Source organism: Maylandia zebra, linkage group LG20 (assembly GCF_041146795.1).
Source record: "Maylandia zebra isolate NMK-2024a linkage group LG20, Mzebra_GT3a, whole genome shotgun sequence".
Taxonomy (NCBI): Eukaryota; Metazoa; Chordata; class Actinopteri; order Cichliformes; family Cichlidae; genus Maylandia; species Maylandia zebra.
The window spans coordinates 35,183,265-35,327,443 of record NC_135186.1 but is presented as its reverse complement, the minus strand read 5'-3'; the positions used below and the strand labels follow the sequence as shown (position 1 = coordinate 35,327,443).

The 144,179-nt window shown below is 38.5% G+C and overlaps 2 protein-coding genes and 7 long non-coding RNA genes across 13 annotated transcripts; 1 reads left to right on the top strand and 8 right to left on the bottom strand.

Annotated features, from left to right (window-relative positions):
* Window positions 1-24,669: 24,669 nt before the first annotated feature.
* Window positions 24,670-33,490, bottom strand: LOC112431036 (uncharacterized). Of its 2 annotated transcripts, XR_013094870.1 has the most exons (4): window positions 28,200-33,490; window positions 26,526-26,642; window positions 26,306-26,409; window positions 24,670-26,203 (listed from the first exon to the last, which is right to left on the bottom strand). XR_013094870.1 is itself a non-coding variant. In XM_076878504.1 (2 exons), exons 1-2 carry the CDS (start codon window positions 33,366-33,368, stop codon window positions 28,256-28,258), a joined length of 4,791 nt encoding a protein of 1,596 aa, XP_076734619.1. In that variant the 5' UTR covers window positions 33,369-33,490; the 3' UTR covers window positions 28,211-28,255. The 2 variants fall into 2 exon arrangements, 1 of the variants encoding a protein (XP_076734619.1); XM_076878504.1 differs by lacking the exons at window positions 24,670-26,203; window positions 26,306-26,409; window positions 26,526-26,642 and having other exon boundaries at window positions 28,211-28,280; window positions 28,603-33,490.
* A 2,166-nt stretch (window positions 33,491-35,656) lies between these two features.
* LOC143414363 (uncharacterized) lies at window positions 35,657-38,219 on the bottom strand. The gene is made up of 2 exons (XR_013094987.1): window positions 36,722-38,219; window positions 35,657-36,293 (listed from the first exon to the last, which is right to left on the bottom strand). It is a non-coding gene; the product is annotated as an uncharacterized LOC143414363 (long non-coding RNA).
* An 18,086-nt stretch (window positions 38,220-56,305) lies between these two features.
* LOC143414270 (uncharacterized) lies at window positions 56,306-58,071 on the bottom strand. Its single transcript, XR_013094789.1, has 3 exons — window positions 57,913-58,071; window positions 57,693-57,796; window positions 56,306-57,588 (listed from the first exon to the last, which is right to left on the bottom strand). It is a non-coding gene; the product is annotated as an uncharacterized LOC143414270 (long non-coding RNA).
* Window positions 58,072-66,596: 8,525 nt separating this feature from the next.
* LOC143414314 (uncharacterized) lies at window positions 66,597-68,645 on the bottom strand. Its single transcript, XR_013094836.1, has 3 exons — window positions 68,419-68,645; window positions 67,697-67,725; window positions 66,597-67,299 (listed from the first exon to the last, which is right to left on the bottom strand). It is a non-coding gene; the product is annotated as an uncharacterized LOC143414314 (long non-coding RNA).
* A 4,832-nt stretch (window positions 68,646-73,477) lies between these two features.
* On the bottom strand, window positions 73,478-77,534 carry LOC112432406 (uncharacterized). Of its 2 annotated transcripts, none has more exons than XR_013094931.1 (5): window positions 77,216-77,534; window positions 76,321-76,804; window positions 76,038-76,154; window positions 75,818-75,921; window positions 73,478-75,713 (listed from the first exon to the last, which is right to left on the bottom strand). It is a non-coding gene; the product is annotated as an uncharacterized LOC112432406 (long non-coding RNA). The 2 variants fall into 2 exon arrangements; XR_013094930.1 differs by having other exon boundaries at window positions 77,233-77,533.
* Window positions 77,535-83,766: 6,232 nt separating this feature from the next.
* On the bottom strand, window positions 83,767-90,890 carry LOC101487521 (uncharacterized). 3 transcript variants are annotated; one of them, XR_013094844.1, is made up of 5 exons: window positions 89,983-90,890; window positions 89,508-89,879; window positions 89,170-89,203; window positions 87,346-87,758; window positions 83,767-86,676 (listed from the first exon to the last, which is right to left on the bottom strand). XR_013094844.1 is itself a non-coding variant. In XM_076878441.1 (4 exons), the coding sequence occupies exons 1-4, from the start codon at window positions 90,397-90,399 to the stop codon at window positions 87,727-87,729; spliced, it is 855 nt and encodes a 284-aa protein (XP_076734556.1). In that variant the 5' UTR covers window positions 90,400-90,890; the 3' UTR covers window positions 83,767-87,726. The 3 variants fall into 3 exon arrangements, 2 of the variants coding, with proteins under 2 accessions (XP_076734556.1, XP_012779266.2); XM_076878441.1 differs by having other exon boundaries at window positions 83,767-87,758; XM_012923812.4 differs by lacking the exon at window positions 87,346-87,758 and having other exon boundaries at window positions 89,983-90,884.
* An 11,928-nt stretch (window positions 90,891-102,818) lies between these two features.
* On the bottom strand, window positions 102,819-104,214 carry LOC143414420 (uncharacterized). The gene is made up of 3 exons (XR_013095042.1): window positions 103,938-104,214; window positions 103,656-103,865; window positions 102,819-103,572 (listed from the first exon to the last, which is right to left on the bottom strand). It is a non-coding gene; the product is annotated as an uncharacterized LOC143414420 (long non-coding RNA).
* Window positions 104,215-120,790: 16,576 nt separating this feature from the next.
* Window positions 120,791-125,626, top strand: LOC101484866 (uncharacterized). The gene is made up of 4 exons (XR_013094988.1): window positions 120,791-121,383; window positions 121,521-121,892; window positions 122,308-122,341; window positions 124,861-125,626. It is a non-coding gene; the product is annotated as an uncharacterized LOC101484866 (long non-coding RNA).
* A 12,492-nt stretch (window positions 125,627-138,118) lies between these two features.
* LOC101487039 (uncharacterized) lies at window positions 138,119-141,299 on the bottom strand. Its single transcript, XR_013094998.1, has 4 exons — window positions 140,804-141,299; window positions 139,400-139,696; window positions 139,242-139,274; window positions 138,119-138,969 (listed from the first exon to the last, which is right to left on the bottom strand). It is a non-coding gene; the product is annotated as an uncharacterized LOC101487039 (long non-coding RNA).
* Window positions 141,300-144,179: the final 2,880 nt, after the last annotated feature.

The window sequence follows — 144,179 nt, the reverse complement described above, 5'->3', positions numbered from 1 at the left end:
ACAGTTATTAAAACTAGAAAGTGCATTTTCTGAAGAAACTGCAGTGTGAATGCTTGAATCTGAATGTATGCATTGAAATGAAATAATTACTGAATTTAAGTTAAAAATTTTGAATGAGATTAAAAAAAAAAAGTCCGAATTTAACCTGAAAACAAAAGTGCTGAACTGCTAAAAGCTGAAGGTTACACAGAAGAAGAAGTTGGAAAAAAGCTGAAAATGTTTTAATTGTAAATTAGAAAAACCTAAGAAATGAGAAAAGAACATTTAGAGTCAGAAAACATCTGAAAGAATATTAAAAGGTCATATTCTTTGAATCACTGAATGACTAAAATGTGATCCCTCCACTTGGATCCACACAGTTTAAAAAGTTTAAATGTCTGAGCTTTGAAAGACAAGATGTTGGAAAAAGAACAACGATGGCGACGTTTTGAGGGTAAAATGATGGCTGTAACACTGTGGACACAGCAGCAGTTGAAAGAGAAGTGTTTAAGATGAATCTTGGCAGAGTGGCAGGCAGAGCTCGTTAAGCAGGCAGGTGTGAGCCTGGTTGCTATAGTGACCGCACCCAATGGCTCCATACACAGGACACAGACATGCACTTCACTTTTGCTGCTTAAAATGAACAGAAAAGTCAGGCCGAAACAAATCGTTCCCAAATGAAAAGTACATGTCGTACTGACAAAATTCTTTCACCGTGAGCGACAGCAATGTCTAGTCTACCTAATTCTCAGTTTTCATGCCTGTGGAGCTTATTATATGGACGTGGTGACAGTGTAAAAACACCATGCTCTTCTGATTTTCAAACGAACCTTCTGAGCCATTTTAACATTAGAGTCTATGGAAGAGTTGGAGGGAGGAGGCTGTGCATTGGTGACATTTATGAAAGAACCATAACACCTAGGACAATAGTAAACACATTGGATGAAAGAGGACAGCCATGGCTACGTTTTGAGGGTAAAATCATACCTGTAGAGCAAACGCTGCGGACACAGCAGCAGTTTTAAAAAAGATTTTAAGATTAATTTTTTTGCTCCTCTCACTCTAGCAGTTGAGCTGCCTCACTCTAGCCCCAACATTCCGTCCCATACACACCCATTATAAACTCTGAAACGGGTGAAAAAACATCATGAAACTTAAACTGGAACTGAAGAAAAAGTATAATAGATATTGAAAAGATAAATACAAGTTGAATAGTTGAATGTCTTGTCTTCGTTTTAAAGTTTGAATGGTGGCTCTATGTCAATGTATGTGGAAGTAGTAAGAGTTTAAAAATGAGTAAGTTGAATGAGGATTTGAAGGGTCTCCCCATTGAAATACATTATAAATTTTTGTTGAATAAAGTTGAATAAAATTAAAAATATAAATGTTAAAAATATGAAAAATAGAAGCAGTGTTGTCCAAAAGAATAGGAATCTAACGGTGTTTGAATGGTTTTTCTAAGTTGAACGGTTTTGAAGGAGTAGGATTACAAAAAACGTACGGAATACAGAATAAAATATAATAATAATAAAGATTCGAATAACAATACTGTGAATGCTTTTCAAGCATTCACACTAAATATAACTAGAAAGTGCATTTTCTGAAGAAACTGCAGTGTGAATGCTTGAATCTGAATGTATGCATTGAAATGAAATAATTACTGAATTTAAGTTAAAAATTTTGAATGAGATAAAAAAAAAAAAAAAACGAATTTAACCTGAAAACAAAAGTGCTGAACTGCTAAAAGCTGAAGGTTACACAGAAGAAGAAGTTGGAAAAAAGCTGAAAATGTTTTAATTGTAAATTAGAAAAACCTAAGAAATGAGAAAAGAACATTTAGAGTCAGAAAACATCTGAAAGAATATTAAAAGGTCATATTCTTTGAATCACTGAATGACTAAAATGTGATCCCTCCACTTGGACCCACACAGTTTAAAAAGTTTACATCTCTGAGCTTTGAAAAACAGTGTTGGAAAAAGAACAACGATGGCTACGTTTTGAGGGTAAAATGATGGCTTTAACACTGTGGACACAGCAGCAGTTGAAAGAGAAGTGTTTAAGATGAATCTTGGCAGAGTGGCAGGCAGAGCTCGTTAAGCAGGCAGGTGTGAGCCTGGTTGCTATAGTGACCGCACCCAAGGGCTCCATACACACGTACACAGACATGCACCTCACTTTTGCTGCTTAAAATGAACAGAAAAGTCAGGCCGAAACAAATCGCTCCCAAATGAAAAGTAAAAGTCGTATTGACAAAATTCTTTCACCGTGAGCGACAGCAGCTTCTAGTCTACCTATTTCTCAGTTTTCATGTCTGTGGAGTTTATTATATGGACGTGGTGACAGTGTAAAGACACCATGCTCTTCTGATTTTCAAACGAACCTTCTGAGCCATTTTAACATTAGAGTCTATGGAAGAGTTGGAGGGAGGAGGCTGTGCATTGGTGACATTTATGAAAGAACCATAACACCTAGGACAATAGTAAACACATTGGATGAAAGAGGACAGCCATGGCTACGTTTTGAGGGTAAAATCATACCTGTAGAGCAAACGCTGCGGACACAGCAGCAGTTTTAATAAAGATTTTAAGATTAATTTTTTTGCTCCTCTCACTCTAGCAGTTGAGCTGCCTCACTCTAGCCCCAACATTCCGTCCCATACACACCCATTATAAACTCTGAAACGGGTGAAAAAACATCATGAAACTTAAACTGGAACTGAAGAAAAAGTATAATAGATATTGAAAAGATAAATACAAGTTGAATAGTTGAATGTCTTGTCTTCGTTTTAAAGTTTGAATGGTGGCTCTATGTCAATGTATGTGGAAGTAGTAAGAGTTTAAAAATGAGTAAGTTGAATGAGGATTTGAAGGGTCTCCCCATTGAAATACATTATAAATTTTTGTTGAATAAAGTTGAATAAAATTAAAAATATAAATGTTAAAAATATGAAATTTAGAAGCAGTGTTGTCCAAAAGAATAGGAATCTAACGGTGTTTGAATGGTTTTTCTAAGTTGAACGGTTTTGAAGGAGTAGGCTTACAAAAAACGTACGGAAAAATAAAATATAATAATAACTAGAAAGTGCATTTTCTGAAGAAACTGCAGTGTGAATGCTTGAATCTGAATGTATGCACTGAAATGAATTAATTACTGAATTTAAGTTAAAAATCTTGAATGAGATAAAAAAAAACCCCGAATTTAACCTGAAAACAAAAGTGTTGAACTGCTAAAAGCTGAAGGTTACACAGAAGAAGAAGTTGGAAAAAAAGCTGAAAATGTTTTAATTGTAAATTAGAAAAACCTAAGAAATGAGAAAAGAACATTTAGAGTCAGAAAACATCTGAAAGAATATTAAAAGGTCATATTCTTTGAATCACTGAATGACTAAAATGTGATCCCTCCACTTGGACCCACACAGTTTAAAAAGTTTACATCTCTGAGCTTTGAAAGACAAGATGTTGGAAAAAGAACAATGATGGCAACGTTTTGAGGGTAAAATGATGGCTGTAACACTGTGGACACAGCAGCAGTTGAAAGAGAAGTGCTTAAGATGAATCTTGGTACAGTGGCAGGCAGAGCTCGTTAAGCAGGCAGGTGTGAGCCTGGTTGCTATAGTGACCGCACCCAATGGCTCCATACACACGTACACAGACATGCGCCTCACTTTTGCTGCTTAAAATGAACAGAAAAGTCAGGCCGAAACAAATCGTTCCCAAATGAAAAGTAAAAGTCGTATTGACAAAATTCTTTCACCGTGAGTGACAGCAATGTCTAGTCTACTGAATTCTCAGTTTTCATGCCTGTGGAGTTTATTATATGGACGTGGTGACAGTGGAAAGACACCATGCTCTTCTGATTTTCAAACGAACCTTCTGAGCCATTTTAACATTAGAGTCTATGGAAGAGTTGGAGGGAGGAGGCTGTGCATTGGTGACATTTACGAAAGAACCATAACACCTAGGACAATAGTAAACACATTGGATGAAAGAGGACAGCGATGGCTACGTTTTGAGGGTAAAATCATACCTGTAGAGCAAACGCTGCGGACACAGCAGCAGTTTTAAAAAAGATTTTAAGATTAATTTTTTTGCTCCTCTCACTCTAGCAGTTGAGCTGTCTCACTCTAGCCCCAACATTCCGTCCCATACACACCCATTATAAACTCTGAAACGGGTGAAAAAACATCATGAAACTTAAACTGGAACTGAGGAAAAAGTATAATAGATATTGAAAAGATAAATACAAGTTGAATAGTTGAATGTCTTGTCTTCGTTTTAAAGTTTGAATGGTGGCTCTATGTCAATGTATGTGGAAGTAGTAAGAGTTTAAAAATGAGTAAGTTGAATGAGGATTTGAAGGGTCTCCCCATTGAAATACATTATAAATTTTTGTTGAATAAAGTTGAATAAAATTAAAAATATAAATGTTAAAAATATGAAAAATAGAAGCAGTGTTGTCCAAAAGAATAGGAATCTAACGGTGTTTGAATGGTTTTTCTAAGTTGAACGGTTTTGAAGGAGTAGGATTACAAAAAACGTACGGAATACAGAATAAAATATAATAACTAGAAAGTGCATTTTCTGAAGAAACTGCAGTGTGAATGCTTGAATCTGAATGTATGCACTGAAATGAATTAATTGCTGAATTTTGAGTTAAAAATTTTGAATGAGATAAAAAAAACAAAAAAAAACAACCTGAATTTAACCTGAAAACAACAGTGCTGAACTGCTAAAAGCTGAAGGTTACACAGAAGAAGAAGTTGGAAAAAAGCTGAAAATGTTTTAATTGTAAATTAGAAAAACCTAAGAAATGAGAAAAGAACATTTAGAGTCAGAAAACATCTGAAAGAATGTTAAAAGGTCATATTCTTTGAATCACTGAATGACTAAAATGTGATCCCTCCACTTGGACCCACACAGTTTAAAAAGTTTACATCTCTGAGCTTTGAAAGACAAGATGTTGGAAAAAGAACAACGATGGCGACGTTTTGAGGGTAAAATGATGGCTTTAACACTGTGGACACAGCAGCAGTTGAAAGAGAAGTGTTTAAGATGAATTTTGGCAGAGTGGCAGAGAGAGCTCGTTAAGCAGGCAGGTGTGAGCCTGGTTGCTATAGTGACCGCACCCAAGGGCTCCATACACACGGACACAGACATGCACCTCACTTTTGCTGCTTAAAATGAACAGAAAAGTCAGGCCGAAACAAATCGCTCCCAAATGAAAAGTAAAAGTCGTATTGACAAAATTCTTTCACCGTGAGCGACAGCAATGTCTAGTCTACCTAATTCTCAGTTTTCATGCCTGTGGAGCTTATTATATGGACGTGGTGACAGTGGAAAGACACCATGCTCTTCTGATTTTCAAACGAACCTTCTGAGCCATTTTAACATTAGAGTCTATGGAAGAGTTGGAGGGAGGAGGCTGTGCATTGGTGACATTTATGAAAGAACCATAACACCTAGTACAATAGTAAACACATTGGATGAAAGAGGACAGCCATGGCTACGTTTTGAGGGTAAAATCATACCTGTAGAGCAAACGCTGCGGACACAGCAGCAGTTTTAAAAAATATTTTAAGATTAATTTTTTTGCTCCTCTCACTCTAGCAGTTGAGCTGCCTCACTCTAGCCCCAACATTCCGTCCCATACACACCCATTATAAACTCTGAAACGGGTGAAAAAACATCATGAAACTTAAACTGGAACTGAAGAAAAAGTATAATAGATATTGAAAAGATAAATACAAGTTGAATAGTTGAATGTCTTGTCTTCGTTTTAAAGTTTGAATGGTGGCTCTATGTCAATGTATGTGGAAGTAGTAAGAGTTTAAAAATGAGTAAGTTGAATGAGAATTTGAAGGGTCTCCCCATTGAAATACATGGGAAATTTTTGTTGAATAAAGTTGAATAAAATTAAAAATATAAATGTTAAAAATGAGAAAAATAGAAGCAGTCATGTCCAAAATAATAGGAATCTAACGATGTTTGAATGGTTTTTCTAAGTTGAACGGTTTTGAAGGAGTTAGATGCCAAAAAACGTACGGAATATGGAATAATAATAAAGATTCGAAGAACAATACTGTGAATGCTTTTCAAGCATTCACACTAACTAGAAAGTGCATTTTCTGAAGAAACTGCAGTGTGAATGCTTGAATCTGAATGTATGCACTGAAATGAATTAAATACAGAATTTAAGTTAAAAATTTTGAATGAGATAAAAAAAAAAAACGAATTTAACCTGAAAACAAAAGTGCTGAACTGCTAAAAGGTGAAGGTTACACAGAAGAAGAAGTTGGAAAAAAACTGAAAATGTTTTAAATGTAAATTAGAAAAACCTAAGAAATGAGAAAAGAACATTTAGAGTCAGAAAACATCTGAAAGAATATTAAAAGGTCATATTCTTTGAATCACTGAATGACTAAAATGTGATCCCTCCACTTGGACCCACACAGTTTAAAAAGTTTACATCTCTGAGCTTTGAAAGACACTGTGTTGGAAAGAGAACAATAATGGCGACATTTTGAGGGTAAAATGATGGCTGTAACACTGTGGACACAGCAGCAGTTGAAAGAGAAGTGTTTAAGATGAATCTTGGTACAGTGGCAGGCAGAGCTCGTTAAGCAGGCAGGTGTGAGCCTGGTTGCTATAGTGACCGCACCCAATGGCTCCATACACACGCACACAGACATGCACCTCACTTTTGCTGCTTAAAATGAACAGAAAAGTCAGGCCGAAACAAATCGTTCCCAAATGAAAAGTAAAAGTCGTATTGACAAAATTCTTTCACCGTGAGCGACAGCAATGTCTAGTCTACCAAATTCTCAGTTTTCATGTCTGTGGAGTTTATTATATGGACGTGGTGACAGTGGAAAGACACCATGCTCTTCTGATTTTCAAACGAACCTTCTGAGCCATTTTAACATTAGAGTCTATGGAAGAGTTGGAGGGAGGAGGCTGTGCATTGGTGACATTTATGAAAGAACCATAACACCTAGTACAATAGCAAACACATTGGATGAAAGAGGACAGCCATGGCTACGTTTTGAGGGTAAAATCACACCTGTAGAGCAAACGCTGCGGACACAGCAGCAGTTTTAAAAAAGATTTTAAGATTAATTTTTTTGCTCCTCTCACTCTAGCAGTTGAGCTGTCTCACTCTAGCCCCAACATTCCGTCCCATACACACCCATTATAAACTCTGAAACGGGTGAAAAAACATCATGAAACTTAAACTGGAACTGAAGAAAAAGTATAATAGATATTGAAAAGATAAATACAAGTTGAATAGTTGAATGTCTTGTCTTCGTTTTAAAGTTTGAATGGTGGCTCTATGTCAACGTATGTGGAAGTAGTAGGAGTTTAAAAATGAGTAAGTTGAATGAGAATTTGAAGGGTCTCCCCATTGAAATACATGGGAAATTTTTGTTGAATAAAGTTGAATAAAATTAAAAATATAAATGTTAAAAATGAGAAAAATAGAAGCAGTCATGTCCAAAATAATAGGAATCTAACGATGTTTGAATGGTTTTTCTAAGTTGAAAGGTTTTGAAGGAGTAGGCTTTCAAAAAACGTACGGAAAAATAATAAAATATAATAATAAAGATTAGAAGAACAATACTGTGAATGCTTTTCAAGCATTCACACTAACTAGAAAGTGCATTTTCTGAAGAAACTGCAGTGTGAATGCTTGAATCTGAATGTATGCACTGAAATGAATTAATTACTGAATTTTGAGTTAAAAATATTGAATGAAATAAAAAAAATAAAAAAAACGAATTTAACCTGAAAACAAAGGTGCTGAACTGCTAAAAGCTGAAGGTTACACAGAAGAAGGAGTTGGAAAAAAACTGAAAATGTTTTAAATGTAAATTAGAAAACCCTAAGAAATGAGAAAAGAACATTTAGAGTCAGAAAACATCTGAATGAATATTAAAAGGTCATATTCTTTGAATCACTGAATGACTCAAATGTGATCCCTCCACTTTGATCCACACAGTTTAAAAAGTTTAAATGCCTGAGCTTTGAAAGACACGGTGTTGGAAAGAGAACAATAATGGCGACAATTTGAGGGTAAAATGATGGCTGTAACACTGTGGACACAGCAGCAGTTGAAAGAGAAGTGCTTAAGATGAATCTTGGTACAGTGGCAGGCAGAGCTCGTTAAGCAGGCAGGTGTGAGCCTGGTTGCTATAGTGACCGCACCCAATGGCTCCATACACACGTACACAGACATGCGCCTCACTTTTGCTGCTTAAAATGAACAGAAAAGTCAGGCTGAAACAAATCGCTCCCAAATGAAAAGTAAAAGTCGTATTGACAAAATTCTTTCACCGTGAGCGACAGCAATGTCTAGTCTACCTAATTCTCAGTTTTCATGCCTGTGGAGCTTATTATATGGACGTGGTGACAGTGTAAAGACACCATGCTCTTCTGATTTTCAAACGAACCTTCTGAGCCATTTTAACATTAGAGTCTATGGAAGAGTTGGAGGGAGGAGGCTGTGCATTGGTGACATTTATGAAAGAACCATAACACCTAGGACAATAGTAAACACATTGGATGAAAGAGGACAGCCATGGCTACGTTTTGAGGGTAAAATCATACCTGTAGAGCAAATGCTGTGGACACAGCAGCAGTTTTAAAAAAGATTTTAAGATTAATTTTTTTGCTCCTCTCACTCTAGCAGTTGAGCTGTCTCACTCTAGCCCCAACATTCCGTCCCATACACACCCATTATAAACTCTGAAACGGGTGAAAAAACATCATGAAACTTAAACTGGAACTGAAGAAAAAGTATAATAGATATTGAAAAGATAAATACAAGTTGAATAGTTGAATGTCTTGTCTTCGTTTTAAAGTTTGAATGGTGGCTCTATGTCAATGTATGTGGAAGTAGTAAGAGTTTAAAAATGAGTAAGTTGAATGAGAATTTGAAGGGTCTCCCCATTGAAATACATTATAAATTTTTGTTGAATAAAGTTGAATAAAATTAAAAATATAAATGTTAAAAATGAGAAAAATAGAAGCAGTCATGTCCAAAAGAATAGGAATCTAACGGTGTTTGAATGGTTTTTCTAAGTTGAACGGTTTTGAAGTAGTAGGATTACAAAAAACGTACGGAATAGATAATAATAATAAACTAGAAAGTGCATTTTCTGAAGAAACTGCAGTGTGAATGCTTGAATCTGAATGTATGGACTGAAATGAATTAATTGCTGAATTTTGAGTTAAAAATATTGAATGAGATAAAAAAAAACAAACAAAAAAAACCGAATTTAACCTGAAAACAAAAGTGCTGAACTGCTAAAAGCTGAAGGTTACACAGAAGAAGGAGTTGGAAAAAAACTGAAAATGTTTTAAATGTAAATTAGAAAACCCTAAGAAATGAGAAAAGAACATTTAGAGTCAGAAAACATCTGAATGAATATTAAAAGGTCATATTCTTTGAATCACTGAATGACTCAAATGTGATCCCTCCACTTTGATCCACACAGTTTAAAAAGTTTAAATGCCTGAGCTTTGAAAGACACGGTGTTGGAAAGAGAACAATAATGGCGACAATTTGAGGGTAAAATGATGGCTGTAACACTGTGGACACAGCAGCAGTTGAAAGAGAAGTGCTTAAGATGAATCTTGGTACAGTGGCAGGCAGAGCTCGTTAAGCAGGCAGGTGTGAGCCTGGTTGCTATAGTGACTGCACCCAATGGCTCCATACACACGTACACAGACATGCGCCTCACTTTTGCTGCTTAAAATGAACAGAAAAGTCAGGCCGAAACAAATCGCTCCCAAATGAAAAGTATAGGTCGTATTGACGAAATTCTTTCACCGTGAGCGACAGCAGCTTCTAGTCTACCTAATTCTCAGTTTTCATGCCTGTGGAGCTTATTATATGGACGTGGTGACAGTAGAAAGACACCATGCTCTTCTGATTTTCAAACGAACCTTCTGAGCCATTTTAACATTAGAGTCTATGGAAGAGTTGGAGGGAGGAGGCTGTGCATTGGTGACATTTATGAAAGAACCATAACACCTAGGACAATAGTAAACACATTGGATGAAAGAGGACAGCCATGGCTACGTTTTGAGGGTAAAATCATACCTGTAGAGCAAACGCTGCGGACACAGCAGCAGTTTTAAAAAAGATTTTAAGATTAATTTTTTTGCTCCTCTCACTCTAGCAGTTGAGCTGCCTCACTCTAGCCCCAACATTCCGTCCCATACACACCCATTATAAACTCTGAAACGGGTGAAAAAACATCATGAAACTTAAACTGGAACTGAAGAAAAAGTATAATAGATATTGAAAAGATAAATACAAGTTGAATAGTTGAATGTCTTGTCTTCGTTTTAAAGTTTGAATGGTGGCTCTATGTCAACGTATGTGGAAGTAGTAGGAGTTTAAAAATGAGTAAGTTGAATGAGAATTTGAAGGGTCTCCCCATTGAAATACATGGGAAATTTTTGTTGAATAAAGTTGAATAAAATTAAAAATATAAATGTTAAAAATGAGAAAAGTAGAAGCAGTCATGTCCAAAAGAATAGGAATCTAACGGTGTTTGAATGGTTTTTCTAAGTTGAACGGTTTTGAAGGAGTAGGAGTACAAAAAACGTACGGAATAGATAAAATATAACTAGAAAGTGCATTTTCTGAAGAAACTGCAGTGTGAATGCTTGAATCTGAATGTATGCACTGAAATGAATTAATTGCTGAATTTTGAGTTAAAAATATTGAATGAGATTAAAAAAAAACAAAAAAAAAAAACGAATTTAACCTGAAAACAAAGGTGCTGAACTGCTAAAAGCTGAAGGTTACACAGAAGAAGGAGTTGGAAAAAAACTGAAAATGTTTTAAATGTAAATTAGAAAACCCTAAGAAATGAGAAAAGAACATTTAGAGTCAGAAAACATCTGAATGAATATTAAAAGGTCATATTCTTTGAATCACTGAATGACTCAAATGTGATCCCTCCACTTGGACCCACACAGTTTAAAAAGTTTAAATGCCTGAGCTTTGAAAGATACGGTGTTGGAAAGAGAACAATAATGGCGACAATTTGAGGGTAAAATGATGGCTGTAACACTGTGGACACAGCAGCAGTTGAAAGAGAAGTGTTTAAGATGAATCTTGGTACAGTGGCAGGCAGAGCTCGTTAAGCAGGCAGGTGTGAGCCTGGTTGCTATAGTGACCGCACCCAATGGCTCCATACACACGTACACAGACATGCGCCTCACTTTTGCTGCTTAAAATGAACAGAAAAGTCAGGCCGAAACAAATCGTTCCCAAATGAAAAGTAAAAGTCGTATTGACAAAATTCTTTCACCGTGAGTGACAGCAATGTCTAGTCTACTGAATTCTCAGTTTTCATGCCTGTGGAGTTTATTATATGGACGTGGTGACAGTGGAAAGACACCATGCTCTTCTGATTTTCAAACGAACCTTCTGAGCCATTTTAACATTAGAGTCTATGGAAGAGTTGGAAGGAGGAGGCTGTGCATTGGTGACATTTATGAAAGAACCGTAACACCTAGGACAATAGTAAACACATTGGATGAAAGAGGACAGCCATGGCTACGTTTTGAGGGTAAAATCATACCTGTAGAGCAAACGCTGAGGACACAGCAGCAGTTTTAAAAAAGATTTTAAGATTAATTTTTTTGCTCCTCTCACTCTAGCAGTTGAGCTGCCTCACTCTAGCCCCAACATTCCGTCCCATACACACCCATTATAAACTCTGAAACGGGTGAAAAAACATCATGAAACTTAAACTGGAACTGAAGAAAAAGTATAATAGATATTGAAAAGATAAATACAAGTTGAATAGTTGAATGTCTTGTCTTCGTTTTAAAGTTTGAATGGTGGCTCTATGTGAACGTATGTTGAAGTAGTAAGAGTTTAAAAATGAGTAAGTTGAATGAGAATTTGAAGGGTCTCCCCATTGAAATACATGGGAAATTTTTGTTGAATAAAGTTGAATAAAATTAAAAATATAAATGTTAAAAATGAGAAAAATAGAAGCAGTGTTGTCCAAAAGAATAGGAATCTAACGGTGTTTGAATGGTTTTTCTAAGTTGAACGGTTTTGAAGTTATAGGATTACAAAAAACGTACGGAATAGATAAAATATAATAATAATAATAATAATAAAGATTAGAATAACAATACTGTGAATGCTTTTCAAGCATTCACACTAATAATAATAAAGATTAGAAGAACAATACTGTGAATGCTTTTCAAGCATTCACACTAACTAGAAAGTGCATTTTCTGAAGAAACTGCAGTGTGAATGCTTGAATCTGAATGTATGCACTGAAATGAATTAATTTCTGAATTTTGAGTTAAAAATTTTGAATGAGATAAAAAAAAAAAAAAACAACCTGAATTTAACCTGAAAACAACAGTGCTGAACTGCTAAAAGCTGAAGGTTACACAGAAGAAGAAGTTGGAAAAAAGCTGAAAATGTTTTAATTGTAAATTAGAAAAACCTAAGAAATGAGAAAAGAACATTTAGAGTCAGAAAACATCTGAAAGAATATTAAAAGGTCATATTCTTTGAATCACTGAATGACTAAAATGTGATCCCTCCACTTGGACCCACACAGTTTAAAAAGTTTACATCTCTGAGCTTTGAAAGACAAGATGTTGGAAAAAGAACAACGATGGCGACGTTTTGAGGGTAAAATGATGGCTTTAACACTGTGGACACAGCAGCAGTTGAAAGAGAAGTGTTTAAGATGAATCTTGGCAGAGAGAGAGAGAGAGCTCGTTAAGCAGGCAGGTGTGAGCCTGGTTGCTATAGTGACCGCACCCAAGGGCTCCATACACACGGACACAGACATGCACCTCACTTTTGCTGCTTAAAATGAACAGAAAAGTCAGGCCGAAACAAATCGCTCCCAAATGAAAAGTAAAAGTCGTATTGACAAAATTCTTTCACCGTGAGCGACAGCAATGTCTAGTCTACCTAATTCTCAGTTTTCATGCCTGTGGACCTTATTATATGGACGTGGTGACAGTGGAAAGACACCATGCTCTTCTGATTTTCAAACGAACCTTCTGAGCCATTTTAACATTAGAGTCTATGGAAGAGTTGGATGGAGGAGGCTGTGCATTGGTGGCATTTATGAAAGAACCATAACACCTGGTACAATAGTAAACACATTGGATGAAAGAGGACAGCGATGGCTACGTTTTGAGGGTAAAATCATACCTGTAGAGCAAACGCTGCGGACACAGCAGCAGTTTTAAAAAAGATTTTAAGATTAATTTTTTTGCTCCTCTCACTCTAGCAGTTGAGCTGTCTCACTCTAGCCCCAACATTCCGTCCCATACACACCCATTATAAAATCTGAAACGGGTGAAAAAACATCATGAAACTTAAACTGGAACTGAAGAAAAAGTATAATAGATATTGAAAAGATAAATACAAGTTGAATAGTTGAATGTCTTGTCTTCGTTTTAAAGTTTGAATGGTGGCTCTATGTCAATGTATGTGGAAGTAGTAAGAGTTTAAAAATGAGTAAGTTGAATGAGAATTTGAAGGGTCTCCCCATTGAAATACATGGGAAATTTTTGTTGAATAAAGTTGAATAAAATTAAAAATATAAATGTTAAAAATGAGAAAAATAGAAGCAGTCATGTCCAAAATAATAGGAATCTAACGATGTTTGAATGGTTTTTCTAAGTTGAACGGTTTTGAAGGAGTAGGCTTTCAAAAAACGTACGGAATAAGAAAATATAATAATAAAGATTAGAAGAACAATACTGTGAATGCTTTTCAAGCATTCACACTAATAATAAAGATTAGAAGAACAATACTGTGAATGCTTTTCAAGCATTCACACTAACTAGAAAGTGCATTTTCTGAAGAAACTGCAGTGTGAATGCTTGAATCTGAATGTATGCACTGAAATGAATTAATTACTGAATTTAAGTTAAAAATCTTGAATGAGATAAAAAAAAAAAAACCCGAATTTAACCTGAAAACAAAAGTGCTGAACTGCTAAAAGCTGAAGGTTACACAGAAGAAGAAGTTGGAAAAAAGCTGAAAATGTTTTAATTGTAAATTAGAAAAACCTAAGAAATGAGAAAAGAACATTTAGAGTCAGAAAACATCTGAATGAATATTAAAAGGTCATATTCTTTGAATCACTGAATGACTAAAATGTGATCCCTCCACTTGGACCCACACAGTTTAAAAAGTTTACATCTCTGAGCTTTGAAAGACAAGATGTTGGAAAAAGAACAACGATGGCGACGTTTTGAGGGTAAAATGATGGCTTTAACACTGTGGACACAGCAGCAGTTGAAAGAGAAGTGTTTAAGATGAATCTTGGCAGAGTGAGAGAGAGAGCTCGTTAAGCAGGCAGGTGTGAGCCTGGTTGCTATAGTGACCGCACCCAATGGCTCCATACACACGTACACAGACATGCGCCTCACTTTTGCTGCTTAAAATGAACAGAAAAGTCAGGCCGAAACAAATCGCTCCCAAATGAAAAGTAAAAGTCGTATTGACAAAATTCTTTCACCGTGAGCGACAGCAATGTCTAGTCTACCTAATTCTCAGTTTTCATGCCTGTGGAGTTTATTATATGGACGTGGTGACAGTGGAAAGACACCATGCTCTTCTGATTTTCAAACGAACCTTCTGAGCCATTTTAACATTAGAGTCTATGGAAGAGTTGGAGGGAGGAGGCTGTGCATTGGTGACATTTATGAAAGAACCATAACACCTAATACAATAGTAAACACATTGGATGAAAGAGGACAGCCATGGCTACGTTTTGAGGGTAAAATCATACCTGTAGAGCAAACGCTGCGGACACAGCAGCAGTTTTAAAAAAGATTTTAAGATTAATTTTTTTGCTCCTCTCACTCTAGCAGTTGAGCTGCCTCACTCTAGCCCCAACATTCCGTCCCATACACACCCATTATAAACTCTGAAACGGGTGAAAAAACATCATGAAACTTAAACTGGAACTGAAGAAAAAGTATAATAGATATTGAAAAGATAAATACAAGTTGAATAGTTGAATGTCTTGTCTTCGTTTTAAAGTTTGAATGGTGGCTCTATGTCAATGTATGTGGAAGTAGTAAGAGTTTAAAAATGAGTAAGTTGAATGAGGATTTGAAGGGTCTCCCCATTGAAATACATTATAAATTTTTGTTGAATAAAGTTGAATAAAATTAAAAATATAAATGTTAAAAATATGAAAAATAGAAGCAGTGTTGTCCAAAAGAATAGGAATCTAACGGTGTTTGAATGGTTTTTCTAAGTTGAACGGTTTTGAAGGAGTAGGCTTACAAAAAACGTACGGAAAAATAAAATATAATAATAACTAGAAAGTGCATTTTCTGAAGAAACTGCAGTGTGAATGCTTGAATCTGAATGTATGCACTGAAATGAATTAATTGCTGAATTTTGAGTTAAAAATATTGAATGAGATTAAAAAAAAACAAAAAACAAAAACGAATTTAACCTGAAAACAAAGGTGCTGAACTGCTAAAAGCTGAAGGTTACACAGAAGAAGGAGTTGGAAAAAAACTGAAAATGTTTTAAATGTAAATTAGAAAACCCTAAGAAATGAGAAAAGAACATTTAGAGTCAGAAAACATCTGAATGAATATTAAAAGGTCATATTCTTTGAATCACTGAATGACTCAAATGTGATCCCTCCACTTTCATCCACACAGTTTAAAAAGTTTAAATGCCTGAGCTTTGAAAGATACGGTGTTGGAAAGAGAACAATAATGGCGACAATTTGAGGGTAAAATGATGGCTGTAACACTGTGGACACAGCAGCAGTTGAAAGAGAAGTGCTTAAGATGAATCTTGGTACAGTGGCAGGCAGAGCTCGTTAAGCAGGCAGGTGTGAGCCTGGTTGCTATAGTGACCGCACCCAATGGCTCCATACACACGTACACAGACATGCGCCTCACTTTTGCTGCTTAAAATGAACAGAAAAGTCAGGCCGAAACAAATCGTTCCCAAATGAAAAGTAAAAGTCGTATTGACAAAATTCTTTCACCGTGAGCGACAGCAGCTTCTAGTCTACTGAATTCTCAGTTTTCATGCCTGTGGAGTTTATTATATGGACGTGGTGACAGTGGAAAGACACCATGCTCTTCTGATTTTCAAACGAACCTTCTGAGCCATTTTAACATTAGAGTCTATGGAAGAGTTGGAGGGAGGAGGCTGTGCATTGGTGACATTTATGAAAGAACCATAACACCTAGTACAATAGTAAACACATTGGATGAAAGAGGACAGCCATGGCTACGTTTTGAGGGTAAAATCATACCTGTAGAGCAAACGCTGCGGACACAGCAGCAGTTTTAAAAAATATTTTAAGATTAATTTTTTTGCTCCTCTCACTCTAGCAGTTGAGCTGCCTCACTCTAGCCCCAACATTCTGTCCCATACACACCCATTATAAACTCTGAAACGGGTGAAAAAACATCATGAAACTTAAACTGGAACTGAAGAAAAAGTATAATAGATATTGAAAAGATAAATACAAGTTGAATAGTTGAATGTCTTGTCTTCGTTTTAAAGTTTGAATGGTGGCTCTATGTGAACGTATGTTGAAGTAGTAAGAGTTTAAAAATGAGTAAGTTGAATGAGAATTTGAAGGGTCTCCCCATTGAAATACATGGGAAATTTTTGTTGAATAAAGTTGAATAAAATTAAAAATATAAATGTTAAAAATGAGAAAAATACAAGCAATGTTGTCCAAAAGAATAGGAATCTAACGATGTTTGAATGGTTTTTCTAAGTTGAACGGTTTTGAAGGAGTAGGCTTTCAAAAAACGTACGGAAAAATAAAATATAATAATAAAGATTAGAAGAACAATACTGTGAATGCTTTTCAAGCATTCACACTAATAACTAGAAAGTGCATTTTCTGAAGAAACTGCAGTGTGAATGCTTGAATCTGAATGTATGCACTGAAATGAATTAATTGCTGAATTTTGAGTTAAAAATATTGAATGAGATAAAAAAAAAACAAAAAAAAAAAACCGAATTTAACCTGAAAACAAAGGTGCTGAACTGCTAAAAGCTGAAGGTTACACAGAAGAAGAAGTTGGAAAAAAACTGAAAATGTTTTAAATGTAAATTAGAAAACCCTAAGAAATGAGAAAAGAACATTTAGAGTCAGAAAACATCTGAATGAATATTAAAAGGTCATATTCTTTGAATCACTGAATGACTCAAATGTGATCCCTCCACTTTGATCCACACAGTTTAAAAAGTTTAAATGCCTGAGCTTTGAAAGATACGGTGTTGGAAAGAGAACAATAATGGCGACAATTTGAGGGTAAAATGATGGCTGTAACACTGTGGACACAGCAGCAGTTGAAAGAGAAGTGCTTAAGATGAATCTTGGTACAGTGGCAGGCAGAGCTCGTTAAGCAGGCAGGTGTGAGCCTGGTTGCTATAGTGACCGCACCCAATGGCTCCATACACACGGACACAGACATGCGCCTCACTTTTGCTGCTTAAAATGAACAGAAAAGTCAGGCCGAAACAAATCGCTCCCAAATGAAAAGTAAAAGTCGTATTGACAAAATTCTTTCACCGTGAGCGACAGCAATGTCTAGTCTACCTAATTCTCAGTTTTCATGCCTGTGGAGCTTATTATATGGACGTGGTGACAGTGGAAAGACACCATGCTCTTCTGATTTTCAAACGAACCTTCTGAGCCATTTTAACATTAGAGTCTATGGAAGAGTTGGAGGGAGGAGGCTGTGCATTGGTGACATTTATGAAAGAACCATAACACCTAGTACAATAGTAAACACATTGGATGAAAGAGGACAGCGATGGCTACGTTTTGAGGGTAAAATCATACCTGTAGAGCAAACGCTGCGGACACAGCAGCAGTTTTAAAAAAGATTTTAAGATTAATTTTTTTGCTCCTCTCACTCTAGCAGTTGAGCTGCCTCACTCTAGCCCCAACATTCCGTCCCATACACACCCATTATAAACTCTGAAACGGGTGAAAAAACATCATGAAACTTAAACTGGAACTGAAGAAAAAGTATAATAGATATTGAAAAGATAAATACAAGTTGAATAGTTGAATGTCTTGTCTTCGTTTTAAAGTTTGAATGGTGGCTCTATGTCAATGTATGTGGAAGTAGTAAGAGTTTAAAAATGAGTAAGTTGAATGAGGATTTGAAGGGTCTCCCCATTGAAATACATGGGAAATTTTTGTTGAATAAAGTTGAATAAAATTAAAAATATAAATGTTAAAAATGAGAAAAGTAGAAGCAGTCATGTCCAAAAGAATAGGAATCTAATGGTGTTTGAATGGTTTTTCTAAGTTGAACGGTTTTGAAGGAGATAGATTACAAAAAACGTACGGAATAGATAATAATAAAATAGAACTAGAAAGTGCATTTTCTGAAGAAACTGCAGTGTGAATGCTTGAATCTGAATGTATGCACTGAAATGAATTAATTGCTGAATTTTGAGTTAAAAATATTGAATGAGATTAAAAAAAAACAAAAAAAAAACAAATTTAACCTGAAAACAAAGGTGCTGAACTGCTAAAAGCTGAAGGTTACACAGAAGAAGGAGTTGGAAAAAAACTGAAAATGTTTTAAATGTAAATTAGAAAACCCTAAGAAATGAGAAAAGAACATTTAGAGTCAGAAAACATCTGAATGAATATTAAAAGGTCATATTCTTTGAATCACTGAATGACTCAAATGTGATCCCTCCACTTTGATCCACACAGTTTAAAAAGTTTAAATGCCTGAGCTTTGAAAGATACGGTGTTGGAAAGAGAACAATAATGGCGACAATTTGAGGGTAAAATGATGGCTTTAACACTGTGGACACAGCAGCAGTTGAAAGAGAAGTGCTTAAGATGAATCTTGGTACAGTGGCAGGCAGAGCTCGTTAAGCAGGCAGGTGTGAGCCTGGTTGCTATAGTGACCGCACCCAATGGCTCCATACACACGTACACAGACATGCGCCTCACTTTTGCTGCTTAAAATGAACAGAAAAGTCAGGCCGAAACAAATCGCTCCCAAATGAAAAGTAAAAGTCGTATTGACAAAATTCTTTCACCGTGAGCGACAGCAATGTCTAGTCTACCTAATTCTCAGTTTTCATGCCTGTGGAGCTTATTATATGGACGTGGTGACAGTGGAAAGACACCATGCTCTTCTGATTTTCAAACGAACCTTCTGAGCCATTTTAACATTAGAGTCTATGGAAGAGTTGGAGGGAGGAGGCTGTGCATTGGTGACATTTATGAAAGAACCATAACACCTAGGACAATAGTAAACACATTGGATGAAAGAGGACAGCCATGGCTACGTTTTGAGGGTAAAATCATACCTGTAGAGCAAACGCTGTGGACACAGCAGCAGTTTTAAAAAAGATTTTAAGATTAATTTTTTTGCTCCTCTCACTCTAGCAGTTGAGCTGTCTCACTCTAGCCCCAACATTCCGTCCCATACACACCCATTATAAACTCTGAAACGGGTGAAAAAACATCATGAAACTTAAACTGGAACTGAAGAAAAAGTATAATAGATATTGAAAAGATAAATACAAGTTGAATAGTTGAATGTCTTGTCTTCGTTTTAAAGTTTGAATGGTGGCTCTATGTCAATGTATGTGGAAGTAGTAAGAGTTTAAAAATGAGTAAGTTGAATGAGAATTTGAAGGGTCTCCCCATTGAAATACATTATAAATTTTTGTTGAATAAAGTTGAATAAAATTAAAAATATAAATGTTAAAAATGAGAAAAATAGAAGCAGTCATGTCCAAAAGAATAGGAATCTAACGGTGTTTGAATGGTTTTTCTAAGTTGAACGGTTTTGAAGTAGTAGGATTACAAAAAACGTACGGAATAGATAATAATAATAAACTAGAAAGTGCATTTTCTGAAGAAACTGCAGTGTGAATGCTTGAATCTGAATGTATGGACTGAAATGAATTAATTGCTGAATTTTGAGTTAAAAATTTTGAATGAGATAAAAATAAAAAAAAAAAAACCTGAATTTAACCTGAAAACAACAGTGCTGAACTGCTAAAAGCTGAAGGTTACACAGAAGAAGAAGTTGGAAAAAAGCTGAAAATGTTTTAATTGTAAATTAGAAAAACCTAAGAAATGAGAAAAGAACATTTAGAGTCAGAAAACATCTGAAAGAATATTAAAAGGTCATATTCTTTGAATCACTGAATGACTAAAATGTGATCCCTCCACTTGGACCCACACAGTTTAAAAAGTTTACATCTCTGAGCTTTGAAAGACAAGATGTTGGAAAAAGAACAACGATGGCGACGTTTTGAGGGTAAAATGATGGCTTTAACACTGTGGACACAGCAGCAGTTGAAAGAGAAGTGTTTAAGATGAATCTTGGCAGAGTGAGAGAGAGAGCTCGTTAAGCAGGCAGGTGTGAGCCTGGTTGCTATAGTGACTGCACCCAAGGGCTCCATACACACGTACACAGACATGCACCTCACTTTTGCTGCTTAAAATGAACAGAAAAGTCAGGCCCAAACAAATCGCTCCCAAATGAAAAGTAAAAGTCGTATTGACAAAATTCTTTCACCGTGAGCGACAGCAATGTCTAGTCTACCTAATTCTCAGTTTTCATGTCTGTGGAGTTTATTATATGGACGTGGTGACAGTGGAAAGACACCATGCTCTTCTGATTTTCAAACGAACCTTCTGAGCCATTTTAACATTAGAGTCTATGGAAGAGTTGGAAGGAGGAGGCTGTGCATTGATGACATTTATGAGAGAACCGTAACACCTAGGACAATAGTAAACACATTGGATGAAAGAGGACAGCGATGGCTACGTTTTGAGGGTAAAATCATACCTGTAGAGCAAACGCTGCGGACACAGCAGCAGTTTTAAAAAAGATTTTAAGATTAATTTTTTTGCTCCTCTCACTCTAGCAGTTGAGCTGCCTCACTCTAGCCCCAACATTCCGTCCCATACACACCCATTATAAACTCTGAAACGGCTGAAAAAACATCATGAAACTTAAACTGGAACTGAAGAAAAAGTATAATAGATATTGAAAAGATAAATACAAGTTGAATAGTTGAATGTCTTGTCTTCGTTTTAAAGTTTGAATGGTGGCTCTATGTCAATGTATGTGGAAGTAGTAAGAGTTTAAAAATGAGTAAGTTGAATGAGAATTTGAAGGGTCTCCCCATTGAAATACATGGGAAATTTTTGTTGAATAAAGTTGAATAAAATTAAAAATATAAATGTTAAAAATGAGAAAAGTAGAAGCAGTCATGTCCAAAAGAATAGGAATCTAATGGTGTTTGAATGGTTTTTCTAAGTTGAACGGTTTTGAAGGAGTAGGAGTACAAAAAACGTACGGAATAGATAAAATATAATAATAATAAAGATTAGAAGAACAATACTGTGAATGCTTTTCAAGCATTCACACTAAATACTAGAAAGTGCATTTTCTGAAGAAACTGCAGTGTGAATGCTTGAATCTGAATGTATGCACTGAAATGAATTAATTGCTGAATTTTGAGTTAAAAATATTGAATGAGATTAAAAAAAAAAAAAAAAACGAATTTAACCTGAAAACAAAGGTGCTGAACTGCTAAAAGCTGAAGGTTACACAGAAGAAGGAGTTGGAAAAAAACTGAAAATGTTTTAAATGTAAATTAGAAAACCCTAAGAAATGAGAAAAGAACATTTAGAGTCAGAAAACATCTGAATGAATATTAAAAGGTCATATTCTTTGAATCACTGAATGACTCAAATGTGATCCCTCCACTTTGATCCACACAGTTTAAAAAGTTTAAATGCCTGAGCTTTGAAAGATACGGTGTTGGAAAGAGAACAATAATGGCGACAATTTGAGGGTAAAATGATGGCTGTAACACTGTGGACACAGCAGCAGTTGAAAGAGAAGTGCTTAAGATGAATTTTGGCACAGTGGCAGGCAGAGCTCGTTAAGCAGGCAGGTGTGAGCCTGGTTGCTATAGTGACCGCACCCAATGGCTCCATACACACGTACACAGACATGCGCCTCACTTTTGCTGCTTAAAATGAACAGAAAAGTCAGGGCGAAACAAATCGTTCCCAAATGAAAAGTAAAAGTCGTATTGACAAAATTCTTTCACCGTGAGTGACAGCAATGTCTAGTCTACTGAATTCTCAGTTTTCATGCCTGTGGAGTTTATTATATGGACGTGGTGACAGTGGAAAGACACCATGCTCTTCTGATTTTCAAACGAACCTTCTGAGCCATTTTAACATTAGAGTCTATGGAAGAGTTGGAGGGAGGAGGCTGTGCATTGGTGACATTTATGAAAGAACCATAACACCTAGTACAATAGTAAACACATTGGATGAAAGAGGACAGCCATGGCTACGTTTTGAGGGTAAAATCATACCTGTAGAGCAAATGCTGCGGACACAGCAGCAGTTTTAAAAAAGATTTTAAGATTATTTTTTTTGCTCCTCTCACTCTAGCAGTTGAGCTGCCTCACTCTAGCCCCAACATTCCGTCCCATACACACCCATTATAAACTCTGAAACGGGTGAAAAAACATCATGAAACTTAAACTGGAACTGAAGAAAAAGTATAATAGATATTGAAAAGATAAATACAAGTTGAATAGTTGAATGTCTTGTCTTCGTTTTAAAGTTTGAATGGTGGCTCTATGTCAATGTATGTGGAAGTAGTAAGAGTTTAAAAATGAGTAAGTTGAATGAGGATTTGAAGGGTCTCCCCATTGAAATACATTGTAAATTTTTGTTGAATAAAGTTGAATAAAATTAAAAATATAAATGTTAAAAATATGAAAAATAGAAGCAGTGTTGTCCAAAAGAATAGGAATCTAACGGTGTTTGAATGGTTTTTCTAAGTTGAACGGTTTTGAAGGAGTAGGCTTTGAAAAAACGTACGGAAAAATAAAATATAATAATAACTAGAAAGTGCATTTTCTGAAGAAACTGCAGTGTGAATGCTTGAATCTGAATGTATGCACTGAAATGAATTAATTACTGAATTTAAGTTAAAAATCTTGAATGAGATTAAAAAAAAAACCCGAATTTAACCTGAAAACAAAAGTGCTGAACTGCTAAAAGCTGAATGTTACACAGAAGAAGAAGTTGGAAAAAAGCTGAAAATGTTTTAATTGTAAATTAGAAAAACCTAAGAAATGAGAAAAGAACATTTAGAGTCAGAAAACATCTGAAAGAATATTAAAAAGTCATATTCTTTGAATCACTGAATGACTAAAATGTGATCCCTCCACTTGGACCCACACAGTTTAAAAAGTTTACATCTCTGAGCTTTGAAAGACAAGATGTTGGAAAAAGAACAACGATGGCGACGTTTTGAGGGTAAAATGATGGCTTTAACACTGTGGACACAGCAGCAGTTGAAAGAGAAGTGTTTAAGATGAATCTTGGCAGAGTGGCAGGCAGAGCTCGTTAAGCAGGCAGGTGTGAGCCTGGTTGCTATAGTGACCGCACCCAATGGCTCCATACACACGCACACAGACATGCACCTCACTTTTGCTGCTTAAAATGAACAGAAAAGTCAGGCCGAAACAAATCGCTCCCAAATGAAAAGTAAAAGTCGTATTGACAAAATTCTTTCACCGTGAGCGACAGCAATGTCTAGTCTACCTAATTCTCAGTTTTCATGCCTGTGGAGCTTATTATATGGACGTGGTGACAGTGTAAAAACACCATGCTCTTCTGATTTTCAAACGAACCTTCTGAGCCATTTTAACATTAGAGTCTATGGAAGAGTTGGAGGGAGGAGGCTGTGCATTGGTGACATTTATGAAAGAACCATAACACCTAGTACAATAGTAAACACATTGGATGAAAGAGGACAGCCATGGCTACGTTTTGAGGGTAAAATCATACCTGTAGAGCAAACGCTGCGGACACAGCAGCAGTTTTAAAAAAGATTTTAAGATTAATTTTTTTGCTCCTCTCACTCTAGCAGTTGAGCTGCCTCACTCTAGCCCCAACATTCCGTCCCATACACACCCATTATAAACTCTGAAACGGGTGAAAAAACATCATGAAACTTAAACTGGAACTGAAGAAAAAGTATAATAGATATTGAAAAGATAAATACAAGTTGAATAGTTGAATGTCTTGTCTTCGTTTTAAAGTTTGAATGGTGGCTCTATGTCAATGTATGTGGAAGTAGTAAGAGTTTAAAAATGAGTAAGTTGAATGAGGATTTGAAGGGTCTCCCCATTGAAATACATTATAAATTTTTGTTGAATAAAGTTGAATAAAATTAAAAATATAAATGTTAAAAATATGAAAAATAGAAGCAGTGTTGTCCAAAAGAATAGGAATCTAACGGTGTTTGAATGGTTTTTCTAAGTTGAACGGTTTTGAAGGAGTAGGATTACAAAAAACGTACGGAATACAGAATAAAATACTAGAAAGTGCATTTTCTGAAGAAACTGCAGTGTGAATGCTTGAATCTGAATGTATGCACTGAAATGAATTAATTGCTGAATGTTAAGTTAAAAATTCCGAATGAGCTGGAAAATACAGAAATTTTCACCTGAAAACAAAAGTGCAGAACTTTTGAAAGCTGATGTTCACACAGAAGAAGTTGGAAAAAAGCTAAACATGTTTAAAATGTAAATAATAAAAAGATGAGTAATGACAAAAGAAAATTTAGAGTTGAACAAAAATTCTGGAGAAAATACAAACTTTAATATACAGCATAATGTTTTTCAGACATATACACATGTGTATATCATGTTTAATAGTATTACATACATCAATTTATTTTGTATGTCATAGAAAATAACATAAAAATCTTAAGTCATATTTTACAGCTTCTTTCTGAAAAGGACTAGTAGAATAAATAAAAATAACTAAATTAAATAACTAAATAAAAAATAATAAGCAAGATATGAAATACATGAAAATTCAACTTTTAAAACCACAATCCTGAACCTTTAAATTGTGTTGGTTTCTTAGAACATGGCTAAACAGCTGTTTCTATCGTCCTACTTAATCTGTCTACACATCTTTTTATTACTCATTCTTCTTTATGTTTTAATGTAAACAGAGTCCACACAGTGGTAAAAGAGAACTGTATAGAGATTTTTGAGTAAAGTCAAATGAAAGCGTAAGGTGGTGACACAGTTTAACACATGCAAATAATCAAATAAACACATTAGTCCTTTTTGTGAACATGGATAAATAAGTATCAATACAGCATTGTTCAGCCATGCCACTAAATGCTTTTTTACACATTGTTTTAACCTGGGCTCAGACACAAAGTCCCAAAATTAGTTAGTCCCTGACTTTGAGTTGTGATTATGACTAATTATTATACACAAGGCTTTATCTATCTGAACTCTAAGGACACAAATATGAAAAAAAAAAACCTATACTTACCAGCTGATACCCCACACTACACACTAGGTGTGCCATGTGACCTGAAACTTTGGTACAAAATCATCATAATCATTCTGTTAACACTGTTTTTTAACGCTGTTTGTGTTGCTGTTCAGCAGTTTAAAATGTTTTAGATTGGATTACATGGAATGAATTTGAATTTTCTTGGGGGGTTTTGTGTGTGTTTTGTTCTTAGCAGATTTTTTCTTCCATACTGTTGAATTCCAGTTACCACATTTCTGGTCATATGACATCCCGAGTGCCCACTTAAAAAAAATCCCCACAGTTAATTCAACATTAGAACAAAATAAAAATATCCATCCATCCATCCATTCGCTTCCGCTTATCCTTTCCAGGGTCGCGGGGGGCGCTGGAGCCTATCCCAGCTGTCATAGGGCGAAAGGCAGGGTACACCCTGGACAGGTCGCCAGTCTGTCACAGGGCCAACACACAGGGACAGACAACCATTCACACTCACATTCACTCGCACATTCACACCTAGTGACAATTTGGATTAATCAATTAACCTATCCCCACAAATAAAAAAATAAAAATATGTTAAAGAAAAAAAGGTTTGCTCTGTGATGAAATACTAAATAAGCATACATTGTACAGAGCACTAACAATGACAACAATCCTTTAGCCTGTTGATCAGAGAGAGGCAGTCATTATGTCCATTTAAAACCTGTAATCACAGAGCACAACGTTTCTGTGAAACTATGAAGTCCCATATGATCCTCATCATGTCCAGTGACTTCAGAGTGGATCCTCCCTGTCATCCGGCCAGTGTTTGATGTGTGGCAAGCAGCACAGAAGCAGGATAGCTGAGGACTTTAAAAGAAGAGCAGAAAACAGGAATATGTAGTTGTAAATGTAAATATCAGTGATACTTGTCTTGTCAAAGGGAATAAAATAATGAAAATGTTAACTTACACACTCATTTAGGGAGGATCTTGACACTGCACAGAGGAGGCACAGTCAGTCTGACAATGATGGTGATCTCCAGGGATGTTTTCCTGCAGCAACATTCCTGCCAACTGGCCGTATGATCCAGAGTAGTTGGTTTGTAATAAACAGAAAGGTGTATATATTAGGTAGTGTGCACTCAGAGCTGGTCCTAAGAAACAAACACATCCTGTAATAAACTGAATACCTGTAGTAGTGCTGCTGCAAATATGAAGCCCTTCTATCATGAGTGGTTTCAAAGAAGGTGTTTTGGAGGCTCAGTCACAGAAACTGTGCAGTCTGTTCAGTCCTGAGTGTCTCGGCTCTGAAGGGGATGGATCACAGAGGGAAACACCTGAGTACAGACATTACAATACACTCTAACACTCCTAAGGTCAAGTGAAAACACAATTTAAACACTTCACAAAGAATGAATACATGTTTTCATGGAAATAATGTCATTAACCCTTTTTGTTGTTAGTAAATCTCACCGACTGCTTGTGGGACAAGCTAGAAGGAAGACTTATCACAGAATCTCTCCTGTGCTCCAGATGTGAAGTCTCACGCTCTGATCGTATGGCGATGAAGATGGTGATGATGAAGTTTCTCTGATCTGTGGCATTACAGTTTCTGGCTGCTATGTGCTTCACATTGTTGGATTTTACATGTGAAGCTTGGAGAAGACACAGGAGGACTGTGTCTCTCTTAAAAAGAAAAAAAAAGAAAAACAAAGGAAACCTAACAGGAAAGGAAACCCCCCCCCCTCGACTCCCACCGTACCCTCCCCCCCCCCCCCTCCCACTCAACTCCCCAACCTCACACCATCAAATGTCTATACAAATGTAGGGTATCAGCTGGTAACAGAAAGCAAGTGTAACATATGCACTACATATGTAACACTGCTGAAACATTTCTGGCCAGAAATGTGCAGTTATCAACCCAGACCCACCCTGATGATTGCACTGGCCAGAAACATGATAAAAGCTCATAAAAATTTATGTTTCATAGAAAAATTTGTCCAAAAATATAATTGTGTACTTTTGAAAAAGTTTAAAGTTTATAACAAACCAAAATAATAATATTTTTGTAAATATTATTTCAAAATAGAGGCACACATAAAGTGGCTTAACTGTCATTATTGCTGTAATTAGGTTTGTTTGTTTGTTTGTTTGTTTTTTTAAAAAGCAACCTTTAGTCATTATTGTTCTCTCAGAAACAATGAAGAAGCTGTTGAACATTTATGTGTTGTGTAGGCAATCCTCTGGTCCACCCTCCCTCCCTCCCAGCCACAGTGAGACTGGGGCAGCCTGGCAGGATGTTGAAGCCTGGCTGCAGAGAGGATATGCCTACACTGTTCGTTTCAAACTGCTATATTTGATTTTTCTGACATTTATAGGTTACTGTTAGTGAATTTTAGATTTTCTGTAATAAATAAAATTGTCATCTTTTACTGATATCATTACTTAATTCATGTAATTGTATTTTATGTAAACAATTCAAACATTATACTGCAATGCAGGGCGTCAACTTTTAAATATCGCTCTACTTTCTTAAGTCATTCAAAAATATAGATATTACTTACTGTATTCAAAGATCTAGATCATGAATCATCACAGGACAATACACAGTATACTGGGTCATGGTAACTATGGTATGTCTTCATGACTCCAGAATGGAGACATCGATCTGACTGAGAAATGAAAATTAGGTCAAGCAGTGTGTTCTTCTCTGTGGTAGGGGCAGTGATGACCTGTGCGTATCCCCTAGACTCAAACAGCTCCAGGATTAGTTTGTTTGCACTGGATAAAACATTCTCATTAAAATCACCACAAACTATGATGGGATGACAGTCCATGATCTCCAATGAGTCTAATAGGCTTACCAGGTTTTTCAGGAATGGCCTCAGAGTGTAGTCTGGAGGTCTGTATACAACTGCAATCAGAGCACTGACTGGTGCTTCAACCTTTAAAGCCAGAAATTCAAGGTCAGTTACATTATGGATGTACTGTTTTTCATGCACTTGAATGTCACTTTTCACATAAACAGCAACTCCACCACCACTTCTGTTTGCCATCTGGGGAAAGTTTGTGTAGGACAGGTGTCTGTTGCGTTTGAACAAATTGTAATTTTCCAAGTGGAGACTCTCTGCGACAAAAGAGCCCCGCAGGTGTGTTTCTGTTAGGCACAAAACATCTGCTAGACACAATTCATGGTGACTTTTGATGTCATTAATGTGAGCTGGCAGTCCCTCTGTATTATGATGAACAATGGTGAAAACCTCTGACCTGCTCAGTGTTTGCCTCACGTGTAGAAGAGGCATCATGTCATCAAGGTTGGCTTGTCTCATGTTCTCAAGCGCTGCAGTGATTTCTGGGTTGGTGAATATTTTTTTCTCCTCCATATCAAGAAGATACAGTCCACTGAGAGACGTCACTCTACTGACAGCTACGTAGGCCATGCCGGGCTCAAAAATGCTCTTAAGAGAGACAACAGCTGATGTAGTTGTCATACCCTGTACCTTATGTATTGTACATGCAAAGGCCAGCTTCACTGGGAACTGTCTTCGTACCACTCCTTTCTGCTTCAGATTCTCCTCTGCTCTCTCAATGTACACCATATCGTCTGCTGGTGTGCGGTTATTCTTTCCAGATGTCTCATTATCCATTTTAAGTCCAAGCTTGATGATGTGTTGGTCATTTTCAGAGTAAACTACTCTAAGTAGTATTCCAAAAGCTCCATTAACCAAACCATTTTGTATGTCAATGTTTCTGGTGAGCATGACACGAGCTCCTTCTGCAACTTTCAGTGTGTCTGGTAACTCGTTTTTACCTCCTTTCAATGGTCTGTCTTGAAGTGCCATTCTGCCAGTTCTAGGATCTTTTCTATAATCATCTGCATGGATGTCAATGATATGAGTGTGGAGCAGAGCCAGTGTTGAAGAGTTGTGTGCATCCACTTCTTTATTAGTTGCAAAAATGTGCAATGCATCAGTCGGACAATGGGCTGGTTCAGTTATGGCCTGTAACAACAAATTTCTATCTGCTTCGCAAAGCTCATCCAACTTTCCTTTTACACGAATTCTGTTCAGCATCTCAGCAAAGACAACATCATCTTTCTGACGCATAATCTCAGTCAGAGTGATCATCTGAAAATGCTCCCGCCACAGGTCGATCTCAGACGGGTCGTGCACACAGAGAGGTTTAGACTGTCGCACTGGGGGTAGCTGATAGAAGTCTCCGACAGCAATGACTGACATGCCTCCAAAGGGTCTCCGAGTCCCTTTGATCTGTTTGAGTCTTGCATCTACATATGCAAACAGATGTCTTGACACCATAGACACTTCGTCAATGACGATTATTTCAGCATTCAAAAGTTCTGATCTGACTTCATCCAGCTGATTGCCAAGTCCCTGAATGGGAGGTTTTAAGCTTCTAGGCAGCTTGAGAAGAGAATGCAGTGTTGTTCCAGAAATGTTAAAAGCTGCAGTCCCAGTGAAAGCAGTTAACAGGACGGTGGGTTTTGATATGTCAACGTCGTCTGCATATCTGGGCACTTTGCTCAGTATCTTAGATGCTTCTGAGTAGATGCATTTGATAAGATGTGATTTTCCTGTTCCAGCACCACCATTAATATAAAAGAAAAACTGCTCTGGATTTAGAGCACAGACTCTTTTAATGCACCAGTCTCTAACTGCATAAAATATGCAGGCTTGCTTCTTGTTCAGATTCTGAAACATCTGACGTAACAATGTGGGATCAATAGCAGGGGGTTCCCTGATGGCTCTGACTTCTGTTGAAGCATCAGCCTGACGGCTGTAGTCGGGCACATCTTCCTGTTCATTTTCATTGTCTCGCTCTCTTTCTTGTTCGACAAGTGGCAACCTTACGAGATCTGATTCAGGTGCCAGATTACACCATTCGTCAGTCACACCTCTGTTCTGCTCATATTCCTCAACAGCGCTCTCGATCTCCTCACTGTTTTTCTCATATTTTTCTCTGTTTCTTTTGACAATGTGTTGCACGTACTCAAGATGGTCAGTACCTGGTAGCTGTACACAGCCAGCACCATAGAAAGCCTGATAGGTTGGCAACGATGGTGTTTTCAGTTCGTGGTCTGAACGATGAGGAAGGTACAGTTTAAGCAGTCTTCCGTAATATTGCTCTGGATGTTTTTCTTGTGAGCAGCGGTGAAATCTGATGATAGCAGGCTTATTGTTTTTGCGCCTTTGCACAAACCCCATCTCATTGAGAAGGGGCAAAACATCTTTACCTTTTTTCTGTTGGCCATAGACAATCCTGCAAGTAGCAGCAAAGTCTGCCATGCACATCTCCTCATACTCTGGTGTTTCAGGTCTGGCTTTGTATTTGTCATTCAAAGATGTCATCCAAACATTGGAAGACTCAGGTGTTGTGTTGTCCAGAACTGACAGGGGACGACTCATTTTCACAGGATTATCATCAGTTGGAATGAATATTACAGCACGTGAGCATTGCTTCATGTGAAGACCACATGCACGAGCAACACACTCCTGTGCACTGATCTCTCGCTTCTTTGAATATGCCTGCATGACGGCTCTCATTTCATCGCACTCATTTACACTGTCCTTATGGGAGTTCTCAATGACAGTTTTCAGGTACTCAGATAGCCCGCCCTCTTTTTTTGATATATATTTCATTAAATAATTTGCAGCACCAAAAGCATCTAAAACAAAGCTTATGTCGATATTACTGTTCCAGGCTTCAAGCAGATGTGGATTATAGCCGTTTATCCAAGAGTCTTTTGGATCACGCTTTAGTATGATCGTACTCCTCATGTTCATTTTATTCAGGTATCTCTCATATTCTGCATGTGTCAACTTGCATCTTTCCAAGAGCTGCTCTAAACTCATGGAAGCAGTTTCAGGTTCATTCAGCAGCTGGTTCAGTGGTCTGAGCTTGTTCTTTGCCGTTTCTACTTCCAGTGCATCATCCTCACTGGGTCTTGTGATCATTGTCTCATTGCAGGGTGGTTTGGGAAAACCAAAACGGCACCCGGAGCTTAAACTCCTAAAGCACGTCTTTGTGTGGTTCTTACTGTGTTTTTGCACTTCTGTTACTTTTTTGTACAGTTCAGGTTGTTTATGTGGATCAGGCAGCTGAGCTGTGATGTATTTGTTTATAAAATCAAGAACAGTTTGCTCATCATCCTCCTCAAACACAGGAGCACCTTCTACCCACAGGAGGCAGTGTATGTGTGGGCTTCCTCTGTGCTGAAACTCAACTCTGTAAAAGTAGTCAATGACTTTGCCAAGTGGCTCTGCAGGAGATAAGAGTAAATCTCTGAATAATGCTTCAACTCTCTTGTCAAACATGCGCATTGTTGTGACAGGATTGCTTCTCAGGATGTCACACTTTGCTGACCAGTCGAGTCCTTCAAAATTCACTTGTTCACCTTGCTGCCTTGTTATTGCCTCGATCACTTCAGGCCAGCGCATTTCAGCAGCTGAAAATGTGCAAAAGAACGTGGGAGTTCCCAACTGTCTGATCATGGCAAAAAGATCTCTTGTTGTTTTCTCCCAATAGGCTGGGGTTCCTCTCAGAGGCTGCATGAATCTCACTGCATCTTTATTTCGCACCAGTTTCTCCACCTCATGTTTATCTTGTAACATGCCTGAGGTTATTTTTCTACCATCTCTGGTCAGAGGCTTTGCCTTCCTTAACTGTACTGTCATGCTGGATGTAGCCAAGTGTATTTCAGTCACAAACTGTGCAAAGAATAAATAGTTTGTGTCTTTGGCAAAACGATCATCAATGCAGAAAAGTCTTGATTTGAAATACCCACTGGGGGATACTTTGATCAGCCTTCTTTCATCAAGTGTGTTTTGGCCTGTAGGAAACTGCACAGGGAAGGCCATGGCCTCCAGTTTAGGTGTTTTGAAAAAACTTATTGGATTGTTTCTCTCTGCAGGAGCAACAGAGTAGATTCCTTCACTGAAACATAATATCTCCTCAGCCACATCAGGGGGCTGCAAACAGGACTCGAGTGCAAAACCACCATTAGTCAGTCCATCTGCTTGCTCTGAATCATCTCTCATCTGTTCATGCGATTGTTCACCATCACAGGGTAACATGTCAATGTCCTGTTCATTTATATTTTGTGCTTCACTCAGTGCATTTTTCTCACAGCTGTCAATTTCCATTAAATCAGCCTCATCATAATCGTCCTCATTCATGTTTTCATCATCATCATCCTCATCATCTTCATCAGGAAGAGTTGGATCACACAGCTCAGCATCATCTCTGATGCTCACATCCTTATACTGTGGATGAATCTGCTTGAGTTTATGCAGTGCTTGCACAAGTTTAGACCAGCTTACAGTCTGAAACAGCTGATGACCTTTGTAAGACAAGCGTCTCTTCAATTTTACTCTGATCACCTGAGAATTAATTCTCAGTCGAGGTAGTGTTTCAACAGTTTCCTGTACCTCTGATGGGACACAGACCACATTTCCTCTAATTGCTCTTTGTCTGCCTTTGGGAAGAGGAATGATCTTGGCAAATGGTATGCACTTGGCTATGAGATGTCTCTCCAGTATGTTGAGATCAGAAAGTTCAGCTGGAATATCAGCAAGATCCAACTTATTGGCAACAGCAAGTGCTGGCATGGATCCATTTTTAAGATGATCGTGGCAGGTGTGACATATCCACTCTCTCTTTCTCTCATCAGGCACTTTGCACTGCTCATTTCTGCAGTTTTCATCACAAACATGAACAAACTTTCCTGTCAAACATGTTGCAACTACATGTGGGTTTTTGACATACTTTGACCTTGTGCAGGGTCGCACTTGGTTTGGAAATGAAGCCTTGAAGCATACAGTACATGGGTATGATGGTCCAGCTTTGATTTGTGATTTGAACACAGATATGGCCTCGTTGATCACACTGTTGTCACTCTCTTGGGTTTGTCTGTTCACCCATCTGTATTTCCTTTTTATTTTCATTGCACATCTCATGTTGTGCATAATCCTGAATGCAAGATTACTTTGATACCTGTCTCGCATTAGTTGTTTCATTAGTTGTCTGTGTCTTACTCTGAATGCATTGTCACGTGCATAACGCTGAGTCACTCGAGATCTCTGTCTCTCTCTGAATTCAGGGTTTTCTTGATACCTTTTAGTTATATAGTTTTTTTGTTTTTGTCTAAAGTCAGCATTGTCACAGTAGCGTCTTTTAATATATTGTTGTTGTTTCTTTCTGAATTCATCGTTCTCACAGTAGCGTCTTTTAATATATTGTTGTTGTTTCTTTCTGAATTCATCGTTCTCACAGTAGCGTCTTTTAATATATTGTTGTTGTTTCTTTCTGAATTCATCGTTCTCACAGTAGCGTCTTTTAATATATTGTTGTTGTTTCTTTCTGAATTCATCGTTCTCACAGTAGCGTCTTTTAATATATTGTTGTTGTTTCTTTCTGAATTCATCGTTCTCACAGTAGCGTCTTTTAATATATTGTTGTTGTTTCTTTCTAACTGTAGCATTCTCAGAAAAACGTTTTTTAACATATTGTTTTTGTTTCTTTCTGAATTCATCATTTTCACAGTAACGTCTTTTCATATACTGTTGTTGTTTTTGTTTAACTTCAGGATTGTTTTTATATGTCTTGCTTGCGCAAGATTTTTTCTTTTCTTTGTAATCTTTATTTGAAGCATACTTTTGTTGTTCTCTCCTTTTTTGGTTTTCTTTTCTCTGATTTCTGGGTTTCTCTGATGCCATTAATCTTCTTTTCATTTTGTGCCTTTGTTGTTTATTAACTTTTTTCAGTTTTTGTAAAACTATATCAGAAAGGTCACAGGCAGCAACATTTGTTATGGCAGCATTTGATTGACATGAAAAAGCATCACTTGATGGAAGGAAACTTAATTCACTGCATAGTTCTTCAGTTGGTATATTAGGAGGTTCATTCTGATCTTCATATGATGTGAACTGAGTCACGTGAACTTCTTTTTGTTTCACCGGTGGCGTACAAATGGACATTTGACAAAAGATGTTCTCAGTCAGATCAGTCGTTGTGTTTCTCCTTGGAGTAGAGGAGTTTGCTTCATCAACAGTTGTATCAGAGTGAGTAGATGCCACAGCAGTGGCAGCTGTTGGTCTGCAGACTGTGTCTGTGATAGTATCACTCAGGTTGACTGTGCTCATACTGTAGAACTGCACAGGCTTCAGTTCATAGTTACAAGAGGGTGATATCTCCATCATTTCATAAGAATCTTGGATCCTCTTAATCATGTCACTGAGGAGTGTGAATTTCAGCATCACAGCTGTACCACGATTACGTGACTGTAGTAATAGAGGAAGACCACTGGGTGTTCTGGAGTGTGGATCAAAGAAACCATATTTGCCTGATGTGGATCTGAACACTGCGATACACAATCCACTCATAATCAATAAGGCATACTGCACATCTGACAACAGGCAGCTCAGTCCTGCTTCTAAGCTGAGAAAGGTATCTACTGCTTCCTCTGGAGGTTCTTCAAATGTCCCATACCGGGAAGGCTGTGTCATGTCGACATCATACATAGACCAGCGAGCATCAACTTTGTCTGGCAGCTCATCGGTTGCCAAATGAATATTTTTAGGAAATCTTTTCTTGGCCTCTTTGTACATCACATCACCTTTATCCAAGACCAGATTAAGGTCAGCTGTAGTCATGTTTTCATTCTCATGAAGGAAAGCAAGAAATGTGAGTGAGTTACATGTGCACTGCTTGTTTCTGGAGTCTCCATATTTAGGATGAGCCTGGCTGCGAGATGCACAGACATGTATAACAGAGGGCTGGTTTTCAAGGTTCACTCTTTCTGCATGAGATGGTCCTGCCACATCACTGTGACAGCCTCTTTTCAAAAAGTCAGCATAACCCACCTGTGGGGCACTTGACACCTCATGTTGTTCATTAACTTTATGCTGCAGTCCACTCTTTACAGCATCAGCATAAGATACCTGTTGTACATGTGCAGGAACATGTTGACCTGCCTGTTTGACACTGTCAGAATTGGTCTTTGTAGACACACTGTCTTCTGCAGAGCTCTGAGGAAAATCAAACTCAGCTTGTTCACATGTTGGTACTTTGTGAAACTCATGAAACTTTTTCCAGCGTTGTTTTGCAGCTTGTGACTTTTTCTGCTTCCTTGGCATTTTCACACACCTGCAAGTGTTTCTTAGTCTTTAGAAAATATGTTCACAAGATAAGAGTGGCACACACCAGGAGATGTTGTCTTTGTTTTTATATTTCAGTTTTTATTTGTCTTAAACAGTTGTCTTTCGTTTGACAGTTTGTTCTTCAGTTGAGAGAATATTATGCACTCTCTTTATTGGCTTGGCATTTTTCAGCAGCAAGCCAAGAGTGAAAAACAGGTAGAGAGAAAATTTAGAAGAGAGAACAGGCAGAGCAGGAGAGACACGGCTGGGAAATCACAATCAAACCGTGAATTAGTTTTCTTTGTTCAGTTTGTTCTCAGGTAGAGGCAATATATGCACTCTTTATTGCTTTAATGGCTTGGCGTTTTTCAGCAGCAAGCCAAGAGTGAAAAACAGGTAGAGAGAAAATTTAGCAGTGAGAACAGACAGAGCAGGAGAGACACGGCTTTAAATCAAACCGCAGATTTTTCTTTGTTTGTTCAGTTTGTTCATAGGTTGAGGCAAAATATGCACTCTTTATTGCTTTGTTGGCTTGGCGTTTTTCAGCAGCAAGCCAAGAGTGAAAAACAGGTAGAGAGAAAATTTAGCAGAGAGAACAGACAGAGCAGGAGAGACACGGCTTTAAATCAAACCGCAAAAGGATTGTTGGTTTGGCAAAATTTCTCACAAACCACAGAGTGAAATACAGATGGAAAGAAGGCAGAGACAATAGGTGGAGCAGGACAGAGGATAGAGGGGTTGGGGGGTTGGGATGTGAGAGAGAAGACTGGAGATCTGGTCCTTGTTCTTCTTCTTCTACACACTCTGAACAAAAAACAAGAAAAAAAAATAATTTTATTAAAATTATATCACATGGTAATTGTATGAACTAAATGTGACTACTGCAAAAGGACAAAACAAATATTCAAGCTAAACTGTTGTCGGCTGCCATGTGCAAAAAGTTGCATAATTGGGCACTTTTTAAAAGAATAAATATTTAATTAAATTCAGCAATAATATTTTTAAATACAAATATGATTGAGTGAATCATTAATTAATCACATGTAGTGTGACTACAAAAATGTACGAAAAAAATATTTTAGCCCAATTGTTAAGCTGCACTTATGTGTATTTATTATAAAATTGTGTTTAAAAGGTCTAGCACAAAGTTTGAACCCATCACTTTACAGCTTATATTAGTCATATAATTTTTTTATTTTGGTCTACTTCTCTTACAGTATGTGCACACCTACCAGGCAAAGCACAGTGTCAGTCAGGTTCCTGAAAGAAACGAGAAATAATACGTTAGTTGTCTGTACAGTGTTATCAGACTAACAGAAATACAAAGCCCACACGACATGATACACTGAACTTCTAGTCAGCAGGGTAATTATAGAGTAATATAGCACACCAACTGATACAGCAGTCATTTTACAATTCAAACTAGTTAACTGAAGTATTGCCACTTATGTAAGGCTACTGTTAGACTGTTACTAGCCTTAGCATTGCTGCTAGCGCTAGCATTCCGGCTAGCATTAGCACTTCAGTTAGTGTTAGCATTGCAGCTAGCGTTAGCATTGCAGCTAGCGTTAGCATTGCAGCTAGCGTTAGCAATGCTGCTAGCGCTAGCAATGCTGCTAGCGCTAGCACTCTTACTGTTAAAACTGAGCCACAATGGCAATAATAAAGCTAATTTCTTACTTTTGTCTCACTGACCGGCAAGAAATATCACAGGAATATTATTTTTGTCAGTTAACAACTGCTAAGGCTAGTGTTAGCACTATAGCTAGCGTTAGCATTGTTGCTAGCATTAGCATTGAAGCTAGCGTTAGCACTGCTGCTAACAGCAAAACGTAATAAACGTATATAAATGATAGCGAAGGTTATTCTTTTTTCTTTCTTTCTTCTTTGAATTGTTTTTAACTCTGTTGGACTTGATATGTGAGTTTAAATGTCAAACATGTATTTTTTCCATCATAAAAATAAAACACTGCAGTACTGAGTGTACTGTACTTACCACAGCAGAGAGCAAAGCGGAATGACGACAGTTGGTCCAGTGATAGGTTAAAAACAGATGAGGCGTTCAGGTGGTGCTTGGAAATTTGACCATCAGTTTGAACAGCAATAATGAGCATATACATGTCTGTGTGTTGGTCTCTGTGTGTGACAGACATAGAGAGATAGAGGGAAAAAATACACTATACTAGTGTAAAAATTGGTCCTTTTTGCCCAAGTATAAGCGAATGAGTGACATACAGAAAAACAGGGCAACTGGCATTAAATGAGCAAATAAAAAGTATTAAATCTTGAACTGTTTTGTGGGTTTTATTTTAAGACTACTTTGAGTATATTCGTGGGGAGATAAACTATACAGACTATAAACAGAGACATTAAATGAGATTAGGTTAGTGAAACGTTAGTTAAAAGGTGGGGAAATTAACTACAGACCGATAGATGCTGAGAGCTTTAATTATCCAGTCAGAAAGGATGATTTTGAAGTCATCAACTGACTCCAACTGCCCAGATCTGAAAAACCTTTGTGCCAATCACAATGCTCTACTTAGTTGGCATATACTAACTAGTGACAAACTATTAATCTGTGGCAAAACCCTGTCAAATCTGTCTTATTGTACTTTTGAAAAAGTTAATCTTACTACAATCTAACATTTTTAGGTTTAACCTTGGCAGAGTGAGAGAGAGCTCGTTAAGCAGGCAGGTGTGAGCCTGGTTGCTATAGTGACAATGGCTCCATACACACGACACAGACATGCGCCTCACTTTTGCTGCTTAAAATGAACAGAAAAGTCAGGCCGAAACAAATCGTTCCCAAATTAAAAGTACAAGTCGTATTGACAAAATTCTTTCACCGTGAGCGACAGCAGCTTCTAGTCTACCAAATTCTCAGTTTTCATGCCTGTGGAGTTTATTATATGGACGTGGTGACAGTGTAAAGACACCATGCTCTTCTGATTTTCAAACGAACCTTCTGAGCCATTTTAACATTAGAGTCTATGGAAGAGTTGGAAGGAGGAGGCTGTGCATTGGTGACATTTATGAAAGAACCGTAACACCTAGGACAATAGTAAACACATTGGATGAAAGAGGACAGCCATGGCTACGTTTTGAGGGTAAAATCATACCTGTAGAGCAAACGCTGTGGACACAGCAGCAGTTTTAAAAAAGATTTTAAGATTAATTTTTTTGCTCCTCTCACTCTAGCAGTTGAGCTGTCTCACTCTAGCCCCAACATTCCGTCCCATACACACCCATTATAAATTTTGAAACGGGTGAAAAAACATCATGAAACTTAAACTGGAACTGAAGAAAAAGTATAATAGATATTGAAAAGATAAATACAAGTTGAATAGTTGAATGTCTTGTCTTCGTTTTAAAGTTTGAATGGTGGCTCTATGTCAATGTATGTGGAAGTAGTAAGAGTTTAAAAATGAATAAGTTGAATGAGAATTTGAAGGGTCTCCCCATTGAAATACATGGGAAATTTTGGGAAATTTTTGTTGAATAAAGTTGAATAAAATTAAAAATATAAATGTTAAAAATATGAAAAATAGAAGCAGTGTTGTCCAAAAGAATAGGAATCTAACGGTGTTTGAATGGTTTTTCTAAGTTGAACGGTTTTGAAGGAGTAGGATTACAAAAAACGTACGGAATAGATAAAATATAATAATAATAATAATAATAAAGATTTGAATAACAATACTGTGAATGCTTTTCAAGCATTCACACTAATAATAATAATAAAGATTAGAAGAACAATACTGTGAATGCTTTTCAAGCATTCACACTAATAATAACTAGAAAGTGCATTTTCTGAAGAAACTGCAGTGTGAATGCTTGAATCTGAATGTATGCACTGAAATGAATTAATTACAGAATTTAAGTTAAAAATTTTGAATGAGATAAAAAAAAAACCCGAATTTAACCTGAAAACAAAAGTGCTGAACTGCTAAAAGGTGAAGGTTACACAGAAGAAGAAGTTGGAAAAAAACTGAAAATGTTTTAAATGTAAATTAGAAAACCCTAAGAAATGAGAAAAGAACATTTAGAGTCAGAAAACATCTGAATGAATATTAAAAGGTCATATTCTTTGAATCACTGAATGACTCAAATGTGATCCCTCCACTCTGATCCACACAGTTTAAAAAGTTTAAATGCCTGAGCTTTGAAAGACACGGTGTTGGAAAGAGAACAATAATGGCGACAATTTGAGGGTAAAATGATGGCTGTAACACTGTGGACACAGCAGCAGTTGAAAGAGAAGTGCTTAAGATGAATCTTGGCACAGTGGCAGAGAGAGCTCGTTAAGCAGGCAGGTGTGAGCCTGGTTGCTATAGTGACCGCACCCAATGGCTCCATACACACGTACACAGACATGCGCCTCACTTTTGCTGCTTAAAATGAACAGAAAAGTCAGGCCGAAACAAATCGTTCCCAAATGAAAAGTAAAAGTCGTATTGACAAAATTCTTTCACCGTGAGCGACAGCAGCTTCTAGTCTACTGAATTCTCAGTTTTCATGCCTGTGGAGTTTATTATATGGACGTGGTGACAGTGTAAAGACACCATGCTCTTCTGATTTTCAAACTAACCTTGTGAGCCATTTTAACATTGGAGTCTATGGAAGAGTTGGAGGGAGGAGGCTGTGCATTGGTGACATTTATGAAAGAACCATAACACCTAGTACAATAGTAAACACATTGGATGAAAGAGGACAGCGATGGCTACGTTTTGAGGGTAAAATCATACCTGTAGAGCAAACGCTGTGGACACAGCAGCAGTTTTAAAAAAGATTTTAAGATTAATTTTTTTGCTCCTCTCACTCTAGCAGTTGAGCTGTCTCACTCTAGCCCCAACATTCCGTCCCATACACACCCATTATAAACTCTGAAACGGGTGAAAAAACATCATGAAACTTAAACTGGAACTGAAGAAAAAGTATAATAGATATTGAAAAGATAAATACAAGGTGAATAGTTGAATGTCTTGTCTTCGTTTTAAAGTTTGAATGGTGGCTCTATGTCAACGTATGTGGAAGTAGTAAGGGTTTAAAAATGAGTGACTTGAATGAGAATTTGAAGGGTCTCGCCATTGAAATACATGGGAAATTTTTGTTGAAAAAAGTTAAATAAAATTAAAAATATAAATGTTAAAAATGAGAAAAATAGAAGCACACCATTCCAAAAGAAGAGGAATCTAATGGTGTTTGAATGGTTTTTCTAAGTTGAACGGTTTTGAAGGAGATAGTCGGCGAAAAACGTAGGGAATAGGAAAAAATAACTAGAAAGTGCATTTTCTGAAGAAACTGCAGTGTGAATGCTTGAATCTGAATGTATGCACTGAAATGAATTAATTGCTGAATTTTGAGTTAAAACTTTTTTAATGAGATAAAAAAAAAAACCAAATTTAACCTGAAAACAAAAGTGCTGAACTGCTAAAAGCTGAAGGTTACACAGAAGAAGAAGTTGGAAAAAAGCTGAAAATGTTTTAATTGTAAATTAGAAAACCCTAAGAAATGAGAAAAGAACCTTTAGAGTCAGAAAACATCTGAATGAATATTAAAAGGTCATATTCTTTGAATCACTGAATGACTAAAATGTGATCCCTCCACTTGGATCCACACAGTTTAAAAAGTTTACATCTCTGAGCTTTGAAAGACAAGATGTTGGAAAGAGAACAACGATGGCGACGTTTTGAGGGTAAAATGATGGCTGTAACACTGTGGAGACAGCAGCAGTTGAAAGAGAAGTGTTTAAGTTGAATCTTGGCAGAGTGAGAGAGAGAGCTCGTTAAGCAGGCAGGTGTGAGCCTGGTTGCTATAGTGACTGCACCCAAGGGCTCCATACACACGTACACAGACATGTGCCTCACTTTTGCTGCTTAAAATGAACAGAAAAGTCAGGCCGAAACAAATCGCTCCCAAATGAAAAGTAAAAGTCGTATTGACAAAATTCTTTCACCGTGAGCGACAGCAATGTCTAGTCTACCTAATTCTCAGTTTTCATGCCTGTGGAGCTTATTATATGGACGTGGTGACAGTGGAAAGACACCATGCTCTTCTGATTTTCAAACAAACCTTCTGAGCCATTTTAACATTAGAGTCTATGGAAGAGTTGGAGGGAGGAGGCTGTGCATTGGTGACATTTACGAAAGAACCATAACACCTAGGACAATAGTAAACACATTGGATGAAAGAGGACAGCGATGGCTACGTTTTGAGGGTAAAATCATACCTGTAGAGCAAACGCTGCGGACACAGCAGCAGTTTTAAAAAAGATTTTAAGATTAATTTTTTTGCTCCTCTCACTCTAGCAGTTGAGCTGCCTCACTCTAGCCCCAACATTCCGTCCCATACACACCCATTATAAACTCTGAAACGGGTGAAAAAACATCATGAAACTTAAACTGGAACTGAAGAAAAAGTATAATAGATATTGAAAAGATAAATACAAGTTGAATAGTTGAATGTCTTGTCTTCGTTTTAAAGTTTGAATGGTGGCTCTATGTCAATGTATGTGGAAGTAGTAAGAGTTTAAAAATGAGTAAGTTGAATGAGGATTTGAAGGGTCTCCCCATTGAAATACATTATAAATTTTTGTTGAATAAAGTTGAATAAAATTAAAAATATAAATGTTAAAAATATGAAAAATAGAAGCAGTGTTGTCCAAAAGAATAGGAATCTAACGGTGTTTGAATGGTTTTTCTAAGTTGAACGGTTTTGAAGGAGTAGGATTACAAAAAACGTACGGAATAGATAAAATATAATAATAACTAGAAAGTGCATTTTCTGAAGAAACTGCAGTGTGAATGCTTGAATATGAATGTATGGACTGAAATGAATTAATTGCTGAATTTTGAGTTAAAAATATTGAATGAGATAAAAAAAAACAAACAAAAAAAACCGAATTCAACCTGAAAACAAAAGTGCTGAACTGCTAAAAGCTGAAGGTTACACAGAAGAAGGAGTTGGAAAAAAACTGAAAATGTTTTAAATGTAAATTAGAAAACCCTAAGAAATGAGAAAAGAACATTTAGAGTCAGAAAACATCTGAATGAATATTAAAAGGTCATATTCTTTGAATCACTGAATGACTCAAATGTGATCCCTCCACTTTGATCCACACAGTTTAAAAAGTTTAAATGCCTGAGCTTTGAAAGACACGGTGTTGGAAAGAGAACAATAATGGCGACAATTTGAGGGTAAAATGATGGCTGTAACACTGTGGACACAGCAGCAGTTGAAAGAGAAGTGCTTAAGATGAATCTTGGTACAGTGGCAGGCAGAGCTCGTTAAGCAGGCAGGTGTGAGCCTGGTTGCTATAGTGACTGCACCCAATGGCTCCATACACACGTACACAGACATGCGCCTCACTTTTGCTGCTTAAAATGAACAGAAAAGTCAGGCCGAAACAAATCGCTCCCAAATGAAAAGTATAGGTCGTATTGACGAAATTCTTTCACCGTGAGCGACAGCAGCTTCTAGTCTACCTAATTCTCAGTTTTCATGCCTGTGGAGCTTATTATATGGACGTGGTGACAGTAGAAAGACACCATGCTCTTCTGATTTTCAAACGAACCTTCTGAGCCATTTTAACATTAGAGTCTATGGAAGAGTTGGAGGGAGGAGGCTGTGCATTGGTGACATTTATGAAAGAACTATAACACCTAGTACAATAGTAAACACATTGGATGAAAGAGGACAGCCATGGCTACGTTTTGAGGGTAAAATCATACCTGTAGAGCAAACGCTGCGGACACAGCAGCAGTTTTAAAAAAGATTTTAAGATTAATTTTTTTGCTCCTCTCACTCTAGCAGTTGAGCTGCCTCACTCTAGCCCCAACATTCCGTCCCATACACACCCATTATAAACTCTGAAACGGGTGAAAAAACATCATGAAACTTAAACTGGAACTGAAGAAAAAGTATAATAGATATTGAAAAGATAAATACAAGTTGAATAGTTGAATGTCTTGTCTTCGTTTTAAAGTTTGAATGGTGGCTCTATGTCAACGTATGTGGAAGTAGTAGGAGTTTAAAAATGAGTAAGTTGAATGAGAATTTGAAGGGTCTCCCCATTGAAATACATGGGAAATTTTTGTTGAATAAAGTTGAATAAAATTAAAAATATAAATGTTAAAAATGAGAAAAGTAGAAGCAGTCATGTCCAAAAGAATAGGAATCTAACGGTGTTTGAATGGTTTTTCTAAGTTGAACGGTTTTGAAGGAGTAGGAGTACAAAAAACGTACGGAATAGATAAAATATAATAATAACTAGAAAGTGCATTTTCTGAAGAAACTGCAGTGTGAATGCTTGAATCTGAATGTATGCACTGAAATGAATTAATTACTGAATTTAAGTTAAAAATCTTGAATGAGATTAAAAAAAAACCCCGAATTTAACCTGAAAACAAAAGTGCTGAACTGCTAAAAGCTGAAGGTTACACAGAAGAAGAAGTTGGAAAAAAGCTGAAAATGTTTTAATTGTAAATTAGAAAAACCTAAGAAATGAGAAAAGAACATTTAGAGTCAGAAAACATCTGAAAGAATATTAAAAGGTCATATTCTTTGAATCACTGAATGACTAAAATGTGATCCCTCCACTTGGACCCACACAGTTTAAAAAGTTTAAATGTCTGAGCTTTGAAAGACAAGATGTTGGAAAGAGAACAACGATGGCGACGTTTTGAGGGTAAAATGATGGCTTTAACACTGTGGACACAGCAGCAGTTGAAAGAGAAGTGTTTAAGATGAATTTTGGTAGAGTGGCAGGCAGAGCTTGTTAAGCAGGCAGGTGTGAGCCTGGTTGCTATAGTGACCGCACCCAATGGCTCCATACACACGACACAGACATGCACCTCACTTTTGCTGCTTAAAATGAACAGAAAAGTCAGGCCGAAACAAATCGCTCCCAAATGAAAAGTAAAAGTCGTATTGACAAAATTCTTTCACCGTGAGCGACAGCAATGTCTAGTCTACCTAATTCTCAGTTTTCATGCCTGTGGAGCTTATTATATGGACGTGGTGACAGTGGAAAGACACCATGCTCTTCTGATTTTCAAACGAACCTTCTGAGCCATTTTAACATTAGAGTCTATGGAAGAGTTGGAGGGAGGAGGCTGTGCATTGGTGACATTTATGAAAGAACCATAACACCTAGGACAATAGTAAACACATTGGATGAAAGAGGACAGCCATGGCTACGTTTTGAGGGTAAAATCATACCTGTAGAGCAAACGCTGCGGACACAGCAGCAGTTTTAAAAAAGATTTTAAGATTAATTTTTTTGCTCCTCTCACTCTAGCAGTTGAGCTCTCTCACTCTAGCCCCAACATTCCGTCCCATACACACCCATTATAAACTCTGAAACGGGTGAAAAAACATCATGAAACTTAAACTGGAACTGAAGAAAAAGTATAATAGATATTGAAAAGATAAATACAAGTTGAATAGTTGAATGTCTTGTCTTCGTTTTAAAGTTTGAATGGTGGCTCTATGTCAATGTATGTGGAAGTAGTAAGAGTTTAAAAATGAGTAAGTTGAATGAGGATTTGAAGGGTCTCCCCATTGAAATACATTATAAATTTTTGTTGAATAAAGTTGAATAAAATTAAAAATATAAATGTTAAAAATATGAAAAATAGAAGCAGTGTTGTCCAAAAGAATAGGAATCTAACGGTGTTTGAATGGTTTTTCTAAGTTGAACGGTTTTGAAGGAGTAGGCTTTCAAAAAACGTACGGAAAAATAATAAAATATAATAATAAAGATTAGAAGAACAATACTGTGAATGCTTTTCAAGCATTCACACTAATAAAGATTAGAAGAACAATACTGTGAATGCTTTTCAAGCATTCACACTAATAATAATAAAGATTCGAATAACAATACTGTGAATGCTTTTCAAGCATTCACACTAATAATAATAAAGATTCGAATAACAATACTGTGAATGCTTTTCAAGCATTCACACTAATAACTAGAAAGTGCATTTTCTGAAGAAACTGCAGTGTGAATGCTTGAATCTGAATGTATGCACTGAAATGAATTAATTGCTGAATTTTGAGTTAAAAATATTGAATGAGATTAAAAAAAAACCCGAATTTAACCTGAAAACAAAGGTGCTGAACTGCTAAAAGCTGAAGGTTACACAGAAGAAGGAGTTGGAAAAAAGCTGAAAATGTTTTAAATGTAAATTAGAAAACCCTAAGAAATGAGAAAAGAACATTTAGAGTCAGAAAACATCTGAATGAATATTAAAAGGTCATATTCTTTGAATCACTGAATGACTCAAATGTGATCCCTCCACTTTGATCCACACAGTTTAAAAAGTTTAAATGCCTGAGCTTTGAAAGATACGGTGTTGGAAAGAGAACAATAATGGCGACAATTTGAGGGTAAAATGATGGCTGTAACACTGTGGACACAGCAGCAGTTGAAAGAGAAGAGCTTAAGATGAATCTTGGTACAGTGGCAGGCAGAGCTCGTTCAGCAGGCAGGTGTGAGCCTGGTTGCTATAGTGACCGCACCCAATGGCTCCATACACACGTACACAGACATGCGCCTCACTTTTGCTGCTTAAAATGAACAGAAAAGTCAGGCCGAAACAAATCGTTCCCAAATGAAAAGTAAAAGTCGTATTGACGAAATTCTTTCACCGTGAGCGACAGCAATGTCTAGTCTACCTAATTCTCAGTTTTCATGCCTGTGGAGCTTATTATATGGACGTGGTGACAGTGGAAAGACACCATGCTCTTCTGATTTTCAAACGAACCTTCTGAGCCATTTTAACATTAGAGTCTATGGAAGAGTTGGAGGGAGGAGGCTGTGCATTGGTGACATTTACGAAAGAACCATAACACCTAGGACAATAGTAAACACATTGGATGAAAGAGGACAGCGATGGCTACGTTTTGAGGGTAAAATCATACCTGTAGAGCAAACGCTGCGGACACAGCAGCAGTTTTAAAAAATATTTTAAGATTAATTTTTTTGCTCCTCTCACTCTAGCAGTTGAGCTGCCTCACTCTAGCCCCAACATTCCGTCCCATACACACCCATTATAAACTCTGAAACGGGTGAAAAAACATCATGAAACTTAAACTGGAACTGAAGAAAAAGTATAATAGATATTGAAAAGATAAATGCAAGTTGAATAGTTGAATGTCTTGTCTTCGTTTTAAAGTTTGAATGGTGGCTCTATGTCAATGTATGTGGAAGTAGTAAGAGTTTAAAAATGAGTAAGTTGAATGAGGATTTGAAGGGTCTCCCCATTGAAATACATTATAAATTTTTGTTGAATAAAGTTGAATAAAATTAAAAATATAAATGTTAAAAATATGAAAAATGGAAGCAGTGTTGTCCAAAAGAATAGGAATCTAACGGTGTTTGAATGGTTTTTCTAAGTTGAACGGTTTTGAAGGAGTAGGATTACAAAAAACGTACGGAATACAGAATAAAATATAATAATAATAATAATAATAATAAAGATTACAACAACAATACTGTGAATGCTTTTCAAGCATTCACACTAACTAGAAAGTGCATTTTCTGAAGAAACTGCAGTGTGAATGCTTGAATCTGAATGTATGCACTGAAATGAATTAATTGCTGAATTTTGAGTTAAAAATCTTGAATGAGATTAAAAAAAAACAAAAAAAAAACGAATTTAACCTGAAAACAAAGGTGCTGAACTGCTAAAAGCTGAAAGTTACACAGAAGAAGGAGTTGGAAAAAAACTGAAAATGTTTTAAATGTAAATTAGAAAACCCTAAGAAATGAGAAAAGAACATTTAGAGTCAGAAAACATCTGAATGAATATTAAAAGGTCATATTCTTTGAATCACTGAATGACTCAAATGTGATCCCTCCACTTTGATCCACACAGTTTAAAAAGTTTAAATGCCTGAGCTTTGAAAGATACGGTGTTGGAAAGAGAACAATAATGGCGACAATTTGAGGGTAAAATGATGGCTGTAACACTGTGGACACAGCAGCAGTTGAAAGAGAAGTGTTTAAGATGGATCTTGGTACAGTGGCAGGCAGAGCTCGTTAAGCAGGCAGGTGTGAGCCTGGTTGCTATAGTGACCGCACCCAATGGCTCCATACACACGCACACAGACATGCACCTCACTTTTGCTGCTTAAAATGAACAGAAAAGTCAGGCCGAAACAAATCGTTCCCAAATGAAAAGTAAAAGTCGTATTGACAAAATTCTTTCACTGTGAGCGACAGCAATGTCTAGTCTACCAAATTCTCAGTTTTCATGTCTGTGGAGTTTATTATATGGACGTGGTGACAGTGGAAAGACACCATGCTCTTCTGATTTTCAAACGAACCTTCTGAGCCATTTTAACATTAGAGTCTATGGAAGAGTTGGAGGGAGGAGGCTGTGCATTGGTGACATTTATGAAAGAACCATAACACCTAGTACAATAGTAAACACATTGGATGAAAGAGGACAGCCATGGCTACGTTTTGAGGGTAAAATCATACCTGTAGAGCAAACGCTGCGGACACAGCAGCAGTTTTAAAAAAGATTTTAAGATTATTTTTTTTGCTCCTCTCACTCTAGCAGTTGAGCTGCCTCACTCTAGCCCCAACATTCCGTCCCATACACACCCATTATAAACTCTGAAACGGGTGAAAAAACATCATGAAACTTAAACTGGAACTGAAGAAAAAGTATAATAGATATTGAAAAGATAAATACAAGTTGAATAGTTGAATGTCTTGTCTTCGTTTTAAAGTTTGAATGGTGGCTCTATGTGAACGTATGTTGAAGTAGTAAGAGTTTAAAAATGAGTAAGTTGAATGAGAATTTGAAGGGTCTCCCCATTGAAATACATGGGAAATTTTTGTTGAATAAAGTTGAATAAAATTAAAAATATAAATGTTAAAAATGAGAAAAATACAAGCAACCATGTCCAAAATAATAGGAATCTAATGGTGTTTGAATGGTTTTTCTAAGTTGAACGGTTTTGAAGGAGTAGGCTTTCAAAAAACGTACGGAATAGATAATAAAATATAAGAACTAGAAAGTGCATTTTCTGAAGAAACTGCAGTGTGAATGCTTGAATCTGAATGTATGCATTGAAATGAAATAATTACTGAATTTAAGTTAAAAATTTTGAATGAGATAAAAAAAAAAAAACCCGAATTTAACCTGAAAACAAAAGTGCTGAACTGCTAAAAGCTGAAGGTTACACAGAAGAAGAAGTTGGAAAAAAGCTGAAAATGTTTTAATTGTAAATTAGAAAAACCTAAGAAATGAGAAAAGAACATTTAGAGTCAGAAAACATCTGAAAGAATATTAAAAGGTCATATTCTTTGAATCACTGAATGACTCAAATGTGATCCCTCCACTTGGATCCACACAGTTTAAAAAGTTTACATCTCTGAGCTTTGAAAGACAAGATGTTGGAAAGAGAACAACGATGGCGACGTTTTGAGGGTAAAATGATGGCTGTAACACTGTGGACACAGCAGCAGTTGAAAGAGAAGTGTTTAAGATGAATCTTGGCAGAGTGGCAGGCAGAGCTCGTTAAGCAGGCAGGTGTGAGCCTGGTTGCTATAGTGACTGCACCCAAGGGCTCCATACACACGTACACAGACATGCACCTCACTTTTGCTGCTTAAAATGAACAGAAAAGTCAGGCCGAAACAAATCGCTCCCAAATGAAAAGTAAAAGTTGTATTGACGAAATTCTTTCACCGTGAGCGACAGCAATGTCTAGTCTACCTAATTCTCAGTTTTCATGCCTGTGGAGCTTATTATATGGACGTGGTGACAGTGGAAAGACACCATGCTCTTCTGATTTTCAAACGAACCTTCTGAGCCATTTTAACATTAGAGTCTATGGAAGAGTTGGAGGGAGGAGGCTGTGCATTGGTGACATTTATGAAAGAACCATAACACCTAGGACAATAGTAAACACATTGGATGAAAGAGGACAGCGATGGCTACGTTTTGAGGGTAAAATCATACCTGTAGAGCAAACGCTGCGGACACAGCAGCAGTTTTAAAAAATATTTTAAGATTAATTTTTTCGCTCCTCTCACTCTAGCAGTTGAGCTGTCTCACTCTAGCCCCAACATTCCGTCCCATACACACCCATTATAAACTCTGAAACGGGTGAAAAAACATCATGAAACTTAAACTGGAACTGAAGAAAAAGTATAATAGATATTGAAAAGATAAATACAAGTTGAATAGTTGAATGTCTTGTCTTCGTTTTAAAGTTTGAATGGTGGCTCTATGTCAATGTATGTGGAAGTAGTAAGAGTTTAAAAATGAGTAAGTTGAATGAGAATTTGAAGGGTCTCCCCATTGAAATACATGGGAAATTTTTGTTGAATAAAGTTGAATAAAATTAAAAATATAAATGTTAAAAATGAGAAAAATAGAAGCAGTCATGTCCAAAATAATAGGAATCTAACGATGTTTGAATGGTTTTTCTAAGTTGAACGGTTTTGAAGGAGTAGGCTTTCAAAAAACGTACGGAAGAATAAAATAGAATAAAGATTAGAAGAACAATACTGTGAATGCTTTTCAAGCATTCACACTAACTAGAAAGTGCATTTTCTGAAGAAACTGCAGTGTGAATGCTTGAATCTGAATGTATGCACTGAAATGAAATAATTACTGAATTTAAGTTAAAAATTTTGAATGAGATTAAAAAAAAACAAACGAATTTAACCTGAAAACAAAAGTGCGGAACTGCTAAAAGCTGAAGGTTACACAGAAGAAGAAGTTGGAAAAAAGCTGAAAATGTTTTAATTGTAAATTAGAAAAACCTAAGAAATGAGAAAAGAACATTTAGAGTCAGAAAACATATGAAAGAATATTAAAAGGTCATATTCTTTGAATCACTGAATGACTAAAATGTGATCCCTCCACTTGGACCCACACAGTTTAAAAAGTTTACATCTCTGAGCTTTGAAAGACAAGATGTTGGAAAAAGAACAACGATGGCGACGTTTTGAGGGTAAAATGATGGCTTTAACACTGTGGACACAGCAGCAGTTGAAAGAGAAGTGTTTAAGATGAATTTTGGCAGAGTGGCAGAGAGAGCTCGTTAAGCAGGCAGGTGTGAGCCTGGTTGCTATAGTGACCGCACCCAATGGCTCCATACACACGGACACAGACATGCACCTCACTTTTGCTGCTTAAAATGAACAGAAAAGTCAGGCCGAAACAAATCGTTCCCAAATGAAAAGTAAAAGTCGTATTGACAAAATTCTTTCACCGTGAGCGACAGCAATGTCTAGTCTACCAAATTCTCAGTTTTCATGTCTGTGGAGTTTATTATATGGACGTGGTGACAGTGGAAAGACACCATGCTCTTCTGATTTTCAAACGAACCTTCTGAGCCATTTTAACATTAGAGTCTATGGAAGAGTTGGAGGGAGGAGGCTGTGCATTGGTGACATTTATGAAAGAACCATAACACCTAGTACAATAGTAAACACATTGGATGAAAGAGGACAGCCATGGCTACGTTTTGAGGGTAAAATCATACCTGTAGAGCAAACGCTGCGGACACAGCAGCAGTTTTAAAAAAGATTTTAAGATTATTTTTTTTGCTCCTCTCACTCTAGCAGTTGAGCTGCCTCACTCTAGCCCCAACATTCCGTCCCATACACACCCATTATAAACTCTGAAACGGGTGAAAAAACATCATGAAACTTAAACTGGAACTGAAGAAAAAGTATAATAGATATTGAAAAGATAAATACAAGGTGAATAGTTGAATGTCTTGTCTTCGTTTTAAAGTTTGAATGGTGGCTCTATGTGAACGTATGTTGAAGTAGTAAGAGTTTAAAAATGAGTAAGTTGAATGAGAATTTGAAGGGTCTCCCCATTGAAATACATGGGAAATTTTTGTTGAATAAAGTTGAATAAAATTAAAAATATAAATGTTAAAAATGAGAAAAATAGAAGCAATGTTGTCCAAAATAATAGGAATCTAACGATGTTTGAATGGTTTTTCTAAGTTGAACGGTTTTGAAGGAGTAGGCTTTCAAAAAACGTACGGAAAAATAAAATATAACTAGAAAGTGCATTTTCTGAAGAAACTGCAGTGTGAATGCTTGAATCTGAATGTATGCACTGAAATGAATTAATTGCTGAATTTTGAGTTAAAAATATTGAATGAGATAAAAAAAAAACAACAAAAAAAACCAAATTTAACCTGAAAACAAAGGTGCTGAACTGCTAAAAGCTGAAGGTTACACAGAAGGAGTTGGAAAAAAACTGAAAATGTTTTAAATGTAAATTAGAAAACCCTAAGAAATGAGAAAAGAACATTTAGAGTCAGAAAACATTTGAATGAATATTAAAAGGTCATATTCTTTGAATCACTGAATGAAGAAAATGTGATCCCTCCACTTTGATCCACACAGTTTAAAAAGTTTAAATGTCTGAGCTTTGAAAGACAAGATGTTGGAAAGAGAACAACGATGGCGACGTTTTGAGGGTAAAATGATGGCTTTAACACTGTGGACACAGCAGCAGTTGAAAGAGAAGTGTTTAAGATGAATCTTGGCAGAGTGGCAGGCAGAGCTCGTTAAGCAGGCAGGTGTGAGCCTGGTTGCTATAGTGACCGCACCCAATGGCTCCATACACACGACACAGACATGCACCTCACTTTTGCTGCTTAAAATGAACAGAAAAGTCAGGCCGAAACAAATCGTTCCCAAATGAAAAGTACATGTCGTATTGACAAAATTCTTTCACCGTGAGCGACAGCCATGTCTAGTCTACCTAATTCTCAGTTTTCATGCCTGTGGAGCTTATTATATGGACGTGGTGACAGTGTAAAGACACCATGCTCTTCTGATTTTCAAACGAACCTTCTGAGCCATTTTAACATTAGAGTCTATGGAAGAGTTGGAGGGAGGAGGCTGTGCATTGGTGACATTTATGAAAGAACCATAACACCTAGGACAATAGTAAACACATTGGATGAAAGAGGACAGCCATGGCTACGTTTTGAGGGTAAAATCATACCTGTAGAGCAAACGCTGCGGACACAGCAGCAGTTTTAAAAAAGATTTTAAGATTAATTTTTTTGCTCCTCTCACTCTAGCAGTTGAGCTGCCTCACTCTAGCCCCAACATTCCGTCCCATACACACCCATTATAAACTCTGAAACGGGTGAAAAAACATCATGAAACTTAAACTGGAACTGAAGAAAAAGTATAATAGATATTGAAAAGATAAATACAAGTTGAATAGTTGAATGTCTTGTCTTCGTTTTAAAGTTTGAATGGTGGCTCTATGTCAATGTATGTGGAAGTAGTAAGAGTTTAAAAATGAATAAGTTGAATGAGAATTTGAAGGGTCTCCCCATTGAAATACATGGGAAATTTTGGGAAATTTTTTTTGAATAAAGTTGAATAAAATTAAAAATATAAATGTTAAAAATATGAAAAATAGAAGCAGTCATGTCCAAAAGAAGAGGAATCTAATGGTGTTTGAATGGTTTTTCTAAGTTGAACGGTTTTGAAGGAGTAGGAGTACAAAAAACGTACGGAATACAGAATAAACTAGAAAGTGCATTTTCTGAAGAAACTGCAGTGTGAATGCTTGAATCTGAATGTATGCACTGAAATGAATTAATTGCTGAATTTTGAGTTAAAAATATTGAATGAGATTAAAAAAAAACAAAAAAAAAAAAAACGAATTTAACCTGAAAACAAAGGTGCTGAACTGCTAAAAGCTGAAGGTTACACAGAAGAAGGAGTTGGAAAAAAGCTGAAAATGTTTTAAATGTAAATTAGAAAACCCTAAGAAATGAGAAAAGAACATTTAGAGTCAGAAAACATCTGAATGAATATTAAAAGGTCATATTCTTTGAATCACTGAATGACTCAAATGTGATCCCTCCACTTTGATCCACACAGTTTAAAAAGTTTAAATGCCTGAGCTTTGAAAGATACGGTGTTGGAAAGAGAACAATAATGGCGACAATTTGAGGGTAAAATGATGGCTGTAACACTGTGGACACAGCAGCAGTTGAAAGAGAAGTGCTTAAGATGAATCTTGGTACAGTGGCAGGCAGAGCTCGTTAAGCAGGCAGGTGTGAGCCTGGTTGCTATAGTGACCGCACCCAATGGCTCCATACACACGTACACAGACATGCGCCTCACTTTTGCTGCTTAAAATGAACAGAAAAGTCAGGCCGAAACAAATCGTTCCCAAATGAAAAGTATAGGTCGTATTGACAAAATTCTTTCACCGTGAGTGACAGCAATGTCTAGTCTACTGACTTCTCAGTTTTCATGCCTGTGGAGTTTATTATATGGACGTGGTGACAGTGGAAAGACACCATGCTCTTCTGATTTTCAAACGAACCTTCTGAGCCATTTTAACATTAGAGTCTATGGAAGAGTTGGAGGGAGGAGGCTGTGCATTGGTGACATTTACGAAAGAACCATAACACCTAGGACAATAGTAAACACATTGGATGAAAGAGGACAGCGATGGCTACGTTTTGAGGGTAAAATCATACCTGTAGAGCAAACGCTGCGGACACAGCAGCAGTTTTAAAAAATATTTTAAGATTAATTTTTTTGCTCCTCTCACTCTAGCAGTTGAGCTGCCTCACTCTAGCCCCAACATTCCGTCCCATACACACCCATTATAAACTCTGAAACGGGTGAAAAAACATCATGAAACTTAAACTGGAACTGAAGAAAAAGTATAATAGATATTGAAAAGATAAATACAAGTTGAATAGTTGAATGTCTTGTCTTCGTTTTAAAGTTTGAATGGTGGCTCTATGTCAATGTATGTGGAAGTAGTAAGAGTTTAAAAATGAGTAAGTTGAATGAGAATTTGAAGGGTCTCCCCATTGAAATACATGGGAAATTTTTGTTGAATAAAGTTGAATAAAATTAAAAATATAAATGTTAAAAATATGAAAAATAGAAGCAGTCATGTCCAAAAGAATAGGAATCTAACGGTGTTTGAATGGTTTTTCTAAGTTGAACGGTTTTGAAGGAGTTAGATGCCAAAAAACGTACGGAATATATAATAATAATAAAGATTCGAATAACAATACTGTGAATGCTTTTCAAGCATTCACACTAAATATAATAACTAGAAAGTGCATTTTCTGAAGAAACTGCAGTGTGAATGCTTGAATCTGAATGTATGCACTGAAATGAATTAATTGCTGAATTTTGAGTTAAAAATATTGAATGAGATAAAAAAAAAAACAAAAAAAAAAAAAAAAACCGAATTTAACCTGAAAACAAAGGTGCTGAACTGCTAAAAGCTGAAGGTTACACAGAAGAAGAAGTTGGAAAAAAACTGAAAATGTTTTAAATGTAAATTAGAAAACCCTAAGAAATGAGAAAAGAACATTTAGAGTCAGAAAACATCTGAATGAATATTAAAAGGTCATATTCTTTGAATCACTGAATGACTAAAATGTGATCCCTCCACTTTGATCCACACAGTTTAAAAAGTTTAAATGCCTGAGATTTGAAAGATACGGTGTTGGAAAGAGAACAATAATGGCGACAATTTGAGGGTAAAATGATGGCTGTAACACTGTGGACACAGCAGCAGTTGAAAGAGAAGTGCTTAAGATGAATCTTGGTACAGTGGCAGGCAGAGCTCGTTAAGCAGGCAGGTGTGAGCCTGGTTGCTATAGTGACCGCACCCAATGGCTCCATACACACGTACACAGACATGCACCTCACTTTTGCTGCTTAAAATGAACAGAAAAGTCAGGCTGAAACAAATCGCTCCCAAATGAAAAGTAAAAGTCGTATTGACAAAATTCTTTCACTGTGAGCGACAGCAATGTCTAGTCTACCAAATTCTCAGTTTTCATGTCTGTGGAGTTTATTATATGGACGTGGTGACAGTGGAAAGACACCATGCTCTTCTGATTTTCAAACGAACCTTCTGAGCCATTTTAACATTAGAGTCTATGGAAGAGTTGGAGGGAGGAGGCTGTGCATTGGTGACATTTATGAAAGAACCATAACACCTAGGACAATAGTAAACACATTGGATGAAAGAGGACAGCGATGGCTACGTTTTGAGGGTAAAATCATACCTGTAGAGCAAACGCTGCAGACACAGCAGCAGTTTTAAAAAATATTTTAAGATTAATTTTTTTGCTCCTCTCACTCTAGCAGTTGAGCTGCCTCACTCTAGCCCCAACATTCCGTCCCATACACACCCATTATAAACTCTGAAACGGGTGAAAAAACATCATGAAACTTAAACTGGAACTGAAGAAAAAGTATAATAGATATTGAAAAGATAAATACAAGTTGAATAGTTGAATGTCTTGTCTTCGTTTTAAAGTTTGAATGGTGGCTCTATGTCAATGTATGTGGAAGTAGTAAGAGTTTAAAAATGAGTAAGTTGAATGAGGATTTGAAGGGTCTCTCCATTGAAATACATTATAAATTTTTGTTAAATAAAGTTGAATAAAATTAAAAATATAAATGTTAAAAATGAGAAAAGTAGAAGCATTCATGTCCAAAAGAATAGGAATCTAACGGTGTTTGAATGGTTTTTCTAAGTTGAGCGGTTTTGAAGGAGTGAGATGCCAAAAAACGTACGGAATATATAATAATAATAATAATAATAACTAGAAAGTGCATTTTCTGAAGAAACTGCAGTGTGAATGCTTGAATCTGAATGTATGCACTGAAATGAATTAATTGCTGAATATTAAGCTAAAAATTTTGAATGTTTAAATTTAGAGAAAATTTAGAGTCAGAAAACCTCTGAATGAATATTAAAAGTTCATATTCTTCTAATTGAAATGAACTTAAAAGATGAACAAACATTCTGGAGAAAATACAAACTTTAATATACAGCATAATGTTTTTCAGCCATATACACATGTGTATATCGTGTTTAATAGTATTACATACATCAATTTGTTTTGTATGTCATAGAAAATAACATAAAAATCTTAAGTCATATTTTACAGCTTCTTTCTGAAAAGGACTAGTAGAATAAATAAAAATAACAAAATTAAATAACTAAATAAAAAATAATAAGCAACATATGAAATACATGAAAATTCAACTTTTAAAACCACATTCCTGAACCTTTAAATTGTGTTGGTTTCTTAAAACATGGCTGAACAGCTGTTTCTATCGGTCTACTTAATCTTCTGATCTGTCTACATGTCTTTTTATTACTCATTCTTCTTTATGTTTTAATGTAAACAGAGTCCACACAGTGGTAAAAGAGAACTGTATTAGAGATTTTTGAGTAAACTCAAATGAAAGCCTAAGGTGGTGACACAGTTTAACACATGCAAATAATCAAATAAAAACATTAGTCCTTTTTGTGAACATGGATAAATAAGTATCAATAGTTTACAGCATTGTTCAGCCATGCCGCTAAATGCTTTTTTTACACATTGTTTTAACCTGGGCTCAGACACGAAGCATTATTATAAATTATAAGTAAATATTATACACAAGGCTTTATCTATCTAAACTCTAAGGACACAAATACGAAAAAAACTATACTTACCAGCTGATACCCCACACTACACACTAGGTGTGCCATGTGACCTGAAACTTTGGTACAAGATCATCATAATCATTCTGTTAACACTGTTTTTTAACACTGTTTGTGTTGCTGTTCAGCAGTTTAAAATGTTTTAGATTGGATTACATGGAATGAATTTGAATTTTCTTGGGGGGTTTTGTGTGTGTTTTGTTCTTAGCAGATTTTTTCTTCCATACTGTTGAATACCAGTTACCACATTTCTGGTCATATGACATCCCGAGTGCCCACTTAAAAAAATCCCCACAGTTAATTCAACATTAAAACAAAATAAAAATATGTTAAATAAATAAAGGTTTGCTCTGTGATGAAATATTAAATAAGCATACATTGTACAGAGCACTAACAATGAAAACAATCCTTTAGCCTGTTGATCAGAGAGAGGCCGTCATTGTATCCATTTAAAACCTGTAATCACAGAGCACAACGTTTCTGTGAAACTATGAAGTCCCATATGATCCTCATCATGTCCAGTGACTTCAGAGTGGATCCTCCCTGTCATCCGGCCAGTGTTTGATGTGTGGCAAGCAGCACAGAAGCAGGATAGCTGAGGACTTTAAAAGAAGAGCAGAAAATAGCAACATATGTAGTTGTAAATGTAAATATCAGTGATACTTGTCTTATCAAAGGGAATAAAATAATGAAAATGTTAACTTACACACTCATTTAGGGAGGATCTTGACACTGCACAGAGGAGGCACAGTCAGTCTGACAATGATGGTGATCTCCAGGGATGTTTTCCTGCAGCAACATTCTTGCCAACTGGCCGTATGATCCAGAGTAGTTGGTTTGTAATAAACAGAAAGGTGTATATGTTAGGTAGTGTGCACTCAGAGCTGGTCCTAAGAAACAAACACATCCTGTAATAAACTGAATACCTGTAGTAGTGCTGCTGCAAATATGAAGCCCTTCTATCATGTGTGGTTTCAAAGAAGGCTCAGTCACAGAAACTGTGCAGTCTGTTCAGTCCTGAGTGTCTCAGCTCTGAAGGGGATGAATCACAGAGGGAAACACCTGAGTACAGACATTACAATACACTCTAACACTCCTAAGGTCAAGTGAAAACACAATTTAAACAGTTTACAAAGAATGAATACATGTTTTCATGGAAATAATGTCATTAACCCTTTTTGTTGTTAGTAAATCTCACCGACTGCTTGTGGGACAAGCTAGAAGGAAGACTTATCACAGAATCTCTCCTGTGCTCCAGATGTGAAGTCTCACGCTCTGATCGTATGGCGATGAAGATGGTGATGATGAAGTTTCTCTGATCTGTGGCATTACAGTTTCTAGCTGCTATGTGCTTCACACTGTTGGATCTTACATGTGAAGCTTGGAGAAGACACAGGAGGACTGTGTCTCTCTTAAAAAGAAAAAAAAAGAAAAACAAAGGAAACCTAACAGGAATGGAACCCCCCCCCCTCAACTCCCACCGTAACCCCCCCCCCTCCCACTCAACTCCCCAACCTCACACCATCCAATGTCTATAAAAATGTAGGGTATCAGCTGGTAACAGAAAGCAAGTGTAACATATGTACTACATATGTAACACTGCTGAAACATTTCTGGCCAGAAATGTGCAGTTATCAACCCAGACCCACCCTAATAAATGCACTGGCCGAAACATGATAAAAGCTCATAAAAATTTATGTTTCATAGAAAAATTTGTCCAAAAATATAATCGTATACTTTTGAAAAAGTTTAAAGTTTATAACAAACCAAATAATAACATTTTTGTAAATAGTATTTCAAAATAGAGGCACACATAAAGTGGCTTAACTGTCATTATTGCTGTAATTAGGTTTGTTTGTTTGTTTGTTTGTTTGTTTGTTTTTTTAAAAAGCAACCTTTAGTCATTATTGTTCTCTCAGAAACAATGAAGAAGCTGTTGAACATTTATGTGTTGTGTAGGCAATCCTCTGGTCCACCCTCCCTCCCTCCCAGCCACAGTGAGACTGGGGCAGCCTGGCAGGATGTTGAAGCCTGGCTGCAGAGAGGATATGCCTACACTATTCATTTTAAACTGCTATATTTGATTTTTCTGACATTTATAGGTTACTGTTAGTGAATTTTAGATTTTCTGTAATAAATAAAATTGTCATCTTTTACTGATATCATTACTTAATTCATGTAATTGTATTTTATGTAAACAATTCAAACATTATACTGCAATGCAGGGCGTCAACTTTTAAATATCGCTCTACTTTCTTAAGTCATTCAAAAATATAGAAATTACTTACTGTATTCAAAGATCTAGATCATGAATCATCACAGGACAATACACAGTATACTGGGTCATGGTAACTATGGTATGTCTTCATGACTCCAAAATGGAGACATCGATCTGGCTGAGAAATGAAAATAAGGTCAAGCAGTGTGTTCTTCTCTGTGGTAGGGGCAGTGATGACCTGTGCGTATCCCCTAGACTCAAACAGCTCCAGGATTGGTTTGTTTGCACTGGATAAAACATTCTCATTAAAATCACCACAAACTATGATGGGATGACAGTCCATGATCTCCAATGAGTCTAATAGGCTTACCAGGTTTTTCAGGAATGGCCTCAGAGTGTAGTCTGGAGGTCTGTACACAACTGCAATCAGAGCACTGACTGGTGCTTCAACCTTTAAAGCCAGAAATTCAAGGTCAGTTACATTATGGATGTACTGTTTTTCATGCACTTGAATGTCACTTTTCACATAAACAGCAACTCCACCACCACTTCTGTTAGCCATCTGGGGAAAGTTTGTGTAGGACAGGTGTCTGTTGCGTTTGAACAAATTATAATTTTCCAAGTGGAGACTCTCTGCGACAAAAGAGCCCCGCAGGTGTGTTTCTGTTAGGCACAAAACATCTGCTAGACACAATTCATGGTGACTTTTGATGTCATTAATGTGAGCTGGCAGTCCCTCTGTATTATGATGAACAATGGTGAAAACCTCTGACCTGCTGAGGGTTTGTCTCACGTGTAGAAGAGGCATCATGTCATCAAGGTTGGCTTGTCTCATGTTCTCAAGTGCTGCAGTGATTTCTGGGTTGGTGAATATTTTTTTCTCCTCCATATCAAGAAGATACAGTCCACTGAGAGACGTCACTCTACTGACAGCTACGTAGGCCATGCCGGGCTCAAAAATGCTCTTAAGAGAGACAACAGCTGATGTGGTTGTCATACCCTGTACCTTATGTATTGTACATGCAAAGGCCAGCTTCACTGGGAACTGTCTTCGTACCACTCCTTTCTGCTTCAGATTCTCCTCTGCTCTCTCAATGTACACCATGTCGTCTGCTGGTGTGCGGTTATTCTTTCCAGATGTCTCATTATCCATTTTAAGTCCAAGCTTGATGATGTGTTGGTCGTTTTCAGAGTAAACTACTCTAAGTAGTATTCCAAAAGCTCCATTAACCAAACCATTTTGTATGTCAATGTTTCTGGTGAGCATGACACGAGCTCCTTCTGCAACTTTCAGTGTGTCTGGTAACTCGTTTTTACCTCCTTTGAATGGTCTGTCTTGAAGTGCCATTCTGCCAGTTCTAGGATCCTTTCTAAAATCATCTGCATGGATGTCAATGATATGAGTGTGGAGCAGAGCCAGTGTTGAAGAGTTGTGTGCATCCACTTCTTTATTAGTTGCAAAAATGTGCAACGCATCAGTCGGACAATGGGCTGGTTCAGTTATGGCCTGTAACAACAAATCTCTATCTGCTTCGCAAAGCTCATCCAACTTTCCTTTTACACGAATTCTGTTCAGCATCTCAGCAAAGACAACATCATCTTTCTGACGCATAATCTCGGTCAGAGTGATCATCTGAAAATGCTCCCGCCACAGGTCGATCTCGGATGGGTCGTGCACACAGAGAGGTTTAGACTGTCGCACTGGGGGTAGCTGATAGAAGTCTCCAACAGCAATGACTGACATGCCTCCAAAGGGTCTCCGAGTCCCTTTGATCTGTTTGAGTCTTGCATCTACATATGCAAAGAGATGTCTTGACACCATAGACACTTCGTCAATGACGATTATTTCAGCATTCAAAAGTTCTGATCTGACTTCATCCAGCTGATTGCCAAGTCCCTGAATGGGAGGTTTTAAGCTTCTCGGGAGCTTGAGTAGAGAATGCAGTGTTGTTCCAGAAATGTTAAATGCTGCAGTCCCAGTGAAAGCAGTTAACAGGACAGTGGGTTTTGATATGTCAACGTCGTCTGCATATCTGGGCACTTTGCTCAGTATCTTAGATGCTTCTGAGTAGATGCATTTGATAAGATGTGATTTTCCTGTTCCAGCACCACCATTAATATAAAAGAAAAACTGCTCTGGATTTAGAGCACAGACTCTTTTAATGCACCAGTCTCTAACTGCATAAAATATGCAGGCTTGCTTCTTATTCAGATTCTGAAACATCTGACGTAACAATGTGGGATCAATAGCAGGGGGTTCCCTGATGGCTCTGACTTCTGTTGAAGCATCAGCCTGACGGCTGTAGTCGGGCACATCTTCCTGTTCATTTTCATTGTCTCGCTCTCTCTCTTGTTCAACAAGTGGCAACCTTACGAGATCTGATTCAGGTGCCAGATTACACCATTCGTCAGTCACACCTCTGTTCTGCTCATATTCCTCAACAGCGCTCTCGATCTCCTCACTGTTTTTCTCATATTTCTCTCTGTTTCTTTTGACAATGTGTTGCACGTACTCAAGACGGTCAGTACCTGGCAGCTGTACACAGCCAGCACCATAGAAAGCCTGATAGGTTGGCAAAGATGGCGTTTTCAGTTCGTGGTCTGAACGATGAGGAAGGTACAGTTTAAGCAGTCTTCCGTAATATTGCTCTGGATGTTTTTCTTGTGAGCAGCGGTGAAATCTGATGATAGCAGGCTTATTGTTTTTGCGCCTTTGCACAAAACCCATCTCATTGAGAAGGGGCAAAACATCTTTACCTTTTGTCTGTTGGCCATAGACAATCCTGCAAGTAGCAGCAAAGTCTGCCATGCACATCTCCTCAAACTCCGGTGTTTCAGGTCTGGCTTTGTATTTGTCATTCAAAGATGTCATCCAAACATTGGAAGACTCAGGTGTTGTGTTGTCCAGAACTGACAGGGGACGACTCATTTTCACAGGATTATCATCAGTTGGTATGAATATTACAGCACGTGAACATTGCTTCATGTGAAGACCACATGCACGAGCAACACACTCCTGTGCACTGATCTCTCGCTTCTTTGAATATGCCTGCATGACGGCTCTCATTTCATCGCACTCATTTACACTGTCCTTATGGGAGTTCTCAATGACAGTTTTCAGGTACTCAGATAGCCCGCCCTCTTTTTTTGATATATATTTCATTAAATAATTTGCAGCGCCGAAAGCATCTAAAACAAAGCTTATGTCGATATTACTGTTCCAAGCTTCAAGCAGATGTGGATTATAGCCATTTATCCAAGAGTCTTTTGGATCACGCTTTAGTATGATCGTACTCCTTGTGTTCATTTTATTCAGGTATCGCTCATATTCTGCATGTGTCAACTTGCATCTTGCCAAGAGCTGCTCTAAACTCATGGAAGCAGTTTCAGGTTCATTCAGCAGCTGGTTCAGTGGTCTGAGCTTGTTCTTTGCCGTTTCTACTTCCAGTGCATCATCCTCACTGGGTCTTGTGATCATTGTCTCATTGCAGGGTGGTTTGGGAAAACCAAAACGGCACCCGGAGCTTAAACTCCTAAAGCACGTCTTTGTGTGGTTCTTACTGTGTTTTTGCACTTCTGTTACTTTCTTGTACAGTTCAGGTTGTTTATGTGGATCAGGCAGCTGAGCTGTGATGTATTTGTTTATAAAATCAACAACAGTTTGCTCATCATCCTCCTCAAACACAGGAGCACCTTCTACCCACAGGAGACAGTGTATGTGTGGGCTTCCTCTGTGCTGAAACTCAACTCTGTAAAAGTAGTCAATGACTTTGCCAAGTGGCTCTGCGGGAGATAAGAGTAAATCTCTGAATAATGCTTCAACTCTCTTGTCAAACATGCGCATTGTTGTGACAGGATTGCTTCTCAGTATGTCACACTTTGCTGACCAGTCGAGTCCTTCAAAATTCACTTGTTCACCTTGCTGCCTTGTTATTGCCTCGATCACTTCGGGCCAGCGCATTTCAGCAGCTGAAAATGTGCAAAAGAACGTGGGAGTACCCAACTGTCTGATCATGGCAAAAAGATCTCTTGTTGTTTTCTCCCAATAGGCTGGGGTTCCTCTCAGAGGCTGCATGAATCTCACTGCGTCTTTATTTCGCACCAGTTTCTCCACCTCATGTTTATCTTGTAACATGCCTGAGGTTATTTTTCTACCATCTCTGGTCAGAGGCTTTGCCTTCCTTAACTGTACTGTCATGCTGGATGTAGCCAAGTGTATTTCAGTCACAAACTGTGCAAAGAACAAATAGTTTGTGTCTTTGGCAAAACGATCATCAATGCAGAAAAGTCTTGATTTGAAATACCCACTGGGGGATACTTTGATCAGCCTTCTTTCATCAAGTGTGTTTTGGCCTGTAGGAAACTGCACAGGGAAGGCCATGGCCTCCAGTTTAGGTGTTTTGAAAAAACTTATTGGATTGTTTCTCTCTGCAGGAGCAACAGAGTAGATTCCTTCACTGAAACATAATATTTCCTCAGCCACATCAGGGGGCTGCAAACAGGACTCGAGTGCAAAACCACCATTAGTCAGTCCATCTGCTTGCTCTGAATCATCTGTCATCTGTTCACGTGGTTGTTCACCATCACAGGGTAACATGTCAATATCCTGTTCATTTATATTTTGTGCTTCACTCAGTGCATTTTTCTCACAGCTGTCAATTTCCATTAAATCAGCCTCATCATAATCGTCCTCATTCATGTTTTCATCCTCCTCCTCCTCCTCATCTTCATCAGGAAGTGTTGGATCACACAGCTCAGCATCATCTCTGATGCTCACATCCTTATACTGTGGGTGAATCTGCTTGAGTTTATGCAGTGCTTGCACAAGTTTAGACCAGCTTACAGTCTGAAACAGCTGATGACCTTTGTAAGACAAGCGTCTCTTCAATTTTACTCTCATGACCTGAGAATTAATTCTCAATCGAGGCAACGCTTCAACAGTTTCCTGTACCTCGGATGGGACACAGACCACATTTCCTCTAATTGCTCTTTGTCTGCCTTTGGGAAGAGGAATGATCTTGGCAAATGGTATGCACTTGGCTATGAGATGTCTCTCCAGTATGTTGAGATCAGACAATTCAGCTGGAATATCAGCAAGATTCAGTTTATTGGCAACAGCAAGTGCTGGCATGGATCCATTTTTAAGATGATCGTGGCAGGTGTGACAAATCCACTCTCTCTTTCTCTCATCGGGAACATTGCACTGCTCATTTCTGCAGTTTTCATCACAAACATGAACATACTTTCCTGTCAAACATGTTGCAACCATATGTGGGTTTTTGACATAATTTGACCTTCTGCAGGGTCGTACTTGGTTTGGAAATGAAGCCTTGAAACACACAGTACATGGGTATGATGGTCCAACTTTGATTTGTGATTTGAACACAGATATGGCCTCGTTGATCACACTGTTGTCACTCTCTTGGGTTTGTCTGTTCACCCATCTGTATTTCCTTTTTATTTTCATTGCACATCTCATGTTGTGCATAATCCTGAAGGCAAGATTACTTTGATACCTGTCTCGCATTAGTTGTTTCATTAGTTGTCTGTGTCTCACTCTGAATGCATCGTCACGTGCATAACGCTGAGTCACTCGAGATCTCTGTCTCTCTCTGAATTCTGGGCTTTCTTGATACCTTTTAGTGACATAACTTTTTTGTTTCTTTCTGAATTCAGCATTCTCACAGTAAAGTCTTCTTATATAGGCGCGTCGTTTTTGTCTGAATTCAGCATTCTCACAATATAGCCTTTTAATATATCGTTGTTGTTGTTTCTGTCTGACTTCAGGATTGTTTTTATATGCCTTGCTTGCGTAAGATTTCTTCTTTTCTTTGTAGTCTTTGTTTGAAGCATACTTTTGTCGTTCTTTCCTTTTTTGGTTTTCTTTGTTCTTATATCTTTGTTTCTCTGATGCCATTAATCTTCTTTTCATTTTGCGCCTTTGGTGTTTATTAACTTTTTTCAGTTTTTGTAAAACTATATCAGAAAGATCACAGGCAGCAACATTTGTTATTGCAGCATTTGATTGACATGAAAAAGCATCATTTGATGGAAGCAAATTTAATTCACTGCATAGTTCTTCAGTGGGTATATTAGTATATTCATTCTCAGGATCTTCATGTGATGTGAACTGAGTCATTTGGACTTCATGTTGTTTTACCAGTGGTGTACAAATGGACATTTGAGCGATCTCAGTAAGATCAGTGGTTGTGTTTCTCCTTGGAGAAGAGGAGTTTGCTTCATCAGAGTGAGTAGGTGCCACAGCAGTGGCACTTGGTCTGCAGACTGTGTCTGTGATAGTATCACTTATGTTGACTGTGCTCATGTTGTAGAGCTGCACAGGTTTCAGCTCATAGTTACAAGAGGGTGATATCTCCACCATTTCATAAGAATCCTGGAGCCTCTTAATCATGTCACTGAGGAGTGTGAATTTCAGCATCACTGCTGTGCCACGATTACGTGACTGTAGTGGTAGAGGAAGACCACTGGCTGTTCTGGAGTGTGGATCAAAGAAACCATATTTGCCTGATGTGGATCTGAACACTGCGATACACAATCCACTCATAATCAGTAAGGCATACTGCACATCTGACAACAGGCAGCTCAGTCCTGCTTCTAAGCTGAGAAAGGTATCTACTGCCTCCTCTGGAGGTTCTTCAAATGTCCCATACCGGGAAGGCTGTGTCATGTCGACATCATACATAGACCAGCGAGCATCAACTTTGTCTGGCAGCTCATCGGTTGCCAAATGAATATTTTTAGGAAATCTTTTCTTGGCCTCTTTGTACATCATATCACCTTTATCCAAGACCAGATTAAGGTCAACTGTAGACATGTTTTCATTCTCATGAAGGAAAGCAAGAAATGTGAGTGAGTTACATGTGCACTGCTTGTTTCTGGAGTCTCCATATTTAGGATGAGCCTGGCTGTGAGATGCACAGACATGTGTTACAGAGGGTTGGTTTTCAAGGTTCACTCTTTCTGCATGAGATCGTCCTACCACATCACTGTGACGGCCTCTTTTCACAAAATCAGCATAACCCACCTGTGGAGCACTTGACACCTCATGTTGTTCATTAAATTCATGCTGCAGTCCACTCTTTACAGCATCTGCATAGGATACCTGTTGTACATGTGCAGGAACATGTTGACCTGCCTGTTTGACAACATCAGCATTGGTCTTTGCAGACACACTGTCTTCTGCAGAGCACTGAGGAAAATCACACTCAGCTTGTTCACATGTTGGCACACTGTGAAACTCATGGAACTTCTTCCAGCGTTGTTTTGCAGCTTGTGACTTTTTCTGCTTCCTTGGCATTTTTACACAAGTGTTTCTCTTAGTCTTTAGAAAATATGTTTATAAAATAAGAGTGGCACACTCTTTCTTTGTCTTTATATTTCAGTTTTTATTTCTCAGAAACAGATGTCTTTGTTTGTTTGACAGTTTGTCAGTCGAGAGAATAATATGCACTCTCTTTATTGGCTTGGCACAACTTAGCAGCAAGCGCAAAGTGAAAAACAGCTAGAGAGAAAATTTAGAAGAGAGAACAGACAGAGCAGGAGAAACACGGCTGGGAAATCACAATCAAACCGTGAATTAGAGTTTTGTTCTCAGGTAGAGGCAATATGCACTCTTTATTGCTTTAATGGCTTGGCGTTTTTCAGCAGCAAGCCAAGAGTGAAAAACAGGTAGAGAGAAAATTTAGTAGAGAGAACAGAGAGAGCAGGAAAGACACGGCTTGGAAATCAAACCGCAGAGTTTTCTTTGTTTGTTCAGTTTGTTCTCAGGTTGAGGCAAAATATGCACTCTTTATTGTTTTATTGGCTTGTGCATTTTTCAGCAGCAAGCCAAAGAGTGAAAAACAGGTAGAGAGAAAATTTAGCAGAGAGAACAGACAGAGCAGGAGAGACACGGCTTTAAATCAAACCGCAATAAGATTCTTGGTTTGGCAAAATTTCTCACAAACCACAGGGTGAAATACAGATGGAAAGAAGGCAGAGACAACAGGTGGAGTAGGACAGAAGATAGAGGGGTTGGGGGGTTGGGATGTGAGATAGAAGACTGGAGATCTGGTCCTTGTTCTTCTTCTGCACACTGTGAACAAAAAAACAAGAAAAAAATTATAATTTTATTAAAATGATATCACATGGTAATTGTGACTACTGAAACAGGACAAAACAAATATTCAAGCTACACTGTTGTTGGCTGCCATGTGCAAAAAAGTTGCATAATTAGGTATTTTTTAAAAGAATAAATATTTAATTCAATAATAATATTTTTAAATAAAAATATGATTGAGTGAATCGTTAACTAATCACATGTTTAATCAAAAATATTTTAGCCCAATTGTTAAGCTGCACATATATGTATTTATTATAAAATTGTGTTTAAAAGGTCTAGCACAAAGTTTGAACCCATCACTTTACAGCTTATATTAGTCAGATTATATTTTTATGTTGGTCTACTTCTCTTACAATATGTGCACACCTACCAGGCAAAGCACAGATGTCAGTCAGGTTCCTGAAAGTGTAAGACGAGAAATAATATGTTAGTTGTCTGTACAGTATTATCAGACTAACAGAAATACAAAACCGACACAACATAATACACTGAACAATTGTAGAGTAATATAGCACACCAGCTGATACAGCAGCCATTTTATAATTCAAACTAATTAACTGAAATATTTCCACTTTTGGAAGGCTACTGTTAGACTGCTGCTAGCGTTAGCATTGCTGCTAGCGTTAGCACTGCTGCTAGCGTTAGCACTGCTGCTAGCGTTAGCATTTCTGCTAGCATTAGCACTGCTGCTAGCGTTAGCACTGCTGCTAGCGTTAGCACTGCTGCTAGCACTCTTACTGTTAAAACTGAGCCACAGTGGCAATAATAAAGCTCATTTCTTACTTTTGTCTCACCGACTGCCAATAACTATCACAGGAATACTCTTTTTGACAATTAACAACTGCTAAGGCTAGTGTTAGCACTATAGCTAGCATTAGCATTGTTGCTAACATTAGCACTGGTGCTAACAGCAAAATGTCTCAAACCTATATAAATAATAGTGAAGGTTATTCTTTTTTTTTCCGCTTTCTTTATTCTTTGAACTCTGCTGAACTTGTAGACTAAGGACTTGTTATGTTAGTTTATTTGTCAAACATGTATTTTTACCATCATAAAAATAAAACAGTGCAGTACTGAATGTTTTGTACTTACCACAGCAGATAGCAAAGCGGAATGAAGACAGTTGGTCCAATGACGGGTTAAAAACAGATGAGGCGTTCAGGTGGTGCTTGGAAATTTGACCATCACTTTGAACAGCAATAATGAGCATATACATGTCTGTGTGTTGGTCTGTGTGTGTGAGACATGGAGAGATAGAGGGGGAAAAAATACACTAGACTCATCAGTGTACAAATTGGTACTTTTTGCCTGAGTATAAGCGAATGAATGACATACAGAGAAAGAGGGCAACTGGCATTAAATGAGCAAATAAAAAATATTTCAGCTTGAACTGTTTTGTGGGTTTTATTTTAAGACTACTTTAAGTGTGTTAGCGGGCAGATAAACTATACAGACTATAAACAGAGAAATTAAATGAGATTAGAAAAGTTAGTTAAAATGTGGGAAAATCAACTACAGACAGGTAAAGGCAGTGAGCATTAATTATCCAGTCAGAAAAGATGATTTTAAAGTCATCAACTGACTCCAACTGCCCAGATCTGAAAAACCTGTGTGCAGAAGACAAGTCCACCAATAAAAAATAAGCTTGAATTTAACAGGCCAATCACAATGCTCTACTTAGTTGGCATATACTAACTACTAACAAACTATTAATCTGTGGCAAAACCCTGTCAAATCGGTCTAATTGTACCTATTGAAAAAGTTAATCTTACTATAACTGCTTAGATGTAGCAGACATTTTTAGGTTTAATCTTGGCAGAGTGAGAGAGAGCTCGTTAAGCAGGCAGGTGTGAGCCTGGTTGCTATAGTGACTGCACCCAATGGCTCCATACACACGACACAGACATGCACCTCACTTTTGCTGCTTAAAATGAACAGAAAAGTCAGGCCCAAACAAATCGCTCCCAAATGAAAAGTACATGTCGTATTGACAAAATTCTTTCACCGTGAGCGACAGCCATGTCTAGTCTACCAAATTCTCAGTTTTCATGCCTGTGGAGTTTATTATATGGACGTGGTGACAGTGTAAAGACACCATGCTCTTCTGATTTTCAAACCAACCTTCTGAGCCATTTTAACATTAGAGTCTATGGAAGAGTTGGAGGGAGGAGGCTGTGCATTGGTGACATTTATGAAAGAACCATAACACCTAGTACAACAGTAAACACATTGGATGAAAGAGGACAGCGATGGCTACGTTTTGAGGGTAAAATCATACCTGTAGAGCAAACGCTGTGGACACAGCAGCAGTTTTAAAAAAGATTTTAAGATTAATTTTTTTGCTCCTCTCACTCTAGCAGTTGAGCTGCCTCACTCTAGCCCCAACATTCCGTCCCATACACACCCATTATAAACTCTGAAACGGGTGAAAAAACATCATGAAACTTAAACTGGAACTGAAGAAAAAGTATAATAGATATTGAAAAGATAAATACAAGTTGAATAGTTGAATGTCTTGTCTTCGTTTTAAAGTTTGAATGGTGGCTCTATGTCAATGTATGTTGAAGTAGTAAGAGTTTAAAAATGAGTAAGTTGAATGAGAATTTGAAGGGTCTCCCCATTGAAATACATGGGAAATTTTTGTTGAATAAAGTTGAATAAAATTAAAAATATGAATGTTAAAAATGAGAAAAATAGAAGCAGTCATGTCCAAAAGAATAGGAATCTAACGGTGTTTGAATGGTTTTTCTAAGTTGAACGGTTTTGAAGGAGTTAGATGCCAAAAAACGTACGGAAGATGATATAATAACTAGAAAGTGCATTTTCTGAAGAAACTGCAGTGTGAATGCTTGAATCTGAATGTATGCACTGAAATGAATTAATTGCTGAATTCTAAGTTAAAAATGTTGAATGAGATTGAAAAAAAACAAAAAAAAACAAAACGAATTTAACCTGAAAACAACAGTGCTGAACTGCTAAAAGCTGAAGGTTACACAGAAGAAGAAGTTGGAAAAAAGCTGAAAATGTTTTAATTGTAAATTAGAAAACCCTAAGAAATGAGAAAAGAACATTTAGAGTCAGAAAACATCTGAATGAATATTAAAAGGTCATATTCTTTGAATCACTGAATGACTCAAATGTGATCCCTCCACTTTGATCCACACAGTTTAAAAAGTTTAAATGCCTGAGCTTTGAAAGATACGGTGTTGGAAAGAGAACAATAATGGCGACAATTTGAGGGTAAAATGATGGCTGTAACACTGTGGACACAGCAGCAGTTGAAAGAGAAGTGCTTAAGATGAATCTTGGTACAGTGGCAGGCAGAGCTCGTTAAGCAGGCAGGTGTGAGCCTGGTTGCTATAGTGACCGCACCCAATGGCTCCATACACACGTACACAGACATGCGCCTCACTTTTGCTGCTTAAAATGAACAGAAAAGTCAGGCCGAAACAAATCGTTCCCAAATGAAAAGTATAGGTCGTATTGACAAAATTCTTTCACCGTGAGTGACAGCAATGTCTAGTCTACTGAATTCTCAGTTTTCATGCCTGTGGAGTTTATTATATGGACGTGGTGACAGTGGAAAGACACCATGCTCTTCTGATTTTCAAACGAACCTTCTGAGCCATTTTAACATTAGAGTCTATGGAAGAGTTGGAGGGAGGAGGCTGTGCATTGGTGACATTTACGAAAGAACCATAACACCTAGGACAATAGTAAACACATTGGATGAAAGAGGACAGCGATGGCTACGTTTTGAGGGTAAAATCATACCTGTAGAGCAAACGCTGCGGACACAGCAGCAGTTTTAAAAAAGATTTTAAGATTAATTTTTTTGCTCCTCTCACTCTAGCAGTTGAGCTGCCTCACTCTAGCCCCAACATTCCGTCCCATACACACCCATTATAAACTCTGAAACGGGTGAAAAAACATCATGAAACTTAAACTGGAACTGAAGAAAAAGTATAATAGATATTGAAAAGATAAATACAAGTTGAATAGTTGAATGTCTTGTCTTCGTTTTAAAGTTTGAATGGTGGCTCTATGTCAACGTATGTGGAAGTAGTAAGAGTTTAAAAATGAGTAAGTTGAATGAGAATTTGAAGGGTCTCCCCATTGAAATACATGGGAAATTTTTGTTGAATAAAGTTGAATAAAATTAAAAATATAAATGTTAAAAATATGAAAAATAGAAGCAGTCATGTCCAAAAGAATAGGAATCTAACGGTGTTTGAATGGTTTTTCTAAGTTGAACGGTTTTGAAGGAGTTAGATGCCAAAAAACGTACGGAATATATAATAATAATAAAGATTCGAATAACAATACTGTGAATGCTTTTCAAGCATTCACACTAATAAAGATTAGAAGAACAATACTGTGAATGCTTTTCAAGCATTCACACTAATAATAATAAAGATTCGAATAACAATACTGTGAATGCTTTTCAAGCATTCACACTAATAACTAGAAAGTGCATTTTCTGAAGAAACTGCAGTGTGAATGCTTGAATCTGAATGTATGCACTGAAATGAATTAATTACTGAATTTAAGTTAAAAATCTTGAATGAGATAAAAAAAAAAAAACCCGAATTTAACCTGAAAACAAAAGTGCTGAACTGCTAAAAGCTGAAGGTTACACAGAAGAAGAAGTTGGAAAAAAGCTGAAAATGTTTTAATTGTAAATTAGAAAAACCTAAGAAATGAGAAAAGAACATTTAGAGTCAGAAAACATATGAAAGACTATTAAAAGGTCATATTCTTTGAATCACTGAATGACTAAAATGTGATCCCTCCACTTGGACCCACACAGTTTAAAAAGTTTACATCTCTGAGCTTTGAAAGACAAGATGTTGGAAAAAGAACAACGATGGCGACGTTTTGAGGGTAAAATGATGGCTTTAACACTGTGGACACAGCAGCAGTTGAAAGAGAAGTGTTTAAGATGAATCTTGGCAGAGTGGCAGAGAGAGCTCGTTAAGCAGGCAGGTGTGAGCCTGGTTGCTATAGTGACCGCACCCAATGGCTCCATACACACGGACACAGACATGCACCTCACTTTTGCTGCTTAAAATGAACAGAAAAGTCAGGCCGAAACAAATCGTTCCCAAATGAAAAGTAAAAGTCGTATTGACAAAATTCTTTCACTGTGAGCGACAGCAATGTCTAGTCTACCAAATTCTCAGTTTTCATGTCTGTGGAGTTTATTATATGGACGTGGTGACAGTGGAAAGACACCATGCTCTTCTGATTTTCAAACGAACCTTCTGAGCCATTTTAACATTAGAGTCTATGGAAGAGTTGGAGGGAGGAGGCTGTGCATTGGTGACATTTATGAAAAAACCATAACACCTAGTACAATAGTAAACACATTGGATGAAAGAGGAAAGCGATGGCTACGTTTTGAGGGTAAAATCATACCTGTAGAGCAAACGCTGCGGACACAGCAGCAGTTTTAAAAAAGATTTTAAGATTAATTTTTTTGCTCCTCTCACTCTAGCAGTTGAGCTGTCTCACTCTAGCCCCAACATTCCGTCCCATACACACCCATTATAAATTTTGAAACGGGTGAAAAAACATCATGAAACTTAAACTGGAACTGAAGAAAAAGTATAATAGATATTGAAAAGATAAATACAAGTTGAATAGTTGAATGTCTTGTCTTCGTTTTAAAGTTTGAATGGTGGCTCTATGTCAATGTATGTGGAAGTAGTAAGAGTTTAAAAATGAGTAAGTTGAATGAGGATTTGAAGGGTCTCCCCATTGAAATACATTATAAATTTTTGTTGAATAAAGTTGAATAAAATTAAAAATATAAATGTTAAAAATATGAAAAATAGAAGCAGTGTTGTCCAAAAGAATAGGAATCTAACGGTGTTTGAATGGTTTTTCTAAGTTGAACGGTTTTGAAGGAGTAGGATTACAAAAAACGTACGGAATACAGAATAAAATATAATAATAACTAGAAAGTGCATTTTCTGAAGAAACTGCAGTGTGAATGCTTGAATCTGAATGTATGCACTGAAATGAATTAATTGCTGAATATTAAGCTAAAAATGTTGAATTAGCTGGAAAATAAAGAATTTTTAACCTGAAAACAAAAGTGCTGAACTTTTGAAAGCTGATGTTCACACAGAAGAAGTTGGAAAATAACTGAAAATGTTTAAAATTTTAATTAGAAAAAGATGAGTAATGACAAAAAGAAAATGTAGTCAGCAAACCTCTGAATGAATAACAAAAGTTCATATTCTTCTAATCACTTAAAGAGTGGAATTATGTTTTATAAATCTCTAATTCATAAAAAAAATAATAAAAATAAATGTAAAAACAAATTTGTTAAATTGAACTGAAAAGATGAACAAACATTCTGGAGAAAATACAAACTTTCATATACAGCATAATGTTTTTCAGACATATACACATATGTATATCATGTTTAATAGTACCGGTATTATATACATCAATTTGTTTTGTATGTCATAGAAAATAACATAAAAATCTTAAGTCATATTTTACAGCTTCTTTCTGAAAAGGACTAGTAGAAAAAATAAAAATAACTAAATTAAATAAGTAAATAAAAATAATAAGCAACATATGAAATACATGAAAATTCCACTTTTAAAACCACAATCCTGAACCTTTAAACTGTGTTGGTTTCTTAGAACATGGCTGAACAACTGTTTCTATTGGTCTACTTAATCTACTGATCTGTCTACACATCTCTTTATTACTCATTCTTTTTTTATGTTTTAATGTAAACAGAGTCCACACAGTGGTAAAAGAGAACTGTATAGAGACTTTTGAGTAAACTCAAATGAAAGCGTAAGGTGGTGACACAGTTTAACACATGCAAATAATCAAATAAAAACATTAGTCCTTTTTGTGAACATGGATAAATAAGTATCAATAGTTTACAGCATTGTTCAGCCATGCCGCTAAATGCTTTTTTACACAGTGTTTTAACCTGGGCTCAGACACAAAGGCTACGTTCACACTGCAGGCGAAAGTGCATCAAATCCGATTTTTTTGACCCTATGCGACCCATATCTGATCATGCTATGACAGTGTGAACGGCGCAAATCCGATATTTTCAAATCCGATCTGGGTCACTTTCGTATGTGGTACTGAATCCGATACATATCCGATGTTTTAGAAAGCGACTGCTGTTTGAACGGTCAAGTTGCATTAAATCCGTCTTTTACGTCACCGACACAAGACTGAAGCCAATTATCAGCGCCGGAGAAGCACCCGATACGACATCGCGAACGCTTCCTGGCCATCCAGCGTAGATGTCAGTGAAACTGTTGGGAAGACAACGTAAACATTTTATTTGTACTGTTTAATCCTTTGAAGCACCGCTCCTCTCTTAAACAGCAATAAGGATCATTATTAGGTTATTTACATTATTATGTAAATAACAAAACAACTTAAAGCAAAAATTGGGAAACGTGAAGTCCGAAGTCTTTATATTAAGGGCCATCAGTCAAACAACACTGTTGCTCTGGGTCTAAACAGAGCGCGTTGTGTGTGACGTCTTCTTTTGCGCATGCGGGCCGCTTTGAGCGTTCACACTAGAGCACGTTTGCTGTCGCATTTTATTTGTAGTGTGAACGAGCAGTAAAAAAAATCGGATTTGATCAAAAAATCGGAATTGAGCATTAAGACCTGCAGTGTGAACGTAGCCAAAGTCCCAAATTTAGTTAGTCCCTGACTTTGAGTTGTGCTTATGACTAATTATTATACACAAGTCTTTATCTATCTGAACTCTAAGGACACAAATATGAAAAAACCTATACTTACCAGCTGATACCCCACACTACACACTAGGTGTGCCATGTGACCTGAAACTTTGGTACAAACTCATCATAATCATTCTGTTAACACTGTTTTTTAACACTGTTTGTGTTGCTGTTCAGCAGTTTAAAATGTTTTAGATTGGATTACATGGAATGAATTTGAATTTTCTTGGGGGGTTTTGTGTGTGTTTTGTTCTTAGCAGATTTTTTCTTCCATACTGTTGAATTCCAGTTACCACATTTCTGGTCATATGACATCCCGAGTGCCCACTTAAAAAAATCCCTACAGTTAATTCAACATTAAAACAAAATAAAAATATGTTAAATAAATAAAGGTTTGCTCTGTGATGAAATACTAAATAAGCATACATTGTACAGAGCACTAACAATGAAAACAATCCTTTAGCCTGTTGATCAGAGAGAGGCAGTCATTGTATCCATTTAAAACCTGTAATCACAGAGCACAATGTTACTGTGAAACTATGACGTCCCATATGATCCTCATCATGTCCAGTGACTTCAGAGTGGATCCTCCCTGTCATCCGGCCAGAGTTTGATGTGTGGCAAGCAGCACAGAAGCAGGATAGCTGAGAACTTTAAAAGAAGAGCAGAAAACAGCAACATATGTAGTTGTAAATGTAAATATCAGTGATACTTGTCTTGTCAAAGGGAATAAAATAATGAAAATGTTAACTTACACACTCATTTAGGGAGGATCTTGACACTGCACAGAGGAGGCACAGTCAGTCTGACAATGATGGTGATCTCCAGGGATGTTTTCCTGCAGCAACATTCCTGCCAACTGGCCATATGATCCAGAGTAGTTGGTTTGTAGTGAACAGAAAGGTGTATATGTTAGGTAGTGTGCACTCAGAGCTGGTCCTAAGAAACAAACACATCCTGTAATAAACTGAATACCTGTAGTAGTGCTGCTGCAAATATAAAGCCCTTCTATCATGAGTGGTTTCAAAGAAGGTGTTTTGGAGGCTCAGTCACAGAAACTGTGCAGTCTGTTCAGTCCTGAGTGTCTCAGCTCTGAAGGGGATGGATCACAGAGGGAAACACCTGAGTACAGACATTACAATACACTCTAACACTCCTAAGGTCAAGTGAAAACACAATTTAAACAGTTTACAAAGAATGAACACATGTTTTCATGGAAATTATGTCATTAACCCTTTTTGTTGTGAGTAAATCTCACCGACTGCTTGTGGGACAAGCTAGAAGGAGGACTTATCACAGAATGTCTCCTGTGCTCCAGATGTGAAGTCTCACGCTCTGATCGTACAGTGATGAAGATGGTGATGATGAAGCCTCTCTGTTCTGTGGCATTACAGTTTCTGGCTGCTATGTGCCTCACACTGTTGGATCTTACATGTGAAGATTGGAGAAGACACAGGAGGACTGTGTCGCTTGGCGTTTTTCAGCAGCAAGCCAAGAGTGAAAAACAGGTAGAGAGAAAATTTAGCAGAGAGAACAGACAGAGCAGGAGAGACACGGCTTTAAATCAAACCGCAAAAGGATTGTTGGTTTGGCAAAATTTCTCACAAACCACAGAGTGAAATACAGATGGAAAGAAGGCAGAGACAATAGGTGGAGCAGGACAGAGGATAGAGGGGTTGGGGGGTTGGGATGTGAGAGAGAAGACTGGAGATCTGGTCCTTGTTCTTCTTCTTCTACACACTCTGAACAAAAAACAAGAAAAAAAAATAATTTTATTAAAATTATATCACATGGTAATTGTATGAACTAAATGTGACTACTGCAAAAGGACAAAACAAATATTCAAGCTAAACTGTTGTCGGCTGCCATGTGCAAAAAGTTGCATAATTGGGCACTTTTTAAAAGAATAAATATTTAATTAAATTCAGCAATAATATTTTTAAATACAAATATGATTGAGTGAATCATTAATTAATCACATGTAGTGTGACTACAAAAATGTACGAAAAAAATATTTTAGCCCAATTGTTAAGCTGCATTTATGTGTATTTATTATAAAATTGTGTTTAAAAGGTCTAGCACAAAGTTTGAACCCATCACTTTACAGCTTATATTAGTCATATTATTTTTTTATTTTGGTCTACTTCTCTTACAGTATGTGCACACCTACCAGGCAAAGCACAGTGTCAGTCAGGTTCCTGAAAGAAACGAGAAATAATACGTTAGTTGTCTGTACAGTGTTATCAGACTAACAGAAATACAAAGCCCACACGACATGATACACTGAACTTCTAGTCAGCAGGGTAATTATAGCACACCAACTGATACAGCAGTCATTTTACAATTCAAACTAGTTAACTGAAGTATTGCCACTTATGTAAGGCTACTGTTAGACTGTTACTAGCCTTAGCATTGCTGCTAGCGCTAGCATTCCGGCTAGCATTAGCACTTCAGTTAGTGTTAGCAATGCAGCTAGCGTTAGCATTGCAGCTAGCGTTAGCATTGCAGCTAGCGTTAGCATTGCAGCTAGTGTTAGCAATGCTGCTAGCGCTAGCGCTAGCACTCTTACTGTTAAAACTGAGCCACAATGGCAATAATAAAGCTAATTTCTTACTTTTGTCTCACTGACCGGCAAGAAATATCACAGGAATATTATTTTTGTCAGTTAACAACTGCTAAGGCTAGTGTTAGCACTATAGCTAGCGTTAGCATTGTTGCTAGCATTAGCATTGAAGCTAGCGTTAGCACTGCTGCTAACAGCAAAACGTAATAAACGTATATAAATGATAGCGAAGGTTATTCTTTTTTCTTTCTTTCTTCTTTGAATTGTTTTTAACTCTGTTGGACTTGATATGTGAGTTTAAATGTCAAACATGTATTTTTTCCATCATAAAAATAAAACATTGCAGTACTGAGTGTACTGTACTTACCACAGCAGAGAGCAAAGCGGAATGACGACAGTTGGTCCAGTGATAGGTTAAAAACAGATGAGGCGTTCAGGTGGTGCTTGGAAATTTGACCATCAGTTTGAACAGCAATAATGAGCATATACATGTCTGTGTGTTGGTCTCTGTGTGTGACAGACATAGAGAGATAGAGGGAAAAAATACACTATACTAGTGTACAAATTGGTCCTTTTTGCCCAAGTATAAGCGAATGAGTGACATACAGAAAAACAGGGCAACTGGCATTAAATGAGCAAATAAAAAGTATTAAATCTTGAACTGTTTTGTGGGTTTTATTTTAAGACTACTTTGAGTGTATTCGTGGGGAGATAAACTATACAGACTATAAACAGAGACATTAAATGAGACTAGGTTAGTTAAACGTTAGTTAAAAGGTGGGGAAATTAACTACAGACCGATAGATGCTGAGAGCTTTAATTATCCAGTCAGAAAGGATGATTTTGAAGTCATCAACTGACTCCAACTGCCCAGATCTGAAAAACCTTTGTGCCAATCACAATGCTCTACTTAGTTGGCATATACTAACTAGTGACAAACTATTAATCTGTGGCAAAACCCTGTCAAATCTGTCTTATTGTACTTTTGAAAAAGTTAATCTTACTACAATCTAACATTTTTAGGTTTAACCTTGGCAGAGTGAGAGAGAGCTCGTTAAGCAGGCAGGTGTGAGCCTGGTTGCTATAGTGACAATGGCTCCATACACACGACACAGACATGCACCTCACTTTTGCTGCTTAAAATGAACAGAAAAGTCAGGCCGAAACAAATCGTTCCCATATGAAAAGTACAAGTCGTATTGATGAAATTCTTTCACCGTGAGCGACAGCAGCTTCTAGTCTACTGAATTCTCAGTTTTCATGCCTGTGGAGTTTATTATATGGACGTGGTGACAGTGTAAAGACACCATGCTCTTCTGATTTTCAAACGAACCTTCTGAGCCATTTTAACATTAGAGTCTATGGAAGAGTTGGAGGGAGGAGGCTGTGCATTGGTGACATTTATGAAAGAACCATAACACCTAGGACAATAGTAAACACATTGGATGAAAGAGGACAGCCATGGCTACGTTTTGAGGGTAAAATCATACCTGTAGAGCAAACGCTGCGGACACAGCAGTAGTTTTAAAAAAGATTTTAAGATTAATTTTTTTGCTCCTCTCACTCTAGCAGTTGAGCTGCCTCACTCTAGCCCCAACATTCCGTCCCATACACACCCATTATAAACTCTGAAACGGGTGAAAAAACATCATGAAACTTAAACTGGAACTGAAGAAAAAGTATAATAGATATTGAAAAGATAAATACAAGTTGAATAGTTGAATGTCTTGTCTTCGTTTTAAAGTTTGAATGGTGGCTCTATGTCAATGTATGTGGAAGTAGTAAGAGTTTAAAAATGAGTAAGTTGAATGAGAATTTGAAGGGTCTCCCCATTGAAATACATGGGAAATTTTTGTTGAATAAAGTTGAATAAAATTAAAAATATAAATGTTAAAAATGAGAAAAATAGAAGCAGTCATGTCCAAAATAATAGGAATCTAACGATGTTTGAATGGTTTTTCTAAGTTGAACGGTTTTGAAGGAGTAGGCTTTCAAAAAACGTACGGAATAAGAAAATATAATAATAAAGATTAGAAGAACAATACTGTGAATGCTTTTCAAGCATTCACACTAATAACTAGAAAGTGCATTTTCTGAAGAAACTGCAGTGTGAATGCTTGAATATGAATGTATGGACTGAAATGAATTAATTGCTGAATTTTGAGTTAAAAATATTGAATGAGATAAAAAAAAACAAACAAAAAAAACCGAATTCAACCTGAAAACAAAAGTGCTGAACTGCTAAAAGCTGAAGGTTACACAGAAGAAGGAGTTGGAAAAAAACTGAAAATGTTTTAAATGTAAATTAGAAAACCCTAAGAAATGAGAAAAGAACATTTAGAGTCAGAAAACATCTGAATGAATATTAAAAGGTCATATTCTTTGAATCACTGAATGACTCAAATGTGATCCCTCCACTTTGATCCACACAGTTTAAAAAGTTTAAATGCCTGAGCTTTGAAAGACACGGTGTTGGAAAGAGAACAATAATGGCGACAATTTGAGGGTAAAATGATGGCTGTAACACTGTGGACACAGCAGCAGTTGAAAGAGAAGTGCTTAAGATGAATCTTGGTACAGTGGCAGGCAGAGCTCGTTAAGCAGGCAGGTGTGAGCCTGGTTGCTATAGTGACTGCACCCAATGGCTCCATACACACGTACACAGACATGCGCCTCACTTTTGCTGCTTAAAATGAACAGAAAAGTCAGGCCGAAACAAATCGCTCCCAAATGAAAAGTATAGGTCGTATTGACGAAATTCTTTCACCGTGAGCGACAGCAGCTTCTAGTCTACCTAATTCTCAGTTTTCATGCCTGTGGAGCTTATTATATGGACGTGGTGACAGTAGAAAGACACCATGCTCTTCTGATTTTCAAACGAACCTTCTGAGCCATTTTAACATTAGAGTCTATGGAAGAGTTGGAGGGAGGAGGCTGTGCATTGGTGACATTTATGAAAGAACTATAACACCTAGTACAATAGTAAACACATTGGATGAAAGAGGACAGCCATGGCTACGTTTTGAGGGTAAAATCATACCTGTAGAGCAAACGCTGCGGACACAGCAGCAGTTTTAAAAAAGATTTTAAGATTAATTTTTTTGCTCCTCTCACTCTAGCAGTTGAGCTGCCTCACTCTAGCCCCAACATTCCGTCCCATACACACCCATTATAAACTCTGAAACGGGTGAAAAAACATCATGAAACTTAAACTGGAACTGAAGAAAAAGTATAATAGATATTGAAAAGATAAATACAAGTTGAATAGTTGAATGTCTTGTCTTCGTTTTAAAGTTTGAATGGTGGCTCTATGTCAACGTATGTGGAAGTAGTAGGAGTTTAAAAATGAGTAAGTTGAATGAGAATTTGAAGGGTCTCCCCATTGAAATACATGGGAAATTTTTGTTGAATAAAGTTGAATAAAATTAAAAATATAAATGTTAAAAATGAGAAAAGTAGAAGCAGTCATGTCCAAAAGAATAGGAATCTAACGGTGTTTGAATGGTTTTTCTAAGTTGAACGGTTTTGAAGGAGTAGGAGTACAAAAAACGTACGGAATAGATAAAATATAATAATAATAAAGATTAGAAGAACAATACTGTGAATGCTTTTCAAGCATTCACACTAATAATAAAGATTAGAATAACAATACTGTGAATGCTTTTCAAGCATTCACACTAATAATAAAGATTCGAATAACAATACTGTGAATGCTTTTCAAGCATTCACACTAATAATAATAATAATAAAGATTAGAATAACAATACTGTGAATGCTTTTCAAGCATTCACACTAATAATAAAGATTAGAATAACAATACTGTGAATGCTTTTCAAGCATTCACACTAATAAAGATTAGAAGAACAATACTGTGAATGCTTTTCAAGCATTCACACTAATAAAGATTAGAAGAACAATACTGTGAATGCTTTTCAAGCATTCACACTAATAATAAAGATTAGAATAACAATACTGTGAATGCTTTTCAAGCATTCACACTAATAATAATAAAGATTCGAATAACAATACTGTGAATGCTTTTCAAGCATTCACACTAATGAAGGTACAGATAAGTGGATAACCCACGTTGTAGTGTGCAAACAGAGCAGGATACTGAAAGATGTTTCAATGGTAAGACTATTTAGAATAACTTGAAATATACAGATTGTGTATCGTACCAGACTTCCTTTCTGCAGGCTTAAACCTGCATTTTTAGATGTATTTAGTGCAGTGTGGCTGAAGTGTCTGAAGCTCATTGGCATCCAGTGTTGATTTTTGGCCTTATGTCTGTGCGCATTGATTTCTCCTGATTTTTAGAATCTTTTGAAAACATTTTGCACTGTAGAAAATGAATTAGACAAAACAATTTGTAGACAGGGTTTTTTGCAGATTGGTGAATCTGCTCATCTCTAACAATTTCTAAAGCCGGTTTAAAGAGACACGACTAGGTCTCTTTAAACCTAGTCGTGTTAAAAAAAACAACAGCATGTAGCTTCATACTTGATGTGTTTTGTTGAATACTGATTGGCTAATCAGTGACATATAAAGGTAAATGGCCTGCATTTGTATAGCGCTTTTCTAGTCCCTAAGGACCCCAAAGCGCTTCACACTACATTCAGTCATTCACCCATTCATGCACAGGTGATGGCAGCTACAGCTGCCCTGGGGCGCACTGACAGAGGCGAGGCTGCCGGACACAGGAGCCACCGGGCCCTCTGACCACCACCAGTAGGCAAACACGAGGTTAGTATCTTGCCCAAAGATATTTGGCATGCAGCCTGGGATCGAACCACCAACCTTCTGATTAGTGGCTGACCTGCTCTGCCACCTGAGCTACAGCCACCCCACTAAACATCAAAGATTTAAACCTACATCACCCATCATCAGTGCAGTGGCCATTTGTCACTGTTTCAACACTAGAAATACAAATGAAAAACTAATGACACCATTTAGCAAATTTAAGCCATTCCTGTTCTTAAAGCGCTGACTTCAAATCAAATCAAATCAAATCAAATCACTTTTATTGTCACATCACATGTGCAGGCACACTGGCACAGCACATGCGAGTGAAATTCTTGTGTGCGAGCCCCACAAGCAACAGAGATGTGCAAACACAACAACACAAACGAGCAAAATACAAGAATGGCTAATCTGAAACTAATAAATATATGTACAATATATAATAGTGTATGCATTTCTGGATGTGTATACTAAATATTGTCCTACGTGTGTGTGTGTGTGTGTGTGTGTGTGTGTATACACATTTTTACAAATTAAATAGTAAAAATAAATAAATAAATAAAATATATAAAAATATACAGAGTTGAATATGTGCAAAACAAGTGGCATTTATATACAGTGTGGAGTGCATAGTGTTGAAGTTCCAGTAGTGAAGCTGAGGTGTCTATGACGTGTTCAGCAGTCTGATGGCCTGATGGAAGAAGCTGTCTCTCAGTCTGCTGGTACGGGACCGGATGCTGCAGAACCTCCTTCCTGATGGAAGCAGTCTGAACAGTTTATGGCTGGGGTGACTGGAGTCCTTGATGATCCTCCCCGCTTTCCTCAGGCAGCGCTTCCTGTAGATGTCTTGGAGGGACATCTACAGCAGTGTTGAGCAAGTTATTTTGAAAAAGTAATTATTATAGTTACTAGTTACTTTTTCAAAAAAGGTAACTGAGTTACAAGATTCTAAAAGAAATTAAATACTTGAAAGTAACTATTGCGTTACTTTCAAAAAAAATATTTAACCCTCTGGGGTCCAGGATGTAATTGGCCATTTTTTTAAACTACTTTTGATGTTTCCTCTACATTTCACCTTTAAAAACTGTTTATTTGCCTTGTTTGGTATCATTCTGTTCAGCTCAACCTCACGTGTCTGAAAGTACAATTATGTTTTCAATTTGACATACTGTATTAACACAATTGGTCTAAAATCAGACAAAAAACATTAAATCCGAGTAGAAATAGTTTTTTTTTACTGTAACAACCACAAACGTGTTTACTGAATCATATTTCATAACTTTAAATGCAAATATAAATTGTAAATTTTAAAATCATATGCACAAGTTTTGCAAACAACAAAGTTATTTGCATCCATTTACCTTTTACTGTGAATTTAACAAAGGACCCAAGATGCGGATATGCAGTGAAGTGAGAGAGCTTTATTGACACAGAACCCGAGTGATAACAAACAAAAGGGGAGTGTGGCAAAAAACACAACTTAAATTTAAACCTAAACACGAGAGAAAGCAACTTGCAGGCAGAATTCACGGGATGACGGAGGGAGATTCACACAGAGAACCAGACAAGACACTGCACTAAACAGACAGACTCACAAGCAGACACAGTGACACCATGGACAGACAGAGGGAACACAGAGAAGTGGGAGCAGGCAGGCACAAAACAAACCCCTAACGAATGGCAAACCGAACCCAAAGACATAACAGAATAAACAAGAACAAGGAATAATATGAAGAAACACAAAACACTGAGCTGTCAGACTCAGGACCATGACATTTACCCTTTTTTTTTATAACCATTTCAAACTATTTACAGAACAATCAGCTGTTCTGCATTCAATAAGATGCCACACAAATTATTTGTGCCACTCCCAAAATTTCTGTCCACTATAAAGGAGAAGATCACAGCCTGATACCTGCAGGTCTGACAGCAGCAGGTGTATCACTCTGGTTTCCCAGTTTCGCTGTGCAAGAAACTGCACAATGCTGTAAGTCTCTAAGCGTAAGTCTAAGTTGTTTCCTGCCACCTGTAGGGGTACACACATGTGGGTTGTATTTGAGGGAAGGAACAAAGAACTGATATTAATAAATGACTTTCTGTACTTTTGTCATTGGTTGTTTTCAGGCTGAGCGTATTGTTTCTTTTCACTCACTGTAATAAACAATAATGATTCATGAATGGGAATGTTGGGAATTTTGTTCAGCAGTTTAGCATATTATACATAGTCTGTTATTTTAATCTATTTATCTATTTATCTTTATTTATATGTCATTAAGCATGTTCATGTGAAAGCTGATTGGTCAATAGGCTCCAGAGAATATGAAGCATGTAAGAAACATTTCTTTAGATTTATCAAACACAGTCTGACAAAGATTATAAAGACAGATTGCATTACTCAGCTAACTTGCAAATATTTCAGTGATTAAAACCCCTAATGTCTCATCCTATGAATCTTAGACAGTTGATAATGCAGAGGTCAGCTGGAGCCAATGCGGGTGAGGGAACTCGCCCAGCACTAACTACCTAGAAATCGTCCATGTGTCCCCCGTGTTAAGATGATAAGATGACCACACCTGAGTAGCCTTGCAGGTCAAATCCTATACTGTCCCAATCAGTCATGGGACTTTAGAGGCCTGAACAGCAAGTCTTGAGGGAAGGTGATCAGATGTTGTAATGTAAAGCATTGGAGCAATTTGCACTGATAAAGAGTTTTACTCTTTCACAAAGACTTTAAAAGTGAATATCCACAATTACAGGTTTTAGCTGCAGGAAATTTTAATAAAGCAATTTAGTGAGAGCAAAACAAAAGCAAAATCAAATAGTAAAAATCATAAAACATGAATGAAAACATCTGAATTACACTTATCTAATTAACCTACTCTGAGCTAATGCTAATGCTGACCCTTACATCCCCCTCTGCCACTGAATGTCACATCTTCAGAGATGGAATCCAGCTTCACCCTTCGGGACATCCAGTCACATTACAAACATCTAATCATTCATTAGATCCATCATTCCAGCCACACTGTATCATCGTATCTCTGTCTAGCTGACGTAGAAGATTTAACACCAAGTTTAAACTTTACAATTAGGTCATCATTTTTCCTTTGTCATTCATAACAGAATTCACATCACATATAAATATTCGGTCATCTCTTCATGTTTCACTTAGGCTACGTCCACATGTACACGGGAATTTTTGAAAACGCAGATTTTTCTATGCGTTTGCACCTTTAGTCCACATGTAAACGGCGTTTTTGGTCACTGAAAATGGAGATTTTTAAAAACTCCGGCCAGGGTGGATATTTTTGAAAACTCAGTTTTTGCATTTACGTGTGGACGAGAAAAACGCAGAAAACGCAGCGTCAAAGGTGTGCATGTTTTTTGACGTCACACTGTGCGCCACGTTATTGTTTCAGTGAAATGAATTTCTACATTACTGTTACTGTTAATTACTCTCTGCAGTGTTTAAATGCTTACATACACACACAGTTACTGTCCCTCCACACTTACGACTCGGTTCTGCTTCTATGCCCCAGCTTTGTTTACTTTTTCCCACCGAGGCTTCTAGACTTCTGATTGGCCAACAATTCTGCACGGTTAGGAATATATCGCCACCTGCTGCTTTGGCATGTTCATAGCAGTGTTTTCCTTCATTTCTGCGTTTACGTGTGGACGGGATTATTTTTTAAAACGAAAACGGAAAATCTCCGTTTTCAAAAATACCCGTGTACGTGTGGACGTAGCCTTAGTTCATGTAATTCTATTTCAATTAGATTTGTCTTTAGCACATTTTCACATGAACATTCATTGTAACATAATCCCTTTTTAATTCAAATACTGAGGATTGCATCCTTTTTAAACTCTGTTTGTTATTCACTGTTTATTTCATACAACTTTTTTATTAAATCGATTTAAAAGTCGGGTTATTCATTGAGATCAGTGGATCTAGCCACTAACACACACACACACACACACACACACACACACACACACACACACACACACAACAATGACATTAGAACAGTCATTTTTACTACTCAAACAACTTTTCTCATTAATATGTCGATCAAACTTAGATTTTAGGGAAAAGGGGAAAAGTTCTGTTTTAGCACTCTGATCATTTTTAATCACATTAGGCTGAACATTAAGACTTTTTATCCCCTCTCAGCTGTGATGACAAGGAGCGCCCACTCTGTCAAGGTGTATAACTTGTCTGTGGTCGCTTGCGTTGTTTCTGGAGCTGCGTCACTGTGTCAACTGTGTTCTTTCAGGCGGATTCGTTAAATAACGGCATGGTGTCTGTGTTTTCTACAGGGTGGAAAATATTTTTGTCAGAAACCAAAGATTTGTGTCTGTACAGAGCAAAATGATTACATTTAAAACTGGAGTGAAAACTAAAATGAAGTGTTTAACTGAATAAAAATAAACAAGACTTGAAAAATGAAAATCCAAGAAATGAACATAAAACAAAGATATACTGGAAATGGTTTGACTGTTTAACTTGAGCCTGAGGAGTCATTTACTGAGCTGTCTACAGGACAGTGGGTGTTTTGTGATCTTCTAAAATTGTATTTTGAACTGTGTACTTCTGGACCCTGTTACAGGAAGCATGCTGAGTTAAGTACATGGATGACTAGAAGAGGAAAAGATTCATGAGAGGAGCTCTGATAACATGATTCACCATGGCAACATGTAAAAAAGAACTAAACCTACCAACGGGCTGTAACACCTCATTTTTTGTAGAGCAATTCATTATTTCTGTCATTACTGGAATAAAATGCTTCCCCGTTTTAAATATTTATAATTTGATTTCATTTCTGCCTCACTCATATATGATGGTCGTCTTACAACATCTCTGCTATGGAGATGTTTTACTGAGTTACTGTTAATGGTCCAGACTTCAACTGTATTACTATTTCAGGTTTAGCTGAATCAGAATCAGAATCACTATATTTTATTAATCCCTAAGGAAATTACCTGTCCACAGAGTCACAGAGTTAAAAGGATGGAGACCACAGGGGCGATCGTGGCCCAAGAGTTGGCAGTTCATCTTGTAATCAGAAGGTTGCCGGTTCGAGCCCCGGTTCGGACAGTCTCGGTCATTGTGTCCTTGGGCAAGACACTTCACCTACTGCCTACTGGTGATGGCCAGAGGGGCCGATGGCGTGATACATACACAGGATGGTGATGAGTCTGCATACCGGCAGGAAGTTGAGCGGCTGGTACTCTGGTGCAGTCAGCACAGTCTGGAGCTGAACACTCTTAAGACTGTAGAGATGACAGTGGACTTCAGGAGACATCCCTCAACTCTGCTCCCCCTCACCATATCAGACAGCCCTGTGTCGACTGTGAAGATCTTCAAGTTCCTGGGTACAACCATCTCCCAGGACCTGAAGTGGGAGACCAACATCAACTCCATCCTCAAAAAGACCCAGCAGAGGATGTACTTCCTGAGACAACTGGGGAAGTACAGTCTCCCACAGGAGCTGCTGATCCAGTTCTACACTGCGGTCATTGAGTCTGTCCTGTGCTCCTCCATCACAGTCTGGTATGGAGCAGCCACTAAACAGGACAGGAGCAGACTGCAGCGGACTGTACGGGCAGCAGAAAGGATCATCGGCACCCCCCTGCCCTCCATCCAGGATCTGTACCTCTCAAGAACCAGGAAACGGGCAGGGAACATCATCACAGACCCCTCACACCCTGCACACAGACTTTTTGATCTGCTGCCCTCTGGCAGACGGTACAGAAGCCTGCAGACCAGGACCCCCCGACACAGGAACAGTTTCTTTCCCCTCGCCATCTCCCTTCTTAACAGTTGACCTGTCACACTGCTCCCACTGCCAGACTGCAGCTGCACCTTATGTACATTCTGTAGTATTCATTCCACCTCATTCATTTCTGTATTTTATGTATATAAGTTTAGATTCGTTATTTATAGTTGGTTTACACAGGTGTGTGTGTGTGTGTGTGTGTGTGTGTGTGTGATTTACATTGCTGTGCTTGAGAGCCTCCATCTACCGGAACCAAATTCCTTGTATGTGTCTGCACATATACTTGGCCAATAAACTCGATTCTGATTCTGATTCTGATATGGCCTCGCTTCTGTCGTTTCTTCCCCAGGGCAGCTGTGGCTACAACTGTAGCTTGCATTCACCAGTGTGTAAATGAATAGTGGAATTGTAAATGCAATCCATCATTATTATAAGATAAGACAGATCTTTTTTGGTTTTTATTGGTATCTCTCCCGATTGCAGCTGTAGGTTTTTACATTCAACATTCGTTGGATAGGAAAAAGGGGAAATAAGAGGACTGGGAGGTTCTGAAAAGTAACTTGCTTAATTTGCTACACTCTGAGCTTTGATAGTAACTTTATTATTGAGGAAATAAAACTGTTATTCTGGCAGTTCTGGTGCAGCAGGAGGGTAGGAGTCAAATAACATGCATGAATATTTTATACAGTAACACATTGTGGCCAATCTCTAAAGTGATTAAAATGAACTCCAACCATCACCAGCGCAATATTAAAAGCCTCATTATGAGCTATGAGATATAAGATATTTCAACCCTCTGCTCGCTTGGTAGATGCATAAGAAGTGTTGCATGGAGCTGGGTCAAAGCAAGCCCTGAACCCTTAATGTGAGAGTTTCAGTGAAAACAGGAACAGCAGAGACCTCTAGTGGTCACTGGGAAGATCATCATCATCAAATCAGTGAAGGTTTTTAGTATATTGCAGTGAAAGCGACTTTAGTTGATCTTATGAGAGCTGCGTGGTGAATTAAGGAGTGTTGGTGTGTTTACCTTGTGCAACTTCATCAAGTTCATAGTTTTGAGCCTGCAAAAGAGTTTTACGAATTAGTAAAAACGCTATGTCAAATTATATGTGTAGATCCATCTGTTCAAATAAGGAACGGCTTAAGACATTTATCTTGTTTCTGCACACAAATGTATTTTAGGGTTTATAGTTAACTTTTAACTAAACTACAACATCATATGTTAAAGTTATTAATAGTGAGCTGCAGTCATATGATGGTGACCTGGGTGCCTGTGCAGATCAGAACGCAAGAAAAAATAATTCTGCCATTTTAGACTGACAGAGTCTGGCAGCTGTAACATCTGTATATAACAGAGCCTTTTACCTGCTGATGTGCTGCTGCTTGATGATGCTGTCCCCCTCTGCTGGAGCTCCCCTCACTGATCCAGTTGATCTGCTGGTTGGTTGCTTCTGGTTTTTGATGTTTTGCATTACTGATCATTTGTTGAGCAACGTTAAAACAGCCGTCCCAGTCTTTCCTTTTTATGTTGCTCGTGATTTCTTTAGTCAAAGTCTCATTTGCTTCTTTCCTCAAAAGCTCCTCCAGAACTTTTTTCTCTTCTTCCAAAATCAGTTTGTAGTAAAAAGTTTTCTTGTTGCACCAACTGTATTTTTCTTCAAACCACTTTCTCCACCCACTCCAAGTCATGAAGAAAGCGACAACAGTCATGCCCAGGAGCAGAGAGTAAGCAGAAAGCTGAAAAAGAAGCAACAAACATGCAAAATATAACAGCATTAATGTGTGTTTGCTGTAATTTCATTAAAAAAGCAGAATGAGCATAGAGCAAGAAAGTCCTCACCCTTGACTTGATTTCCACTTCAGCTTTTCGAGCTTCTTGTTCGGTTGTGAGGTTCTCAGATTTGCAGAACAGCTTACTCGTGTTTTCATCAATGTTACAACAACCATACCAGTCCGTTAAAACCAACAATGCTACAATCCACAGCAGGCTGATTAGAAACGCTCTGATAACGCGCTTGAGTACAAGGCATAAAAACGTGGATGGATGTTTCGCGGTGCTCCGAAATGTCTGGTCTATCAGGAGCACCAGGAAAAATACTAAAAAAAAAGGCACGACGACGATTTCATTACATTCAAAAGTGCTGCAAGCGCACGTCGCGGTCTGCAGAAGAACAGTGGCAATGAATATCCCGATGACTGTCGCGACGGTGCCGATTTTTCCAGGACCAACTGCAGAAAGCAGGAGGTTTTTCCACATCTTGAGCAGTTAGGTGCCTGCTGGGGCTTCAGCTTCTGTCCTGTAAAATTACACCAGGTATCACAGTCTCTTTGAAATTCAGCTTAATATCTCAGTCCAATTGCAGCCATGAAATGAGCCCTCTGTTCGGTGGCAGGATGCAAACGCAACGTGACGTTATGAGTTTTAACTGCACTCACTTCAGAAGAATTAAAAGTTTCGTGTCAACGAAAGTCACTCTTGTTCTATTTCACTTAATACTGTGAGGAGATGGCGTGTCACCGCAGACTTTTTTTTTTATTAAAAAAAACAAAACGAAAAGTCCAAAGCACTCAAACAGCGAGCGGGTACAGATCAAGCTGAGGTGTAAGGTGACAAAATGTGTGATTATGTGGGCGTATTCACCTTGTGTGACTGACTGTAGGCACAAAATCTGTTTCCCGTTTTTCGTACCAGCTATCACAGTCTCCGGTTACCTGTTTGTTGTGTTCATAGTTTTCGTTACTCCTTAGCAATGCAATAGGCCTGGTTGACCTATTACATTGTTGGTTTTGAAATCAATCCATGTCTTTTATACCATAAAGTTAAATTTAAGAGAGGAAAAATTAAAGTAGACTGTCTCCCTGCAAATGCTTTTCACAGAGGATAGAGGGTCCTGATTACCAGTGATTATGGGTATTCTGTGTACTGATAATATTCAACTGTCATAACACTGTGAGTTTCCTCCTCTCTCTAACTTTCCATTACTCTTTAGGCCTCGTATCATTTTTAATTTCTTTTACTTGCAGCTTGACAAGTCAAGTTAAAATGGAAAAGGTCTTATATAAAAGAAAGGGACAACAATCGAAAACATGATAAGTTTAGTTGTTCATTCCTCTTTCATTTGTTGCAGTCTCAGTAAATCATGAATGCCTGTATTTTTTGAGGATAATAAAAGTCCAATTCCCTAACAATCAAACACAACATGATGCCATCAGGTGTTTTCAACAGCACTCACTTCAGGATCATTTGGACTGTCATGCAAAAAGCATTTCAAGCTTTTTGTTTAACAAGACATTTAATAAAGTTTTATAATCCTATAAATTCAATCAGTGCAACCAAGGTGCATTGGCTTTAGGTACAGCTATTCAAAGTGCAACTAATACATTCAAATACAGTAGTTTGCCCATAGATCTCATTATTTATTCATGACCCTAACCCCCTTTTTATGTACTTCAGGCATGTATTGACAGGTGTCCTTCTCCTGTAGATAAAACAGAAAGCTTAATGACTTACTTTAACTTGCATCAGTCTCACTCGAATCCCCACAGTTTAAATATCAGAGCACAGAGGGACAATGAGAACCTGTATGAGCTCAGAAACCCCAACAGTAAAGATTGAGCCACAGTGGATATTAGAGTGTTATTGTGTTGAGCTATTTCTAGACAACATGTTTCATGCAAGTTTCTGTAATTGTATAGAGAAAAGAATTGACCAGAGCAATATAGAGTGCATATTTCAAAGAAGCTGCAACAGTAGAATACAAATACATTTCCTTAAGTGAAGCGCAGGAGAGAGATGGTGCCAAGATAAACTAACAGGATGTGATGCACAAATTTGTATAAATATGTGAGACAGGAAACATTTGGCGTGAGAACCTTGAACATAAACCACAAGTCTTCCGTTTTTGCACATTGATTTTCTCTTTTTTCTTGTTATTGCCAGTTATTGGCAGCATGTGTTTTTGCGGCTTGAATTCAGCTGTTGTTCCAGGTTACAAATTATATCAATGAAATAATTAGGCTAGAAACTAAAAAGTAATTTATTAGTCGCAAATTTTCTGTCAATGCAAAAAAAAGTGCATGCAGGAAAAGGAACATATGTGTTCAGTGTAGGAAATCCACAGTTACTAAAAACACAAATTAAAAAGGAAACCCATTGAACTATTTTGTCATGAATGGGCACAAATGGGAGGCTTTCCTGGGATTGCAAGTGCAGAACCAGACCAATGAGTAAAGAGGGGTGTGAAGCAGATCATCACTCACAGGTACTACAACAGATACACTGAAGACAGTGACATTGCGCTGATGGAGCTGGACACCAGAGTCAGCCTAACCCAGCACATCAGACCCATCTGCCTGCCTTCCTCCACCTACTTCTTCCCATCAGGCCAAGAGGCTTGGATCACCGGCTGGGGGACTACCCTGCAGGGAGGTGAGATGATAATAAAGAAGTACTGAAACACTGTGTCAAAGTTAATATCTTTCTACACTGGAAGGTGATGACAATGTAACACAGTAAAGGGAATTAAAATGGTAAATGGCCTGTATTTGTATAGCGCTTTGCTAGTTCCTAAGGACCCCAAAGCGCTTTACACATCCAGTCATCCACCCATTCACACACTGGTGATGGCAGCTACATTGTAGCCACAGCCACCCTGGGGCGCACTGACAGAGGCAAGGCTGCTGGACACTGGCGCCACCGGGCCCTCTGACCACCACCAGTAGGCAACGGGTGAAGTGTCTTGCCCAAGGACACAACGACCGAGACTGTCGGGGCTCGAACCGGCAACCTTCCCATTACAAGACGAACTCCCAACTCTTGAGCCCGATTGCCCCTTATGGTTATATCATCCCTCTTGTTTTTAGTGTCTGTGTCTTCGTTTGCGCGTTGTTGCGATCTCCCTCATACCCGGCTGTGTGTTTCACTGTGCGCCTCTTCATTTATTAGGTTTATCATGTATAGGCTCAAATTGTGGTCATAAATATTTTGTACTTGTAAATCAGGATTTGTATGTGTAAAAATAATTTGTGTGTGGCCAAAAAGTCATAATGATGTTTAAAAGATGCCAAAGCGCAACTGCAGGTTTTCAGATGAACTGCAAAAGAAATTTCCCTCGTACCGACCCAGTACTGGTAGTTTTTCTCATACAGATGACGCCTTATTTCTGTACCATTATTTAATTCCAAAGGTTTTTTTTGTTTTGCCCTTGTTGACATGTTAAAGCCTATATGACATTTTTATTTCACCATTCATTAACCGCACAGAGAAGGCATCGTTTAAATATGTTAAAATATTCTCTAAGCAAACAGTATTATTAAAGTTCTTCATGACTGGGCCAAGTGTCCTCTTTTTTGGAAATCAAAATATGGTCACCCAGCATAGTGTGACTCATAGCAGTGGTCCCGGGTCAACCCTGATTTTGAGTCAAAGTAATGCTAAAGTAATAATGGTATATCTGACCACTGGTATACCACAACTGTATCCTTTCAACAGCTTATGAGCCTTATGTGATATTTACATAGAAATCTTTCAGCTTCAAACTGTATTACCCTTCAAGGACCTGCAGTTCAAAAAAGTGCCCCTCTGACAGCCAAACCCATCTGTTCTATGACTGGATAGTTCAATTTGTGATTGACATGACACTGACCAATCAGCTGAAAGGAAGAAAAATAGGGTCAAAATTCGAACTTGTAAGTTGAAACTTGAGTGCAGAGTTTCACACAGATTTTACACTAGGAGTACACTAGGAGTAGGTATGGGTGCGTAGGTCGGCTGTGTTCTGGCACGCCTCACCTCAGGGACCGGCATGGGTGCCGGGACAGACTGGACACCAGTCACTCCCCCCCCGAGGAGTAGCTACAGGTGCAGGAGTGAGCTGGTACATGGCCGCGGTCAACCTGGGAGCTGTGACAGGCACCGGCAACTGCTGGGCCCACCTGAGGAGCCTGTACGGGTGAAGGGACTGGCAAACCCTCAAACGGCCTGAAAACCCAAGCAGGGACCAACCGGGCCCTAGCCCCCCTCACCCCAGAAACTGATGGGACGGGGCAGATGAGAGGGAGCGAGGGAACACAAGAGAAAAAGAGAGACACGACGGGCTGAGGAAACACAGATACACATGAAGGAGGGAAACACAAGGAGAGGAACAAGCCACAAGTGGAAATACAAAACAATTAAAATCTACACAGAAAAAACCTAGGCACTACACAATCAACTTAAGACTTCCAAAGAGGTCTTAAACACGAAACATAATACAAAATGACAAAAAAAACAGAAAACTCAAACCGGAAAACTCAAATGACCCAGGATCATGACACATTGAGCTAGTCTAAGTCATTCCTTTTATTAAAGCACTAGTATTACCTTTGTTACACCCATGACATGTTACTAGGAAAAAGAAAAAATCTATTTTCAATGTAGATGAAGGAAGACAAATGGTTATTTTACATCAATTTATTTATTTATTGAGAGCCATACAATATCTTCTCACTTCTTAATCTGAACAAGAGGTCAAGAGCAATAGTCATCAAAATATTCACAAGAAAGATTATTTGGCAGCGTGGTTCTTGTTTTTAAGATAATTATTCTGCCTGCACAACAACACCTACTCGTGTTTTTAAGTTTATGACGTGTGGTGACATCACAGTGATATTCGTAGATGATTGTTTTCCCAGAAAACAACATGGTTAAGAGATGATGTTATCTCATGAATCTAAATGTGGCTTAAATATTTTCAACATTTGCGCAATGGTGAGTGGATTTTAGAAATGCAGGTGAGAAAAAGATCAAGATAGTGTAAAGATTAAATGACAGGACATGATGATTTCCTGGCTTTAAATATATTATCTCCCCATGCTGGTGCTGCAACTTTTGCGTGTGTGTTCATTTCACACTTTGTAGAGGCAAAGAGTAAAACGAACACTGCAGATCTGTGTGTCTATTACTCGCTTTTCTGCAATATCAGGTTCATACAGGAAACATTTGGCCTAAGAAACTTGAATTCAAACCACAAGTGCTCCTGGTAATCTGTGCACAATTTAAAATATATATATAATAAAAATTATTTATTGCTACCAACAAGTTTATTTTCTGGGCCTCTTTTTTCAGATTAAATAAAAATGTCTTATTCCAGGTGTCACCGGTGTCAGTGAAAGAATTAGTTTCATTTATATGGAAACTACAGTAATTTTTCAGTAAGAGAAATTTGAATTTTTTTCTGACTGGAAAAGCAAAGTGCATGCAGGAAATGGTTTCTATGCTAATGCTGTAATTTGCTTCACGCTCCAGGTTGGTAGGATGGTGAGTCAAATGAAAATAACAAAAATAAAACTGTTTGTAATATAGTTAAAGCTTTATTTATGTGGAAATGACACACAGACAACATCTGTCATAATTTGCCATGTGGATTTCCATTAATTTTAGCAGGCACAAATGCAGAAGACAGGAATTAAACTTTGTGTTTAGTCTGGACTAACAGCTCAAAGTCCAAAAAACCATAAATGTCTAAAGAACAAAGCCTGTTAATCCAAAGATCTGAAATGATATAGAAATGAAAATTCACAGCAAACACAGTGATGGACATCTTAGAAATACATGGAAGATGAACAAGAAAAGAACAAGAAAATGGGAACAAGAAAAAATAAAGAGAAGGTAAGCCAATTCAATTTATTCATGTAATGAAGGAGGAGGAAACAGATGGGGATCACAGATGAAGACAATTAACATAATGAGACAGGGACACATTAAACAGCTACCAATATAAAACAGGAAGTAAAACAAAACTAAAGTGACTGAAATTCATTTGACACAGGGGAAGACAGAAGGACTAGACGAGACAATGAATCACTAAAAGATAAGATACAAGACAGAAGGAACAGAATGAAAACACAAAGGGAACTAACTAAGCACAGCCTCAAACCAAAACACAGATTGAAGACTCAACATATAAATGGAAACCAAACAACCAAAGCAGAAAATAAAGTGACAAACAGACAAAAACAAAACAAAACAAAAAACCCCAGACAAAACTCAAACATGAATCATTCTCAAAAATCAATAGGAATCATAAACCCAGGGTACAAGACACACAACCATACAACATTACAGTCCGAAGGTCAGACGCTTGTCATTGATTTTTAGCCTTGTTATTGCTGTAAAGAGATTTCTCCCAGTTCTGAGTTTTTAACTATAAACTGTAAATAAAAGTATTGATAAATTCTTTCCAATTTTATGTTAACAAAAATGATTTACATTTAAACTCATAGCCCATGCAGATTTTCACAGTGGTTAACTCTAACAATTTCCAACAATTTTCTCTCTGAGATGATCTTTTTGATGACATACCTTCAATCCTGGGATATTCCAGGTGTTTTAGCTTTAACAACTTCTAGTTTCTTTATCAGTGTCATGGATGGGACTATTATTTAAACCAGAAATAACCAGTATAAAAATACTGTCACGTGACTGAGTGGTCTGTGCCGAACTGAACTCAGGCGCAGGACAGAGACAGCAGGTGGTTTAACAATATTTATTAGACTTAAGCTCTGGAAACCTGGGAAACGTGAAACACTGGGTGAATCCGTAAACTGGGGGGAAGCTTGAGTTTCACAGCAGTGGGCGAGACGACCGAGCGGATGACATACGACCCAATAAAAAGAGGAGCCAGCTTGCAGGAGGAAACCTTAAGGGGAACGTCCTTAGCCGACAGCCACACCTTCTGCCCTGGAACCTACTGAGGAGCTGGTGATCGTAGACAATCCGCATAGTGGCAGTGACGGGCAGCAGCTTTCAGCAGTGCCTCCCGAGTCCGAGTCCAGACGTGGCGGCATCACTGGAGATGGTGCTGGATGAGAGACCAGTGGGAGAGAGGGAGAGACCAGTGGATGTAGAAACATGTGAATTGTGCGCATACTCGACCCATAGGAGATGTGCTGACCAGGTTTCATGTTATTTTATGGGAAACTACGCAGCGGAGTGTGGATTCCAGTTCCTGGTTGAGTCTCTCAGTCTGTCCATTGGTTTGAGGGTGGTAACTGGAACTGAGGTTGACTTGCGCACCTAGGGCAGAGCAGAAAGATTTACAAACCTGGGATGTAAATTGAGGTCCCCTGTCCGAAGAGACTTCTGCAGGAAATCGGTGGAGTTTGAAGACGTGGTCAATCATGAGTCTTGCAATTTCCGTGGCAGTGGGTAGTTTTTCCAGGGCAATGAAGTGAGCTGCTTTAGAAAACCTGTCGATCACAGAGAGTATTACTGTTTAACCTGCTGACCTAGGCAGTCCAGTGACAAAGTCCAGGGAAATGTGGGACCAAGGGCGAGAAGGGATGGCCAGAGGGACGCTGATTTTGGGTCTTGCTCCTGGCGCATACGTCACAGGCAAAGACGTATTCCAGAAGTGATGACGTAGTAGTGCGATGGTGCGGTCGATTCCGGGAGGGGCTGCTGTGGGTATGAAGCGGCGGCCTGGAGGACCTGTGCCAGGGTCTGGTTTGTCCTGTAATGCTCGCTGGATGGTTTCCTCTATGTCCCAGGATAAACACGCCACGCGGCAGGAGGTAGGAAGCACAGGAGCTGGTTCAGTGGGTTCTGTGTCTGGGTCGTAAAGACGAGTGTCAGCCTTTGTGTTCTTGGAACCTGGACGGAAGGAGATGTCAAACTTGAACCGATCAAAGAACAGAGACCAACGATCCTGGCGGGCATTTAGACGTTAAGCTGTTTTTAGATAAGTAAGGTTTTTATGGTCTATGAAAATGGTGAATGGGTGTTCAGCTCCTTCCAATAGGTGACGCCACTCCTCTAGGGCCAACTTAATACCAAGCAACTCTGTCTCCTACGTCATAGTTGCACTCAGCTGATGCAAGTCGACGTGAAAAAAAAAGGCACATGGGTGTAACTTTTTGTAACAATTGATAATGACTAATTAATATTAAAATCTGTAACATAATGTATTGTTTGGAATTTAGTCTGTTACTGTTGCTATTTTTACCATTTCTTCTTGGACCAACTGTAACCCACATAATTTCCTAAGGGATTAATAAAGTATTCTGATCCTGATTGTTTCAGGATGACCTGCCATTATCCAGTGACACATCTGCTCTTCTGTATCTTTTGCTCGTTTCTCCTCCTCTTCTTTTCTCTTTTTTCTAAACTGAGGACCTGATGGCTTTGAACTTTTCTTGTCCATCTTCCATTGGTTTTAATTTTGCCCTCCAGTACGAACACAAATCCCCCAACTCGAAGGTAACCGGAACATAACCTAACACACCTACACCTTAGTTTACATTTTCACTTTGTCTGGGTGCTTTTCTGAGATTTCACACAACCCAGGAACAAATCATGAATACATAATGGGCTTGGATTTACAACATTGTAAATGAAATGTGCTCTATTTGGAAGCAGCAGGGCCCCTCCCCTTTCGACGGGTTGTGTGTGAGACTTTAAATCATCAAACTGTAAATTTTAAATTGTTATTGATCCTTTACCCCGAGTCCTAAAGTGTATATTTATTTTCTTACTCTTCTTATATATGTTGTTTGTTTACTTGCACTGCTGTAACTGGAGCCTCGTCGTCTCGTCTCTCTATATACTGGACTGTCTGTAGCGGAGATGACAATAAAGTTTACTTTGACTTCAGCAGCGAGCAGGCGCACCGAGGGCTCTCGCGCTCACTTCTCGTGTTTAGAATTTTGAAAAAACATCGGTGCAAATTATAAGTCTGTATCATGATGTCTGGTGTTTTCGTGTTTGTTGTTTTGTTTTTATTTTGTTTTATTTTGCGAGCTGGCTTTTAGATGCTGCTCCAGCCGGTCAGAGAATCCCCCGCCGCCCCGCCCTCTCCTCTCTGTGCCGCAAGCAGCAGGCGCACCTCGCAAGCGCCCTTACTCCCAGCAAATGGGCGATAGAAAACCAATCGGTGCCTATGCCATTCCCAATATGTGCTGGCTGATGTAGGGACAGCATGAGTACGAGCATTTTTTTTTTTTTTGCCGATGCCCGTGATGCCGTCCCCACCACGATGCCACCCCAGGCAACCGCCCGTGTCGCCCATATCTAAAACCGCTACTGATTGTAGGTGTTGTCCTAGAAAAGAGGAGCAGCGGACAACATGTGACTGTTGCTGTTTGAGTCACCTTGTTCCAAGGCAATACACCTGGTGATTGTGATGACCAAAACCTCAATAAAATGTGGTTGCACAAATGTATTTTTTCTTTTTAACAAGGTGTTTTAAAACGAAACATGGTTGTAAAATCTAAACACACTCACATAATACAACTCAGAAATTCTTTAAAATTATATACAAAACGTCAACATGCATGTAAGTAGCATTTTTTTAAATTTAAAGCTGTGACTGCACAACCACAATTACAGTAAATAGAATTTCTCCAGAGGCTTTATTGATATTTTAGGATTGTCTCTCAAGAAAACGAACAAGGTCGCAAAATAAATCTATACCGTTATTGCCATCACCTTCAAATGGATCAAAGGTCTGCTGAAGTGTAACCATCATGGTGTCACTGATGGAAATGTTAATTGATGGAACAACAACATTATTGTTTGTCTCCAGCTCTGGCAGTGGTCTGCATTCATCAATACTAAAATCATTTTCACAAATACCATTCATATTTGGGTTATGTATTCCTGCATTGTTGATCATGCCCCTTTGCCACAGCTGAAGAGGGGTTTGCCCTCCTTGTGTTGAAAGTCCATGGTTATTCCACTGGTTCTGATATTCTGTGGCAGCTCTTTGAATACGGGGCAAATAAATATAATGAAGACAAAATAAATGGACCTTATTAAGTGAATCTAATACACTATGCTCCTCCATAAAATTGAAAAGATTAACAAAATGATATGAGACCATTCGATTTAATTCTGCCCATAATCGCTCAATTCTTTGATTATGCACAGACCTGCCAGTGATGACACTACACCTGTTCAGTCCTTGCCTTTAAAGCATGAAACGGGCAACACCAGTGTTTTCTAGCCCGTGATCACATCTCACTCTGGATGGCATTCCAAAGTTTTGAACACCAACCATGAACACTGACAAAACACTTGATGCCCTGTTGTTATCTAAACACGCAAGGTGATGGTTCTACTGAAACCATCCACACAGCCATGGAACACCATCCTCCATCTCACAAGTTTGTGGTTTCCATCTATATGCCTATAGAAAAATGAAACAAGTATAAGTTATGTATGGGGAAACTATGACACGGTCAAAGTTATGCACAAGTTTGAGTAAATAAAACAATGAGTTATTTTGCTATAGACTTAGAATCAGGACTGTTTTTCTGTTAGAATTTTCTCACCATAACTTGTTGGGGAAAGGAACACCGCACAGTCGTCAACGTATTGCATTGCGTCTTCTGAGGGAACGTCCAAAGGGTCAATTTCTTGTAGACTTCGTCTTACACGCCACCTTTGAATGCGTATCCCACGTGACCTCAAGCTGCCATGCACATATTGTTCACCTGCATTTGTGGTATACTGAAGAATTTCACTAACAACAACCCTGAGGTGGAGGTAGCAAGACTAGTCTGTTCTCAGATGTAGTTCCTTGTCTGGTTTCATAAGCAGTCAGTAGAAATTCCAGCCATCCATTTAAGGAATGTAATGTATTCACTGCTTCTCTATTTCTTGCATCATCAAAAAATCTTGAGATGGACAAAATTCCAGATAAGGTTTGAATGTGATCACCAAGTTCTCTATAAAGCCTCTGACAAACAAAAGAATCTGTAGCTTCTCTTTGAATTTGTTTCACAGGTTCTAATGTCATTTTCGTTACTACTTCCTGCACAAATGAACTGCAATACTGGCAAAGAAAGCAGGGTGACTTTGAACAGCTTCATTGCTTGGTTCTTCTGGTTCAGGTCTGGGCATGTCAAGTAATTTTTCCATGTTTTAAAGGATGAACTTCCTTTTTTAGGAAATGCAGACATGTGAATGTCAGAATGTATGTATACAAGGGTAAGGATAAACACTGGGATTGTATGTATATATGAGTATAGGAGTGTCTGGGAGGCTGTGGTTGCTGCTGCACGCAATGTTGATGGTGAACAGATCAAAACACTGACAGAATCCATGGATGGCAGGCTTTTGAGTGTCCTTGCAAAGAAAGGTGGCTATATTGGTTTGTTTGTTTTTGTTTTGTTTTTGAATGTCAGAAATGTATATTTGTGAATGTGGAGATGTTATATTGGTTTCACTGGTAAAAATTAAATAAATGAAATGGGTATATATTTGTTTTTTGTTAAGTTGCCTAATAATTATGCACAGTAATAGTCACCTGCACACACAGATATCCCCCTAAAATAGCTAAAACTAAAAACAAACTAAAAACTACTTCCAAAAACATTCAGCTTTGATATTAATGAGTTTTTTGGGTTCATTGAGAACATGGTTGTTGTTCAATAATAACATTATTCCTCAAAAATACAACTTGCCTAATAATTCTGCACTCCCTGTATATACATGACTAGAAAGGGCTGCACCTGCAAGGAGAATACATATATTTCAGCATTAAAATATGTAGCATTAAGGAAAATAGAATACATGTGTGTGAAAGGAAGATTAATGGATTTATGTGAGAGTGAATATACATGGATATGAAATAAGAATAAAGGTGTGCGAGATGACAATATATATATGTGAGAGTGAAAGTATATGTGTGTGAAAGAAGAATGTATGTGTGTGAGAGTGAAAGAATGAGTTTTGGCTTGCACGGCCCCTCATACGTTAGCACAGTTAGCTCATTAACACATTAGCGCTGTGCAGCCCAACGCACGGGGCGATCCGCACTAACTCGCTAACGTAGATTTGTCATGTTAATGCACTTATGGCGTTAATGATTTTAACGAGATTAACGCTGACAGCACTAATACATCCATCCATCCATCCATCCATCTTCATCCGCTTTGTCCGGGGCCGGGTCGCGGGGGCAGCAGCCTAAGCAAAGAGGCCCAGACCTCCCTCTCCCCAGCCACCTCCTCCAGCTTATCCGGGGGAACACCAAGGCGTTCCCAGGCCAGCCGAGAGATATAATCTCTCCAGCGTGTCCTGGGTCTGCCCCGGGGCCTCCTCCCGGTAGGACATGCCTGGAACACCTCACCCAGGAGGCGCCCAGGGGCGGGGTATGTTACACCCCGGCCTAGGCAACCGGCGAGCAACACAGGAAAAATAAAAATAAGGGAAAAAAAACAAAACTACTACAGTTTTCCACAAAAATATCCCAAAACGAAGGTATCGACAGCTATTTACATCAAAACACCAAACTATTTACCGGGGAGGGGGGGGGGAGATCACGACCATGACACACTGAAACACAGGGTTTAAATACCTAGAGGGAGCAATCAGGAAAATGGACAGCAAGAGGGAAACACAGCTGGGGCAACTCAGAACTGACGAGACAGGGAAACGTAATCTGAAAACACTAAGATAACACAGACTTTCAAAGTAAAACAGGAAACACATAACAGTCACGCCAAAAACAACACACTGACAACACCGAAACGTAACAGTTCCCCCCACCCATATCTATATACATATATATAGATATACATACATATCTATACACACACACACACACACACACACACACACACACACACACACTTGTTGTTGGACAAAATGGGAGACATTTCTGTTTATTCTGTCTTCATTGATAAAAGAATGCACATTAAGAACTCCAGTACTTGTATCCGGTGAGGCTACATGTAAGTTAAACATATAACTACTACTGACCATCGTGTTACTACTAAACCTTCATGTTGAACTTAAAGTCTCAAACTTAAATCTTAGTCTCAGAGATTTCAGTTCTGCTTGATTTGGTAATATATGTGGTTGGTGTGGGAACAGCAAGTACACAGGTCAGAAATATGAGCAGGAGAACAAATTTCCTTTTTTTCTAAGAAAGATGGAAGATCATTTGGAAGTGTTTTTGATATGTTAAACAATTAAATTGTTCTATTTGCATTAACAGTCACCTTGCAACCCATTGGCTGTTGTTTGACAACAGTGCATTGTTTTGACCTGCATTATCCAATCACATTCAGTTTCTACAGAGACTGCAAGCTGCTAAAAGCTGCTTCCTGTTCGTGTTGGTATCTGATGTTCCTCTTTGTTACTTTTTTATGTTTTACAATAAGCTCACCATAGTACAAATTTAGAGTTACATTTGAATATGTGGAAGCCCTGTGACAAAACGTCCGGAGGCCAAGTACCAAAAATCAAACCCACGTGCAGAAAAGCCAAAGCGGAGGCTGAGGAAAGGGTTTAACAAAGGTTTATTAACTAGCACAAGAATGATGTTTACGATGGCACTTGACTTCAGGCTTGACATGTGGGGCGTGAGGGTCTTGGACAGGGGAGAGAGATAAAGCAAGGGGACAGGTCCAAGAAAGCAGCGGCAGCTGGCTGGTGATTAGGTACGTACTGGAAGAGAGGAGAGCAGTGTTAGAGCAGTAGCCAATGAGGAGTTGTGGAGAGGGTGGAAGCTATGAAAATCTTCGTCTTACTGTGCAGGTGGGAGATGGAAGTGTTGAAGGAGAGGTGGTGCGGTCCGGTGGGTTTGGTGGTGTGTGGCAGTTGTCCTGAGCGGTGAAGATCCTGTAATAGTGTAAGGGCAGGAGGGCAGGCAGGTGAGGCAAGGAGATGATTCTGAAAGCAGGCGGGTTAACCAGATTTCAAAGATGAGTTGTTCAGTGTGATGGAATTTCCCGGAGTAACTAGAACACAAGATGGCAAGGTTAGTAAAGCACTTGAGAATCATGGACATGAAGCACTCCAGGGACTCCCACCAAAAGTGGCGCTTGATCAGGGCAGTGGTACGGGCAGTTCCAGGGTGACAGGAGAATCGAGAGTCGCATGCCCATGTGATCACTGGAGCACGAGCAGCCGAAGGAATGAACCAGCGTCCGGGAGGCCGTGTTCCTGGGTCGGGTTCATCCTGGAGATTGGGGAAACCTGCTGAGCCAGTCTGCTGAGACTTAATAAGTCACCTGGATGACTGATGAAATGTTTCTCTCACTGAAAACGCAACGTCCAGATGAACAGAATCAACTTTTTGGGATTTACTTACCTGGATGATTGAGCACGCATCAAGACTAATTTGTACTTACTCAAGTACACCATTACTTTTTGAACTTGAATAAATAAATAAATACATTTTCCAATCAAGACTTGGTCATGTGATTGGCTCATTCAGCACAAGGCAGTAGAACTATATATGTTTAATAATGTTATGAAAAAGGTAGGAAAAACAAATGCTTTGGAGAACCAACCTGTATCTACATGAATAGATACAGGTTGGGATGGCTATAGCTCAGGAGGTACAGCAGGTCATCTGCGAATCAGAAGGTTGGTAGTTTGATCTCTGGTTCCCACAGTCTGCATGCTAAATGTCCTTGGGGAAGATACTAACCCCAAGTTGCTCTCTGATGCATCCATCGGTGTGTCAATGTTTGAATGTTGGTTTGGAAGCACTTAAAAGCATAGAAAAAAAGGATTGTGTAAATGTGGTATGTTGTATAAAGCGCTTTGAGTGCTGCCCGAGAGTAAGAATCAGCCCATTTACCATAAATTTAAACCAAACATCCCCAACTACTTGTTTTTCTTTAGGATCTTTTACTTTTAATGACAAACCTAGATGTTCAAACAGTTTATGCTTTGGGATGCATTTCATTTGTTATTTGAGGCATCAGCATGTTGAAGCAAGAAAGGGAACACACCCACACACATAAAATACCAACCTATTGCTCCCACAGTTTTAGACCATCAGCATGCTACTTTGAAAAACCAGCAACATGTTCAAGCACGACAGGGCGGCATTTTTTTTTTTTTTTTGAGATGTGTGGCCTCAGGTCTTCAGCACTCTTGTGGAGCTGTGGAAGGCCATGCATCTGGGGTCTTTACCTGCCTCACTGGGGGCATTATAGCAGTCTATCACCCTCGTTTTCAAGAACATTCGCTGTCTTACACACACAGAAAACACAGTGTTTGTTTGTGTATCTTTCTTTTTCTTATCTTTCAAGTGCTGTGTATGGTTTGAGTGTGTTTTGTTAAAGATGCAGCATGTCTCTCTGTTTCAGCCTCAACCCACCTCCTGCCTCTTTTCTCTCTTTCTGTCTCTTCTTTTCATTTTCCACACAGATAATATTATGAAAACAAGATTAAAAGATGAGCCTACAAAGAGTGGATAGTGCCATAGTGCTCCTCTTGTGAAAGAAAATGTGTTTGCATGACAAAGCATTGAGTCTATGATTCGGTTTGTTAGAACAGGTTTCTTAAAAAAAAGGCCATGGAAGTGTAACATAGTTAAATAGAGTTCAAGTTAAATCCCGCTAAATGGGACATTGGCACCACCTACTGTAGCAAAAGTCACCCTGCAATATTTACAAAGGGTAAGAAATTCTGGGTAATCCTCAGAGCAATGGAGGATTCTCGTAGAGGTAAGGAATGTGCAAATGTCGTGGAACCCACGTGCAGAAAAGCCAAAGCGGAGGCTGAGGAAAGGGTTTAACAAAGGTTTATTAACTAGCACAAGAATGATGTTTACGATGGCACTTGACTTCAGGCTTGACACGTGGGGCGTGAGGGTCTTGGACAGGGGAGAGAGATAAAGCAAGGGGACAGGTCCAAGAAAGCAGCGGCAGCTGGCTGGTGATTAGGTACGTACTGGAAGAGAGGAGAGCAGTGTTAAAGCAGTAGCCAATGAGGAGTTGTGGAGAGGGTGGAAGCTATGAAAATCTTCGTCTTACTGTGCAGGTGGGAGATGGAAGCGTTGAAGGAGAGGTGGTGCGGTCCGGGTGGGTTTGGTGGTGTGTGGCAGCTGTCCTGAGCGGTGAAGATCCTGTAATAGTGTAAGGGCAGGAGGGCAGGCAGGTGAGGCAAGGAGATGATTCTGAAAGCAGGCGGGTTAACCAGATTTCAAAGATGAGTTGTTCAGTGTGATGGAATTTCCCGGAGTAACTAGAACACAAGATGGCAAGGTTAGTAAAGCACTTGAGAATCATGGACATGAAGCGCTCCAGGGACTCCCACCAAAAGTGGCGCTTGATCAGGGCAGTGGTACGGGCAGTTCCAGGGTGACAGGAGAATCGAGAGTCGCATGCCCATGTGATCACTGGAGCACGAGCAGCCGAAGGAATGAACCAGCGTCCGGGAGGCCGTGTTCCTGGGTCGGGTTCATCCTGGAGGGCCAGAAACGCCACTTGACAAGCCATGGGCAGCACTGAAGGAGGTACGGTCTGGTCCGTGTCTGGAGCAAATTGCGGGGAAAGAGCATCAGCTTTAGCATTCTTATGACCTGGGCGGAAAGAGAGGGAGAAGTTGAAACGGTCAAAAAACAGAGACCATCGGGCTTGGCGGGCGTTAAGCCGTTTCGTCGTTCTGAGGTAAATGAGGTTTTTGTGATCAGTGAAAATAACAAAAGGGTGCTCTGCTCCCTCCAGAAGGTGGCGCCATTCCTCCAAGGCCAACTTTATGGCTAACAGCTCTCGATCACCAACACAGTAGTTGCGTTTGGCAGGCGACAGGCGCTGTGAGAAAAAGGCACAGTGCTTTAACTTGGCTCGTGGCCCAGTGCGTTGCGAGAGAATGGCACCAACAGCAATGTCAGAAGTGTCTACCTCTAGGACGAATGATTTATTAGGGTCAGGGTGTTGCAACACCGGGGCAGAGGTAAACAGGTCCTTGAATCTCTCGAAGGCAGCTTCAGCCTCAGGAGTCCAAAGAAATGGTCTCTTAGTGGATGTGAGCGTGGTGAGTGGTGTAGCTAACTTGCTGTAGTTGCGTATGAAACGTATGAAAAAAAAATGAGGACAGGAGAAGACTAGAAACTCAAGAACGATTCCAGTCCTCCCAAGAACTGGTAAATATTCATTTAGAGATGAAAATTGTACCAGTTGCTTTGTTCTGCGTTATCCATAAAGCTTCACTTTGGTCACATTCCCTACCTCTTCAAAGAAACTGAAGTAGAGCTTTGCATCAGAACATTTATGTGAATTTGTGGCAACGAAGTAATTGTTAATCTTTTGTGAATTCTGAGTAGGTGATTACCTAAAGTCAAGAGAAAAACTAAAAGCATCACTGACCTGTGATACATCAGAGCTACAGACAGATGAGGAGGAAGAGGGATTTAGGAAAAGAAATTAAGCCAAGGTTTGATTTTTAGAGATTTATGGCAAGTATCAAACTTAAAAAACAAAAACAAAAAACCCCCACTTGGCTAGCCATTGATCAATGGCCTCCTTGACTCCGCGCTCAAACCAGCGTTCCTCCCTGTCCAGGATGTTACATCCTCATCACTGAAAGAGTGTCCACTGGCCTGTAGGTGTAAACAGACTGCAGAGTCCTGGCCTGATGAGTTAGCTCTTCTGTGTTGTGCCATCTGCTTTGCCAGAGGTTGTTTGCAGCCATTCCCCAACTCTCTGTGAATAGTACTCGTGGCCATTAATCAATGGTCTTTGATCAGTGGTTGTTGATCAATGGTCATGACAATTTGCATATTAATGATCAAAGAACTGACCTCACAGTCCATTGTTCATTCGGTGGTACTAGTTTCAGTCATTGTGCAAATGTTTATAAGATTGGGGAAACCTGCTGAGCCAGTCTGCTGAGACTTAATAAGTCACCTGGATGACTGATGAAATGTTTCTCTCACTGAAAACGCAACGTCCAGATGAACAGAATCAACTTTTTGGGATTTACTTACCTGGATGATTGAGCACGCATCAAGACTAATTTGTACTTACTCAAGTACACCATTACTTTTTGAACTTGAATAAATAAATAAATACATTTTCCAATCAAGACTTGGTCATGTGATTGGCTCATTCAGCACAAGGCAGTAGAACTATATATGTTTAATAATGTTATGAAAAAGGTAGGAAAAACAAATGCTTTGGAAAACCAACCTGTATCTACATGAATAGATACAGGTTGGGATGGCTATAGCTCAGGAGGTACAGCAGGTCATCTGCGAATCAGAAGGTTGGTAGTTTGATCTCTGGTTCCCACAGTCTGCATGCTAAATATCCTTGGGGAAGATACTAACCCCAAGTTGCTCTCTGATGCATCCATCGGTGTGTCAATGTTTGAATGTTGGTTTGGAAGCACTTAAAAGCATAGAAAAAAAGGATTGTGTAAATGTGGTATGTTGTATAAAGCGCTTTGAGTGCTGCCCGAGAGTAAGAATCAGCCCATTTACCATAAATTTAAACCAAACATCCCCAACTACTTGTTTTTCTTTAGGATCTTTTACTTTTAATGACAAACCTAGATGTTCAAACAGTTTATGCTTTGGGATGCATTTCATTTGTTATTTGAGGCATCAGCATGTTGAAGCAAGAAAGGGAACACACCCACACACATAAAATACCAACCTATTGCTCCCACAGTTTTAGACCATCAGCATGCTACTTTGAAAAACCAGCAACATGTTCAAGCACGACAGGGCGGCATTTTTTTTTTTTTTTGAGATGTGTGGCCTCAGGTCTTCAGCACTCTTGTGGAGCTGTGGAAGGCCATGCATCTGGGGTCTTTACCTGCCTCACTGGGGGCATTATAGCAGTCTATCACCCTCGTTTTCAAGAACATTCACTGTCTTACGCACACAGAAAACACAGTGTTTGTTTGTGTATCTTTCTTTTTCTTATCTTTCAAGTGCTGTGTATGGTTTGAGTGTGTTTTGTTAAAGATGCAGCATGTCTCTCTGTTTCAGCCTCAACCCACCTCCTGCCTCTTTTCTCTCTTTCTGTCTCTTCTTTTCATTTTCCACACAGATAATATTATGAAAACAAGATTAAAAGATGAGCCTACAAAGAGTGGATAGTGCCATAGTGCTCCTCTTGTGAAAGAAAATGTGTTTGCATGACAAAGCATTGAGTCTATGATTCGGTTTGTTAGAACAGGTTTCTTAAAAAAAAGGCCATGGAAGTGTAACATAGTTAAATAGAGTTCAAGTTAAATCCCGCTAAATGGGACATTGGCACCACCTACTGTTGCAAAAGTCACCCTGCAATATTTACAAAGGGTAAGAAATTCTGGGTAATCCTCAGAGCAATGGAGGATTCCCGTAGAGGTAAGGAATGTGCAAATGTCGTGGACAAAACAATCATGTAACCTGTAACAGCAATATAAGTTGATCCAGTTATTTTTGGTGTCCCAGCGCTCTGAGTATAGTTTTGTATTCAGTTCATGTTAGATTTGTGATTATAGTTCTTGTGTTATTCATATTTAGCTTTTAGTTGAGGTTAAAGGCAGGAATTATTTATTATTGTTTCCTTGGTCTCTATGTTTGGGTTCTTGTCTAGTTTTATGTGTTTTAGGTTTAAGTTTGTGTTATCATGTCTAGTTTCCATGTTTCCTGTTTTATTTTGTGAAAAGATGGCGTAACATGACCGACTTTTTATTAATGAAACCATGTTGAAACTAAAAATCCAGATCAGGAATGGATAAAGATGAAAAGCCCCGAACAGACAAACAGTAAGGGGTTACAGATCATTCTTCTTTATCAAAGTACTACTCCAATACATATCTTACAATATAACTTAATTCGATAATAAAACATAAATAACTCCGGAAATAAATTTAAAATGCCCACATATTGTGTACAGCTATCTAAAATGCATTGGAATACAGTAATCTAGTCATCGTTAACGTTATGTCTTCGTATAGGCTACTTGTTTATTTATTTTTATCATTATTAGATTTTAATGGGTTTCAGGGATGTATTGATACGTGTCCTGCTCCTGCAAGAGAAGATCAAATACAGGTTGAGCCAGCTGTCATTTTCCTCACACGTCATTTGTCTTTGTGAATCCACGTTAGCTAGTAACCTATTTATTTCCTGTCCAAGAGAGCAAAAAAATCAGAGGACACGGAGGAACACACAAAGATCAACAGGTAGGTTTATATTGTGAAGCTATTTTCACCTCCACCAAGGTCACATAAATCCCCAGCATTTAAATATGAGAACATAGAGCACCGGTAGAACCTGTGTGTGCTCAGAAACCCCAACAGTAAAGACAAAGAGTGTTAGCGTGTTGAGCAGGAAACATACAGGGAGGTCCCCATCAGTGTTCAGGGGTCCTGTTGGGACCCAGCAGAGGCCAGAAAGCACATTTACCTTTACCAGTATAGACACACTATTTTATATGATTACATGTTAAATCTCAGTTAGGTGAATTGATCCAAAATTGATAAAATCATGCCATAAATAAATCTGAGTGAGGGATGAAAATAATACTTAGACTTTAGCTGTTGGTCAGTTTTCCTTTCAAGCAGTGGCACATTTGTCTAACAGCAGCAGCTCAGTCAGGTTTGAAAGTGATGTTTGATCTGGCAGAAATTTACCCCGGATGCTCTTCCTGACACAACTCCATATCACAGGAAGCCAAATGTATCCTGTTTTTCATACCAAGTATCACAGTCTCTGTTAACCCTTGAATTGTGTTCATGGATTTAGTTACTCAGCTAATGTTTATAGTTCTAGTCAACATTTAATTAAATTAAATCTTATTTACATACACTTACAATCATACAATTTTACAGTTTTACCCGTATTTAATAAAGTAGAGTTTAAATTTTTTTAGGTTCTACCGTTACCTGTTGAGTTTCATATTAATATTAAAGCCTTGTGAACTGACTGTATGGCTACGGCTCCATCCTATTGCAATAGGTGCCTCCCACGGGTCAAAATAGCACCAAATCACAACGACAGTTGCCTCAAGGCACTTTATATTTTAAGGTATAAAGTGTTGTAAGCAGTGTTTGGTGTAATGCGTTACTAAGTAAAGCGTTACTGTAATTAAATTACTTTTCCACTGAAAAAGTAGAGTAACTAATTACTGTTCATTTTTAGGTATTTTAATTACAGTTACTTACAATGTACTTGCGTTACATTGTAAAATAATTAAACTCGCTGAATATCATTGTTTAATTTCAATAATTTATCTTCTAAACATAGAAGTAAACTCTTAACATCGCTGTAGTGCAGGTGCACGTCATTTCGCACCAGTTTACAGATTTTATTGATTTAACAAAAGGTGACCCGGAACAACCAAGGAAGCAAAATCGCGCAACTGAAGGAAACCTGGAAGACAAAATACACAGCGAAGTAGGGATGGGTACCGGTATCCAGTGCCATGATGGCACCGGGGCTGTCATAAACGGTAGTAACCAGACCGAAAAGCAGCGCACATTTCAGTGCTTTATTTCGGTGCTTTATTGCCAGCTGTAAAATGAAAGACCAAGACAGACTTTTAATTCATTTGAAAGCCTGATGCTTCGCCTCGTCCACCCCAGCTGTGAAACTCAAAAACCAGTCTTACTTGTTATCATCTATCGCCCACCTGGGCCTTACACAAAGTTTCTGATTTCTCAGACTTTATATCTAATTTAGTTCTGAGCTCAGACAAAATAATTATTGTGGGTGATTTTAACATCCATGTAGATGCTAAAAATGACAGCCTCAACATGGCATTTAATCTGTTATTAGACTCAATTGGCTTCTCTCAAAATGTAAAAGAACCCACCCACCACTTTAATCACACTCTAGATCTTGTTTTAACATATGGCATAGAAACTGAACATTTAACAGTGTTTCCTGAAAACCCTCTCCTGTCTGATCATTTCCTGATAACATTTACATTTACAATAATTGATTACACAGCAGTGGAGAGTAGACTTTATCACAGTAGATAGAGATGGTAAGCTCGAAATAGATGTTTCAACACTGTCTTGAGCGTCTGAAGCGCAGGTTCAAAACACCCAGATCATGCGAACATGACTAAACGAGTTTTTGGAGCGCGTCACCCCATTTTCAACAGGTGGCGTACAGACTGCTTCTAGGCGCCGCCAGATACGATGCTATTTTCTGTTTTTTTTGGGTTTTTTTTTTTCAACTTTCACCAGAAAACTTTATTTGGTGCATCAGGTGATGTCATCCTCACTATGATCCATTACTCACATACTGTGCTGCCATAAGGAATATATTTATACTGTTAAAACATATTAAGAAAACAAATCCAATAATTACAGGTGATCTCTTAACATTTTTAGTGGAAAATCAGTTTTTCGCTTTTCCTTTTTTTAAAATTCTCCCTTATGCTTCTGGTTTGAATATCTCAGAAACACTTTAACCAAAACACCAGACTCACAGGAAAACTTCATGCCAGTGTTACAGGATGCAGCATTCATTGCAGAATAAACAACAGGAAAGGTTGTTCATGGTTCAGAACATTATCAAGCTAGAACAACTATGCCAGGTTCTAGCTTGATAGTACGAAGAACAGACTTGGTGACACGAACACCTGGAAAGTTCAAAAATCAGCTAAACACAACCAAAGTTGAGGGCTGTGCACAGAAGGAAAGTCGACTGACCCCACGAACGGCGGTAAACCTGCGTGGTTACTACAGTAAACACAGCATCATTTCCTAATGTTTTTCTTTTTAAATTGACTTATTGTGAGCAACACGAATGTTAACATTATTTTTCTTCAAAATAAGTATCGATCACAATTGCTGGCTGGCTGGTGTAATAAGTAGCTTTGATTGGAATTGTGCAGGGCTTGTCTCCCATCTCCACAGTAACACCTGTGGAGATGGGTTTCAGATTGTTCGGAAGCCTAACCTAGCCTTTATAATGTCTGAATTGGTTAAATTCAATTCAATTTAATTTGTACAGCACCAAATCACAGGAACTGTGCTTTATAGGTGTCGAAGGCCAGTGTCCTGCAGGTTTTAGAGATTACCCTGGGTCAACACACCTGAATGAAATGATCAGTTCGTTACCAGGCCTCTGGAGAACTTCAGGACATGTTGAGGAAGTCATTCAGCCATTTGAATGAGCTGTGCTGGATCAAGGACACATCTAAAACCTGCAGGACACTGTCCCTCGAGGCCTGGAGTTGCCCACCCCTGCCTGCACTACATAAAATCCATACAGGTTATTGAGTGAGCCCAGGTACCAACTGGGGATAATGAGCAGCATCTGAGTCCTCAAGAGAGCAAAGGGAGAGAGAAAGAGAGTGGGAGAGAGAGCAGCACCACATGCATGTATAAATACTCAGCTCCACAGAATGTGGATATTACCTCTAATATTAGAAATGTTGTTGTTGTTGTAGAAAGATCCAAATTCATCACAATTATTTACTGAAAGAAATTCAGTTGGTATGGTTTTGGAGGGATTCAGTTTATCAATGAATGAAAATAAAAAGCAGAATCAGACCAGTTGATTAGCTGGGAGATGATTGGCTGGCTGATTTGATTTGATTGTTGTAGCAGTAAAGTGCATTTTTGTAGTTTTCAAAATGTAATTTATTGCCATGACCATGATGCCAAGTCTCTCTTGGAAATGAGATTTTAACCTCAAGGGAAATTTTTACCTGGAAAGATAAAGGACTAATAAATTCTTTCATCGCTCCTGTAGATTCTTTTTGGCATCTTTACCTTTGAATTGTTTCTCCGGGGAGCTTTTGGTGGGCAGCATACATTACAGTTTGACAGGATAAATGTGGTCAATAATCTGGGAAATTGTATTAGAGAAGTTCTCCATCATTTCCTCACATTATGACCATAATGATAATGTACACGTTACTATCACTGACATGATACTTGTTGATAATTTGGTTTGTATTTTTTTTTTTTGACAGATGAACAAAATACTTCTGAAAATATGCAGTAAAGATCAGAGACAGTCACATCTTGAACATTGCAACTGTGACATTGAAAACTCTGTGGAAAAAAAATCAAATCGAGGATGTCCCCTTTGGAATGTGTGTTTAAAATCAAAACATTCTAATAAATGGATAAACCGTTTGGAGTCAATCAACTCTGTGCATCCCGGGTGGTAAACACTGGGGCTTTACAGTGTTGACAGCTGAGAGTTAGTAAGTTATACATGAGGAGATAGTAAAACGAAGAAGAAAGATGGTGATTAGAAAGAGAAGTTTGTAAGAACTCAGCCACTTTCTGGCTCCAAATGGTCCCTGATATAAATGCATTTGTATAGCCCTTTACTCAGTCCCTGAGGACCCCAAAGCGCTTTACACTACATTCAGTCATTCACACACTGGTGATGGCAGCTACATTGTAGCCACAGCTGCCCTGGGGTGCACTGACAGAGGCGAGGCTGCCGGACACTGGCAGCACTGGGCCCTCTGACCACCACCAGTAGGCAAACATGGGGTTAGTATCTTGCCCAAGGATATTTGGCTGGAATCGAACCACCGACCATCTGATTAGTGGCTGACCTGCTCTGCCACCTGAGCTACAGCCACCTTCTCATGTGTCTATGTTTTGATGGCCATGATTGAGCAGCAGATGCAGGTGCTCGAAAACATGATCACTCAGTCTGGGATCATTGTTCACTCCCTCCTGCTTCAGCAGTGGTGCTACACAAGATGGGACAGGGGGACGTTACCTAGTCTTTCATAGAGGAGTTTCAGGCAACGATGGCTTCCAGAGGATTGGGTATTGCAGCTGCTGCCCCTCTTATAGGGCAAAGCCCAAACGGTAACAGTGAGCCTGCAGCTGGTATCGAGGGGCAGCTTTGTGGATGTTTAAAGGGCCACACTGCAAGAGTTGTATGAATTTATGGGATTTACTTACATGGATGATTGAGCATGCATCGAGATGCCCTTTGTGGTCACATGGCTAGTGGGCTATGCCGACTATGAAGTGGCACAGTCAGACATGGGAGGAGCCACTCAGTTTTATCAACCTCTTAAAAACATGGGGAGATGGTGAAACCGCTTCTCTGGTAGAGACCTCAGACCCCAACAGCTAGTGAAATAGGGGGAAAGCATAATAAGTGTGACAGGAGTGAGCTGTTTCTGTCAGCCTCCTCTGGCGCTGCCCAATGAACATTCTGTTAGCTTTAGATAACTTTTTCCCCTTTACAAAAAACCCATCATTTAAAAACTGCATTTTGTATTTCCTTTGTCTAATATTAAAATCTGTTTAATAATCTGAAACATTTAAGTGTGAGAAATGTGTAAAAAACAAATCAAGAAAGTGCTGTAAAAAAAACTTGTTTTTTTGTACTGAAACATTTAAGTACATTTAAAACATTTAAAACAACGAAAATATAATTAAAGCTTTGTATGAATATTTCAGGGAGAAGTAGTTTTAAAAGACTGACCAATTTAAAGTGAAAAAAATATGAATATATAAAGTTTCTATAGCACTTTTTGGGGAATTGTCCTTAGGCATAAAGGTGGATGCATTTTTTTTAAAATCTGCTCCTGCAAAAAAAATAAAAGTGGATCGAAATGAATGTTGGTGCCAATCTTTGGTCCATTTAAGGCCTAATTATAATAACAAACAAATATTACTTCAAATGTTTTTTTTGGAAAATATTTTGTTTTTTTGTTTTTTGGGGCTAAAAAAAAAAAAAAAAAAAAACAGTGCGCTTGTTACACCCCGGCCTAGGCAACCGGGGTGCAACGCAGGAAAATAAAAATAAGGAAAATAAAACCACGAAGGCTCTCCACCAAAATCCCAAAACGAAAATATCCCATGACGAAAGTATTAACAACCCATTCACAACTATTTACAACAGACTATTTATTTACAACAAAAACCACCAAACTATTTACAACACGGGGGAGATCGCGACCATGACATACTGAAACACAAGGCTTAAATACATAGAAGGAGCAATCAGGGAATGGACCACAGGAGGGAAACACAGCTGGGGCAAATTAGAACTGACGAGACAGGGAAAGTGTAAACTGAACACACTAAGATAACACAGACTTTCAAAGTAAAGCAGGAAATACATAAGTCATGCAAAAACAAAACACTGACACACCGAAACGTAACATTTCCCCCTACCCAAAAATCAAACATGTAACCCCAAGTGAAAAGTTTGATTCAGACAAACGAAGGCTGAAACGAAGGCAGACGAAGCTGATGGAGGCTGGAGCGGTCCCACTGACCCTCCAGCAGACGACGAAGGCTGGAGCGGTCCCTCGGACCCTCCAGCAAAGGCGGATGAAGGCTGGAGCGGTCCCACGGACCCTCCAGCGACGACAAAGGCTGGGGCGGTCCCACGGACCCTCCCCCCAGCGAAGGCGGACGAAGGCAGACGAAGCTGATGGAGGCTGGAGCGGTCCCACGGACCCTCCAGCAGACGACGAAGGCTGGTGCGGTCCCCCGGACCCTCCAGCAGAGGCGGATGAAGGCTGGAGCGGTCCCTCTTGGAACTCTCCAGCGAAGGCGGATGAGCAGCTCACTAGCTGCACACACGGACACGCAGCCCACCAGCTGCACACACGGACACGCAGCCCACCAGCTGCACACACGGACACGCAGCCCACCAGCTGCAGAAGGCTGGAGCGGTCCCTCGGATCCTCCCTCGAAGGCGGATGAAGGCTGGAGCGGTCCCTCGGATCCTCCAGCGAAGACAGACGGAGGCTGAAGCGGTCCTCGGACCCTCCAGCGAAGACAGAAGGCCGAAGCTGTCCCTCCTTCGGACCCTCCACCGATCCCGGACGAGCCCCCATATGTTACACCCCGGCCTAGGCAACCGGGGTGCAACGTAGAAAAACAAAGATAAGGAAAATAAAACCACGAAGGCTCTCCACCAAAATCCCAAAACGAAAATATCCCATGACGAAAGTATTAACAACCCATTCACAACTATTTACAACAGACTATTTATTTACAACAAAAACCACCAAACTATTTACAACACGGGGGAGATCGCAACCATGACATACTGAAACACAAGGCTTAAATACATAGAAGGAGCAATCAGGGAATGGACCACAGGAGGGAAACACAGCTGGGGCAAATTAGAACTGACGAGACAGGGAAAGTGTAAACTGAACACACTAAGATAACACAGACTTTCAAAGTAAAGCAGGAAATACATAACAGTCACGCAAAAACAAAACACTGACACACCGAAACGTAACAGCGCTCATGTAATAAAACTGGGATTTAAAGGGTTAAAACAACGAAAATATAATTAAAACTTTATATGAATATTTCAGGGAGAAGTAGTTTTAAAAGACTGACCAATTTAAAGTGGAAAAAAATATGAATATATAATCTTTTTATTGCACTTTTGGGGCGGGACCATTTTTGGTCCCTAGGGCCTTAAAAGGATGCATTTTTAAGGGCCAGTCAGGATTAAGTTGCTTGAAGACGTTTCACCTCTCATCCGAGAAGGTCAAATGGTGGGGAGTCCCAGATTTAAACCTTGAAGGACATGTCCTGGTCAAAAATGACTCCAAGGTTCCTCACAGCATTACGGGAGGCCAAGGTAATGCCATCCAGAGTAAGAATCTGGTTAGATACAATATTTCTAAGATTTTCAGGGCCGAGTACAATAACCTCAGTTTGATCTGAATTAAGAAGCAGAAAATTAGCGGTAGAGTTGGATGTCTCGAGACCACTTTTATGTACCTGCAGGGGCGCACGTGTTCATGAAGTTTTTAATTTGAGGATCGATGAAAACGGAGTCACTTGGACAGGAGGACGTGATAATTTCACAGCAGTACAGGACTGAGGCTGAATTTTTAAATAGTCACCATGTTAACAAAAACTGTGATACTTAGATACAGGAAATAATTTTACTGCTTTAGTTTTAGAGGAAGGAAGCTTCACTCTCAGCACACAGGATGGTAAATAAACAAAAACAAAAAAGACCTCTTTCAATGTATTCGTCGTGACCCATCCTGGTAGGTATTGTCGTTTTTTTCATTACCAGTACCTCTCCTGTTGCAGCACCAAAACTTTCCGATGCACTGAAGCTATAGGTGTGCAGTTTTTAATATTTAATATTTTTCTTAATGCTGCTGACAAACACGACATTCCGAAGTGCTGCAAAACACGCTGGGACGCTTCTGTTGTTGTCAAGCGCGTTATCAGAGCCTTTTTTAATTGCTTTGCTGTGGGTTGCAGCTGTGTTAGTTCATGGTGTCTGGTACTTCTGCTGTAAGACTGACGAGAAAAACATCAACAACAGAGCAACTCAGGCTTGTTAAATTTGTCAGGCAACTGAAATTACAGCAATAAGCATCCTGAGCAACATCCATTATCATAGCATTTGTCTCAATACTGGCTAAATTATTACCATAATAAGCAGATGCATTTAGTGGAATTATTGAAACAACAAACAGATGAACAGCTGTTCTCTTTTTTTTTTCTAGGGCAGTGATCCGCCTGCACCCTTTACAATATACCAAGACCTGTCTTAGTTTAGTAACACGTCCATATCGAGTTGTGTATCTGGGTGTTGTAGTGTCTTTGTCAGGGGGCTCCACAGGCAAAGGCTGGGATACCACAGTGCTGTCATGACTGTTGACTGTCGGTTGAATGGACTCCTCTCTTCCTACACTGTTTCTGCCTTCGCGGTGGTGTTGGCGGTTACGATGATAAACTTGTCCTGTAACTGTGGTTATGTTGTAGCTTCTGAGCGTGTCGGCACAACGCGTGACCACAGCTGGTTTCTAGGAACCTTCTTGTTGAGGGAATTAGACCGGTGTGCCAGGATGTAGTTGAGGCAGAGGTCGGGCCGCCCTGTTGAAATAAGTCTGCTGGCGCTGCTGGCAGACTTCTCTCCTCTCACGTACTGTTTGCTGGCAAACTACTTGTGGTTCCAGCTGTTTTGGTGTTGCAGGGAGGATGGAGTGGAGTCTCTGGCTCATGAGTAGTTTTGCAGGCGACTTTAAGTTGTCCACAGGGGTGTTCCGATATTCCAATAGGCTCAAGTAAGGGTCCTTATGTTCAGCTTTGGCCTTGTGTTCTACGTTTTTTTTTCGGCTAGGCCGTTGCTCTATGGGTAATGGGGGCTAGTAGCGGTGTGGGTGAAACTCCATGTCTTTGCGAACTGTTGGAACTTACTTGAAGCCATGTGGTGTAGCTCTGGTCCCTGAGACACCCTTTTGTATTTTGGTTTGGGTTCTTGCTACAAACAACAAGACTATCTACTATTTAGCAGAGATCTGTGCTGTTTGTGCAACAACCACAGTCTGTGGATTCACTTTGCTAGCCTAGCTAACTTAGCATTCCACCCTCTCATCCAAAACAGTGACTTCTGTTGCCGGTCATCTTGTGAAGTATAAGTATTGTAAATAATGCTGTGAAAATAAATTGAAAAAGGAAACAGTTCAAATTTTGCTCATTCATTACAGGTACATGTGTCCTACTGCTTGCCTGATTTTTATGTCAATACCTGCTATGTGAATGTTTTTTGTCCTCAATTGTAGTCAAGTTACCATTTTCTTTTGGACTGCAGAACCTGCCGCTCATTTCATAGTCTACAATATAACCAGAAGTAGAAATATAAATGTTCTGAGGCTGAATTTTAAAAGTATCACAAGAGAAATTTTACTTGAAAAACAGCATGCTTGTTTTCCCATGATTATAACTTTAGTGAACACAAGCTGCAGCTAACTACTCAGGATGAAGCATCACCTGAACAATATTCTTACAGAACTTTTTAGGGACCTTCAGCACAATTACCAGGATGTTTGCCTTCAGTTTATTTTCCTTGATGTGCACATGCAAAGCCATCGCCATCACTTTTATTTATATGTATTTATTTTGCTTTGTTGTGCACATTTTTCATCATTTTATTTTGCTTGAACACAGTGAGATTTTTCCATCTGCATCCGTTTTCTTTTTTGTGGAATTGTTTTAGGCTATGTTGATGTTTTGCTTCCCTTTTTTTGCATTTAGCATTTTGTGATATCAAATGGATCAAATATTGTGGCAAAAATAAAATGTTTAGGAAAATTCTTATTCATGGCATTTAAACCTAAAAAGTGAAAGGTTGTCATTACACTTTAAAAGCAGCTGTAAGAGAAGGAGGAACTTGGAGAACCTGTAATTCAGACAGCAGCCACTCGAGGTCGCTGCTGCATCACAGTCCTTTCACATACTGTCATTTTACTTACTGAAGTAAATATCTAGTTCGAAACCACGTTTCTGTCCTACACCATTATTTTAGGGTCTTTATCTTTTAAAATAAAGGGTCTGAAGGCAACTGTTGACCTGGAAGATTTTTAGGACAATAACCTAGGTTATTGTCCTAAAAATCTTCCAGACTGAGCTCAGTCTTTCCTAATTAGAAGCAGGAAATTAGAGATCATCCGGTGATAGTTGGTATGAAAGACAGGAAACATTTGTCTTCCTGTGGTGTTGGGGATAGATTCAGTGTAAAACGCTGACAAACCAAAGAGCACTTATAGATCGACTTGCTGCTGTTGTTAGCCAAATGTCCAAGCATTTCAAATGAACGAAGTCTTTCTAGCATATGTACTTAAAGTCAGTGCAAACATTAAGTTAAAATATATCTGTCAACTCCAGCTCTGCCTCCTGCCCTAAACCATGCATCATAACATGTCTCTCTGCCATCTGTCACACTTCTGTCTTCTGGGATTTTTCGTTATTAATAAAAAGTTCGTTGTGACACGTGATTTCTTCACAGCATAAAATTTATGTGGATTAAATCACCTTAGATGCTGAACGAAAAGCGTGAAATTCATTGACACGACAGTTTAAATGGTTTTGAACTGAATGCTGTATAAACGCCTTCTCATGACGTCACGTTGCGTTTGCATCCTGCCACCTGTAGGAGCAGCACTCGTGGTTCTTATGTGAGGGTGGGAGCAGAGAGCTCATATCTTCACTTTGACTGGAGGACTTGCTCACTTCACAGCTGCTATAGGACTGAGATATTAAGCTGAATTTCAAAGAGACTGTGATACTTGGTGTGAAAAGCAGGAAATATTTCTTTTTGTCTTGTGTCTGTAATTTTACAGGTCAGAAGCTGCAGCCTCAGCAGGCACCGAACTGCTCAAGATGTTGAATAAACTCCTGCAATATGTCCGTAGTGGAAAAATCGGCACCACTGGCACAGGGATCGGGATTTTGTTTGCATTTTACTATCTGCGGGAAAAGATGTGCGCTTGCTCAGGCCACACTTTTGATTGCAATGAAATGGTGGTCGTGCCTGTTTTTTTAGTATTTTTCCTGGTGCTCCTGATAGACCAGACATTTCGGAGCACAGCGGAGCATCCATCCACGCTTTTATGCCTTGTACTCAAGCGCGTTATCAGAGCATTTCTAATCAGTCTGCTGTGGATTGTAGCTGTGTTGCTTTTCACAGACTGGTATAGTTGCTGTACCACTGATGAAAAAAAGAGGAAGCTGTTCTGTAAATCTTGGCCCAACACAGCTACAACTAATGAAACAGCTCAAATGACTGAGCTGAAAATGAGGTCAAAGGTGAGGATGTTTTGTTATTTTTCACACACAGTGCACATGTAATGTTATTGTTCTGTTTTTTTAATTTATGAAAGTATAATAAATACACACACACATTAATGCTGTTATGTTTTGCATGTTTGTTGCTTCTTTTTCAGCTTGCTGGTTACTCTCTGCTCCTGGGCATGACTGTTGTCGCTTTCTTCATGACTTGGAGTGGGTGGAGAAAATGGTTTATAAAAAAATTCAGTTGGTGCAACAAGAAAACTTTTTACTACAAACTGATTTTGGAAGAAGAGAAAAAAGTTCTGGAGGAGCTTTTGAGGAAAGAAGCAAATGAAACTCTGACTAAAGAAATCACGAGCAACATAAAAAGGAAAGACTGGGACGGCTGTTTAAATGTTGCTCAACAAATGATCAATAAAGCAAAACATCAAAAACCAGAAGCAACCAACCAGCAGATCAACTGGATCAGTGAGGGGAGCTTCAGCAGAGGGGGGCAGCATCATCAAGCAGCAGCACATCAGCAGGTAAAAGGCTTTGTTATATACAGATGTTACAGCTGCCAGACTCTGTCAGTCTAAATTAATGAAACTATTTCATTGTTGCATTCTGACCTGCACAGTCATCCAGGTCGCCATGAATCCAACTCTACTCATTATTAATAGCATTAACATGTGTTGTTGTTGTTTAGTTAACTATGAAACCAAAAAGACACAGATTGCTATGCTATCCTGATGTAACTCTCTGATTAATCTGGGCTTGAGCCCATCATTAGAGCACTCTGTGTTTCCTGCCTGGTTGCAAATATGATCTATGTTTGCTCTAACTACTAACACTGTGCAGAAATACAATGAAGAGTGAACAATTAGTGCACAGAGATTCTGTTTTTTACTTTTTCTATCAGAGTTAACTTTCTTGCTAATTGATAAAAATCTTTTGCAGGCACAAAACTATGAACTTGAAGCAGTGGCACAAGGTAAACGCACCAACACTCCTTAATTCACCATACAGCTCCCTTAACATCACCTAACTTCACTTTTACAGTGATAATACTAAAAACTGTCACTGATGTGAGGATGGTGGTCTGCATAGTTAGCACTATGCATTTTCTTGTTTTCACTGAGACTGTCTCACATTGAGGGCTTGCTTTGGCCCAGCTCCATGCAAAGCCTCTTTTGCATAAAGACACGACAGACTCTAAATGTCTAAATTTTGTCAGGAGCTGTAACTCAGTTTAGCCATTTACTTTAAAAACTAAAATGATAACAACAATAATAATCTCTTTCACAGGGTTGAAATATCTTATATCTCATAATGAGATTTTTAATATTGCACTGTTGAGGGTTGGAGTTAATTTTAATCACTTTAGAGATTGGCCACAATGTGTTACTGTATAAAACTTTCACACGTTGTTTGTCTCCTGCCCTCCTGCTGCACCATTTATGTTTTCATTTATAAAGTTGCTATCAAAGCTCAGAGTGAAGCAAATCTGTATTTAGCACCTCCCAGTCCTCTTATTTCCCCTTTTGTTTTACTTATGATGACTGATGTGATGATCAGTCTGTTGGAATCAGAATAAAATCTGTAAAATAAAATTTATGGTCTCCATCTTTTTAACAACTCTGTCGACAGTAATGCAGACGACAGACTGTGAGGCAGTTTCTCTGCACTGAAAACATTTACTGTTTATCACTGCAACAGTCTCTGGTTTACCCTTCCTTACTCTTCATATTCACAGCATTCAGGGTAGTTTGGACCCAGGCAAAGAATTCCTTCGTAACGAGAGTCTACAATAAATTTTTATCTACAGATATAATAATCTGACGTTATAATAAATTAATGATTCATCCTAAATTAATCTTTTTGAGAGCAGAGAGAATTCTGGGTCCTTTGCAACACTTGATTTTGGAGACATGACAGCAAAACAACCATACTAATATAAATATATAAAAGGTTAAATAGCAAGAACATTTTGGAACTGTTAGGATTTTTTTAACTGTGTAAATATTTTCCAGTTGTTGACACTGTCCTCACTTCTATATCATCATCATCATCATCATCATCATCATCATCATCATAATAACAGTTAACATTTTTAAAACTAGGCTGTGGATTGAAAACAGTGGAAACCTTATATGTGCAGGAGTTGCTCATGTGACATTCCCTGAAATGGCAGCTCAGGTGCTCTTACATGGTCAGAGTCCACTTGCACTGCAGGATGGATCCAAATATGATAAAAGTCTCAGATTTAGACAAAATGTCTCATCCTTCTAAAATTATACTGAAATATCTTAAATTGAGTGACTGACATGTAGATAGTTCTATAAAAGCTCAGACACGTCTGATCACATGTGCGCCTTAACTCATTAAACTTTACATCAATTAAAAACTTTTTGTATTTTTCTTCAGCTACACCTGAAACAGTTACTACAGTTGAAGTCTGACCATTAACAGTAACTCAGTAAAACATCTCTATAGCAGAGATGGTGTAAGACAGCCGTCATATGTCAGTGAGGCAGAAATGAGATCAGATTGTAAATATTTAAACTGGGGACAAAACATTTTAACCTCCTAAGACCCGAACTCTTATATGGCATGCATTTTTAAATTCTCTTTGCTATTTGGGCTGTTTGGGACCTGATGAATGTAAAAACAAAGAATTTCCAGATATTTCTTTTTTCCCTATATCAGCATATGAGGACATTTTCTTTAAATTTCGATAGAACAGTGTCAGTATAACATTCTCGTAAGTGGATATCAGGCCCTTGTGGAGTAAAATTTTGTATTTTGGTCTAGACATCCCAAAATCTGGCGTCCACCTAGGAGGTTAATCCAGTAATGACAGAAATATTGAAATGCTCTTAAAAACAGAGGTGTTATGTTTAAGTTCTTACTGAATAATTATTTAAAAAATGAAATAGTTTTTCAATAGTTTTTTATTTAATAAAAAAAAATCACCTGAGTTTGGATATTAATATCTCATGACGATGATGATGATGATGATGATGATGATGATGATGATGACCATGATTAAAAAGACTCTTTTATTCGCTCTAAATGACACAGTGTCACATGCTCACATTCCTCAGTCTATTAAAATGGAGGCTCTGTTTTTTTACATGTTGCCATGGTGAATCATGATATCAGAGCTCCTCTCATGAATCTTTTCCTCTTCTAGTCATCCATGTACTTAACTCAGCATGCTTCCTGTAACAGGGTCCAGAAGTACACAGTTCAAAATACAACTTTAGAAGATCACAAAACACCCTGTACACGGCTCAGTAAATGACTCCTCAGGCTCAAGTTAAACAGTCAAACCATTTCCAGTATATCTTTGTTTTATGTTCATTGCTTGGATTTCATTTTTCAAGTCTTGTTTATTTTCATTCAGTTAAACAGTTCATTTTGGTTTTCACTCCAGTTTAAATATAATAAGTTTGCTCTGTACAGACACAATTCTTTGTTTTCTGACAAAAACATTTTTCTGCCCTGTAGAAAACAGAGACACCATGCCGTTATTTAACGAATCCACCTAAAAGAACATCAAGTGATGCAGCTCCAGAAACAACGCAAGTGACCACAGACATGTTATACACCTTGTCAGGCGACGTGAGGTCTAGAGAGAGAGAGGTCGGATAAAAGTTCTTAATATCCAGCCTTATGTGATTATAAATGAATTGGGATGAATCTGCAAAAAGGTTTTTGGAAAGGGAAGCAGGAGACTGTTGTTGTAGAGTGGATTGATGAGACTGAAGCTGTTCAGTTGCAAACAGAGAGTTCAGTTCCTTGCAAAGCAAACACGTTTAAAACAAGAGAAGAAAAAAGAAGAAAAAAAGTTCAAATGTTTTGTTCTAAATCTGTTGTGTTCTACAAATTATTCGAGAATTGGAAAAGGAAATAGGAAAAGACATATTTTTTTTGTTTTTGTTTTTAAATCCTATGCCAACTCTTTTTAGCTTTGTAAATATTGGCTATAATGTATGGATAACTCTTATTTTATTTTGACTTTATTTTGCAAATTTATTTAAATTAGGCTATCCTAGGATAAATGTTATTTTGTTGGTTCTAAAGATCTGGATATTTTTTACTTTATTCTTTATTGTAATTTTTTATCCTGTTTTTCAGTTTTATTTTTCAAGACTTGGTGAATTGACCTTTATTTTTACAACTTGGCTTACACTTTTTAGTATGTTGGCTATAATGAGAAGTGTTTTTCAGTTTCTTAGCCCCCTTGACATGGTTGGGGGCGGGGGGGGGGGGGGGGGGTTGCGTGCCTCAATGACCCTAAGAGCTGGACCAGCAGAGGCTTAGTCTTCAGGTGGGACACCAACATTGGTCAGTTCTTAGGGTAGATGCCTGACAATCGAATTACATGACAAAAACAGTTATTCAGAGCACCCCACCACCACCCCACCCCTTTCCTGTCTCTGTTGCCATCCTTTGCCTCCTTTACATTTCCGTCTGCCCCCTCATATATGCCTGTCTAGAACCGGCCCAGGTTGCAAAATGTTCCATCCATCCTCTTTCTTCCGCTTATCTGGGGCCGGGTTGTGGGGGCAGCAGCCCAAGCAGAGAAGCTCAGACCTCCCTCTCCCCAGCCACCCCCTCCAGCTTATCCAGGGGAACGCCTTGGTGCTCCTAGGCCAGCAGAGAGATATAATCTCTCCAGCGTGTTCTGGGTCTGCCTTCTCCCAGTGGGACATGCCTGGAAAACCTCGCCCAGGAGGCGCCCAAGGGGCATCCTTGTTATTATTGCAAAATCTTCATCCAGCGATTTGTTTTTAGGAGCCCTTTTTTGTCAAGTGGTGGGTTACCACCATCGCAGCTTTTGATATGTATCTACAAATTCAAATTGATCTTATATTTTTCATTAAATAATGAAATATTTCAGTTTAAATGTCTGATTCTGTGTATTGCTCTGAGTAAAATATGAGTTTGTGAGAGTTGGAACCCTGTTTTTATTTGCATTTTCCACAGCTTCCCAACATTTTCAGCACTGAGTTTGGGCCTATTTAAAGTTATTGTTTTTCTTCAGAGTGGCAGAGAAGATTTCATTATATATCTCTTGATGTTAGAAAATGACTTCTTAGAACAGTAAAACTTAAGTTCTACCTTATGTTCTAAGTAGAACTTCTAACTTCTCTAAGTAGAACTTAGAACATAAAGTATAGAAAAAGCAGCCGGATCAAATGAAGATGTGAAAGAAGTAAAGAACATAAATGAATACCAAAGACATCCACCCTCACCCAGGGAGAGGAAAAAGTCAAGATTGTGCAAAGATAAGATGACAGGACATGATGCACCAACTTGAATAAATATTTGCAGGAGGAAACATTTGGCTTAGGAACCTTGAACCTAAACCACAAGTGTTCCTGTGAATGCACATGTGGCTGCTAAAGCTGGTGGACCTAAATGTTCACCTCCAAGTCCGTTCACATACAAGAGGAAGGGGAGTGAGTGAGTCAGCGCTCAGGGCACAGAGTTAAACACACAGTTTTAAAATTCGCTCCCACGGTCCCATAATCCCACAGTCCAGCATGTTGCTCTTCTGAAACAGGACAGGAATTTCTCTTTGGGGTGGAAACCACGCCGGCCAGAAGAACAAGGAGGGGGCTGCTGTCGCAGACATGTCTCCTCCTGACAGCGCGTCACTGCAGTCCCGCCCCACTCCACACCTGAACACGGCCTCCCTCGTAGCACAGCCACATGCAGGCAGAGGGGCACCCCTGCCCTGCTGTGAATTGCGGCCATCGCCACTCACTGTTGTTGTTCCTGCCATTGGGACTGGATCGCCGAACGACTCGTGGCCCCCCACAGTCAGGCAGCAGTTCCTCCAACACATGTGCGGGCTTACACGCGTTTCTTTATCTCCTGCTCACCTTTCGTGCGTCGCTCCTCTTGTCTCTGCGCTCACTATCCCCTTTAAAAGGTCAATCTGGCGGCTGATAGGCCACCTCGTGGAACGCCCCCACCTCACAAGTGCCTACAATTGTCCTCTTCGTCCACAGTGGATTAGAAGAATATTGTGCAACAACACTAAAATACATAATATTATATAAAGATGAGGATAAAACCATGCAATATAAATATCAATAAACAAACATGCAATATAAATTTCACAATAAATTCATGCAAATAAAATCAACACTATGTACCAATACACAGACTGATAAAACATAAAAACACAAATTTCCACTGTGTGACACACAGTTTGTGCATAACGTAAAAATTTGTTTTTATTTTTTTTTTCAGCTTGACTACAAGTTTGTTGGTTATTTGTATCATCTGCTCAATGAAATAATTAATTTAAATGTAGAATTTTAGAAGAAAATAACAATTGTTAGTCTGAATGGCCAATAATCTTCACATTTAGTTCTTACTTTTGTCAAAACTAACTCTGTGTGTGTGTGTGTGTGTGTGTGTGTGTGTGTGTGTGTGTGTGTGTGTGTGTGTGTGTGTGTGATTTGAGTGTATATGATTTTACTGAAGAGCAGTCAGTGTCCAGTCAGCTGCTGGGCATTTTACTAAGGGTAATTTCATGTCCTTATTTAAATGTGAAGTGAAGGGAAGGAATCAGGAAAGTTATTTAAATAACACATTAAAAAACATCAGCTGCTGACCAAAGAGTCATATTTATAAAATCACGAGATAACATAAAGACAGAACAAAGTAAAATGACAGTATGTGAAAGGACTGTGATGCAGCAGCGACCTCGAGTGGCTGCTGTCTGAATTACAGGTTCTCCAAGTTCCTCCTTCTCTTACAGCTGCTTTTAAAGTGTAATGACAACCTTTCACTTTTTAGGTTTAAATGCCATGAATAAGAATTTTCCTAAACATTTTATTTTTGCCACAATATTTGATCCATTTGATATCACAAAATGCTAAATGCAAAAAAAGGGAAGCAAAACATCAACATAGCCTAAAACAATTCCACAAAAAAGAAAACGGATGCAGATGGAAAAATCTCACTGTGTTCAAGCAAAATAAAATGATGAAAAATGTGCACAACAAAGCAAAATAAATACATATAAATAAAAGTGATGGCGATGGCTTTGCATGTGCACATCAAGGAAAATAAACTGAAGGCAAACATCCTGGTAATTGTGCTGAAGGTCCCTAAAAAGTTCTGTAAGAATATTGTTCAGGTGATGCTTCATCCTGAGTAGTTAGCTGCAGCTTGTGTTCACTAAAGTTATAATCATGGGAAAACAAGCATGCTGTTTTTCAAGTAAAATTTCTCTTGTGATACTTTTAAAATTCAGCCTCAGAACATTTATATTTCTACTTCTGGTTATATTGTAGACTATGAAATGAGCGGCAGGTTCTGCAGTCCAAAAGAAAATGGTAACTTGACTACAATTGAGGACAAAAAACATTCACATAGCAGGTATTGACATAAAAATCAGGCAAGCAGTAGGACACATGTACCTGTAATGAATGAGCAAAATTTGAACTGTTTCCTTTTTCAATTTATTTTCACAGCATTATTTACAATACTTATACTTCACAAGATGACCGGCAACAGAAGTCACTGTTTTGGATGAGAGGGTGGAATGCTAAGTTAGCTAGGCTAGCAAAGTGAATCCACAGACTGTGGTTGTTGCACAAACAGCACAGATCTCTGCTAAATAGTAGATAGTCTTGTTGTTTGTAGCAAGAACCCAAACCAAAATACAAAAGGGTGTCTCAGGGACCAGAGCTACACCACATGGCTTCAAGTAAGTTCCAACAGTTCGCAAAGACATGGAGTTTCACCCACACCGCTACTAGCCCCCATTACCCATAGAGCAACGGCCTAGCCGAAAAAAAAACGTAGAACACAAGGCCAAAGCTGAACATAAGGACCCTTACTTGAGCCTATTGGAATATCGGAACACCCCTGTGGACAACTTAAAGTCGCCTGCAAAACTACTCATGAGCCAGAGACTCCACTCCATCCTCCCTGCAACACCAAAACAGCTGGAACCACAAGTAGTTTGCCAGCAAACAGTACGTGAGAGGAGAGAAGTCTGCCAGCAGCGCCAGCAGACTTATTTCAACAGGGCGGCCCGACCTCTGCCTCAACTACATCCTGGCACACCGGTCTAATTCCCTCAACAAGAAGGTTCCTAGAAACCAGCTGTGGTCACGCGTTGTGCCGACACGCTCAGAAGCTACAACATAACCACAGTTACAGGACAAGTTTATCATCGTAACCGCCAACACCACCGCGAAGGCAGAAACAGTGTAGGAAGAGAGGAGTCCATTCAACCGACAGTCAACAGTCATGACAGCACTGTGGTATCCCAGCCTTTGCCTGTGGAGCCCCCTGACAAAGACACTACAACACCCAGATACACAACTCGATATGGACGTGTTACTAAACTAAGACAGGTCTTGGTATATTGTAAAGGGTGCAGGCGGATCACTGCCCTAGAAAAAAAAAAGAGAACAGCTGTTCATCTGTTTGTTGTTTCAATAATTCCACTAAATGCATCTGCTTATTATGGTAATAATTTAGCCAGTATTGAGACAAATGCTATGATAATGGATGTTGCTCAGGATGCTTATTGCTGTAATTTCAGTTGCCTGACAAATTTAACAAGCCTGAGTTGCTCTGTTGTTGATGTTTTTCTCGTCAGTCTTACAGCAGAAGTACCAGACACCATGAACTAACACAGCTGCAACCCACAGCAAAGCAATTAAAAAAGGCTCTGATAACGCGCTTGACAACAACAGAAGCGTCCCAGCGTGTTTTGCAGCACTTCGGAATGTCGTGTTTGTCAGCAGCATTAAGAAAAATATTAAATATTAAAAACTGCACACCTATAGCTTCAGTGCATCGGAAAGTTTTGGTGCTGCAACAGGAGAGGTACTGGTAATGAAAAAAACGACAATACCTACCAGGATGGGTCACGACGAATACATTGAAAGAGGTCTTTTTTGTTTTTGTTTATTTACCATCCTGTGTGCTGAGAGTGAAGCTTCCTTCCTCTAAAACTAAAGCAGTAAAATTATTTCCTGTATCTAAGTATCACAGTTTTTGTTAACATGGTGACTATTTAAAAATTCAGCCTCAGTCCTGTACTGCTGTGAAATTATCACGTCCTCCTGTCCAAGTGACTCCGTTTTCATCGATCCTCAAATTAAAAACTTCATGAACACGTGCGCCCCTGCAGGTACATAAAAGTGGTCTCGAGACATCCAACTCTACCGCTAATTTTCTGCTTCTTAATTCAGATCAAACTGAGGTTATTGTACTCGGCCCTGAAAATCTTAGAAATATTGTATCTAACCAGATTCTTACTCTGGATGGCATTACCTTGGCCTCCCGTAATGCTGTGAGGAACCTTGGAGTCATTTTTGACCAGGACATGTCCTTCAAGGTTTAAATCTGGGACTCCCCACCATTTGACCTTCTCGGATGAGAGGTGAAACGTCTTCAAGCAACTTAATCCTGACTGGCCCTTAAAAATGCATCCTTTTAAGGCCCTAGGGACCAAAAATGGTCCCGCCCCAAAAGTGCAATAAAAAGATTATATATTCATATTTTTTTCCACTTTAAATTGGTCAGTCTTTTAAAACTACTTCTCCCTGAAATATTCATATAAAGTTTTAATTATATTTTCGTTGTTTTAACCCTTTAAATCCCAGTTTTATTACATGAGCGCACTGTTTTTTTAGCCCCAAAAAACAAAAAAACAAAATATTTTCCAAAAAAAACATTTGAAGTAATATTTGTTTGTTATTATAATTAGGCCTTAAATGGACCAAAGATTGGCACCAACATTCATTTCGATCCACTTTTATTTTTTTTGCAGGAGCAGATTTTAAAAAAAATGCATCCACCTTTATGCCTAAGGACAATTCCCCAAAAAGTGCTATAAAAACTTTATATATTCATATTTTTTTTCACTTTAAATTGGTCAGTCTTTTAAAACTACTTCTCCCTGAAATATTCATACAAAGCTTTAATTATATTTTCGTTGTTTTAACCCTTTAAATCCCAGTTGTATTACATGAGCGCCCTGTTTTTTAGCCCCAAAAAACAAAAAAACTAAATATTTTCAAAAAAAAAACATTTGAAGTAATATTTGATTGTTATTATAATTAGGCCTTTAGATGGACCAAAGATTGGCACCAACATTAATTTCGATCCACTTTTTTTTTTTTTTTCAGGACCAGAAAATGGTCCCCAGGCGGCCAATGCTGCTCCTCTAGGCCGAAAGGAGTGCATCTTCCCGGGGTAAGTCGCGACGATCACCGGGGCATGTTGCGTGGGACTCCTTTCTACAGCACACACGTCCGATACCACGTGACAACAAATACGTCATTTCCTGTTGACTAAAAAAAAAAAAGCACCCTCTCATGGCCCTAGGGACCGAAAATGGTCCCGCCCGATCAGCGGGCGAAGCCGCTGCTGCACGCCGGGAATGAGGCTTCCTTTCCCGCAGGTCTGTCTAAGCAGCCCGCTGTTTTCCAGCAGGGCTCAAATGTGAAGCAAGGGCGCCACCCGGTGGACAAATAAAAAAATTACAATTCTAAGGCCCCTAGTCCAAAACGAAACCGAAACTTAAGTAATCACCAAGACGTTAACGGTAATAATTCTGCAGTGAAAAATAGCGTTTATAATGGAAGTCAATGGGGCCGCAAACGGCCCCTAGGGCTCTAAGAGGATGTGTATTGTTAGCTTAGCCACTGAAGCTAATTTAAGGAAGTCACACTTGAATTTTGAAATGAAATTATGCCAAACTTTTTTTTAGAGAATTTGGCTATATTCCATTCAACACAGTGCAAATGGCTTGTAACCGAAAAACTAAAATGTACAAAAATGGTCCCAGGGCCTCAGAAGGCAGAAGTCCAGACGCTTTTCTTTGCAAGATCCTTTGACAACCTATATTAAGGATTTATGATCACATTTACTCTTAAGTTGAATGGATGAAAAGAAAAATATGAAGATTTAGTATTTGCTACACTGACAGATGAATTGGTTGAAATAGGAACCTGTGGCATTTGGGTGGTTATTTGGTCATAGATCCTAGTATTTACACTCAACAAAAATATAAACGCAACACCTTTGTTACTGCTCCCATTCCCCATGGGATGGATGTAGAGACCTAAAATTCATTCCAGATACACAATATAACCATCCCTCCCAAACAGTGGTCACAAATCAGTCCAAATGTGTGGTAGTGGGCACATCTGCCATATTGAGATAATCCATCCCACCTCACAGGTGTGCCACACCAGGATGCTGATCTGACATCATGAGTAGTGCACAGGTGTACCTCAGACTGCCCACAACAAAAGGCCACCCTGGAATGTGCAGTTTTGTCTCACAGCAAAATGCCACAGATGCCACAAGCAATGAGGGAGCGTGCAATTGGCATGCTGACAGCAGGAATGTCAACCAGATCTGTCGCCCGTGCATTGAATGTTCATTTCTCAACCATAAGCCGTCTCCACAGGCGTTTCAGAGAATATGGCAGCACATCCAACCGGCCTCACAACCGCAGACCTCGTGTAACCACACCAGCCCAGGACCTCCACATCCAGCAGGTTCACCTCCAAGATCGTCTGAGACCAGCCACCCAGACAGCTGCTGGAACAATTGGTTTGCACAACCAAACAATTTCTGCACAAACTGTCAGAAACCGTCTCAGGGACGCTCAACTGCATGCCCGTCGTCCTCATCGGGGTCTTGACCTGACTCCAGCTCGTCGCCGTAACAGACTTGTGTGGGCAAATGCTCACATTCGATGGCGTCTGGCACGTTGGAGAGGTGTGCGCTTCACGGATGAATCATGCTTCACATTGTTCAGGGCAGATGGCAGCTGAGAATGTCCCAGTTCTTGCATGGCCAGCATACTCACCGGACATGTCACCCATTGAGCATGTTCGGGATGTGCTTGACCGGCGTATACGACAGCGTGTACCAGTTCCCACGAATATCCAACAACCTCGCACAGCCATTGAAGTGGAGTGGAGCAACATTCCACAGGCCACAATTGACAATCTGATAGACTCCATGCGATGATGTGTTGCACTGCATGAGGCAAATGGTGGTCACACCAGATACTGACCGGTTCTGGGTCCCCAGACCCCCAATAGCGCAAAAAACTGCACATTCCAGGGTGGCCTTTTGTTGTGGGCAGTCTGAGGTACACCTGTGCACTACTCATGATGTCAGATCAGCATCCTGATGTGGCACACCTGTGAGGTGGGATGGATTATCTCAATATAGCAGATGTGCCCACTACCACACATTTGGACTGATTTGTGACCACTGTTTGGGAGGGATGGTTATATTGTGTATCTGGAATGAATTTTAGGTCTCTACGTCCATCCCATGGGGAATGGGAGCAGTAACAAAAGTGTTGTGTTTATATTTTTGTTGAGTGTATAATCAAATATGGAGTGTGTGCTGCATATTGATCAGGTGTTTTTTTAATCAGTTTTTGCATTTTTTTCAATAAGTGTAAATACGAAGTATAAATACAAGCAAATATATTGAGATACCTACAGCTGTATTTGGTATCTCTGTTATCTGTTTATTTTCTATTATTTTTATTATTTTTATTAAACATTTACCTGACAATTTATTAGGTGCACCTTGCTAGTATCATGTTGGAGCGCCTTTTGCCTTCAGAACTTGTTGAGATGTTGAGAATCTCCTGTTCAACATCACAGTGGTGCTCTGTTGATTCCATTTTGAAAAAGCCCTTATTGGACTCCAGAATACTTTCAACGGTACTTTGAAGTATAGTTACTGAAACAAATTTAAAAGTGTCAATCTAACCATGATAAAATATTGATACTTTAACCACTCTTAGCTGTGACATAGAGGCAGCCAGCCACACCTAAATGTTTCAGATCCTTAAACAAATTTTAATAGTAGACAGTGGAAATCCAACTAAATGCTCCTAGCTCTGTCTGAAAAAGACTGCTTGTGCCACCGGTGGCCGCAATAGACTTCTTTGCTGAATTGCATTAATTCAGCCACACTGGAGAGTTTGAGCATGAACAGTTTTGGCAAATACAAAACAAGCTTTTGTGTTCCCCATTAGATGACCTCTAACTTCCTTAACTTCAATGAGAACAAAACCGAAGTGATAATGTTTGGACCAAGCGGCTATCCCAGCACCTCTAATTTTAACCTGCACAGTCTTGAACCTTTTGTCAAATCACATGCCAAAAATTTGGGGGTTATATTTGACAGCAATTTCACCTTTGAAAAACACATAAACTCAGTCGTACAGCGGTCTTTCTTCAAACCGAGGCTTTTATCTAAGGTGAGATCATTTTTGAACGGGTGATTCATGCTTTTATTATATCCCAGCTGGACTATTGTAACTCCTTATATGCTGGAGTCAGCCAGACTTGCCTGGCAAGGCTGCAGTTAGTCCAGAATGCTGCAGCTCGTCTTCTGACACGTAATAAAAGATGTGAGCACATTTCCCCGGTGCTTGCCTGTCTTCATTGGCTCCCTGTCCACTTCAGAATTAATTTTAAAATTTTATTGTTGACTTACAAAGCCCTGAATGGACAGGCTCCCGGGTATTTGTCTGACCTCTTGCAGACTTATACCCCCTTAGATCTCTTAGATCAAGTGATCTTTGGCTTTCAGCCGTACCAAGGTCGAGGCTGGTTCATAGAGGCGATCGAGCATTTGCAGTCGCAGCACCTAAGCTGTGGAATAATTTGCCCCTATACGTCAGACAGGCTCCTACTGTCAATCTTTTCAATCTTATCTTAAAACACATTTTTATTTACCGGCTTTTAATACAGCATGAGAGTTATTTGTTAATCCATATTTGGTGTTTGCTATCAATACTCGAAGTTATTTTATTATGTATGTTGTATTCTTGTTCAGCACTTTGGTCAATGCTCCTGCTGTAATTAAATGTGCTATATAAATTATTAAACTATTATTAAACTATTGTTGCTCAGAAGTCATTTTCATGTTGGAACCCTTGCATGTGTGTAGATTTTGCCCATTTTGTTTTTTGTGCTGAGGCCTGCAGTTCTTTTGATATTGTTCTGGGTTCTTTTGACCTCCTGAATGAGTCATTAATGAGTCATTATTCATTCTTTAAGTACTTTTGGTCAGCAACTATTAATGGAAAGTTTAACTGCTGTTCCAGTTTTCTCTAATTGTGGATAATAGCTCTCACCATGGTTCACTGGGGTCCCAGAGGCAGAGAAAGGGCTTTATAATCGTTTCCAGACTGATAGATATCGCAGACTTTGTTTCTCAGCTGTTTAATAAGATTTTGGCATGATGTGTTGTTGTTTGCTTCATTAGAAGGATTTTATATAAGTGATTTCTTCATTCAACATATCTGATATTTTGATAGAAAAATTAAATTCAAAGTCTTCAAAATATCAACCCTTTGCTTTAATTACTGCTTTGCTCACTCTTGGGCTTCTCTCATTGAGTTTCATGAGGTCGTCACCTGAAATGGTTTTCCAACAGTCTTGAATGAGTTCCCAGAGATGCTGAGCACTTGTTGGTCCTTTTGCCTTTACTCTGCGCTCCATCTCAACCCAAACCATCTCCACTGGCTTTTGGCCAGGTGACTGTGGAGGCCAGGCCATCCTGTGCAGCACTCCATCACTCTCCTTCTCGGTCAAATAGCCGTTACACAGCCTGGAGGTGTGTTTGGGTTCATTTTGCTGTTGAAAAATAAATAATGTTTATTATTCCAAACTGTGCCTTCAGTTTGGAATAAATTCAGCAAAGCACCTCCTCCTCCATGCTTCACGGTTGTGCATGAAAAGACTATCTTTTTACTTTTTCTGCATCACACAGAGACACGCCAGGTGGAACCAAAGATGTCAGATTTGAACTCATCAGACCAAAGCACACATTTCCTCTGGTCTAATGTCCATTCCTTCTGTTTCTTGCCCCAAACAAATCACTTCTGCTTGGTGTTTTTGACCATAAAGGCCTGATTCACACAGTCTCCTCTGAACAGTTGATGTAGAGATATTTCTGCTACTGGACCTCTGTGTGGCATTTATCTGGGCTCTGATCAGAGCTGATGTTAACTTGCGATTTCTGAGGCTGGTGACTCGGATGAATTAATCCTCTGCACTTCTGCACTCCACAACTGATGGTCTCAAACCTCATTAGGAAAGAAAGAAATTTCACATGTAAAACCTGACAAGGCAAGTGGAAACCGTTTCAGGTGACTACAACATGAAGCTCATTGAGAGAAGGCCAGTTTGCAGCACTGTCAACAAAGCAAATGCTGGCTTCTTTCAGGAATCTAAAATATAAGACATATTTAGAGTTATTTATCAATTTATTCATTGCTACATACAGTAATTCCATATATCTTGCTTCATATATGTAATGCCTTCAGTATGTATCAACAATGTAGGAAGTAGTAAAAATAAAGAAAAACCTTTAAATGAGAAGGTGTGTCCAAACATTTGGCTGGCAGTGTACATATAAATCTTGAAGTAGTCTGATGTCCACATGTCATGTTCGGGGGGCTTTTTGTAATACCTTGGAGGCCAAAGGTAAAAAAAAAAAAGCACACCCTTTTTAATATCTAAGGTTTTATGAATTTTGACTTCTTTTGCTCCTTTCAAGAGTCGCCACCAAGGACCACCTCTGTCCATCTCAGAATGATGAAGTTTTATGGAGCTGTAAGGCTTTGTCCAATATTTCCACCTTTCCATCAATCCTGTCCACATGTCTAAACCTCACCAGCATTGCCTCTCTAACTTGTCCTCTGTTCCTCTGACCCATTCATTTCTAATCCAGTGATTCTGGTCACTTCAAATGAAAATCTTAACATCTCCAACTCTACCTCCTGTCTTTTTGTCCCGGAAACAGACAAACCATACATCATACATACAAGGTCTCACTCCCACCTTGTAAACTTTGCTTTTCACAAATTACTCCTTGCACTCATCTCAACTCCGCCCTACGTGCACTCTCTCCCTCCCATTCACACACTTATCTTCTGTCTTCATCTACTGACTCTCATTCCTCTTCTCTGCAGTACATGCATCTCCATCTTCCCTTCCATCTGCTGTCACTCAAACAACAGATCATAATGTTGTCTCCAAACATCAAATTTTGGACCTGGCCACCTTGCAGTATCTGAGACACCATCTCATATACTCACACTCAGTGGTTTTCAGGAGCCCATGCAGTGATCGCCATTACAGAATCTGTTCTCGATGCAGTGCAGACTGAAAAGCCATCCTTGTGAGTCTGTGTGCCACAACACCTGAAGGAATATGCTAAATATACATAATAATTGTTTTTGACAATTAATAATAATAAAAATATATATAAACATACAATATGGACCAAAGTTTCCTGGATGATGAGGCAAAAATATTTGCACTTTGAGCATTTGTCCTCCAGGAGGCGCCAAAATAAGAGATCTGTCAGTAGATTCTTTTTTTTTAAAACTGATGATTAGATAAATACTTAAATATTGAATTCATCAGTTAGGACCTCCTACTATTTAATAAAAAAATAACTGACATAATAGCTGAAAACCATTGAAATCTTTTGGTGTCCAAAACATCAGACTTCATGTGGTCTGAAATCATCTCTTAAAAACCTCTGGAAACCTATAGATACAGATAACACAATTAGCAGAAACAGTTACAGTTCAGCATTACCTGTAACTTGAAGCATGAAAACATTTGAGGTGCAGAATGTCACCGCCGATCTCGTATTAAACCACAAACAGCACAAACAGCTAAATGTTCAGTGGAAAAAAGGAACGACAAATAACAAAATGCAAAGCTCATGTTTTTTTTATTCATTTTTACTGAAACACATATTACAGTTCAAATTGTGCATTTCATTTGAAAGTATTTATTAAAATATCAGCTTAGCACATTAAAATCCAAATCTCTGTTTTTCTCTTTCTAGACCCAAAAGCTTCATTTTTATGATTTCTGTCAAACCTGAAACTTCACAGCTTCTTTGAGCATGTTGTTTATACACAGGTGGCATTAAATGTTACAGGAACAGTGAAAACTATCTTATTAATGTCTTTAATAGGCTACTGGTAAAATTTGAGCTTAAAGAGACGGTCACACATAAAGCAACTAGAAACAAAATAGCCAACGTCAGTGTGAAGCCAGCAGGTCAAAAGTTAAACTAAACTAACAGAGTGATAAAGTGGCCACGAGGGAGAGTGAAGACTACAGCTGATCCAAATATAAAGGGAAAGTGTTCCCAAGCCAACCAAAGGCTACAAGATAGAGACAAGCTGTCAGCTACCAAGTGATGCACAATGACTCTAAGGCTTTCTGTAGAAGCTCCTTATAACATGCTCACATTTGTGAAATTCAAACAATATCATAGCGTAAAAATAGCACCATTAAAAATCTACCCTCATGTGACATAAAAAAAAAACTTTGAAATATATGAAACATACATGTATCACCATAACATGGTATTTAGAAGCATAACATAACAATCTTACTATAGTTTCCTTTCACTTGTGAAGTACAGACATATTTTTTTTCTGATAAACTGAAAATGAAACTTCTGAATTCTGATAAGACGGTCGCAGTGACGATAATTTCCTCACATTTCTGTTGTGTGTTTTTCTGAATCAGACTCCTCCATTAGTTTGTCCTCCTGTTTAAATTTAAAACACACACACACAACTTAGATTACTTAAGTTTGAATAGAAAACAAAGAAAAACAAAGTAAAGTCAGCACAGAACAGACAAAGTGATGATAAAAATCTCTGTTCCTAATTTTATCTGTAATTAGGATCCTAAAGTAAAAACAAAAAACAAAACACGAGGTTGAAATAATACAGAATGTAAAACTGCTTTTGTAGATCCAAAACAAAATAGATAAAATTAAACGTGGAAGGTGAACAACAGACAGAATGATACATTTACCTCTGCCCCCTTAATTTCAAGAGGAATCTTGTCCTACAGAGACAGAAAAAACAGAGGATCATGTATTTTACTTGTTCTTCAGTCACATCTGGACTGAAGTGGTTTACATGTTTTTTTTAAAAAGTCACTGGAGTCTTCATAGAGCAACATGATATTACCTTCTGTCCTGGTGGAGTTTTGTTTTCAATCAGCTTTTCAGCAACATCAAAACATTCCCCCCATGTTCCACTGCCAAGTTTCTTCTGCATTTCTTCGGTCAGCTTATCTTTTGCTGCTTTTCTTATCATCTCTGTGAGTACATTTTCTTCCTCTTCCAAAATCATTTGGTCGTAGAGAAGTTTTCTGTCGCAGCAACTTGGGCAATTCTCTCTCTTTTCACAGCATTTCTTCCATCCAAGTGGTAACACAAAGGTAACAAAAACAAAGCCAACCAAGAGTGCACCCAAGCCAATAAGCTGAAGGAGAAGCAACAAAGATTATATTTTAAACTCGTATTCTGAAATCACAAAACTGTAAAAGAGGGCATGTATTTAGTTAAACAGGTGATATCTGGAAAGAATCCAGTCTGTGTTCTTTTTTTCTTTTCAACTCATCAGTTTCATCGACAATTGACAGTACAGTTACAAAAACCAGCAAATCTGGTGTGCATCTGCTAATTAACCCCTTCCTATAAAGTAGGTGTGAAGTCAGAGTAGAGAGAAAAAAATTAAGTGGAACAGACTAGAGTGCAAAAGCCTCATCAGCTGATGAAGACTTCTGGAACAACATCCTTTGGATTAATGCGACCCAAGGGTTAGGTGGTGAACACCTGAAATCGACTACCAAGCATGGTGGTGGAGTTGTGAGGGTTTGAGGCTGTTTAGCAACCACTTGTCTTGTCACCTTGCTTTGATGGAACCGTGATTTCCTCTGTATGCTAAAGTATCCTAATGTGAGGCTGTCTGGCTGACAGCTAAAGCTTCGCCCCAACTGAGTCATACAACAGAAAAGAGATTCCAAGCACAGCAGCAAATTTCCAGCAGAGTGGTTGAAAAAGAAAAAACCAACATGCTGCTCTGGCCCAGTCAAACTCCAGACCTCAACCTGACTGAACTGCCCGAAGAGAGCCGTTCATCAACAAATATCTGTGAACCTCAATGAACTGAAGCAATGTTGTAAAGAAAGGTGGACCAGGGATTTGGACCACAATGATATGAAAATCATACAGAAAACAGCTCATTAAGTGTAGTGTGTAGAGTCACGTGAAAACATATCAACATTTGGTTGTTTTGTTCCAAACATTGGATGGTTTCAGCAGCTCTCTGATGCAAAGTCTTCCTGTATTGGTAACTGGACTCTTCAAGGTCAGATGTAACCATCCATACCATCCATTTATACTTGTAATTTACAAGTATAATTAGTGAAAGAGATCTAAAATTTAAGTGAAATAAACTTATTACAAACTCCCTATATCTGCAGATATTCAGCTTTATCGTAGATAAAGGAGTAAAAAAACACAATAAGTCGAGAGAGCAACACAGAGTGGTACTGTATGATGTGTGAAGAACAACAACTTTACTCACCATGGATTTGTTTTTCAGCTTCGCAATCAGGACTCGTTCCTCAGCTGTAATGTTTTCTTTGTCTTTGCAGCCTAACTGTGGATGTTCTTTATACGTATTGCAACAGCAAACAAACCAGTCTCCATCGATGAACACGGACAATACCCAAAGCAGACCAATGCAAACTGCCTTCATAATTTGTAAACACAAAACCAAGAAAAGTTTGCACCTGCATTTGCAAAAACAACAACAACATGTGCATGTAGGACATGTGTATTTCCAGACTCTCTTGAATGGCTCGTCTGTCCAGAGTTGTAAAGAAAATAAAATTAAAAAAGGTAGAACCAAGTAGAAAGAGCAGGTTGTTATATCAGCATCGCAAGTGCAGTTTAAATCCTCGTCAAGCACATAATTGTGAACAAAAATCACAATCATTGCGACATACGTGCTGTATTGTTTGATGGCAAATTTTGGGAAGAAGGTCTTCATCTTGGGTGCTGAAGTTGGCGTCTGCTGAGAGCTGAAACTTAAACTAAATATTCTGAGAGGAAACTGTGCTCTTCCTGTACACAGAAGAATAACTGCAGCCTCTTTTTTTTATCTTCCTGGGCTTTGATCTTGAGAAGTTCTTCCAGCATTTTTTCTTATTTCTCTGAATATTTCTTCTGTATGTTGTTCTTAAAAAAAGAAAAAGAAAAAGCTTCTAAATTACAAACTATTGAAGAAATCAGCCAGATAACACTGCAGCTGCAAAGAGTGAACAAAATGTAGCACAATGTAAAGCCTTTTAAAAACATGCATGTTTTTGTGACCACTTTCACATTTGACCCAGTCCTTCAAATCTCAGTAGAAAGAATCTTCACTTGGAAAGATTTTGGTTAAATCAAACAAAAGTGTTGCTAACCAAGCTATGGAGACAATATTGTCATCATTTAAGACAATATGCAAACAAAGACATATGATGTGGGATTGACAGCTGACTTTTTAAAAAACTTTTGTAACTTGTAGGGCAAAAGAGGATGAAGATCAGGGTCCAGCACATGGAATAATTCAGTGAATTCAAATTAATTTGTTTGAGTGAATCTTAAAACTTCAGAAGAAGAAATGAAGATGGCACAAAGACGAAGACACAGGAAGTGTGAAACTGTATTCAGGAGGAACTATTTGGGCTGAGAACAAAACCACAAGTGTTCATGGTTACAGGTGCACAGCTTTGTGAATCTTTTGTTTTTTCTTACTACCTAAAGCCTGTTGTTTTCTGCTTTTTTTTTTTTAACCTAGTTGCAGGAGGAGAATTTTGGCTTTAACATCTTTAAAACATGTCTGTGAAGTTATTTTTATACTATGCTGTTTGCACTTTGACTTTGGTTCAGTTAAAAAAATGTGCAGTGTGTAACTTAGCATGCAGAGGGTGCAAAACATCAAATAAAAGTGCTGGTGTGACTATACAGCACTGATATGATATAATGAGAAGTCAATATGATCGAGCTTTCATTCTGCTGTGCATTCTCAGCTAAACTAAACTAAAAGTTCCTTCAGCATTGCGTACTGAGGCTGACTCCGGGTGACAGGAAGGAGAACAATCTATAGAAAAGACAAATGTGTTTTTTCCTGCTTTCCTCTCACGTTCTCTTTCTGTCTTGCTGTCAAACACAAAATTCTAAAAAGTAAAATTATTGTCACAATAGTAAACAGATACTAATCACACTGTCACATCTGTGGTGCAGATGTTACAACCACATCTGCACCACAGATGCCACAAAGTTTCTGTTTTCGAATTCGTTTATATGTACTGTCATATCTCTGTATAACAATGAAATGCAGAGCTGTTTGTTTTGTTATAGTTTGTGTTCACAGCTCTTTTTAGCTCTCTCTTTGCATTGCAACGTCATTATTAAAATAGTGGTGCTCAGTTAGGCTTTGTCAGGGTCAGGGCAGGTCTTTGTTTCTCTCTGTGTTCAGTTGCATGTTGCATGGAGGGTGGATTCTACTGGGTTTCCGTCCCCGGGTGGAGCCGAGTCTCCAGGTTTGCTGCCACACACCTGAAGCAAGGCCCAATTTCTTTTCTGTTGTCTTGGTCGCACATTTGTAAAGGTATTTTTTTTCACCTGTGTATCAACACATCAAGCAAAGGTGATAACAAAGTCACGGCAAGTGCTCCAACTAACAACAGTGCAGGCGGCAAATATAGACCCAGGACTGTGTATGAGGTGTGATCCCACTCCTGAAATTCAGATAAATTATCTCCACTTGATATTTGGGATCTGATTTTTATGTGCTCTCAAAGTATCTCACTATTTAATAACTGCATTTTGAATACCAGGAACAGCTAATATCATTTCTGCAGCAAAGTGCAGTCTCATCCCACTCAACTGATACTCAGCAGCAGCAGAGACGTGGAGATACATCAGAACTGAGGAAATGCAGAACAAGGAAAATACAGAGTTTAGAGCAATGAAAGTAGGTTGAAGGTGCATACGTTAGCATCAGAAAGAAATGAGATAACACTGGGTCTTTTATCCCAGTGAGAAAGTCAATATATTTCCCCTGATATCTCTTATGTAACAACTGGCTCTCAGAGCGGTCTAGATGTGGGGTGGCTCTCAAAGGGTACCAATGCACAACTGACTCTGTAGAAGCTGTGGTACCAAAGTCAGGCCAGACTTAACTGCCACAGAACATCAGACAGACGAGTATATGTGTTAAAAGAAAATTGTACATAGTGTGATCAGCTACATGAAATGTGCCCTTTTTAGGATCACTAAGCAAACCACATGTCTATGTGACCTGCCATATAACAACTTTTGAGTGATAAACTTATTTTAGCAACTAACAGCTTCCTCTATTCTGAGAACATACAGATGTAGAAAAGGGCAACCTCAGCTCTGAGTTCTTGGAATAACTTTGTTATTTTTGTACACACGTGTAACCAGCTTGTATAAATACAGAACGCAGACAGTGAGAGAGCGCCAGTCCGTGAGTGTCTGTCTGCGTATGAGCGCTCTGTGCCCGCCTTTGCAAATAAATCAACTGCAGTGTGTTTGTGTTTTCTAACTCAGTTGTCTCAGCTGCAGAACTGTTTGGGAGATTCTTAGGAATCCCCTGTCAATATGGCACATACACTATACTGCTAGAAATATTCGCTTGTCTGCCTTCACACGTGTTGTTCACACATATATTTGAGTGGCATCTTATTATTAATCTATAGAGTTTATTGGATGTCAGCGCACCCTTTGCAGCTATAACAGCTTAGGCTCTTCTGGGAAGGCTTTCCACACGTTTTACGAGTGTTTATGGGAATTTTTGACTGTTCTTCTAAAAGCGTATTTGTGAGGGCAGACACTGATGTTGGACGAGAAGGTCTGGCTCACAGTCTCCACTCTGATCCCAGAGGTGC

Coding starts and splice junctions, on each gene's coding strand:
- LOC112431036 (XM_076878504.1), bottom strand. CDS start 33,368: ATGAAACAACTAATGCGAGACAGGTATCAAAGTAATCTTGCATTCAGG. Junction 28,281..28,602: donor GTGAGGCAAACACTGAGCAG/GTCAGAGGTTTT, acceptor CTGGCTTTAAAG/GTTGAAGCACCAGTCAGTGC.
- LOC101487521 (XM_012923812.4), bottom strand. CDS start 90,399: ATGTGGAAAAACCTCCTGCTTTCTGCAGTTGGTCCTGGAAAAATCGGC. Junction 89,204..89,507: donor AAGCAGCAGCACATCAGCAG/GTAAAAGGCTCT, acceptor ACTCTTTTGCAG/GCTCAAAACTATGAACTTGA. Junction 86,677..89,169: donor ACTTGATGAAGTTGCACAAG/GTAAACACACCA, acceptor TCCACCCTGTAG/AAAACACAGACACCATGCCG.